Raw genomic sequence first — 117,226 nt, 5'->3', positions numbered from 1 at the left:
ATTGTCTGATTTCCTTATATGAACTGTAACTCAGTAAAATCTTTGAAATTGTTTCATGTTGCGTTTATATTTTTGTTCAGTGTATATATAGCTGAGCATCTCTCAATCATCTTCTTGAAATCCACACCACATATACAGTACCATTTAGAGCAAACATGTCTGAGATTTTTTTTTTTTTTACACATAAATGGTCTTGCCACGTTCCCATGAAACGTGTGTAGAACATTAATATCTTATGTTCTGAGAACATGGCAACCATGTTCTGTGTATGTTTGGTGGGAAGTTGATAGAATATTCTCCTAACCCACAGAAAACTGGACACATGGATGTTCTTGCAACGTTCTCATGAAACATGTCTAGAACAACATCTTAAGTTCTGAGAACATGGTAACCACTTTCTGGGTATGTTCTATTTGACATTAAGGGAATGGTCTCTTGGAAACATTACTTGCACATCACAGGAACATTCCTATGAAAACATTAGTTAATGACCTAATGAGACTCTTAAGGGAATATTCTCTAAAATTGTGGGAACATTTGATGTTAGCTTGGTTGGTCCAGATGTAAATGAATCAGTTGACATGTGAATACAGTATTCATCAGCATCAGTTATTTATTATTATTATTATTTATTTCACCTTTATTTAACCAGGTAAGCCAGTTGAGAACAAGTTCTCATTTACAACTGCGACCTGGCTAAGATAAAGCAAAGCAGTGCGATAAAAACAACAACACAGAGTTACATATGGGGTAAAACAAAACAAAGTCAAAAATACCACAGAAAATATATATACAGTGTGTGCAAATGTAGCAAGTTATGGAGGTAAGGCAATAAATAGGCCATAGTGCAAAATAATTACAATTAGTATTAACACTGGAATGATAGATGTGCAAGAGATTATGTGCAAATAGAGATACTGGGGTGCAAATTAGCAAAATAAATAACAATATGGGGATGGGGTAGTTGAGTGGGCTAATTTCAGTTATTGCATGGAAACAATCCATGTAAGCTCTGGAAGTCTCTGAAGCAGCTAGGGATATAGTAACAAGACTTTAGACCAAGACTAGTAGTCTCAGCCTGGATATTAAATGTCAAGTCACTTCTGACAAGACTGAAGTGGCAGACACAGTCTTAATGCTTATTCACTACTGTTGTCAATGAACTAAGCAGACAAGACCCAGCTGCTAATGCATTGGTGCCTATGGGAGAGCCACCCCCTTAAGCAGATGGGAACTTACCATTTTTTCCAATGGTAAATGGCCTGAGTGGGACATCTTCATTTATCCAACATCTTTGGTATTATACATTTACATTTACATTTACATTTACGTCATTTAGCAGACGCTCTTATCCAGAGCGACTTACAGATAGGACCATGTGTAACACATAGTTAATCTGTCAATAGAACAGGAGATGTTCCCTAGTGGCATGAAACATGCAAGAGTAATTCCTCTCTTCAAAAAAGGGAGTAAGTTGGACCAGGGAAACTACAGGCCTGTGTGTACTATCTAAGGTCATGGAAAATATTTTGTATGAACAGATTGATAAATACATCTCAGTCATGGTCGGTTATATGATCTTCAGTCCCATTCCACAGACACTTGCTTACTGTACCTTACTGAACACCTAAGGAAAATTCAAAATTCCTCAAGGGAGTATTCTTGTGCCTCTTCTCTTCCTGCTGTACATCAATGACATGAAAGCAGCCTGTTCATGTGACCTCTTTCTTTACGCAGATAATTCTGCGCTTCTTGTGTCCCAAGAGAAACACAAGATTCACTTTATTTGGTTGAAAAATCCCTAAGTGCAGAACTTCTAAATGTTAGTAAATTGTTATCTGACAATAAACCGTGTAAAACAGAATCAATCCTGTTTGGATTCAAGATCAAATTGGGGAGATCCCCTGGTGTTGGGATAATGGGCATAATGCCAACCCAGAGATGGCGCTAGTGGGTCACCTATCTAGGATAGATAAACAGGGCATTATGAGTGTCTAATAGGGATGTCGTGACCTGTAACATGGTATACATGAGTAAAGGATTATGCTTGCATTTTATCTAACTCTCCGACGTGGGTTAGTCACATACACATATTAACATGGTGTCAGAGAAATGAATCCAAAGTCAAGCGCTATTGAAAAGATGATAAAGTATGTGGACAATGTATTCGCTGTCGGATTAACGCAAACAAGTGGAACAAATGAGCGAGGACGAAGAGCCAGCAATGTCTTTCAGTCAAATTCCCGTGCCTAGCGCCATGGAAATGAAAGGCGATTTGTATCAAAACTAGTTGTTTTTCCGTGATCAGTGGGAGAATTATGAAATCGCTATGGGCTTCGATAAAGAAAGACCCGCATGTGCAAGTAGCAACTTTGCTCAGTATTATTGGAAGAGAGTGCCATATGGTTCAGCGTCACCTAGATCTGGGGGAAGAGGATAGAAAAAATTCAAAGAAAATCCTTGATAATTTACAAGTACATTTTGAACCCACCCGTAATGTGATTTATGAAAGATTCATTTTTAACATGTGAACCAACTCAAGCAGAGACATCTGGTCAATGCATTTGGAAAGTATTCAGACCCCATTACTTTTTCCACATTGTTACATTACAGAATTATTCTAAAATTGATTAAATACATTTTTCCCCTTATCAATCTACATACAATACTCCATAATGACAAAGTGAAAACAGATTTTTAGACATTTTTGCAAATGTATTAACTATAAAAACAGAAAACCCTTTTTTACAAAACTAGAAATTGAGCTCAGGTGCATCATGTTTCCATTGATCATCCTTGAGATGTTTCTACAACTTGATTGGAGTCCACCTGTGGTAAATGCAACTGATTGGACATTATTTGGAAAGGCACACACCTGTCTATATAAGGTCCCACAGTTGACAGTGCATGTCAGAGCAAAAACCAAGCCATGATGTCGAAGGAATTGTCCATAGAGCTCCGAGAAAGGATTCTGTCGAGGCACAGATCTGGGGAAGGGTACAAAAACATTTCTGCAGCATTGAAGGTCCCCAAGAACACAGTGGCCTCCATCATTCTTAAATGGAAGACATTTGGAACCACCAAGACTCTTCCTAGAGCTGGCCGCCTGGCCAAACTGAGCAATCGGGGGAGAAGGGCCTTGGTCAGGGTGGTGACCAAGAACCCGATGGTCACTCTGACAGAGCTCCAGAGTTCCTCTGTGGAGATGGGAGAACCTTCCAGAATGACAACCATCTCTGCAGCACTCCACCAGTCAGGCCTTAATTGTAGATTGGCCAGACGAAAGCCACTCCTCAGTAAAAGGCACATGACAGACCGCTTGAAGTTTCCCAAAAAGCACCTAAAGGACTCTCAGACCATGAGAAACAAGATTCTCTGGTCTGATGAAACCAAGATTGAATTCTTTAGCCTGAATGCCAAGCATCACGTCTGGAGGAAACCTGGCAACATCCCTATGGTGAGGCATGGTGGTGGCAGCATCATGCTGTGGGGAAGTTTTTCAGCGGCAGGGACTGGGAGACTAGTCAGGATCGAGGGAAATATGAACGGAGCAAAGCACAGAGAGTTTCTTGATGAACACCTGCTCTAGAGTGCTCAGGACCTCAGACTGGGGCGAAGGTTAATCTTCCAACAGGACAATGACCCTAAGCACACAGCCAAGACAACGCAGGAGTGGCTTCGGGACAAGTCTCTGAATGTCCTTGAGTGGCCCAGCCGAACATCTCTGGAGAGACCTGAAAATAGCTGTCCAATCAATTGAATGTATCACAGGTGGACTCCAATCAAGTTGTAGAAACATCTCAAGGATGATCAATGGAAACAGGATGCACCTGAGCTCAATTTCTAGTCTCATAGCAAAGGGTCTGAATACTTATGTAAATAACACTGGCAGGGCCCCTTGTGCAGTGTCATTTTGATTATACTTGTGCCCCCAGGGTGTCAATAATAAACTTCAGACCTCTCAGAATAAGATAGTTAGGATTATTCTGAAGCTTCCACCTTATACTCATCTTGAACCCTCTCACTTAGATGAATTGAAATGGCTCAAGGTGGGAACAAGAGTCACCTAGATTCAGTTGGGGCTTACCCACAAAATTGTCCATAGCTCTGTCCCCAAATATCTGTGTAATTACTACAGCCATATACATTTTAGTCATTTAGCAGACGCTCTTATCCAGAGCGACTTACAGTTAGTGAGTGCATACATTTTCATACTGGCCCCCCTTGGGAAACGAACCCACAACCCTGGCGTTGCAAGCGCCATGCTCTACCAACTGAGCTACACGGGGCCCTGTGTATAAATGACACCCATCAGTACTCCACCAGAGAGTGCTCTACTAACAAGTAGAAATGGCAGGTTCGTCACTACCTGGTCAGCACGCAGCAGGTACCGGTTTGTGTTACAGTCCCCTGTAGCTCAGTTGGTAGAGCATGGGTTGTGGGTTCGTTTCCCACGGGGGGCCAGTATGAAACATGTATGCACTCACTAACTGTAAGTCGCTCTGGATAAGAGTGTCTGCTAAATGACTAAAATGTAAATGTTCTAACAAGAGAAGGAACAGCCTCCCACTGTGAAAAGTACCAATAGGCATTCTATCAGCACTGATATTCTTGGTGTTTCAACTTAAAAAAGTGGAAAACCTTCTAGATCCCTTTGAATGTCTCCAAATCCCTCCAAGGTGGCAAGAACGGTGCTTTGGACTGGACCCACTTCAATATTTTGTACCAACACAAGAGTAGCACTATCATCTGGTGGCGAAATGCTATTGTTTTGAGTATGTTCTTGTTGTCTTTCATCTCCCGAAGGAGACGCAGCAGAGTAGGAGGGATGGAGGGGATCAGGGTCAATTTCGGAATTTAATTTAAATTCAACCCATAAATTCTAGATTGAATTGGCCACACCCCACAGTAAGCAGAATTTCAATTGAATTTAAACTAGAGGAAATATAATTGATTTAACTATTTTGCCAAAAGCATCTGCTACCTCTTACTAAAGAATACAGATACCATTTAAAATATTAGTTTGATTATAACTCAAAGATGTCAAACAGTATTTTGTCTCTATTTTTGCCATGAGATGTTGGATGGCTCCCTTCCTTTTCTGAGTGTTTGATCTAATGGGAAATGTATTTGTTCTTAATAATTAATAACATGTACAGTGGGGAAAAAAAGTATTTAGTCAGCCACCAATTGTGCAAGTTCTCCCACTTAAAAAGATGAGAGAGGCCTGTAATTTTCATCATAGGTACACGTCAACTATGACAGACAAATTGAGGAAAAAAAATCCAGAAAGTCACATTGTAGGATTTTTTATGATTTTATTAGCAAATTATGGTGGAAAATAAGTATTTGGTCACCTACAAACAAGCAATATTTCTGGCTCTCACAGACCTGTAACTTCTTCTTTCTCCACTCGTTACCTGTATTAATGGCACCTGTTTGAACTTGTTATCAGTATAAAAGACACCTGTCCACAACCTCAAACAGTCACACTCCAAACTCCACTATGGCCAAGACCAAAGAGCTGTCAAAGGACACCAGAAACAAAATTGTAGACCTGCACCAGGCTGGGAAGACTGAATCTGCAATAGGTAAGCAGCTTGGTTTGAAGAAATCAACTGTGGGAGCAATTATTAGGAAATGGAAGACATACAAGACCACTGATAATCTCCCTCGATCTGGGGCTCCACGCAAGATCTCACCCCGTGGGGTCAAAATGATCACAAGAACGGTGAGCAAAAATCCCAGAACCACACGGGGGGACCTAGTGAATGACCTGCAGAGAGCTGGGACCAAAGTAACAAAGCCTACCATCAGTAACACACTACGCCGCCAAGGACTCAAATCCTGCAGTGCGAGATGTGTCCCCTGCTTAAGCCAGTACATGTCCAGGCCAGTCTGAAGTTTGCTAGAGTGCATTTGGATGATCCAGAAGAGGATTGGGAGAATGTCATATGGTCAGATGAAACCAAAATATAACTTTTTGGTAAAAACTCAACTCGTCGTGTTTGGAGGACAAAGAATGCTGAGTTGCATCCAAAGAACACCATACCTACTGTGAAGCATGGGGGTGGAAACCTCATGCTTTGGGGCTGTTTTTCTGCAAAGGGACCAGGACGACTGATCCGTGTAAAGGAAAGAATGAATGGGGCCATGTATCGTGAGATTTTGAGTGAAAACCTCCTTACATCAGCAAGGGCATTGAAGATGAAACGTGGCTGGGTATTTCAGCATGACAATGATCCCAAACACACCGCCCGGGCAACGAAGGAGTGGCTTCGTAAGAAGCATTTCAAGGTCCTGGAGTGGCCTAGCCAGTCTCCAGATCTCAACCCCATAGAAAATCTTTGGAGGGAGTTGAAAGTCCGTGTTGCCCAGCGACAGCCCCAAAACATCACTGCTCTAGAGGAGATCTGCATGGAGGAATGGGCCAAAATACCAGCAACAGTGTGTGACAGACAACCTACGAAATTATCTTAGAATATTACCTGACCATTGTAATTATTTAAAACTTGCTTTTAGAGAACACGTTTTAAAGGTGCAATATGCAGAAGTCGCTCCATCATTTCCTGGTTCTAAAATTCATTTAAATTATAGTTTATGTGACAAAACAAGTATAGACAATCATTGTACCATCTACATCATAGTGAAATATCTTTTCAATAACCAAAAATATTGGATTTCAGCTGTTTGAAGCTGGTGTACAAAACCAAAAGAAAAAGAAGCAAAAACAAAACTTGGGAACGTAAGCATAGAAATAGCACACATAGAACAGATCTACCACTTCTTAGACTTGCTTTCAATGAGAATGACAGATCTATAACCCACATTTCTATGTGAATTTGGTCAGTTCGCCCAAGAAGTTACATATTGCAGCTTTAAAAATAAATGTTTCAAGAACATGTTAAACATAGTATTGGTAACTATACATGATGTCTGATGGTGATGTGGATATACTCGGAATACATATCACAAATGAAATAAATGATCTCACTCCAATACATTTTAATAGAAAGTTAGCAAAAATAGATAAGAGCTTGCTACCATGGAAAGGTAAATACCTGTCAATTTGTGGGAAAATCACCCTGATTAACTCTTTAGTATTATCCCAGTTTACCTATTAGCTTATGGTCTTGCCTACGCCTAGCGAACAGTTTTTTTAATTATATGAGAAAAAAATATTCCATTTTATTTGGAACGGCAAGCCAGACAAAATTAAAACGGGCCTATTTATATAATGAATATGAATTCGGAGGACAGAAATTATTAAATATTAAAGCATTAGACCTATCACTAAAAGCTTCAGTCATACAAAAGTTATACTTAAATCCGAACTGGTTCTGTAGCAAATTAGTAAGATTGTCTCACCCAATGATCAAGAATGGCCTTTTCCCCTTTATTCAGATTACAACCTCTCACTTTCAGTTATTTGAAAAGGAAATAATCTCCCAAATATCACAATTTCTAAAACAAGCCATATTAAGTTGGTTGCAATTTCAATTTAATCCTCCAGAAACGACAGAACAAATAATGCAACAAATATTGTGGTTAAACTCAAATATACTAATTGATAAAAAACCTTTTTTTGTTGACAAAATGTTTAAAAAAGGTATAATTTCGTAAATGATATTATCGGTAGGACTGGTGGAGTTATGTCGCACATGCAGCTAACAAAAACATATGGAAATGTCTGCTCTACCCAATATTACAACCAAATAATTGCAGCATTACCGCAAAAATGGAAAAGGAAAGTGAAAGGGGAAAAAAGTAAGGAACTTGTCTGTCGTCCTTGCATTAAATAATATAATTGGTTAAAGAAAGTTGTGGTAAATAAAAAAGTATACTAGTTTCATTTAAGGGCCAAAGGATTGACAGCCGTCCCATATAGATTGCAAAATAGTTGGGAAGAGATTTTTGACATACCGATTCCATGGCATAGTGTTAATGAATTGATAAGCAAAACAACACCGGATTCAAAACTTAGAATTTTTCAATTTAAATTATTATATAAAATTCTTGCTTCCAATACAATGTTATTTAAATGGGGGATACAATCTTCCCAGCTCTGCAGATTTTGCTGCGAAGAGACAGAATCATTAGATATTTTTTTTTGGTACTGTCCATTTGTAGCTTGTTTTTGGACACAGTTCCAGGAATGGCTAAAGGATTGCAATATTTACCTGGAGCTAACCCTGCAGATAGCACGACTGGGTGATCTGAAAAGTCATAGTCAATTGATCAATAATATAATAATACTTTTAGCAAAAATGTTTATATTCAATTTACAATCTGTAGAAACAATGAGAATAGAAAGGTTCAGAACTTTTGTAAAACATCACAGTACAGTTGAAAAATATATGGCAAATAGAAATCCAATATGGATGGTGTTAAGAGATAGATGGGAGGTGTTGAATGAAGCTGAAGGATGGGACTAATAAAAACAACTAATAACAACAAGATAACTAATGTAAAGCATACTGTGTCCATAATAAGTATATAGGTTATAGGTTGAGAGCTTTTGTGAAAGAGCACAGTTAGAAAATATGGCATATAGAAGCAAACCAGATGTAAAAACAAACAAAATATAATTATTGTAGAATTTGACTGTGTCCATAAAATGTATATAGTATGTATGGGCTGGAAGTAGAGGCCTAAGCGTTGTTGTTCACTAGTTCACTCCAATTGGGGAAGGGGTGGTGGGGTTGGAAAGTAATGAAGGGAAATATAATTTAAAAAAGGATATGTGTGTGTGTGTGTGTGTGTGTGTGTGTGTGTGTGTGTGTGTGTGTGTGTGTGTAAGTAAGTATGTATATGTGTGTATATGTATGTATGTATGTATGTATGTATGTATGTATGTATGTATGTATATGTATGCATGTACAGTGGGGAAAAAAAGTAATTAGTCAGCCACCAATTGTGCAAGTTCTCCCACTTAAAAAGATGAGAGGCCTGTAATTTTCATCATAGGTACACGTCAACTATGAAAGACAAATTGAGGAAAAAAAATCCAGAAAATCACATTGTAGGATTTTTAATGAATTTGCAAATTATGGTGGAAAATAAGTATTTGGTCAATAACAAAAGTTTCTCAATACTTTCTTATATACCCTTTGTTGGCAATGACACAGGTCAAACGTTTTCTGTAAGTCTTCACAAGGTTTTCACACACTGTTGCTGGTATTTTGGCCCATTCCTCCATGCAGATCTCCTCTAGAGCAGTGACGTTTTGGGGCTGTCGCTGGGCAACACGGACTTTCAACTCCCTCCAAAGATGTTCTATGGGGTTGAGATCTGGAGACTAGCTAGGCCACTCCAGGACCTTGAAATGCTTCTTACGAAGCCACTCCTTTGTTGCCCGGGCAGTGTGTTTGGGATCATTGTCATGCTGAAAGACCCAGCCACATTGTATTGGAAGCAAGCATTTTATATAATAATTTAAATTGAAAAATTCAAAGTTTTGAATCCGGTGTTGTTTTGCTTATCAATTCATTAACACTATGCCATGGAATCGGTATGTCAAAAATCTCTTCCCAACTATTTTGCAATCTATATGGGACGGCTGTCAATCCTTTGGCCCTTAAATGAAACTGGTATACTTTTTTATTTACCACAACTTTCTTTAACCAATTATATTATTTAATGCAAGGACGACAGACAAGTTCCTTACTTTTTTCCCCTTTCACTTTCCTTTTCCATTTTTGCGGTAATGCTGCAATTATTTAGTTGTAATATTGGGTAGAGCAGACATTTCCATATGTTTTTGTTAGCTGCATGTGCGACATAACTCCACCAGTCCTACCGATAATATCATTTACGAAATTATACCTTTTTTAAACATTTTGTCAACAAAAAAAGGTTTTTTATCAATTAGTATATTTGAGTTTAACCACAATATTTGTTGCATTATTTGTTCTGTCGTTTCTGGAGGATTAAATTGAAATTGCAACCAACTTTCTATGGCTTGTTTTAGAAATTGTGATATTTGGGAGATTATTTCCTTTTCAAATAACTGAAAGTGAGAGGTTGTAATCTGAATAAAGGGGAAAAGGCCATTATTGAACATTGGGTGAGACAACCTTACTAATTTGCTACAGAACCAGTTCGGATTTAAGTATAACTTTTGTATGACTGAAGCTTTTAGTGATAGGTCTAATGCTTTAATATTTAATAATTTCTGTCCTCCGAATTCATATTCATTATATAAATAGGCCCGTTTAATTTTGTCTGGCTTGCCGTTCCAAATAAAATGGAATATTTTTTTCTCATATAATTAAAAAAACTGTTCGCTAGGCGTAGGCAAGACCATAAGCTAATAGGTAAACTGGGATAATACTAAAGAGTTAATCAGGGTGATTTTCCCACAAATTGACAGGTATTTACCTTTCCATGGTAGCAAGCTCTTATCTATTTTTGCTAACTTTCTATTAAAATGTATTGGAGTGAGATCATTTATTTCATTTGTGATATGTATTCCGAGTATATCCACATCACCATCAGACATCATGTATAGTTACCAATACTATGTTTAACATGTTCTTGAAACATTTATTTTTAAAGCTGCAATATGTAACTTCTTGGGCGAACTGACCAAATTCACATAGAAATGTGGGTTATAGATCTGTCATTCTCATTGAAAGCAAGTCTAAGAAGTGGTAGATCTGTTCTATGTGCGCTATTTCTATGCTTACGTTTCCAAGTTTTGTTTTTGCTTCTTTTTCTTTTGGTTTTGTACACCAGCTTCAAACAGCTGTAATCCAATATTTTTGGTTATTGAAAAGATATTTCACTATGATGTAGATGGTACAATAATTGTCTATACTTGTTTTGTCACATAAACTATAATTTAAATGAATTTTAGAACCAGGAAATGATGGAGCGACTTCTGCATATTGCACCTTTAAAACGTGTTCTCTAAAAGCAAGTTTTAAATAATTACAATGGTCAGGTAATATTCTAAGATAATTTCGTAGGTTGTCTGTCACACACTGTTGCTGGTATTTTGGCCCATTCCTCCATGCAGATCTCCTCTAGAGCAGTGATGTTTTGGGGCTGTCGCTGGGCAACACGGACTTTCAACTCCCTCCAAAGATTTTCTATGGGGTTGAGATCTGGAGACTGGCTAGGCCACTCCAGGACCTTGAAATGCTTCTTACGAAGCCACTCCTTCGTTGCCCGGGCGGTGTGTTTGGGATCATTGTCATGCTGAAATACCCAGCCACGTTTCATCTTCAATGCCCTTGCTGATGTAAGGAGGTTTTCACTCAAAATCTCACGATACATGGCCCCATTCATTCTTTCCTTTACACGGATCAGTCGTCCTGGTCCCTTTGCAGAAAAACAGCCCCAAAGCATGAGGTTTCCACCCCCATGCTTCACAGTAGGTATGGTGTTCTTTGGATGCAACTCAGCATTCTTTGTCCTCCAAACACGACGAGTTGAGTTTTTACCAAAAAGTTATATTTTGGTTTCATCTGACCATATGACATTCTCCCAATCCTCTTCTGGATCATCCAAATGCACTCTAGCAAACTTCAGACTGGCCTGGACATGTACTGGCTTAAGCAGGGGGACACATCTCGCACTGCAGGATTTGAGTCCTTGGCGGCGTAGTGTGTTACTGATGGTAGGCTTTGTTACTTTGGTCCCAGCTCTCTGCAGGTCATTCACTAGGTCCCCCCGTGTGGTTCTGGGATTTTTGCTCACCGTTCTTGTGATCATTTTGACCCCACGGGGTGAGATCTTGCGTGGAGCCCCAGATCGAGGGAGATTATCAGTGGTCTTGTATGTCTTCCATTTCCTAATAATTGCTCCCACAGTTGATTTCTTCAAACCAAGCTGCTTACCTATTGCAGATTCAGTCTTCCCAGCCTGGTGCAGGTCTACAATTTTGTTTCTGGTGTCCTTTGACAGCTCTTTGGTCTTGGCCATAGTGGAGTTTGGAGTGTGACTGTTTGAGGTTGTGGACAGGTGTCTTTAATACTGATAACAAGTTCAAACAGGTGCCATTAATACAGGTAACGAGTGGAGGACAGAGGAGCCTCTTAAAGAAGAAGTTACAGGTCTGTGAGAGCCAGAAATCTTGCTTGTTTGTAGGTGACCAAATACTTATTTTCCACCATAATTTGCAAATAAATTCATTAAAAATCCTACAATGTGACATGATCAGTCTATAATTTTAATGGTAGGTTTATTTGAACAGTGAGAGACAGAATAACAACAACAAAATCCTGAAAAACGCATGTGAACAATTTTATGAATTGATTTGCATTTTAATGACGGAAATAAGTATTTGACCCCTCTGCAAAACATGACTTAGTACTTGGTGGCAAAACCCTTGTTGGCAATCACAGAGGTCAGACGTTTCTTGTAGTTGGCCACCAGGTTTGCACACATCTCAGGAGGGATTTTGTCCCACTCCTTTTTGCAGATCTTCTCCAAGTCTTTAAGGTTTCGAGGCTAACGTTTGGCAACTCGAACATTCAGCTCCCTCCACAGATGTTCTATGTTATTAAGGTCTAGAGACTGGCTAGGCCACTCCAGGACCTTAATGTGCCTCTTCTTGAGCCACTCCTTTGTTGCCTTGGCCGTGTGTTTTGGGTCATTGTCATGCTGGAATATCCATCCACGACCCATTTTCAATGCCCTGGCTGAGGGAAGGAGGTTCTCACCCAAGATTTGACGGTACATGGCCCCGACCATCGTCCCTTTAATGCGGTGAAGTTGTCCTGTCCCCTTAGTGAAAAACACCCCCAAAGCATCATGTTTCCACCTCCATGTTTGATGGTGGGGATGGTGTTCTTGGGGTCATAGGCAGCATTCCTCCTCCTCCAAATACGGCGAGTTGAGTTGATGCCAAAGAGCTCGATTTTAGTCTCATCTGACCACAACACTTTCACCCATTTCTCCTCTGAATCATTCATATGTTCATTGGCAAACTTCAGACGGCCCTGTATATGTGCTTTCTTGAGCAGGGGGACCTTGCGGGCGCTGCAAGATTTCAGTCCTTCACGGCATAGTGTGTTACCAATTGTTTTCTTGGTGACTATGGTCCCAGCTGCCTTGAGATCATTGACAAGATCCTCCCGTGTAGTTCTGGGCTGATTCCTCACCGTTCTCATGATCATTGCAACTCCACGAGGTGAGATCTTGCATGAGACCCAGGCCGAGGGAGATTGACAGTTATTTTGTGTTTCTTCCATTTGCAAATAATCACACCAACTGTTGTCACCTTCTCACCAAGCTGCTTGGCGATGGTCTTGTAGCCCATTCCAGCCTTGTGCATGTCTACAATCTTGTCCCTGACATCCTTGGAGAGCTCTTTGGTCTTGGTCATGGTGGAGAGTTTGGAATCTGATTGATTGATTGCTTTATACAGGTAACAAACTGAGATTAGGAGCACTCCCTTTAAGAGTGTGCTCCTAATCTCAGCTCGTTACCTGTATAAAAGACACCTGGGACCCAGAAATCTTTCTGATTGAGAGGGGGTCAAATACTTATTTCCCTCATTAAAATGCAAATCAATTTATAACATTTTTGACATGCGTTTTTCAGGATTTTGTTGTTATTTTGTCTCTCGCTGTTCAAATAAACCTACCATTAAAATTATAGACTGATCATTTCTTTGTCAGTGGGCAAACGTACAAAATCAGCAGGGGATCAAATACTTTTTTCCCTCACTGTATATTTGCGAGAAAAAAAACATGGGGGTTGGAAGTGATGCAGACAATTACATTGATGGAAGTTACAATCTATCTGAAATATTAAATCTGATCTACCCCCTAAAAAAAGAAGTATTTTTTTTATACATGATGTCAAAATATACGTGTATAATGATGTATTTAATTTAATTTAGTTAAATTCTACTTCCTTTAATTCAAATTCTGCTTCCTGTCAGGTGTGGCCAATTCAAATTCAGGAATTTAATTGGAATTAAATACCAATTTCCAACTCAATTCTGGAGGGGGTGTACCCAACAGTCCAGAGCCAACAGTCCTCCATCTCCAAACAAGCACAAAATTGACAATTTCATGCAGTGCTAATAGAAAGTTTTAAACGGGAACTGCCTCCTAGAACCAACTTCTACGATTATAAACGGCCTATGTGGCATCGATATGATTCAGAAACATTCATTCTAGTGTTAAAATTGACTACAAAGTGTAAATAGGTTAATTTTGGTCATAAAGTCAGTCTTGTCCAAAACGAGATTTGGAAGTGAGTGCATCACAACGGATATGGATTGGTTGGGTATGGATTACTTACATGCCCACTTTTTCCAATGATGTCCAAATGCCCAGAGACAACAAGGTGTGGTCCACCCCCAGCTGCCATGTGTTGTGGACATGTTGTCAGATCTACAACACACGCACAATTGCTCGGCCTCTGAGTTAAAATGGGCTTCCAAACTTTTAATGCATTCAACAATATTGTGCAAGATGGCAAGGAATGGATAACGTACAACAAACATACTACATGATGGCTGTGACTGGTGTGTGGTGAGTAACTAGCTAAATACATATACTTTCCCTAATGTGTAATGAGATGAAGCTAATGTCATAGAGAGGAAGATTTGCATAGCTAACGTTGACGATAAGGTTTGATAGGATGTAACATTAGCCAGCCTTCTATCGATAATGTTTCAACTCTACTGGCTAGCTAAGAAGATCCCTGCTAGCTAACGCTAGAGGTTGTTATCCTGACACCACACGGGCAGGTCTCTGACCTCCTCCCTATAGGCTGTCTCATCATTGTTGGTGATCAGGCCTACCACTGTTGTGTCGTCGGCAAACTTAATGATGGTGTTGGAGTCGTGCCTGGCCATGCAGTCATGGGTGAACAGGGAGTACAGGAGGGGACTGAGCACGCACCCCTGAGGGGCCACCGTGTTGAGGATCATTGTGGCAGATGTGTTGTTACCTACCCTTATCACCTGGGGGCGGCCCATCTGGAAGTCCAGGATCCAGTTGCAGAGGGAGGTGTTTAGTCCCATGGTCCTTAGCTTAGTGATGAGCTTTGAGGGCACTATGGTTTTGAACGCTGAGCTGTAGTCAATGAATAGCATTCTCACGTAGGTGTTCCTCTTGTCCAGGTGGGAAAGGGCAGTGTGGAGTGCAATAGAGATTGCATCATCTGTGGATCTGTTGGGGTGGTATGCACATTGGAGTGGGTGTAGGGTTTCTGAGATAATGGTGTTGATGTGAGCCATGGCCAGCCTTTCAAAGCACTTCATGGCTACAGACGTGAGTGCTACTGGTCAGTAGTCATTTAGGCAGTTTACCTTAGTGTTCTTGGGCATAGGGACTATGGTGGTCTGCTTGAAACATGTTGGTGTTACAGACTTCGTCAGGGACATGTTGAAAATGTCAGTGAAGACACTTGCCAGTTGGTCAGCGCATGCTCGGAGTACACGTCCTGGTAATCCGCCTGGCCCTGCGGCCTTGTGAATGTTGACCTGCTTAAAAGTCTTACTCACATCGGCTACAGAGAGCGTGATCACATAGTCATCCGGAACAGCTGATGCTCTCATGCATGCTTCAGTGTTGCTTGCCTCGAAGCGAGCACAGAAGTGATTTAGTTCGTCTGGTAGGCTTGTGTCACTGGGCAGCTCGCGGCTGTGCTTCCCTTTGTAGTCTGTAATAGTTTTCAAGCCCTGCCACACCCGACAAGCGTCAGAGCCGGTGTAGTACGATTCAATCTTAGTCCTGTATTGACTCTTTGCCTGTTTGATGGTTTGTCGGAGGGCATAGCGGGATTTCTTATAAGCGTCCGGGTTAGAGTCCCGCTCCTTGAAAGCGGCAGCCCTACCCTTTAGCTCAGTGCGGATGTTGCCTGTAATCCATGGCTTCTGGTTGGGGTATGTACGTACGGTCACTGTGGGGACAACGTCGTCGATGCACTTATTGATGAAGCCAGTGACTGATGTGGTGTACTTCTCAATGCTATCGGAATAATCCCGGAACATATTCCAGTCTGTGCTAGCAAAACAGTCCTGTAGCTTAGCATCTGCGTCATCTGACCACTTCCTTATTAACCGAGTCACTGGTGCTTCCTGCTTTAGTTTTTGCTTATAAGCAGGAATCAGGACGATAGAGTTATAATAATAATAATAATAATAATATCAATAATAATAATAATAATAAGCCATTTAGCAGACGCTTTTATCCAAAGCGACTTACAGTCATGCGTTCATACATTTTTGTGTATGGGTGGTCCCGGGGATCGAACCCACTACCTTGGCGTTACAAGCGCCGAGCTCTACCAGCTGAGCTACAGAGGACCACGGTCCGATTTGCCAAATGGAGGGCGAGGGAGAGCTTTGTACGCGTCTCTGTGTGTGGCGTAAAGGTGGTCTAGAGTTTTTTTCCCCTCTGGTTGCACATTTAACATGCTGGTAGAAATTAGGTGGAATGGATTTAAGTTTCCCTGCATTAAAGTCCACGGCCACTAGGAGCGCTGCGTCTGGATGAGCGTTTTCCTGTTTACTTATGGCCTTATGCAGCTCGTTGAGTGCAATCTTAGTGCCTGCATCGGTTTGTGGTGGTAAATAGACAGCTACGAAAAATATAAATGAAAACTCTTGGTAAATAGTGTGGTCTACAGCTTATCATAAGATACTCTACCTCAGGCGAGCAAAACCTCAAGACTTCCTTAGTATTAGATTTTATGCACCAGCTGTTGTTTACAAATATACACAGACCGCCACCCCTTGTTTTACCGGAGTCAGCCGTTCTATCCTGACGATGTAGCGTATATCCCGCCAGCTGTATGTTATCCATGTCGTTGTTCAGCCACGACTTGGTGAAACATAAGATATTACAGTTTTTAATGTCCCATTGGTAGGATAACCGTAATCTAAGGTCATCTAATTTATTTTTCAAATGATTGAACATTGGCTGATAGGAATGATGGAAGAGGCAGTTTGCTCGCTCGCCGTCGGATCCTTACAAGGCACCCCGACCTACGTCCACGATATCTCAGTCTCTTTCTCATGTGAATGACTGGGATTTGGGCCTTGTCGGGTGTCTGTAGGATATCCTTCGCGTCCGACTCGTTGAAGAAAAATTCTTCGTCCAATACGAGGTGGGTAATCGCTGTCCTGATATCCAGAAGCTATTTTTGGTCATAAGAGACCGTGGCAGAAACATTATGTACAGAATAAATTACAAATAATGTGAAAAAACACACATAATAGTACAATTGGTTAGAGGGCCATCTTCTTCGGCGCCATCTCTCATGTATTAGAAGCTGGACAGATTTAGCTATGTACAACCATTTTCCAATAAGCTATTTGGTCATCTACATGTTGCTAGCTATCCATATAGTTCAGTGGAGGCTGCTGAGGGGAGGATGGCTCATAATGTCTGGAATGGAGTAAATGAGAGAGAGAGCGAGAGAGAGCGAGAGAGAGCGAGAGAGAGCGAGAGAGAGCGAGAGAGAGCGAGAGAGAGCGAGAGAGAGCGAGATTGTGAAAAAAAGTGAATGATTTCAACAACTCTTGTTTACCAACAGGTAATTTTTACTAAGAAGAAGGCCGTGCTGACCAACATGCATTCTGCCCATTTCGGAGTGAAGCGCATGATTGCCAAAATCAACCTACGCTTCTTCTGATGGGGAATTGACAAGGTGGACAGCTGGGAAAGTTAAATAACCTTTTGTTTATCAATCACATTCTATTATATCTGAAATTATTATGATTTCAATTAATGTCATATCAGAGAGCACACAATGTGCATTTTTCCTTAAAGGTCAGTACCCTGTCTAGCCTGTCAGAGGTTTGAGAGGGCGAAGACTGGCGCCTGAGTTGAAGCCCATCAAAGTTGTTTCACCATGGCACATGATTGGTAAGTGTCCAATTCAAATTTTGCCCTGATAAGTTGTTTTGTAATGGTTGCTTTATTTGAACACAGCAGAGTTCAATATTATAGAATGTGTGTGTGTGTCAGTATCCTTACAAATATGAAAATCTGCATGCTGTATGACACAGATACGGGTAAGAATAAAGTAATCTTCTCTCTAACACTTTAAATGTTAGGGGTGGACCTCATCGGACCTTTCACAAAATCCAGGAATAGCAACAGCTGGTGTCTGACAGTGACCGATCACTTTATCAAGTGGGTGGAGGCAATACCCATTAAGGTCAGTAAATGAAGAGTACGTGCTGAACTCTAAATTCCCTTCTGTAACCCATTTAAAAAGGGTGCTTGGAACCAAAAATAGATTTTCGTTTTGTATGATACCCATCAAGGATGAGACTGGCGAGGCCACCTCCAAGGCCGGTGATGGACATCTTCAATCCACGGTTCACCCATGATTGACTTAGTGTTTGTCTATTGCTATTTTTGTAGTTTCAGATCACTGAAACCCCACCTGATGTGGTGGAAGTTGTCGAACCAGATCAGAAGGCCTTCAAGTACCACCTTCAGGCACGGACTGAGAAGGATGTGGAGGTTTTTGACCAGGTAAAAATGATTGTCCGCTGTTAATTTATTTTCTGGCCCTCCAAGAGATATGTAAGAAATGTATTTGTAATATGAAATCTAATTGCATTTATTCCTGTTAGCATTATTTGGCATGACAGGCCCATTGGTTGAGGAAAACTCTGTCATATCCAGGATGGATTGTCATGCACTCCACCCCTCACCAGTGGCGGCTGGCCGATAGAGGGCGCTAGGGCGCCGCCCCCTTAAATAAAATTATTTAAAAAAATAAAATAAAAAATAAAAAAAATAATAATAATAATAAAAACATCAGTATGTCAATATTTGTGTGTTTGAAATATGGAATGCACACAGTAATATGTGTAAGATATGATAGAAAATCATATTCGCAACCTTTCCTCTGCCTGTCAAACGCCTCGTCAGCTCTGGGCGATACAGAAAGTGCCCCGAGGAGGCGGGTCTACGTAGCAGTTAAGCCAATTGCTAATTTAAGATATGAATGTATGACATAAAATGTAGCTAATCAGCGATTTTAATTCGAATCCAAGGAGGGCGATTATTTTATCGCCCCAAGCTCGCCCCTGATAAAATAAGGACCGGGCTCCAGTGGCGCCATTTTTACTAGACGACAATGGCGAGCGCAAACGTTACTCCTCCAAGACCCAACCCTAACTCGGTGAAATCTCTCCTCCAAGATCCGTTTGAGAGGAGAACTTTGTCAGAGAAAGTTCGGGTGAAAGAGCTGGGCCCAGATCAACCTGACCTCTCAATCAGACAGCAGGCTAGCGAGAAAGGGAAGCAGTATATGCGCGGCTTCTCCCGTAGCTGGTACACCAGGAAGGCTTGGCTAGCTGGGTGCACTGATGCTAATGCTTTATTTTGCTTTCCGTGCTTGCTTTTTTAAAACGACGGGGTCAGATTCAGCATGGACAGGTACCGGAGTGAGGGATATGAAGCACCTGTCAGAGAAGGTAAAGAAACATGAGAACACCAGGGCACACATGGACAACTCTGTAAAGCTAGCTGTATTAGGAAGGGTGAACATTGCTACGCAGCTGGATGACGGCCACAGGATTGCGGTGAGGAAACACAATGAGGAGGTGGATAAAAACAGGCACATTCTATCCAAAATTATCGATTGTGTGAAGTTCTGTGGGGCTTTTGAGTTGGCCTTGCGTGGGCACGAGGAGACTGACTCCTCGGACAACCCCGGCATTTTCCGGGGCTTAGTGGATTTTGTTGCCTCCCTCGACAGTGTGCTGGAGGAGCACCTGAAGACAGCTACCGTTTTTAAGGGCACGTCAAAGACGATACAGAACGAGCTGTTGGACTGTATGCTGTCAGTGCTTAAGGATTGACATCCTGGAGGAAGTAAAGAGTGCTGATTTTATCGCCATTCAAGCTGACGAGACGACTGACGTTTCCACCCACTGCCAGTTGGTGCTTGTGATACGCTACATCGATGCTAAAAGTAACGTCCAAGAGCGTTTTTCGAGTTCATTTTGATCGAGAACGCAACCGCCGACACCATTGCTACAGCGCTGCTGGAGAGGCTCAGCACCATACTCTCACATGGACAAAAGGCCAAACTTATTGCCCAGGCTTACGACGGAGCAAGTGTGATGAGGGAGCCACCGGCGGAGTGCAGCGTAAAATAGTGGATGTGTACGAAAATGCGCACTACGTCCACTGCTATGCACATCAGCTGAACCTCATCATGCAGCAGGCTACTTCACGCATCCCCAGGATCGGCACTTTCTTTTCCGACCTTGCAGGATTTTCTGCTTTCTTCTCCAGGTCTCCCAAGCGAACCACCGTGCTTGACGAAGTGGTTGCGCATAGACTCCCCAGAGCCTCTACAACACGGTGGAACTTCCACAGTCGCGCTGTAAACACTGTGTACGAGTACAGGGATGACCTCCTAACGTGTTTCCAGACCATCAGAGACTCTGGGAACTTTGATGCCCCGACTGTCAGAGAGGCGGGGGCTTTGTGAGGATGCTCGAAGACGAGGCTTTCTGTTTTTTCCTGGCACTGTTCCACAAGATCATGCCAAATGTGGACATGCTTTTCAGCCAGCTGCAGAAGAGGAACATCGACCCTGTCTTCATTAAAGCACTTGTCCAGAGGTTCACAGACAGCATGCTAACAATCAGGTAAATAACTATATTTACTATTGGCTGATAAAGATGTTGTTAGAAAGATGAATAGTTCACTTACAACAGTTTAAAAGCCTAAATGTGTCTGGTCATCAAAGTGAGTGATTATCATAGAGCCGTCACAATTATATTTGTTTTAGTATTTTAAAAGGAAAGAGAAGACACAATCAGACGTTGATAATAATGCAGGAAAGTACTACACAGTTTGTAATAATTATTCAGGTGTCCACCAGGTCAATTTCTAGAAGAGGCCTAGTTGTTATTGAAGATTAACTTTATTGCTAAGTGCACAGCAGAACAAAATGATGTTGCATCCCTCTCACAAATGTAATAGAAAAAGGCTTTAAAACGTAATAACATCAGTTAATTATGTACATCACAGGTTAAAAGCAGTTACTAGACATAGTTTGTGTGTATATACACACTATCTGTCTGTCTGTCTATATATATATATATATAAGTCACTGGTTGTGTGTTGAGGGGGAATTACAGTGAGTTAAGAAGTCTGATTGCAAGTTATCAAATTAAACTTTATTTTTTGGACCCAGGGCCTCAATTCCCTCTTTGTGTGGGGACAGCGCATCTGACGAGCAGCAACAGCCCATCAAGCGACGGAGGATGCTGGGACCAGGAGAACAACAGAGGTTGGCTATAGAGGTAAGTTGTGATGTAATTGTCAGTGTTTCCCCCTAGAACTTTTTTCAGGCCTGGTAGTATGTAGCCAAAACCCTGAACAATCAGCACCTTGGTAATCATATACTTGAGTTGGACATAGGCATGTGTCAGTCAGGATCACTTGCATCAAAAATAGCTTAATTGCAAATTAAAGCTGATGATGTATCTTTTACAGGTATGTGATACCATCCTGAGTCATGCCAAAGAGAGGTTCTCCTTCACCCAGCACCTCATCAGCGCAACACTATTGCACGGAGAGTTGTTCCCACAACACAGTGTGAAGTTCCCGATACAGCGCTTGGAAACAACCGTGGAGGCGTACCCCATGTTGAACAAGGCCAAGCTCAAAACCGAACTGTCCCTCATCTATGAGAACAGTGAGTTCAAGGCTTGTAGTGGTGCAGTGCCCCTGTACCAGTTCTTCATGGAGAACAACCTTCAGAGCACTTTCACAGAGACTGCCAGCCTCCTCAAGATCCTCATCACCACACCCATGACAACTGCTGAGTCAGAAAGGTGCTTCTCTACACTGAAAAGGATCAAGACCTTCCTGAGAAACAGCATGACACAGGATCGCCTGAACGCTCTGGCCATGCTCTCCATGGAGAAGAAACTTGTCAGGGACATTCCTGACTTTAATCAAAGGGTCATTGAGAGGTTTGCCACTCAGAAGGACAGACGGGCAAAATTCCTGTACAAATAAGATGACAGACACACACACACAGAGCAGCTCTGGCCGCATGTTTCTTTGTATATAGTTGACCTTAGCATAAAAAATCCAGTTATATATGGTACTCTAGAAAGTCTTAATAGTGTCTTTGCTAATATTACTGTATATATATATATGTTGTTTTGTATCAATTAATTGTTGCAGTTCTGGAGCACATTAACAATTAGTCACATTTAGTATGATCATAAAATACTGTATGCTATTCTTCCAGTCAAAGGTTTGAGTTCATCCACTTGATATCCATTTCTATATTATACATCCTTTTATACAGTGTAAGATTTCCTATAAACTTTATAATAATTTCATGTTATTGTCCACTTTCCACTCTGTTCTGACAGCATGCCTGTTGCGTTGCCTGTTTACTACCAATGGTGAAAAGTTCACTTTAAATGCAAATGAAAGGCTTGGGTTTGTGTAATATGTTTTTGTGTAAGAATGCCTCAACTTTTTAATATTGGCATTAAATAATTACTGAATGTTTCACTGAGCACTGCTGTCCTGCAGTTTGTGTTAAAATATATCGCGATGGTTACAGGAAAAAAAAAGTATGGCACAGCCCCACCGAGAATATTTTTCACCAGCCGCCACTGCCCCTCACGCAACCTGACTGCACCTGTCCATAACCTGTAATGCATTACATAGACGGAAGGGACTTCATCACCCACTGGAGACTTGAAGACAGAACCGTACCCAGAGAGCTGTGCATGTCAGTGTGTGGTTAGACAGCCAAATCCTTAGAATAGACCATAGAAATAGAATGCCATGCTAATTCTGAGACAGCTGAAGTTCTACCAAAGATTTGTATGCGCCTTATCTGTGGTTGTACTCAACTCATAACTTATTTTAATTTGCTAGGTAAAGTGTAGGCATACTCTCTTTATAAGCTATGATAGCCTATTTACAGCAGTCTTTGTAACACAAACACCCATCGATTGTTTTTTGATAAATGTATCTGATCTCAAGCCGGCCATGTTTGTGCAATGTCCACATGTAGCCTACACCTGTAGGGATATTAGTTCTGAGATTTGTCCCACGGGAAAGATCTAACAGCGGACATAAAAAGAGACAACTAGCCAGTTACATAACATTGTGTTGACAGCTGAGCTGACTGAAGACCGGGATTCAACTCGCAGTTGTTGATTGTTGTTTCCATGGTAACATGTCTTTACATGATGTGATAAAACTTGCAAGCTACTTTTGTAGCAAGAGGTTGTAGAACAAGTGTCTCATGAAACACATTCCAGACACTGGTACTTGTTGCTATCTTGGCATAACTGATTTAACAGAGAAATATCAGCTAGCTAGATAGGCTAGCCAGCTGTAGCTATGCCCAAGCTATGCTAGCTAGCTGCTGTCAGGTTGGCTAAACACAAGGTCAGCACAGGCTTTAGCCTACACATAGAAAAGCTAGCTTAGCTTACTTCGCTGTCACTAAGTTACTCACTACTGCCCTTGTTTGTTTGTTGCGATTGAATTGTAAAGACACACCCAAGAAACACCCACATTAAACCACACCCCAAAGACAACTCTCGTTTGGCCTTCAATAATGATTGCTGCATTTCTTAATTAGCACCGGAAGAAACACATGCGAAATAGGTGTGTGCAGTTCACCTTTAAGACCAACAAAAAGCATGCCTTAATGGTAACGCAGTTGATAATGGCATGGATTTTGTGAGGGGAAGCGCAACCTATCCATCCATAATGCACAGTGCCCTTTGAAAGAGAGATGTGCCTTTTGTGCCAGTGAATCTCATATTTATAAACAGCGCCCCTCATCCGATTACCAAAAACAACCTCAAGCCGGCCATGTTTGTGTAATGTCCACATGTAGCCAACACCTGTAGGGATATTAGTTCTGGGATTTGTCCCATGGAAAAGATTAGCCGGTGACACTGTCTGTGATTTATTTAGAATTCAAGGCACACTTAACTAGCATGGTTACCACAGAATTCTGCAGCGATACGCCATCCCATCTGGTTTGGGCTTAGTGGGACTATCATTTGTTTTTCAACAGGACAATGACCCAACACACCTCCAGGCTGTGTAAGGGCTATTTTACCAAGAAGGAGAGTGATCGAGCACTGCATCAGATGACCTAGCCTCCACAATCCCCTGACCTCAACCCAATTGAGATGGTTTGGAATGAGTCGGACGGCAGAGTGAAGGAAAAGCATATGTGGGAACTCCTTCAAGACTGTTGGAAAAGCATTCCAGGTGAAGCTGGTTGAGAGAATGCCTAGAGTGTGCAAAGCTGTCATGAAGGCAAAGGGTGGCTATTTGAAGAATTTGTTTAACACTTTTTTGGTTACTACATGATTCCAGATGTGTTATTTCATTGTTTTGATGTCTTCACTATTATTCTAGAATATAGAAAATAGGAAAAATAAAGAAAAACCCTGGAATGTGTAGGTGTGTCCAAACTTTTGACTGATACTATACATCATAGAAGACTGAAATATAACACAACGCCTAGTTTGTTTATTGAGCTGTACACTGAGGTGACTATTCAAAGATGCTCAGCTGGTCAAAATTCCCCTCCAGTGATTCCCCAATATCTTGTCAATATGTGCCCTGAAATTGAGCAGATTTCTTAGACTAATCTGTCTGTAAGTGCTTTTTATCCATTAAAAGTATTTTATTTGTCAAAAACCTCTCCAAAATGTCAAATTGTATAAAATCTTTCTATTCATTCCTATAACTTATATGACAGCATTTCTATGGGAAAAATTACATTATTTGATGAAGACGATCATTTTTCCAAAACCTCTCCAAATACATTTATGGTTTTAGACTATTCACAAAATATCTTACAGGCCCTCTCTCATTCTCTCTCATCCTGTTACAAGCTGACTGGCAGTCTGACAGACATACACCATAAAAGGATTACTCAACCTCCCCATCTTCACCATGGAGCAGATAAGATCTGGCTCCACTGAACTGACCAATTAGCAGTGAGGAGACTTGACAGGCAGTGCACCGTGACCCCTTCAAAACCAACTTTTTATATCCCCAACAACAAGTACATCACTCCATCTAGTGGAGAGGTCTCAATTGCACAGAGGTCTCATGACAGTTTAGCTTTACCAAACGTAGCTGTACTGAACACAGGCCCACAGCCCATTTGAACTGTTCCAGCTTTACTCAATGTGGATGTTAGACAGACACTCTACAAATACAGAGCAAAAGACAGGCAAGGGAAATACAGGTATCCTGGGTTCATGTCACAGTAAAGGGGATGTACAGATACCTCTAGATGTTTTAAATGGCAAACAAACGGGAGCTCTGGTCAGGGACACAGCTGCGGTGAGTAGAATAACTTATCTTCTTTGTCATCCAGGGGAGAAGTTGCATCGCAGAGGTCATCATTCCTGATGGGTGAAATAAATACAATTGTGTAAATGTCTAGTAGTTTTGTCTAGGATTTTTTTAAAGCTCTGGATAGCCTAAAGACACAATAAACAGGGCCCTTGTGGGACCACAATTGCTTGGCACCATATTCAGGATTTCTTTCAAATGCGAGTCAGTGGGCTATAACGTTTGAATAAACTAGAACCAGACAATTTTCCATTGACTTCTGCCTGAATCTAACTTGCGCATGTGCGAATTACAGGAAGTAATGGAATCACTAGTTGAATCTCTTGATAGACTAGCATCTCTGAGTTTTTCTGGCGATGGAGCTATCAATTTTCCGTGACAGAAATAAATGTCATAAACAGAGCTGACACGATTCCATATTCTACATGTCAGACGCATGTGTTCTATAAAATATTTCAATCTGACGGTTTTGTTTGCATTATAATGTGTTTGATGTAGCTACCGCTCGATATTCCCTTTGTTTAGGCTACTAGCTACACATAGGCTACAATGCCGATCTATGAAACCTGAATGCACTAGCTATGTAACTAACTTCATTAGCAATAACTACACATTATAGCTATAACAATAACACCAATAATCAATACAAATATCCAATGTTACTACTTACAACTCATGTCCAGCAGCAATAAGTTATGAAGTTAAAATAGTGCCTTAAGTATACAAGCATGTAAAGAATGATTTGGACATGTAAAATATGAGTTGCACCTAGGGCTGTTACGGTGACCGAATTACCGCCACACACGGTCGCGAGTCATGACGGCAGTCAAATTCCACGTGACCAAGCTCTGATGGTCATTACTAGCCTACCAAACTTGCTAACTGCCTGGTACTCACCACTCTATTGTCCCTCTAATCACTTTGACATCAATGCAACTGTAATCGAAAATCTAATCAAACACTTATTGAGTGCCCAAGAGCTGAGTTGAACAACATTTCTATAGGCTATGCAATTTCACGAGAAAACAGAGTGATGGCCTCTATTAAAAAGAGGATCCTTCAGCTTTCTATAGGCTAGACCTACTATATTTATTTATCAACTTTCCTAATATTAAGCACATTGCTTAGCTTTACAACAGGAGTATAGCCTACTTGGCTGGCGTGAAAATGATCCATGGGAAAAGCGTCCTCCATTCGCTATTTAAGTGCATAGATGACATGTCTTTTTTTTCCCATGCCCCTTTTCCAAGACAGGTGCATGATAATAGTCCATTTTAAATCAAAACTAATATCACACATATATTATTTAGTTTATGTAAAGACAACATTAAATTAAGAATAGTCTGATGGGTGACAATATTAGCCTTTCACTTGTGAATGATGTATTATCAATTATGAATGATGCCCAGCTTGTGCATTAAGGCAAGAAACAGTGCATACCTTTTTTTTGCGACTTTTTCCAAATCACAGTCGCACACCTCATGTAGCCTAGCCCATAGGCCTATATGTTTTGATAAGGTTTGTATCACAACTAAAGTGGCCCAATAACTATCACGTTTCAGGAGAAGATGCAGAAAGTGTCAAAGTAACAAAAGTTTATGACAAAAACAGGGGGCAGGCAAACGACAGGTCAAGGGCAGGCAGAGGTCAGTAATCCAGATCAGAGTCCAAAAGGTACAGAACGGCAGGCAGGCAGGCAGGCAGGCAGAATGGTCAAAACCGGGAAACCAGGAACTTGCGAAAGACAGGCGCAAGGGGAAACCCGCTGGTCGGCTTGACAAAACAAAACGAACTGGCAACAGACAAACAAAGAACACAGGTATAAATACACTGGGGATAATGGGGAAGATGGGCGACACCTGGAGGGGGGTGGAGACAATCACAAAGACAGGTGAAACAGATCAGGGTGTGACACATGTATGCTGCTGTTACTCTTTATTATATATCCTGATTGCCTAGTCACTTTTACCCCTACCCACCTGCACATACTGTATTACCTCAATTACCTCAACTACCTCGTACCCCTGCACATTGACTATATATACAGTACCAGTCAAAAGTTTGGACACACCTACTCATTCAAGGGTTTTTCTTAATGTTTTACAATTTTCTACATTGTAGAATAATGGTGAAGACATCAAAACCATGAAATAACACATATGGAATCATGTAGTAACCAAAAAAGTGTTAAACAAATCAAAATATATTTTATATTTGAGATTCTTCAAATAGCCACCCTTTGCCTTGATGACAGCTTTGCACACTCTTGGCATTCTCTCAACCAGCTTCATGGGGTAGTCACCTGGAATGCATTTCAATTAACAGGTGTGCCTTCTTAAAAGTTAATTTGTGGAATTTCTTTCCTTCTTAATGCGTTTGAGCCAATCAGTTGTGTTGTGACAAGGTAGGGGGGTGGGGGGGTGTATACAGAAGATAGCCCTATTTGGTAAAAGACCAAGTCCATATTATGGCAAGAACAGCTCAAATAAGCAAAGAGAAACGACAGTCCATCATTACTCTAAGACATGAAGGTCAGTCAATACGGACATTTCAAGATCTTTGAAAGTTTATTCAAGTGCAGTCGCAAAAAACATCAAGCGCTATGATAAAACTGGCTCTCATGAGAATCGCCACAAGAATGGAAGACCCAGAGTTACCTCTGCTGCAGAGGATAAGTTCATTAGAGTTACCAGCCTCAGAAATTGCAGTCCAAATAAATGCTTCACAGAGTTCAAGTAACAGACACATCTCAACATCAACTGTTCAGAGGGGACTGTGTGAATCAGGCCTTCATGGTCAAATTGCTGCAAAGAAACCACTACTAAAGGACACCAATAATAAGAAGAGACCTGCTTGGGCCAAGAAACACCAGCAATGGACATTAGACCGGTGGAAATTTGGAGATTTTTGGTTCCAACCGCCGTGGCTTTGTGAGATGCAGTGTGGGTGAACGGATGATCTCTGCATGTGTATTTCCCACCATTTATTTAGAATTCAAGGCACACTTAACTAGCATGGCTGCCACAGCATTCTACAGTGATATGCCATCCCATCTGGTTTGGGCTTAATGGGACTATCATTTGTTTTTCAACAGGACAATGACCCAACACACCTCCAGGCTGTGTAAGGGCTATTTTACCAAGAATGAGACTGATGGAGTGCTGCATCAGATGACTTGGCCTCCACTATCTCCCGACCTCAACCCAATTGAGATGGTTTGGGATGAGTGGGACCGCAGAGTGGAGGAAAAGCAGCCAACAAGTGCTCAGCGTATGTGGAACTCCTTCAAGACTGTTGGAAAAGCATTCCAGGTGAAGCTGGTTGAGAGAATGCCAAGAGTGTGCAAAGCTGTCATCAAGGCAAAGGGTGGCTATTTGAAGAATCTGAAATATACAATTACATTTACATTTTAGTCATTTAGCAGACGCTCTTATCCAGAACGACTTACAGTTAGTGAGTGCATACATTTTTACACCTTTTGTGTTATTTCATAGTTTTCATAGTTTTGATGTCTTCACTATTATTCTACAATGTAAAAAATAGTAAAAATAAAGGAAACCCTTGAATGAGTAGGTGTGTCCAAACTTTTGACTGGTAGTGTATATACAGTGCATTCGGAAAGTATACAGACCCCTTGACTTTTTCCACATTTTGTTACGTTACACCCTTATTCTAAAAATGATTATATAAAATAAAAAAAGATCACATCTACACAGTCCTCCATAATGACAAAGTGAAAACAGGTTTTTAGAATTTCTTGTAAATGTATTAAAAATAGAAAAAACAGAAATACCTTATTTAAAGAAGTATTCAGACCCTTTGCTATGAGTCTTGAAATTGAACTTAGGTGCATCCTGTTTCCATTGATCAGCCTTGAAATGTTTCTACAACTTGATTGGAGTCCACCTGTGGTAAATTCAATTAATTGGACATGATTTGGAAAGGCACACACCTGTCTATATAAGGTCCCACAGTTGACAGGTGCATGTCAGAGCAAAAACCAAGCCATGATGTCGAAGGAATTGTCTGTATAGCTCCGAGACAGGATTGTATCGAGGCACAGATCTGGGGAAGGGTACTAAAACATTTCTGAATCATTGAAGGTCCCCAACAACACAGTGGCCATCATCATTCTTAAACGGAAGACGTTTGGAACCACCAAGACTTTTCCTAGAGCTGGCGGCCCGGCCAAACTGAGCAATTGAGGGAGTAGGGCCTTGGTCAGGGAGGCGACCAAGAACCCGATGGTCACTCTGACAGAGCTCCAGAGCTCCTCTGTGGAGATGGGAGAACCTTCCAAAAGGACAACCATCTCTGCAGCACTCCATCAATCAGGCCTTTATGGTAGAGTCGCCAGATGGAAGCCACTCCTCAGTAAAAGGCACATGACAGCCTGCTTGGAGTTTGCCTAAAGGCACCTAAAGGACTCTCAGACCATGAGAAACAAGTTTCTCTGTTCTGATGAAACCAAGATTGAACTCTTTAGCCTGAATGCCAAGCGTCACATCTGGAGGAAACCTGGCAACATCCCTATGGTGAAGCATGGTGGTGGCAGCATCATGCTGTGGGGATGTTTTTCAGCGGCAGGGACTCAGAGACTAGTCAGGATTAAGGGACAGATGAACGGAGCAAAGTACAGAGAGATTTTTTATAAAAACCTGCTCCAGAGTGCTCAGGACCTCAGACTGGGGTGAAGGTTCATCTTCCAACAGGACAACGACCCTAAGCACACAGCCAAGACAACACAGGAGTGGCTTTGGTACAAGTCTCTGAATGTCCTTGAGTGGCCGAGCCAGAGCCCGGACTTGAACACGATCGAACATCTCTGGAAAGACCTGAAAATAGCTGTGCAGCGACGCTCCCCATCCAACCTGACAGAGCTTGAGAGGATCTGCAGAGAAACTCCCCAAATACAGGTGTCCCAAGCTTGTAGCGTCGTACCCAAGAAGACTCGAGGCTGTAATCGCTGCCAAAGGTGCTTCGAACAAGGTACTGAGTAAAGGGTCTGAATACTTATGTAAATGTGATATTTCCGGTTTTTGTGTTGAATACATTTGCTGAAGATTCTAAAAACCTGTTTTTGCTTTGGTATTGTGTGTAGATCGATGAGAAAAAATCAATTTAATCAATTTTAGAATAAGGCTGTAACGTAACAAAGTGGAAAAAGTCAAAGGGTCTGAATACTTTCCGAATTCACTGTGTGTGTATATATACAGCTGTGGAAAAAATGTAAGAGACCACTGCAAATGTTTCTTAAATCAGCATCTCTACATGTATGACAGCCATTCCATTCCAGTGTCTGTTGAATTCCAACACAGGCACACCTCATTCTACTGAATTAGGTACTGATTAGGTGATCACCTGAACCAAATCTTATTTAATGAGTTAAAGTATAAAAACCACTGCTGTGGTCATCACTATCCTCTTGCAATATGACCAGCTGGCTTGCAAAAACAGTGCTAATAGTACCTTAAAAGTAATTTTAATTTAAAAAATAACTATTGACCATGCCAAAAGAGTTGAAAAGGAAAGTTTTGAGTGAGGAAAAGAAGGGTTCAATTCTGGCTTTACTGGCAGAGGGATACAGTGAGCATCAGGTTGCTTCCATCCTTAACATTTCAAAGACGGCAGTTCATAAGAACAAGGTCAAGCAGCAGACATTGGGGACAACAAAGCTACAGACCGGCAGAGGGCGGAAACGACTCTCTACAGACCGGGATGACCGCCAGCTCATTCGAATGTCACTCAACAACCGTAGGATGACATCAAGTGACCTACAAAAAGAATGGCAAACGGCGAGCTGGGGTGAAGTGCACGGCGAGGACGGTTTGAAACAGGCTCCTAGGGGCAGGGCTGAAGTCATGCAAAGATAGAAAAAAGCCCTTCATCAATGAGAAGCAAAAAAGAGCCAGGGTGAGGTTTGCAAAAGACCATAAGGATTGGACTGTAGAGGACTGGTGTAAGGTCATCTTCTCTGATGAGTCAAATTTTCAGTTTTGCCCAACACCTGGTCATCAAATGGTTAGACCAGGGGTATCAAACTCATTTTAGCTCAGGGGCCACATGGAGGAAAATCTATTCCCAAGTGGGCCGGACCGGAAAAATCATGGTATATATAACTTAAAAACAACAACTTCAGATTGTTTTCTTTGTTTTAATACTATCAACATAAAACATAAAGCTGGAGCCTGAGGACAGTGTGTCCAAAATAGTACAAGCACAACATCACTATTAATCATAAAACACCTCAAGTTTATTAGAAAATTCTAAAGAAAAAGAACACACAAACACACAATGCCTCAGTGATTCACAGAACTGTTTCACAGATCACAGAACTATATCAGGGTGTCATTTCTCAGGCAGAAATGTAGATACAAATAATGAAATCCTGCTCCCCAAACAAGTGCAAGAACCACAGAGTCAAGAATAGGTTAAATATACAAATAAAATAAAATCAATTAAAAACAATAGCACATCAACATAAAAACTTATAAACATAAAGCTGGAGCCTGAGGACAGTGTCCAAAAGCACAACATCACTATTAATCATAAAACACCTCAAGTTATTTGAAAGTTCTGAGGACAAAGAACACACAAACACACAATGCCTCAGTGATTCACAGAAGTATATCACAGATCACAGAACTATATCAGGGTGTCATTTCTCAGGCAGAAATGTAGATAAAAATAATGAAATCCTGTTCCCCAAACAAGTGCAAGAACCACAGAGTCAAGAATAGGTTAAATATACAAATAAAATAAAATCAATTAAAAACAATAGCACATCAACATAAAAACATATAAACATAAATCTGAAAGCGTTGCTCAAACTCCCGTAACAGTCCCGTTATTTTATCTTTGAACCGCTTCATGTCTGCCACATGTTGGGTCGCTCACACATTTTTCAGACAGGGGAAGTGAGCTGCATCACCACCGGCAAGTTCGTCTCCCACAATGACAGCTTCAACTTGAAAGAACGTATGCTGTCATAATACTGCGTGACAACTTTGTTGCGCCCTTGCAGCTGTTTGTTCAAGTTATTCAGGTGCTCTGTAACATCCACCATAAATGCAAGGTCCGGCATCCATTCTGCGGAATGAAATTCTAACACTGGTTTGCCCTTTTCTTCCATGAACTGTTCAATTTCTTCTCGTAAATCAAAGAAACGCCTCAGCACAGCACCTCGGCTTAACCATCTTACCTCAGTGTGATATGGCAGGCCATAGATGTGGTCTTTCTCTCTGAGAAGGCTGTCAAACTGACGGTGATTCAGGCTTCTGGATCGGATGAAATTAACAGTTTGGATGACCACCTTCATGACGTTATCCATCTTTAATGACTTGCAACACAAAGCCTCCTGGTGCAAAATACAGTGAAAAGTCAAAAAATCACGTCCTCCATTTGCAGATTGCACTTTGTCACAACGCCTGCTTTTTCCCGATCATTGAGGGCGCACCATCTGTAGCCAGGCTGACAGCGCGGGACCAGTCCACTCCGACCCTGTCCAGCGCGCCGACGAGTGCGGTAAAAATACAAGCTGCTGTCGTTGTATCTGTCATCGGCACCAACTCCACGAACTCCTCGGTGACGGTCAATGTGTCATCAACTCCGCGGATGAAAAAATGGCCAGTTGTGCAACATCTGTAATGTCCGTGCTTTCATCAATTGCAACCGAAAACGCAATAAATGACTTTACTTTTTGCTTCAACTGGCTGTCCAAATCCACTGAAAGATCGGAAATCCTGTCTGCAACTGTGTTTCTTGTCAGGCTGATATTTGCAAAAAGCCTGCCGCTTTTCAGGGCACACAATCTCCGCTGCCTTCATCATGCATGTTTTTACAAATTCACCCTCACTAAATGGTTTTGAAGCCACTGCGATTTCATTAGCAATGAGGTAGCTAGCTTTCACTGCAGCGTCACTGATGTCTCGGCTGTGAGTAAACACAGACTGCTGTTTCTTCAGACCCGCCAACAGTTCATTCACCTTCTCTCATCTCCGCTGTCCTTGAAAGTTGTCATATTTGTCGGCATGAAGACTCACATAGTGGCGGCGAAGGTTATATTCTTTCAGCACTGCAACATGCTCTGAACACACCAAACATACAGCTTTCCCATTCAATTCCGTGATTAAATAGGATGACCATTTATCTTGGAACACTCTGCACTCTGCGTCCACTTTTCTCTTTTTTGACAGAGACATATTGGGGCAATGAGGGTGCCAAAGCACATAATGTTAAAAGTAGAAGCCGTAATAAATATCGCGGGCAAAACAAAGTAGCTCATTGGCTGCACATGCTTGACCTACTTGCTCTGCCCCGGTATAAACAGTTTGCTTGCTTAACACAATTGCTATTGCACCATCCAGTGGACGCAATTGGAACAGCAGTTTATATTATAGAAAAATTGCAGCGCATATTTATACTTTACAAATTATTATTATTATTATTTTTTTTTTTATCATCTCGCGGGCCGGATTAAACCTGTTTGCGGGCCTGATCCGGCCCGCGGGCCGTACGTTTGACACCCCTGGGTTAGACAGAGACCTGGCGAGGCCTACAAGCCACAATGTCTCGCACCCACTGTGAAATTTGGTGGAGGATCAGTGATGATCTGCGGGTGCTTCAGCAAGGCTGGAATCAGGCTGATTTGTCTTTGTGAAGGACGCATGAATCAAGCCATGTACAAGGTTGTCCTGGAAGAAAACTTGCTTCCTTTTGCTCTGACATTGTTCCCCAACTCTGAGGATTGGTTTTTCAGGCAGGACAATGCCCCATGCCACACAGCCAGGTAAATCAAGGTGTGGATGGAGGACCACCAGATCAAGACCCTGTCATGGCCAGCCCAATCTCCAGACCTGAACCTCATTGAAAACTTCTAGAATGTGGTCAAGAGGAAGATGGATGGTCACAAGCCATCAAACAAAGCCTAGCTGTTTGATATTTTGCGCCAGGAGTGGCATAAAGTCACCCAACATCAATGTGAAAGACAGGTGGAGAGCATGCCAAGACGCATGAAAGCTGTGATTGAAAATCAGAGTTATTCCACCAAATATTGATTTCTGAACTCTTCCTAAGTTAAAACATTAGTATTGTGTTGTTTAAAAATGAACATGAACTTACAAATATTGATTTCTGAACTCCAGTAGCGCTCACTTCACGAGCTCAGGGCATTCCCAGCATGCATTTGTAGGCATCTTGTGTGCTGCTATAGCCTGTTGCTTTAGCTACTGTCACGGAGTTCGCTAAATATTTTCATAATGATAAAACACACAGGTGCAAAATCAAGGTTACTTACAAAGATGAGGAGGATCAAGAGCAAGAGAGGGAGTGAGGTGATGTAGTGTCCACAACTAAAGATTCATTATGGAATCTGAAAAGACACATATGCCGAAAGCAAAACTAGCAGAGCATTTGGAAAGGATGTGGAGCACCGGAGCGGTGTGGAAGTGTTGGAGCTGAGCGCAAACGCTGCTCTGTGAGCAATGAGCGGGATTTCCGACCACTCAATTCCAATTCTCCGCTCAATTCCGCTCACATACTCTGCCTTGTTGGTTGTACCTCATAATGGTTTAGGCTACCAGAAGGAGCTGTTCAAAGGGTCTGAACCTCTCACTGCCTGTCTGATAGAAAGAGATACATCTTATCTTCTCTTTTCTATCTCTCCCGCTCTTATCCTCCTTCTCTCGCTCACTCTCTCTCTCTCGCTCTCCCTCTCACACACACAAAGTGGTGAGACAAACCCCCCCCCTTTCCCTGCTGTACAATAGGGCTTTTACGCTGGTCTGTCATTCACTATTATAATAATAATAATAATAATAATAATAATAATAATAATAATAATAATAATAATAATATAATATATGCCATTTAGCAGACGCTTTTATCCAAGTCGACTTAGTCATGCGTGCATACATTTGTTCCTGTCTTCCTCTCATCCCTTCCTTCTCCTCACTCCCAAATTCCCATCAGGGTAACCCCAACTCTCTCTCTCTCTTACGCCACATCAACACAAACTTGGCATGAGAGCAAGAGCATGAAAGGATTTCATGGTTCACTGATGCTCCTGTAGATTATGATTGTAAATGGTCATACCAGGATTATTCTAATGTAATTATTTTTGGGGGAGTATTATATCAAAATGCCGACCCACACCGCTCAAACTCAGTCCATGCAGCCTAATAGGATAAAACTGTTGTATATGTTTACTCCATATTCATTCTAGACATTTACTTTTCTGAAAGTCAACATTTGTAAACAATAAGCAGCTGGACTGGGGTCAATCACGCACGCTCATGTCAGGGTTTTTCCGTTAGGAAAATGTGGCGCCAGACATTTGACCCGCAGCATTTTAATTTACCTTAACATTTAAGAAACTTACCGGACAGATATGCATTGGTTGTGTAACCTGACTAGGGAGTCCACCTACGGTTCTCAGAATGACAGAAATCATATTAGGTTTATGGTAATTAATCTTAACAGAACATACAACTCTGATGCAACGGTGTGTGCAATTCTTACATAATTCCGATGAGCAATTTGAATACATAGGCAGCGCATCCATAAGGCTAGGGGAAGCTTTCCCTAAAGTAAATTGAATTAAATTGCCAAAATTATATAGCCTAATTAACAGTTTTGAAAACAAATGGCTATTGCTGTTAAGAGAAGACAATGAAAAGACTCCAATCTGTCTTTTAGTTATCAAAATGCTCAACTTAATTTATTGGCACCAGTGGAGAACATCAGCTATATCAAGGTGAGTGCGCATATTCACTGTCTTTACCATTGGGTCATTTTGTTTGTTTGTTTTCGGACAATAATTACCTCCTCCAGGTTAGATGGAAGTCATATTGTATTTGTGTCTCCCATTTTAGTAAGCCTAATGATCCGTTTACTGTTCATTCAATCAATATCTCAACTTAAACAACGAAGACGGATAATCATTTCGACTGAGTTAATTTTTCTAATGTCGTCCACGAGATTTAATTAATGAACACAGTCGTTGTGGGCGTGGAGAGGAAGGGCTGTAACAGGATATGTGTGCTAGAGGTTTTCAAAGTAATAGCTGTGTGACTCTATTTAACATATCTGACCATCGCTCCAGCTAGGCGTCCGCATGCTTCCCAGCCGAAACAGTTCGGAAGAGTTTGTGCAGATCTTATGACCACGTTTTTGTGACGTTTATGTTCATTGTGGACTTCAGTAAGGTTTTTTTTGGTTGTTCGGGCACATTACATTTTTTCTTGAGGCAAGCCGAATTCGGTAGCCAAAGTCTACGCCCCTTTGTCGGTGATTGGTCAACCAGTAGCGATTCTTCAGTAGTCTTTGTTTTCATTCAACGAGAGACGACTCGTTTTCATGCCAGATTTTTCATTTAGAAATACTGCACCAAACATCTTAGTTAGATGTAAAATTGTGCGACTAAGATCTCGGCAAAAATGTCAAAATTAATGACAGAATTCTTGAGTTGTCTTAGATTAATTCCACAATGAAGGCAATGCGAGCGCCAGCCAGAAATGTGCCACAGGGAAAAGGTTTGTGCAAGACTGTGCAAATGTCTGCATACTTGATCTGCGGAAACACTGGGGAAGTGCTTGGGCTCTCCTCGAAGAGAGAAGTTTGTCCGGCTCAGTAAAGCCTCAAACATAAATTGTCCACAACAGTGAAATCGGCTACTTCTATGTGAATTAATGAGGATAAAATAATTTGAAATTGACAAGTTGAAACATAACCTATAGATAATTAGCAGGCAACGCGGGTTAACTGTTCTGTTGCGTAACAATCGTATTTTGGAACAGTGAGTGCATTCTGACATCACGTGCATAAAACAACTGACGCTGGGGCGACCTTTAGAGATATTTGGAACTCACATGTGAAAAGGTTAAGGGAGTATGCGAGCACACTCGCCTAGCTGACTTCAGCTAGCTGCCAGCCGAACCTCCTTAACCCTCCCCCATATGCTAGCACACCACAAGCACAGAGGCACGCCTCGCAGCCATGTGATTTGCTAAAATTAAATGATGACAAATACTTTACTCAGTAGATCCCATAGAATGAAATGGTCACTCCCAGTAAGGCCAACTTTGAGTGGTTGATATCCCAGGCATATGCTCTGTGAGCAATAGACTAGGGACGAGGTTATGTTTGATTTGATCGTGCAGTGACCATGTTGTGTGGTTAATGTGTGGTCAATCTGTGGACTGCTACTTCCTACCTGATGGGTAAGTGGACATCACTTCTACTTATACAATCAATCAATCAATGAAGCAAAATTATATGTGGCCTTTTTTTTCATCAGCAGTTGTCACAAAGTGCTTTTACAGTAACCCGGCCTACACCAGAGAAGCCTGAGACATACAGGGCCCCACTGCTCCTGCCATCTCTTTCTCCATGTGCAATGTTATATCCTGTTCCTGTTTAGGCACCTGGCCAGCCGAATGCAGGTGGGTTCTCCCATCAACATGGAACTCCTGCTGCTCCCCCCACAAATACACACAGGTACAGCAGGTACACACACACAGACACACACTATTAGGAATGTTCCCCTATTTACATGTTTGTGTGTATGTGTGTTGTGTGACAGAGTTGTGGGATGATAAGCCAGTGTTAGAGAAGAGGCGTCTGGTGTGGGAGGAGGACATGCGGATGCACTCCAAGTTCCTGGACAGAATGGTGACATATTAGTCTTTCCCTACACCCTACCATTACCCCCTACTCTCACCTATCCCATTACTCTTAAACCACTAACCCCTAAATTTACAACATGAATTACTTATGTGTGTTACAGGAGGAGTTGAAGGCAGAGCTCCACGACTGCGGCAGCTCCATGCCATGATGGTCGACTTCCTTTTACCACAAAACCGAGCGAGGACATCTCCCCCTTCGTCTCCCGCCGACCGCCAGGGGGCACCTTCAACACCTCACCTTGACGACACACACTGTGGCTGCGTCTCAATAGTCTAGTAGCTTCCTCTCACAGGGACTTTAGTAAGGACAATACTCTTCTGGTTAGCACTTCTGACTAGTATGTACAGAGGCCCTCAAGATCATCAAATATGAATGCTTTTATGGATGTTTTGTATTTTATTATGTGATACAGTTTTTACTGTTCTACTGTTTTTGTTTGTATGAGCTGCACTGAAACAAATTCCAATCAACTCTGTTGATATGGCAATTGCAAGATTTACAGTTTTGTCAGTTGGTGTGAATTAAATAATTTAATGTCTTGTATATTTTCCATGCTTCATTTCTGTTAAGAACTTTATTCTTGAGTGTGATAATTTCAGTAACTGCTACTTTGCTTTGGCTCTGGTGTGATCACCCAATACATTTGTAAGACTAAAGTTATAATTGAAAGTAATGCTATTGTTTGGATAACTTTGCTGCCCTGATTTCCTAGGGATATTGTCATGTATACTCCCAACACATATCAATTAATTAAATTGGACAGCTGTCAAAGATGTTCAATGATTCATCAATTTACAGAGCGCAATGCATTTACTAACAATTAAACGTTTTTATTGTAACATATAAACAACATATAACAACAACATATAAACAAATGTATCATATAAACAAACATTTAACATATTAACAAAAAACGTAGTTCAAGTCAAACAACTTCATGTCAACAAAGAATACAGTCAGATCTAACATTTTTGACACCCTTGCTAAAGATGACCAAAAAAGACTGTATAAAATAAATAACACAAATACAGAGCTATTTTGTATTCTCCGCAAAAATATTTTATACTAATGCAATTGCTCAGATAAAGTAATAATTTCAAAAATGCTCGACCCCCCCCACCCAGGGCGCAGTGCAGCCAACCAAACAACACTTCCACTTCCTGTGTCATTGTAGAGTAACAGCAAATTATTTGACAACTATTCTTTCAAAAGAATATTTATTTATTTATTTAAAGTTACATACTGATGCCATAAGTCAATGATTCCACCTGTTAAGGATTTTAGGGATAAAGATGATTTAAATGGTTTCACTGTCCAGCTCCGTCTACACGTGTAAGATATCCAGACACAATGCGTGCCTGACGACCTCCGAAGGTGGTCAGAAAAATCTGATTACAATCAGACCACAATGCGTCTTTTACACCTGTCCAAAATGTGGGCACAATCAGAATGTGGACAAGATCAGGATAAAGGATTAATGTTAGAACCAGGTATAAATGGGGCTTTTGTCTCCTTCGCAACCTTGTCCTTCTACCCCACCACAACAAAAGTGTCTGGATTTATTTTGCTCTGGGAAAGAAATGCATTAAAGCTGGAAAAACTCAAATAACAACTCCATACAGCATTAGCACCAATGGATTGTTAACTATGTAGCTTACACATGGAACAAATCACAATGTCAACCCATCAAACAGCTGCATTCATTAAGGTCTGGAATATATTACTAGACTATCTGAATGTCATCTCCAACTGATCAATTCAACGCCTTCATGTACTCTCTCTCACTCTCTTTTCTCTGTCTCAAAAGTTGACCTATTTACTTGTCTGTCCTAGGTAACTTGTTTTGATGCCCCCTCTAACTTTCCCCACTGTTGATTGTTGTTCATTGTTGTTCATTGTTCATGTCTTATGTGAAATATACACTGGGTAAACCAAACATTAGGAACACCTTCCTAATACTGAGTTGCACTCCCCCCATCCCCCCTTTTTGCCCTCAGAACAGCCTCAATTTGCCGGGGCATGGACCCTACAAGGTGTCGAAAGCGTTTCACAGGGATGCTGGCCCATGTTGACTCCAATGCTTCCCATAGTTGTGTCAAGTTGGCTGGATGTCCTTTGGGTGGAGGACCATTCTTGATACACACGGGAAACTGTTGAGCGTGAAAAATCCAGCAGCGTTGCAGTTCTTGACAAAAAACGGTGCGCCTGGCTACCATACCCCGTTCAAAGGCATTTTCATATTTTGTCTTGCCCATTTACCCTCTGAATGGCACACATACAAAATCCATGTCTCAATTGTCTCAAGGCTTAAAAGTCCTTCTTTAACCTGTCTCCTCCCCTTCATCTACACTGATTGAAGTGGATTTAACAAGTGACAGCAATAAGGGATCATAGCTTTCGCCTGGATTCACCTGGTCAGTCTATGTCATGGAAAGAGCAGGTGTCCTTAATGTTTTGTACACTCACTGTAGGTCTTGGTTCTGTAAACTGTCTAAAATGTTATGTTTTCAATGTTGTATGTTTTTCACTTTGGTGTTAGTGTATGGAGGTGTATTACTTGTATATCACAAAAATTCATGTAAAAAATAAAAAATAAATAAAACACTGTTCCCGCTAAAACGCACAGCAGCACTTACTAGCTGTAAATCTCTCTGTGTTTACAAGGTATCCCAGGGGCTTTTGAAAAGGACCATAGTTGTAGTTTACTACATTATCAAATAGTACTGACATGTCAGGATACTGCTGATCAAAGTGCTGCTCTGCACTTGCTCTGTCCTGTTCAGATGAGAAGGGATCAGTCCCAAAGATTGATACCCTGGTCAATGTGGATCCCATACATGTCTGCCACTACTGTGGTGCAAGGCACGAACTCATCCCCAATCTTTTTGGGCATCTATCCTCAAGTGTTTGGGTATTCCTTTGCCTGCAAAACAATAAGAGTGTGCACCAAAACATTTGAAGTTAGTTTAAGAGATACAGTTTATGTAGGACATGCTCAGCACTCCTACATCCAACTTCATACTACCACTTATCCTTCTCCAAAAACGTCCTAAATAAATGTCACTCCACTGTACAAAAGTTTTGTATCCCTACTTTGTGAGTTGTGTGTTGGTGGTTCTACCACAGGTTAAGTGGTGTGTCAGGTGTAGTAGCCAACGGCCACAGCTTGAAACTAGATGTAGTAAGCCTCCCCCTGCCAGTAGCCTCTCCACTACCAAGACCCTTGCAGTGCCTCCTCATGGCAACACATATGGTAACTAGCTAACTTACAACTCAGGATAAACAGCTTGCAATCTTGCAACAGCAGTGGGCCACAGAAGTTGAATGTGCAGACCCACTGGAATGTGGACACGCCCAACCACTGCCCCAGACACAGGTTAATAGCCAGTTAAAGAGCTAAAGAGCTCCAAGCATCAAAAGGTGGAGTAGGACCCTGAGCTAAAATGGCCAACTGCAAATGTCAGGAGGATTTTTGCCCCCTGATCTACTCTGATGCTCCAGGACCTGAGGAGATTGAGGCAAAATAAAATGGTAACTGTTGCCCACTAGTTTTCTGAATGTAGAAAATATCAATTTTATTCTTTATTCCTATCCTTACTTTATATCTATTGATATGCCTGGTTTCTATCAGTTATTATTCATAAAAATGCACCTGCGTCATGAGCTACAGCTTTCAATACCAGTGTTATCCTGAATATATGTAGCTGCTGGTATCGACACAGCTCTGTCTACTGTGGCTAAAGCAGTCTGGACTGATTGAAGCTGAGTGGTAAGGGTTGTTTTGAAAGTGTTTCAGTCTATCGTGAATCATCATAATCCATACACAGGTAAGAGTCTACAGTTAAAATGCCAAGATAGCTACAGTGCGTGAAAAAGTGTTTGTACCCATTCAAATATTCTCTACTTTTGTATGTTTTTGATACTGAATGTGATCAGATCTTCAACCAAAACCTAGTATTAGATAAAGGGAACCCGAGTGAACAAATAACACAACAATTACATACTTTTTTCATTTATTTAATAAACAAAGTTATGCAACACCCAATGCCCCCGTGTGAAAAAGTAATTGCCCCCTTACACTCAATAACTGGTTGTGCCACCTTTAGCTGCAATCACTCCAACCAAACACTTCCTGTAGTTGTTGATCACTGTGGAGGAATTTTGGCCCACTCTTCCATGCAGAACTGCTGTAACTCAGTGACATTTGTGGGTGCGTACTTCAAGCATTTCTATGTGAAAATGATGACCATGTGTCTGTCTGTGTGTGCTCATCCATTCCTGTGTGTGTGCGTTACCTGTATGAAGTGGTCTGGCTGCTGCAGCAGTTCCATGTCTATGGATGTTCTTCTCTACTGAACATGTGTTTATTTTTATTATTATTTCACCTTTATTTAACCAGGTAAGCCAGTTGAGAACAAGTTCTCATTTACAACTGCGACCTGGCCAAGATAAAGCAAAGCAGTGCGATAAAAACAACAACACAGAGTTACATATGGGGTAAACAAAACATAAAGTCAAAAATACAACAGAATATATATATATATACAGTGTGTGCAAATGTAGCAAGTTATGGAGGTAAGGCAATAAATAGGCCATAGTGCAAAATAATTACAATTTAGTATTAACACTGGAATGATAGATGTGCAAGAGATGATGTGCAAATAGAGATACTGGGGTGCAAATGAGCAAAATAAATAACAATATGGGGATGAGGTAGTTGGGTGGGCTAATTTCAGATGGGCTGTGTACAGGTGCAGTGATCGGTAAGGTGCTCTGACAACTGATGCTTAAAGTTAGTGAGGGAGATACGAGTCTCCAGCTTCAGAGATTTTAGCAGTTCGTTCCAGTCATTGGCAGCAGAGAACTGGAAGGAATGGCGGCCAAAGGAGGTGTTGGCTTTGGGGATGACCAGTGAGATATACCTGCTGGACCGCATACTACGGGTGGGTGTTGCTATGGTGACCAATGAGCTAAGATAAGGTGGGGATTTGTGTGGGATGTATGGGATTCTAAGGGAATGTAACTCTGCATCCAGCGTCTCTATGGAGAATGAAGATTCTACACACAGAGTCAAATACAAAGTCAATTTAGTGAATCACACATTACACACTGTCCCTCTCTAGAAAGACAGAGGGATATACATTTTACATTTTAGTCATTTAGCAGACACTCTTATCCAGAGCGATTTACAGTTAGTGAGTGCATAAATTTTTTCATACTGGCCCCCCGTGGGAAACAAACCCACAACCCTGGCGTTGCAAGCGCCATGCTCTACCAACTGAGCTACACGGGGCTACATATACAGTTGAAGTCGGAAGTTTACATACACCTTAGCCAACATTTAAACTCAGTTTTTCACAATTCCTGACATTTAATCGTAGTAAAACTTCCCTGTCTTAGGTCAGTTAGGATCAGCACTTTATTTTAAGAATGTGAAATGTCCGAATAATAGTAGAGAGAATTATTTCTTTCAGCTTTTATTTCTTTCATCACATTCCCAGTGGGTCAGAAGTTTACATACACTCAATTAGTGTTTGGTAGCATTGCCTTTAAATTGTTTAACTTGGGTCAAACATTTCAGGTAGCCTTCCACAAGCTTCCCACAATAAGTTGGGTGAATTTTGGCCCATTCCTCCTGACAGAGCTGGTGTAACTGAGTCAGGTTTGTAGGCATCCATGCTCACACACGCTTTTTCAGTTCTGCCCACACATTTTCTATAGGATTGAGGTCAGGGCTTTGTGATGGCCACTCCAATACCTTGACTTTGTTGTCCTTAAGCCATTTTGCCACAACTTTGGAAGTATGCTTGGGGTCATTGTCCATTTGGAAGACCCATTTGTGACCAAGCTTTAACTTCCCGGCTGATGTCTTGAGATGTTGCTTCAATATATCCACATTATTTTCCTTCCTCGTGATGCCATCTATTTTGTGAAGTGCACCAGTCCCTCCTGCAGCAAAGCACCCCCACAGCATGATGCTGCCACCCCCGTGCTTCACGGTTGGGATGGTGTTCTTCGGCTTGCAAGCACCCCCTTTTTCCTCCAAACATAACGATGGTCATTATGGCCAAACAGTTCTATTTTTGTTTCATCAGACCAGAGGACATTTCTCCAAAAAGTACGATCTTTGTCCCCATGTGCAGTTGCAAACCGTAGTCTGGCTTTTTCATGGCGGTTTTGGAGCAGTGGCTTCTTCCTTGGCTGAGCGGCCTTTCAGGTTATGTCGATATAGGACTTGTTTTACTGTGGATATAGATACTTTTGTACCGGTTTCTTCCAGCATCTTCACAAGGTCCTTTGCTGTTGTTCTGGGAATGATTTGCACTTTTCACACCAAAGTACATTCATCTCTAGGAGACAGAATGCGTCTCCTTCCTGAGTGGTATGACGGCTGCGTGGTCCCATGGTGTTTATACTTACGTACTATTGTTTGTACAAATGAACGTGGTACCTTCAGACGTTTGGAAATTGCTCCCAAGCATCAACCAGACTTGTGGAGGTCTATAATTTTTTTCTGAGGTCTTGGCTAATTTCTTTTGATTTTCCCATGATGTCAAGCAAAGAGGCACTCAGTTTGAAGGTAGGCCTTGAAATACATCCACAGGTACACCTCTAATTGACTCAAATTATGTCAATTAGCCTATCAGAAGCTTCTAAAGCCATGACATAATTTTCTGGAATTTTCCAAGCTGTTTAAAGGCACAGACAACTTAGTGTATATAAACTTCTGACCCACTGGAATTGTGATACAGTGAATTATTAGTGAAATAATCTGTCTGTAAACAATTGTTGGAAAAATTACTTGTGTCATGCACAAAGTAGATGTCCTAACCGACTTGCCAAAATGATAGTTTGTTAACAAGAAATTTGTGGAGTAGTTTTTTCACTCCAACCTAAGTGTATGTAGACTTCCGACTTCAACTGTATGTCTTTATACTCTAGTACAGGGGTATTCAACTCTTACCCTATGAGGTCGGGAGCCTGCTGGTTCTGTTCTACCTAAAAATGAATTGTACCCACCTGGTGTCCTGGGTCTAAATCAGTTCTTGATTAGAGGGGAACAATAAAAAAAATGCAGTGGAACTGGCTTTGTGTGTAGTTTGAGGCCTCTAGTATATACAAAGGCAGGGAAGGGCAGAAGTCTTGTGCTGGCCTATATGTGTAGTGTCACTGTCAACACTGGAGGCTTCAATCTCACACAGTGGTGCAGGTGAAGTGGTGGCCATATACAAGCATACACAGTATGCCCACCTAGAGTGCATTCGGAAAGTATTTAGACCCCTTGACTTTTTCCACATTTTGTTACGTTACAGCCTTATTAAAACATGTATTACATTGTCTTTTCCCCTCATCAATCTACACACAATACCACATAATGACAAAGCAAAAACAGGTATTTAGACAGGAAATATCCCATTTACATAAGTATTCAGACCTTTTACTCAGTACGTTGTTGAAGCACCTTTGGCAGCAATTACAGCCTTAAGTCTTCTTGGGTATGACGCTACAAGCTTGGCACACCTGTATTTGGGGAGTTTCTCCCATTCTTCTCTGTAGATCCTATCAAGCTCTGTCAGGTTGGAGGGGAGCGTTGCTGCACAGCTATTTTTAGGTGTGTCCAGAGATGTTCGATCGGGTTCAAGTCCGGGCTCTGGCTTAATCCATTTTAGAAAAAGGCTGTAACGTAACAAAATGTGGAAAAAGTCAACTGGTCAACTGTATTTCTTTACAGATATACTCACCTACACTCACTAATTACCACTGAGAATAATTGAATGATTAAACAATTGAAGGATCCATCTCAATCCTTTCATCTGTGCCATTATTAGGTAGAGGGAATGACCACCTAGCTACCTACACCATATAGACCAGGGCTCTCCAACCCTGTTCCTGGAGAGCTACCCTCTTGTAGGTTTTCATTCCAACCCCAGTTGTAACTAACCTGATTTAACTTATCAACCAGCTAATTATTAGAATCAGGTGTGCTAGAATAGGGTTGGTGCGAAAACATACAGTACAAGATGGTAGCTCTCCAGGAACAGGTTTGGAGAGCCGTGATATAGACAATTGTTGATAATTATACAATGGGTGGGTCTAATCCTGAATGCTGATTGGTTAAAACCGCATCAAGCTGGTGTCTATTCCACAAATTGCCACCGGCTAAATCTATGACGTTAACATTTACATTTAAGTCATTTAGCAGACGCTCTTATCCAGAGCGACTTACAAATTGGTGCATTCAACTTAGGATAGCCAGTGGGACAACCACCACCGGGGGAGGGGGGGTGTAGAATGATTACTGTTAGACTATTCCAGGTATTCATAAAGAGGTAAGGTTTCAAGTGTCTCCGGAAGGTGGTCAGTGACTCCGCTGTCCTGGCGTCGTGGGGGAGCTTGTTCCACCATTGGGGTGCCAGAGCAGCGAATAGCTTTGACTGGGCTGAGCGGGAACTGTGCTTCCGTAGAGGTAGGGGGGCTAGCAAGCCAGAGGTGGATGAACGTAGTGCCCTCGTTTGGGTGTAGGGTTGATCAGAGCCTGAAGGTAAGGAGGTGCCGTTCCCCTCACAGCTCCGTAGGCAAGCACCATGGTTTTGTAGTAGATGCAAGCTTCAACTGGAAGCCAGTGGAGTGTGCGGAGGAGTGGGGTGACATGAGAGAACTTGGGAAGGTTGAACACCAGACGGGCTGCAGCGTTCTGGATAAGTTGTAGGGGTTTAATGGCACAGGCAGGGAGCCCAGCCAACAGCGAGTTGCAGTAATCCAGACAGGAGATGACAAGTGCCTGGATTAGGACCTGTGCCGCTTTCTGTGTAAGGTAGGGTCATACTCTGCAAATGTTGTAGAGCATGAACTTGCAGGATCGGGTCACCGCTTTGATGTTAGCGAACGACAGGGTGTTGTCCGGGTCACGCAAATGTTCTTTGCACTCTGGGAGGAGGACACAATGGAGTTGTCAACCGTGATGGTGAGATCATGGAGCGGGCAGTCCTTCCCCGGGAAGAAGAGCAGCTCTGTCTTGCCGAGGTTCAGCTTGAGGTGGTGATCCGACATCCACACTGATATGTCTGCCAGACATGCAGAGATGCGATTCGCCACCTGGTTATCAGAAGGGGGAAAGGAGAAAATTAATTGTGTGTCGTCTGCGTAGCAATGATAGGAGAGACCATGTGAGGATATGACAGAGCCAAGTGACTTGGCGTATAGAGAGAATAGGAGAGGGCCTAGAACAGAGCCCTGGGGGACACCAGTGGTGAGAACACGTGGTGCAGAGACAGATTCTCGCAACGCCACCTGGTAGGAGCGACCTGTCAGGTAGGACGCAATCCAAGAGTGAGCATCGCCGGAGATGCCCATCTCGGAGAGGGTGGAGAGGAGGATCTGATGTTAAAATGCCTATTTACTCTGTTCCATCTGACTGCGCAATCCACTGTCTCATCAGCCCAGCCAGGCAATTTATAAACTTGATCTCCACTATAAAAAACATTTTCTCACATTTATTTTAGACTAACATTTCGTTTTCAATAGCGGATATTTGTATAAACCTTGCTTTCTGTCTCTCCGACATTTGCAACATTGTTTCAATATTCAAATTCGATCTCCTGCTGTCCCATAGTAATGAACGTGTTTCAGCCAGTCAAAATCATAAATCAGCTGGCATAATTTTTATGGATATATACAAAAAAAGGTCAATTGAAAAAAGGTCAAACGAAACGCAGCTTATTTGCAGTCTTTCCAGCTTCAGTTTGAAGTGATTGTGTTACTGTAGCTGTGTTGTTGGCTAGATCCTCTGAACATGTCACGGTATATTTGTGGATGTGGTGGTGAAGTCAGGCACAGGACACAGCGGATAAGTCAAAACGACTTTACTGAGACTCAAAGACTATCCAAAATAAATGGCCTCGAACACACAGGAGGCAAAGAATACGCGCAACGCGTAAACTACACTAAGCACAACATATACCGAAAAAAGACAAACGACAATGCGGACAATAACATAATCAGGACAGAGTACGAAACAGGTGCACTAAACTAGACATGACCAAACAAACATCGAAACATCAAACGGTGGCAGCTAGTACTCCGGGGACGACGAACGCCGAAGCCTGCCCCAACAAGGAGGAGGAGCAGCCTCGGCAGTATTCATGACAGTACCCCCCCCTTGATGCGCGGACCCAGCCGTGCGCCGACCCCGGCCTCGGGGACGGCCAGGAGGACGCGGAGCAGGGCGCGTGGGATGGTTACGATGGAACTCCGTCAGGAGGGAGGGATCTAAGATATCCCTCCTAGGCACCCAGCACCGTTCCTCCGGACCGTACCCCTCCCACTCCACGAGATATTGTAGACCCCCCATCCGACGTCTCGAGTCCACGATGGACCGGACTGAGTACGCCGGAGCCCCCTCGATGTCCAGTGGGGGCGGAGGAGTCTCTCTTATCTCACTGTCCTGGAGTGGACCAGCTACCACCGGCCTGAGGAGAGACACATGGAACGAGGGGTTAATGTGATAATCATTAGGCAGTTGTAACTTGTAGCATACCTCATTCAATCTCCTCAGGACTTTAAATGGCCCCACAAACCGCCGACCCAGCTTCCGGCAGGGCAGGCGAAGGGGCAGGTTTCGAGTCAAGAGCCAGACTCGATCTCCAGGGGCGTATACTGGACCCTCACTGCGGTGGAGATCGGCGCTCGCCTTCTGTCTACGGATAGCCCGCTGCAGATGGACGTGTGCAGCGTTCCACGTCTCCTCCGAGCGCCGAAACCACTCATCCACCGCAGGAGCCTCGATCTGGCTCTGATGCCAAGGTGCCAGAACCAGCTGATACCCTAACACACACTGGAAAGGGGTCAGGTTAGTAGAGGAGTGGCAAAGAGAGTTCTGGGCAATCTCTGCCCAAGGGATATAACCCGACCACTCCTCCTGCCGGTCCTGGCAATACGATCTCAGAAACCTGCCCACATCCTGGTTCACTCTCTCCACCTGCCCATTACTCTCAGAGTGAAAACCTGAGGTAAGGCTAACCGAGACCCCCAAACGTTCCATGAACGCCCTCCAGACTCTAGAGGTGAATTGGGGACCTTGATCGGACACTATATCCTCGGGAACCCCGTAGTGCCGGAAGACGTGGGTAAACAAAGCCTCTGCGGTCTGTAGGGCAGTAGGGAGACCCGGCATTGGGATGAGACGACAGGCCTTAGAGAACCGATCCACAACGACTAGAATGGTGGTATTCCCCTGGGAGGGAGGTAGGTCAGTGACAAAGTCTACCGAGAGGTGAGACCACGGCCGTTGTGGAACGGGCAGGGGCTGTAACTTCCCCCTGGGCAGGTGTCTAGGCGCCTTACACTGGGCGCACACTGAGCAGGAGGAGACATAAACCCTCACGTCCCTAGCCAATGTTGGCCACCAGTACTTAACACTAAGGCAGTGCACTGTCCGGCCAATACTTGGATGTCCAGAGGAGGGTGACGTGTGAGCCCAATATATGAGACGATCACGGATCTCGAGCGGCACGTACGTCCGCCCCACTGGACACTCCGGAGGAGTAGGGTCGGTGCGTAACGCCCGCTCGATTTCCGCATCGATCTCCCACACCACCGGTGCCACCAGACAAGACTCCGGCAGTATGGGAGTGGGTTCAATGGACCTCTCCTCTGTGTCATACCGCCGGGACAGGGCGTCTGCCTTACCGTTCTGGGACCCTGGGATGTACGTAAGCTTAAAGACAAACCGGGTCAGAAACATGATCCACCTAGCCTGACGAGGGTTCAGTCTCCTAGCTGCCCGGATGTACTCCAGGTTATGATGGTCAGTCAGAATGAGAAAAGGGTGTTGAGCCCCCTCAAGCCAATGCCTCCACACCTTTAGGGCCTGATCTACGGCTAGCAGCTCCCTGTCCCCTACGTCATAATTTCGTTCCGCCGGGCTGAGCTTTTTAGAATAAAAAGTGCAGGGCCGTAGTTTAGGTGGCGTGCCTGAGCGTTGAGACAATACTGCCCCAATACCGGCCTCTGACGCGTCCACCTCCACTTGGAACGCTAAAGCGGGGTCCGGATGCGCCAGCACCGGAGCCGAGGTGCCGACCACTGCAAAAGCACCGGGCCCCCCTTCAGCAGGGAAGTGATGGGAGCTGCCACCTGTCCAAAACCCCGGATAAACCTCCGGTAGTAATTGGCAAAACCCCAAAACCGTTGCACCTCTTTAACAGTGGTTGGAGTCCGCCAATTACGCACGGCTGACACACGGTCAATCTCCATCTCCACCCCTGACGCGGACAACCGATGACCCAACCGGCGACCCGATCCAACTCGGTTCCCGCCGCTGCTCCTGCTGACTCCATTGTAAAGGTGTATTATTCTGTCACGGTATATTTGTGGATGTGGTGGTGAAGTCAGGCGCAGGACACAGCGGATAAGTCAAAACGACTTTACTGAGACTCAAAGACTATCCAAAATAAATGGCCTCGAACACACAGGAGGCAAAGAATACGCGCAACGTGTAAACTACACTAAGCACAACATATACCGAAAAAAGACAAACGACAATGCGGACAATAATACACAACTCCAAAACATAACACAGGGAAACTTATAGGTGACATAATCAGGACAGAATACGAAACAGGTGCACTAAACTAGACATGACCAAACAAACATCGAAACATCAAACAGTGGCAGCTAGTACTCCGGGGACGACGAACGCCGAAGCCTGCCCGAACAAGGAGGAGGAGCAGCCTCGGGAGTATTCGTGACAGAACAACAGTGTCCTGACGAGTGAGCACATTATCTATGCCAGGCGAAATCGCGCCTCATTAGCTCATTGTTATGGATGGCTCCAAATAAATGTCACTACAAAACAGCTTAAACAAATGCAAATAAAGCTACTTTGCTGTTACTATGGCTGCACTTTTTTACATACAGTTGGCTAGCTAGCAAGCAAGGGATAAGAACGTTGCCAGCCAGTATGGCAATGAAACATTTAGAACAAACGACTGGTTCGCGTCCATAGACACAGAACAAAAACCCTAGATTTGTGTCGGGACTATATCTTGTGGAAGGATGAAATAGTATGAATTAATTAATCAAAGTAGCGTTTTTAATGAATATTTAAATTATTTGAATATGTTGGTAACCTGTTGTATAAAAATGATTATGCCCTCGAAGCCGGTGTTTGGAGGTTATATTGGCACGGTTCGACTTTGTCTCGGGCCTAACACCCGTGCCAATATATCCTCCAAACACCGGCTTCTCTGGCATTATCACTTAATTAATTCATACTCAATTTAGGGTGATGGTCAAAACTTTGTATGTCAAGCCGTGTTAGTTAGGGCTGGATAGTCGTGAACGATTCTTGTACAGTGTACAGACAGACACACACACACACACACCTGTTTGATATGATAGCTAGTAATAATAATAATAATAATAATACGGGGTTCCACGCTGGCAAGCTAGCCAACATTAGCCAACATGTTCCTGTGCAAAGAAAGGAGGAGAAATGTAGGCTGATATAGCCTATAGCCTAGGGCCTACTCTAAGATACTATGCACTGCATTGAACAATCTTTTTTTTTTGCAAACAGTGATTTTTATCCTAAATGATGACTATCCAATCTAATCACCACATTAGGAATAGTAGGCAATCTTACATGAGTCTGCAAATGCGAGGCTTTCCATGCTTTATTATAAAGGTGTATTTTTATGGTGAAAGTTAGCTTCCTCAAACATGAAACCCACGCGCCACCTATGTTAGAATAACTGCCCAAATGTACTTTTCCTCAGCCAACAAGACGAGTAACGAACAGCAAAATCACCACCCTATGTCAATCTACTATACCCCATAGTAGAAAAGTTTACCTATTCTATTGGTCAGCCTGTTGTTCTGTGCGAGAAAGAAAGCCTATTCCAAACTGACTCTGGGACAGTTGTGGGACGATAGATTCCAAATTCATACAACCAGTAGGCCAAGGCTACATGCCCCAAAATCAATGAGGCTCATGCAACAGATCAGAACGTTTAACATAAAATGTTGATATATTATTAATTCTTCACATCAAAGCGCACAAGGCAGTAGACTACACCCGAATGTTCGTTCCATAATGCAATTAGCAGGAAAATCACAATTGGGAGTGGTTTCATGTGACAGAGAAGAAAGAGGGGAGATCTAAATATGCAACAACTACCATGGGTTGCTAAAATGACTAGGATTGCCTTTAGAACTGTTGCGCAATTAAGCACATTTCACTCCAGCAGCAACAAACAGCTGTTTGAGCTATATCAGCAGCTCTCACCATACATCGACTGGTATTTAAATCAATCAATAGGCTAAAATGCATTATTTTGCAATGGGATTTGTTTAGTTTTTTTGGACAATTGGTCCATACCAATTAGATTTTTTGTCTTTTCATTATTTTATAGGCCAAAAGCCGGCTATTACCAGCTAAAGGAAACCCTGGTGCACACACACAATAAGCTCCACCACCGAAAACTGATGGTGTTTTTGGGGAACACTAGTTTGAAGTGCTATCCTCACCTATAATATCCAGTCTTATAATTTAATAGGCCTATTCAAAAGAGTTTTGGGGGAAATTGAATGCAGAAAAAGTGTTCCCTAATGTTCTTATTTATAGGGGGGAAATATAACTGTATTGAAATAGTCTAACTAGGCTACTAAACCATTAGGCTATGCATACTGACATCATTATCATGATCAGTGAAATTATTGGAAATTATTTGTCTACTGCTTTGTCTGCAGTGGACTAAATCTATCAGAGTTTGCCTAGCTCTTAAATACTCATGACAGGGCAAAGACAACAGATGGCTTGTTTTCTAATGACACCCCAACATGCACATGGACTCAAAGGGGCGGTGTCTGTTGCTGCAATGGCCAGCGAGAGGGAGTGTGTGTGAACACCAAGACAAAAACTGCACTTTTAATGCTATTGTCAGTTAATTAGTTTGCTTTTGGGGACTGGAATGGTCATCAGGGAGAAGTTCGTGCTTGTTATTTGCATCCATTTGGACAGCCTAATAGTGAGGATTTGGTCCAGGAATGTGACAATGCACATGCGTTTGGATCTAATGATTTAAAAGAACTGTCTTTTTTATTTGTGAAAGTAGGCTACAATTTGGAGAGGGATAGGGCTGCGAGCGTTTGTGCGCTTCAGCGGCAGAATTCACGCACTAGTGGCCAGTGAAGTTTCCATCATGGGAGCGCATGGTTGGTTTCCAGCATTCTATGGGGTTATAGTCTGTGGATATCTGGCGTTTTTCTCGGGGGTCATTTTTCCACAAGCAGAAGCGGGGTGCGGGGAGAGAGAAAGCCCAAACTGTTGTACCGGGAGAAAAAATGAATGCTTTGAGTACACGAAGCGTAAAACAGTGTGCTACTGTGATACCTACTGTCAGAAAACAGGAGACTGCTGCGAGGACTACAAGCCTGTGTGTCAAATATCTGGTGAGTGGTTGCTCTTTTACTTTCTCCCATTTAATCTCAAATGTTCATCTCAATATTGTTAATGCAGCTCCTAGATATGCAACCCATATCCTGCCACCAATTAAAATAAGGTAATACTTCATTTTAAGGGTTCCTTATTACAGTGTAATTACATATGTAATACAAGTATTTAATTAATTGTGATAATTCATAGTTACACTGTAATAACAACATGTAACTGGTGGTAATTGCAGTCTGTAATTACAGGGGTTTAACAATGAATGCTTGTTACCATGCTTGTTACACATGTTAACGTTTCCTATAGCATCTTATATATGCACTTAAAATGGTCATAAGACTCTTATTCAATCATTCAACTTTGCAAGGGTTTCACTGTTGAGGAACATTCTCAATTTTGGATGGGATGCATTGTTGGAATTATTTATTCCAGGAATTAAGGCATCATGTCAAGATCTGCCCATCTGCACAACACACTCGAAATAACAACAACCTCGAACGTGCCCATGTGTTGACACTGATGTCATGTAACAGTGAGCAAAGCACAGGGTCGAGAAGAAGGTCAGTGTGCAAAATCCAGACATGAAAGATTGTTGCGAAATAAACAATGTGTTGTAGATCAAAAATGTCAACACAGGAGAGAGAAAGCAAGTTTTCCATGCAATTTGTTTAGCTTTTTTAGATACATGAATTCCAGCCTGGTCTCATAGACTAGACATAGCATAGTAAATGTAAATCCGGGACACTCAAATTAGAATGATATGTTACGTTTGGTATGGTTACATATAACAGATGGTTACTTAATGAAAAAACGAAAGTAGGGTGCTTGGTCAGGGTGGATGGGTGAACATATAACGTGAATGTCTAGCAACCCAAAGGTTGCGAGTTCAAATTTCATCATGGACAACTTAAGCATTTTAGCTCATTAGCAACTTTTCAACTACTTACGACTTTTCAGTTACTTTGCAATTACAATGCCCCATAATGACTAAGCGAAAACATGTTTTTAGAAATGTTTGCAAATGTATTAAAAATAAAAACAGAAATACCAGAAATAAGTCTTCAGACCCTTTGCTATGAGACTCGAAATTGAGCCCAGGTGCATCCTGTTTCCATTGATCATCCTTGAGATGTTTCTACAACTTGATTGAAGTCCACCTGTGGTACATTCACTTGATTGGACATGATTTGGAAAGGCACACACCTGTCTATATAAGGTCCCACAGTTGACAGTGCATGTCAGCGCAAAAACAAAGCCATGAGGTCGAAGGAATTGTCCGTAGAGCGCCGAGACAGGATTGTGTCGAGGCACAGATCTGGGAAAGGGTACCAAAACATTTCTGCAGCATTGAATGTCCCCAAGAACACAGTGGCCTCCATCAATCTTATTTAACCAGGCAAGTCAGTTAAGAACAAATTCTTATTTACAATGACAGCCTACACTGGCCAAACCCGGACGACGCTGGGCCAATTGTGCGCCGCCCTATGGGACTCCCAATCACGGCCAGTTGTGATACAGCCTGGAATCAAACCAGGGGGTCTGTAGTGACACCTCAAGCACTGAGATGCAGTGCCTTAGACCACTGTGCCACTCGGGATTTCTTAAGATCGGTGTCCTGAAATCGGGACAGTTCTTGCTCAATACGGACAATGTGACTAGAATGACGTATACAAAAGCAAACTTTCCTGAGCATAGACATATCTTATATGGGCAGAAAGCTTAAATTATTGTTAATCTAACTGAAGTGTCCAATTTACAGTAGGTATTACAGCGAAAAAAGACCATGCTATTGTTTGATGATAGTGCACAACAACAAAAACACTTTACCACGGCAACTGGTTTGATACATTCAGCTCTGAAGGTAAATAATGTACTTACATTCAGTAATCTTGCTCTGATTTGTAATCCTGAGGGTCCCAGAGATGAAATACAGCGTAGCTTTGTTTGATAAAATCCATTTTTATATCTTAACACGATCCATGTTGTATGCACGATCGATGTTGTATTCCCACTCGTTCAATTTGCAAAGAAGTAAATCTGTGAAAGTCGAAACGCTAAACCTTGTTTCACCAGTCAAGTTAGGTTCCTATTTATTCCTCAGACACTCTAGAAGGTAATCAGCCTTTCCTTCATTATTCTGCATTAGGTATATCTGATACAAAAAATGTTTTGCCACGAAGACACGACATCATTACGCGCTGATGAGACGGCCGGTGTTCACTTGATTCACTGTATCTTGGTCCAATGACCACCTATCGTTTTGAAACATCACTAACTAGATAGCCAATGAGCTGGGCTTTACAGGAGTATGTGATTGTCCTTTGTGTGAGTAAAAGCCATTGTGCTGAGCTCGTACGCAACAACAAACATTCGGCAGAGAAAATCGAGAGGACGAAAAGGAAATCGTATTACGCACACATGCTCAATTAGTTCTACCAAGTTTATTGCTAATTTAGAAAGTAGGACATGGCTAATAAAACAGGAAAAGCTCAATCGAAGACCAAGTATACAGATTTGGAAGAGGTTATTGCAGAAATCGATCATGAAAGTGACATAGAAGAAGTTGAGGACTCAGTTAGTGATTACAGTGTAGACTCAAACGCTGAAGACATGTTTTTGGAAGGCAAAGATGCAATTTTGGACTGGTAAGTAAAATACTTTCTTTCTTCTCATGCTAATGCAGTTGTTTAAATGGTTGCATATTATTCATTTGAGATATTCTTTTAGATATTGTTCTTTGATTGCTATATATATATATATAATCTCTGTGGTGAAATATGTTTACCAATAGTGAATGGGACTCTCGAGGACCACAGCCACAGCATGTGATGGTCGACATAAAATACACATTGGATATGCTAATACATTGTAGGTCTGTATATATATATAAAAAAGCGAATGTAGGGGAGGTAAAGCCGGTGGAGGCTGGTGAGGGGATGATGGCTCATGATGATGGCTGGAATGGCTGGAGTGGAGTGAATGGAATGGTATCAAACAGATGAAATCCATGGCATGCTGTGGCTGTGGTTTTCGAGTGTCTTACATTTTTTACATTTTAGTCATTTAGCAGAAGCTCTTATCCAGAGCGACTTACAGTTAGTGAGTGCATACATTTTCATACTGGCCCCCCGTGGGAAACGAACCCACAACACTGGCGCCATGCTCTACCAACTGAGCTACAGTTACTATTCGTACACATATTTCATATTAATGATTGTGTTCCCCAAACTCTATATAATTTAAATGTTTATAGATATTTGTTGTTTATTTGATGTATTGATGCAGAGCTCATCCGTAAAAGTATTGATGCACGGCTCACCCCCTGCTAAAATAAAGTTTCAATAAAATAAGTAAAATGAGTTCTTACTGATTAAAAAAAAAATCTTCAATAGTGCCAATGACTCAGATGACTTTTGGAAACCAACACAGTCAAGTCGTCCATCCCCCACTCATTGAAATGTAGAAACGGATTCATTCAGTCTGACCCCAGCTGCTGTCTCTGGCTCCACACCAACCCCGCCCGGCCATCTAGATTTGTGAATGTTAGTGTATTTTCTGTGGGGAAGCTAATGTCCATCATGTATGACATTCCTGAGAGTGTGTAAGCTTTTATTTTTCATTACCATAGCATTTTTGTATGTTCTCTATAGTTATGTACTTGAAAGTGTATCAATTGACCAATTTGGCCACTTGGAGGCCACTTGGGTACATTTGGGCAAACTTGTGAGGGACACCTGGGAGTCCTCATACTAAATATTATGTAGCTCTCTCATTCTTGAAGGTATCAGTCTGAATTTCTGCACATACACTGGTACCCTATTGTGGACAACATCTAAATTATCTGCAGCTTCCTATCTGAATGGATGGCTTTTCTTATTAATTTCAAAGCAAAAAAATAAAAAATTAGAAAACATACAGTGAGGGAAAAAGTATTTGATCCCCTGCTGATTTTGTACGTTTGCCCACTGACAAAGAAATGATCAGTCTATAATTTTTATGGTAGGTTTATTTGAACAGTGAGAGACAGAATAACAACAAAAATATTCTGAAAAACGGATGTCAAAAATGTTATAAATTGATTTGCATTTTAATGAGGGAAATAGTATTTGACCCCTCTGCAAAACATGACTTAGTACTTGGTGGCAAAACCCTTGTTGGCAATCACAGAGGTCAGACGTTTCTTGTAGTTGGCCACCAGGTTTGCACACATCTCAGGAGGGATTTTGTCCCACTCCTCTTTGCAGATCTTCTCCAAGTCATTAAGGTTTCGAGGCTGACGTTTGGCAACTCAAACCTTCAGTTCCCTCCACAGATTTTCTATATGATTAAGGTCTGGAGACTGGCTAGGCCACTCCAGGATCTTAATGTGCTTCTTCTTGAGCCACTCCTTTGTTGCCTTGGCTGTGTATTTTGGGTAATTGTCATGCTGGAATACCCATCCACGACCCATTTTCAATGCCCTGGCTGAGGGAAGGAGGTTCTCACCCAAGATTTGACGATACATGGCCCGTCCATCTTCCCTTTGATGCGGTGAAGTTGTCCTGTCCCCTTAGCAGAAAAACACCCCCAAAGCATCATGTTTCCACCTCCATGTTTGACGGTGGGGATGGTGTTCTTGGGGTCATAGGCAGCATTCCTCCTCCTCCAAACACGGCGAGTTGAGTTGATGCCAAAGAGCTCCATTTTGGTCTCATCTGACCACAACACTTTCACCTAGTTCTCCTCTGAATCATTCAGATGTTCATTGGCAAACTTCAGACGGGCATGTATATGTGCTTTCTTGAGCAGGGGGACCTTGCAGCACTGCAGGATTTCAGTCCTTCACGGCGTAGTGTGTTACCAATTGTTTTCTTGGTGACTATGGTCCCAGCTGCCTTGAGATCATTGACAATATCCTACCATGTAGTTCTGGGCTGATTCCTCACCATTCTCATGATCGTTGCAAGTCCACAAGGTGATATCTTGCATGGAGCCCCAGGCAGAGGGAGATTGACAGGTCATTTGTGTTTCTTCCATTTGCGAATAATCACACCAACTGTTGTCACCTTCTCACCAAGCTGCTTGGCGATGATCTTGTAGCCCATTCAAGTCTTGTGTAGGTCTACAATCTTGTCCCTGACATCCTTGGAGAGCTCTTTGGCCTTGGCCATAGTGGAGAGTTTGGAATCTGATTGATTGATTGCTTCTGTGGACAGGTGTCTTTTATACAGGTAACAAACTGAGATTAGGAGCACTCCCTTTAATACAGGTGTGCCAAGCTTGTAACATCATACCCAAGAAGACTCGAGGCTGTAATCGCTGCCAAAGGTGCTTCAACAAAGTACTGAGTAAAGTGTCTGAATACTTATGTAAATGTGATATTTACGTTTTTTTATAAGTTTATAAGCTAAATAAAAATAAATGGGGGGTCTGAGCTGGCAACACTGAGGTACCATAAGTACAATCTGATGCCACGTTCAAAACAACTGGAAACTGGGAACATGGAAACCTCCGACTTCAGACTTCAGTGTGTTCAAGACAAATGGGAACTCTGAAAAAATGAGCTCCGACTGGGAAAAATCATTTTGAACAGTCATCAAACTCGGAATTCCAACTTGGGAACTCGGGCCTCTTTCTAGAGCTCCGACTTTCCGACCTGAAGATCACTGACATCATGATTTGACCTCGTATTTTTCAGAGTTCCCAGTTGTCTTGAAAGCACCATAAGTCAGTCGAGTGAACTATCCCTTCACCTTGTTTTTTTATAACATCTTTGGTCTGACAGATGCTTACGTGACAACCAATATGCATTGTATGATGTCAACAAACATGTCACCACACCAGTGGAGGCTGCTGAGGGGAGGACGGCTCATAATAATGGCTGGTATGGAGTAAATGGAATGGCATCAAACACATGGAAACCATGTGTTTGATGTATTTGATACCATTCCACCAATTCCACTCCAGCCATTACCACGAGCCGTTCTCCCCAATTAAGGTGCCGTCAAACTCCTGTGCGCCACACATAGCTGGTAAATAGCTTAGCATTAGCTAATCATAATCAGTACAACCTTCAAAATAGTATTTTACACACATCATATGTGTCCATTACAATCTAATCAAGAATCGGAACGCATGATTTGCCACCAGTACTTGAAAACGTAAATAAAACAGTAAATACATTATGCTACAGTAGAAACGTCAACACGATATACAGATAATAAGGCACTTACTTTGATAGGAACGCACACATGTCCAAAGTTATTATTTGTAAGAAAAACAACAATGAAGGCAATGCGAGCGCCAGCCAGAAAATGTGACAGGTGGAGAAAGTTTGTGCAAAGCCTGTTCTGACTAGAGATGCACAACGTCTTCATACTTGATCTGGAGAAACACTAGGGAAGTGCTTGGGCTCTCATCAAAAATAAATTGTCCACAACAGCGAAATGGGCTACTTCTTATGTGGATTTTTGAGGAGGCGGAACACACCTCAATTCAAACTGTTTTCAGAAAATCTAACTTGTTCGAAAATAATTTGAAATCGACAAGTTGAAACATAGCCTATAGATAGTTAGCGAGCAGCGTGTCTTGGTTTGAGGGCAGCATTGGTTAACTGTCCTGTTGCGTAACAATCACATTTTGGAACATTGAGTGCATTCTGACATCACGTGTGTAGTTCGTGATGCACACTGAAGGTAATTATCCTCGTCGCCATTGTAGTGTCTTAGCTCTTATTACTAATGAATATAATAAGAAAGACTCAGAATACAAGGAAGTGAACTGGAGCTTCACATTTACTAAAGCTAGTTAGTACAAGAATAACAGAGTTACACTGCATCAGTAATTAACAGAACATAACATTCCTTCTCTTATACAATCAGAGTTACTTTTACCAAACCACAACCGAAACATTTCCCAGAACTTGTAGTTATTTTCTATCTTTGATTTTAACTTGAAAAGTCTTAGTTTTTGGTTGTGTTTGTTTGTTTGTTTGTGTATAAGTCCAGTCTGTCTGGTGGACGGTGTCTTCGTTCCGGGTAGCGCCTTGGGTTGTCTGGAGGCTCCTGCACATCCTCAGTGTGTGCTTGCTCCATTATAGCTTCTGCTATAGCAGAACCTTCATCCATACGTTCCCTTCTTTCAGCCTGAGGTCTCTGTACTGCCCCACCATCCTCTACAGTTCCCTGTGTGTCACTCCCAGGAGCTCTCTGTGCCTGTTCTCTCTCGATTGTTGTGCTGTTTTCTGTGGAATGCATTTGGTTAATGTGACGCCGCCACATTATGTCTGGGCTCACTTGAACCTGGTAAGTTCTGGGTCCCGTTTGTGCATGTAAGGTCCCTCTTGTCCATTTCCCTTCTGTAGTCTCGCACCATCACTTCCTGTCCTGTTTGGCGCTCCTGGCTGCCGGAGAGCATCTTGGCTTGTTTGTTTAGCACTTCATTTCGCCTGTTTGTCTTCATGATGTCCAGCTGTGTGCAGAGAGGCCGCCCGAACATCAGTGCTGCTGGGCTTTCATTTGTCGTGGCATGTGGGGTGTTTCGGAAGGAGGCCAGGAACTTGCCCAGTTTTGTTTGCAAAGTCCCTTCATCTCGTTTTGCTGCACAGAGTCCTTACTTAAGGGTTTGCACAAAGCGTTCTGCCAGTCCATTGGTGGCAGGCTAGTACAGAGCTGCGGTTGAGTCTTTGATTCCATTTACTGACATGAATCTTGTAAACTTGTCACTTACGAAAGCTTGTGTGTTGTCGCTTACCAGCTGCAGAGGCAATCCAAAGTGTGCAAGCGTTGTTCTGAGACACTCTATAGTCTGAACTGAGGAGGAGGAGTCAGTGCAAAACACCTCTGGCCATTTGGAATGGGCATCAACTATGACCAGAAACATGTGCTTTTCAAAGGGGCCTGCGTAGTCCACATGAATTCTCTGCCATGGCTCTGTGGGCCATTCCCATGGTTGGACTGGGGCAGGAGCAGGCATGTGAAGGGTTTTCAAACATCCGCTACAGTTCTTCGCCATGTTTTCTATTTGTTGATCCAGACCGGGCCACCAGAAGTGGCCAATCGCAAGCAGCTTCATTTTGACTATTCCAACATGCCCTTCATGTAGTTGCTGCAAAACTTGATGTTGGCATTTCTGGGGTATCATGACTCTCATTCCCCACATCAAACATCCTTGGTACGATGTAATTTCATTTTTTCCCGCTGGAAATATGGTGTCAGCTCCTTTCTGCCTGTAGCTGGCCATCCTGACATGGTGTAGGTGTATACTTTTGACAATGTCACATCTTTCCTTGTCTCCCGTTTGATAACTGTGCTTGTGACAGGTAGTACCTCGAGCTGAGAGGTGTGGAAAATGTCCACTGCATCCACACTCCTTTGTCTTTCTCTTGTACAGGGCAGTCTGGATAATCCATCTGCATTTGTGTGGAGGGACGACGGCTTAAACTCAATGTCATACATATGGCCGGCAAGGAAAAAGGCGTATCGCTGTAACCTGGCCGCTGTCATTGCCGGAATGCCTTTCTTTGGACTGAAAATGGAAAGCAATGGCTGGTGATCCGTAACCAGTGTGAAACGATTGCCATATAGGGTACCAGTCAAAAGTTTGGACACACCTACTCATTTAAGGGGTTTTCTTTATTTTTACTATTTTTTACATTGTAGAATAATAATGAAGACTTAAAACTATGAAATAACACATGGAATCATGTAGTAACCAAAAAAGTGTTAAGCAAATCAAAATATATTTTATATTTTTCAAATAGCCACCCTTTGCCTTGATGACAGCTTTGCACACTCTTGGCATTCCCTCAACCAGCTTCACCTCAAATGCTTTTCCAACAGTGTTGAAGGAGTTCCCACAAATGCTTTTCCTTCACTTTGCCGTCCGACTCATCCCAAACCATCTCAATTGGGTTGAGGTCGGGGGATTGTGGAGGCCAGGTAATCTGATGCAGCACTCCATCACTCTCCTTCTTGGTCAAATAGCCCTTACACAGCCTGGAGGTGTATTGGGTCATTGTCCTGTTGAAAAACAAATGATAGTCCCACTAAGCCCAAACCAGATGGGATGGCGTATCGCTGTGGTAGCTATGCTGGTTAAGTGTGTCTTGAATTCTAAATACATCACAGACAGTGTCAACAGCAAAGCACCCCCACACCATAACACCTTCTCCTCCATGCTTTACGGTGGGAACTACACATGCAGAGATAATCCGTTCACCCACACCGCGTCTCACAAAGACACAGCGGTTTGAACCAAAAATCCAGACCAAAGGACAAATTTCCACCGGTCTAATGTCCATTGCTCGTGTTTCTTGGCCCAAGCAAGTCTCTTCTTATTATTGAGGATTCTGAGGATGGTAACTCTAGTGAACTTATCTTCTGTAGCAGAGGTAACTCTGGGTCTTCCATTCCTGTGGCGGTCCTCACAAGAGCCAGTTTCATCATAGCGTTTAATGGTTTTTGCGACTGCACTTGAAAAAACTTTCAAAGTTCTTGAAATTGTCCGTATTGACTGAACTTCATGTCTTAAAGTAATGATGGACTGTCGTTTCTCTTTGGTTATTTGAGCTGTTCTTGCCATAATATGGACTTGGTCTTTTACCAAATAGGGCTATATTCTGTATACCCCCCCCCTACCTTGTCACAACACAACTGATTGGCTCAAACGCATTAAGAAGGAAAGAAATTCCACAAATTAACTTTGAAGAAGGCACACCTGTTAATTGAAATGCATTCCAGGTGACTACCTAATGTAGCTGGTTTAGAGAATGCCAAGAGTTTGCAAAGCTGTCATCAAGGCAAAGGGTGGCTATTTGTAGAATCTCAAATATAAAATATATTTTGATTTGTTGAACAATTTTTTGGTTACTACATGATTCCATATGTGTTATTTTATAGTTTTGATGTCTTCACTATTATTCTACAAAGAAAAACCCTTGAATGAGTAGGTGTCCAAACTTTTGACTGGTAGTGTAGGTATGTGTGGAATTTCTTAATTTCCTTGTCGATTTGTGAGTAGTTCTTCTCTGCATCATTCAAAGTTCATGGCGCATACGCCACTGGCCTCTCTGACCCATCTTTCAGTGTGTGAAAGTACGGCCCCTAAGCCATAAGGGGACACATCACAAGCCAACTTCACTGGCAGTTCGGCGTCGTAATGCGTCACGACCTGTTCAGATGTGTTGATCCGTTTTGCCTCAAGAAACGCATTTTCACACTGTGCTGTCCACTACCATGTCCTATTATTTTCCAGGAGCTGATTTAGAGGCTGGAGTACTGCTAAATGTTTGGGAGGAATGTTCTGGAGTAATTGATCAGTAAGATCTCACTTCTGTCACATTTTGTTTGGAGCTCTCTTCAACCGGTAGCTGCAGGTAAGCCTGTTTCAGGTCGATTTTACCGAAGTGTTTCCCACCAGCTAGTGCAGCAAAGATTTTATCCAGACGTGGCAGAGGGTATTGGTCCACATGCAACATTGAATTCAGTTACCTTGAAGTCCCCACACATTCTAACAGACCCGTCTTTCTTTACAATGGGAACAATTGGTGTGGCCCATTCGCTTCTGTCCACTTTCGTCAGGATCCCTGTGTCCTGCAAGTGATCGATTTCCGCTTCCACCTTTGGTTTCAGGGAGTATGGAACAGATCTGGCTTTGCAGAATTTTGGGGTTGCATCATCTCTCAGTACGAGTTTGGCTGTGATGTCTTTCACTGTTCCCATCTGATCACTGAAAATGGTGTCGTATTTCTTCATCAAGTGTTCCAGTGTTTGGTCTGTGCCTTTCTCTTTTGGCTGGGACGTGTGGAGCATTTAAGTCACACCAGTTCAGCTTTATTTTGCACAGCCATTCCCTGCCAAATAATGGGGGGCCAGTTCCATGCACCACATACAGCTGTGTTTGCTCCCAATGGGCTCAATCTCTCTCCTGAGTATGTCTTCAGCAACACATTTGTTTACTTCAGCTTGATAGCCTTAACGTGCTCATTGTAGACAGTCGTGGAAATTATAGACACTGCAGATCCTGTGTCCAGCTCCATTTTGAGGGGTTTGCCTTTGATTTCTGGTGTCACCCATATTATGCTACTGCTGGGAGAAGTCACTGTGTTTAACTCCATTGTACCAATTAACTGTTCATCTGAATCACTGCCACTGTTCTCTGATAGTGCATTCACAGACCCTTTCATTTTCTCAGTTTTCCTGTTGTGACTGTATTTTGCTCTGCATGCTCTTTGAATGTCCCGCCTGCTATTGCAGTTGTGACTAATTTCATCTTTGAAATGGCAGTCCTCTGCTCTGTGACCATCTCTGTCACGCCTGTTGCATTTGTCAGCCACCCAGGGGCGCTGTCGGCTGCGTGAAAAAATGTGCAGGGAAGTTTGTGATAGGAGGTCAGTATTTCTTTTACATTGCAATTCAATTGCATGTTTGGTCGCGATGTCCATAGCTACAGCAATTTCAACAGCCTTTGCAAAAGTGAGATCTGATTCTGTGAGCAAACGTTTCTGAATGTGTTCATGTTTCAGTCCACAAACAAATCTATTCCTTAATGTGTCATTTAGGTTCTCTCCAAATGGGCAATACTCAGACAGTTTCTTCAACTCTGCTACATATGTACTAACATCCTCACCCTCATTCTGGTCTCTCTTGTGGAAACGAAAACGTTCCGCGATGAAGAGTGGTTTAGGTGATTTTGAAATATCTCCACAATCTCCCTGATTTATTTATTGGAGGGCTTCAGAGGGGCAGTCAGATCTCTTAGCAAACGGTACGTTTTTGGGCCAATCAAACTCAACAACGCTGGTACTCTCTTGTTATCAGCAATGTCATTTGCAATGAAGTACTGTTCCAGTTGTTCAATGTAAGTTGCCCAGTTTTCTTGCGTGTCATCAAACACATCTATTTTCCTGATGCTAGCCATTCTCTTTACCGCCGGCTCTGCGGGTCTTTGATCTTCCGCCTCGTTCTTGTCAGCACTCCCCTCGTCGTCACTGCTTGCTAGCTGCTGTGCTACAAGGTCAAAATCTTCCTCTCTTTCAACGAGCTCCATCTGCATTCATGATGCACACTGTAGGTAATCATCCTCGTCACCATTGTAGTGTCTTAGCTCTTATTACTAATGGATATAATAAGAAAGACTCAGAATACAAGGAAGTGAGCTGGAGCTTCACATTTACTAAAGCTAGTTAGTACAAGAATAACATAGAGCAACACTGCGCATGACCAAGGGCGCTCTGTTCTTAAAGGGAGCATCAGTAATTAACAGAACATAACTGCGCATAAAAAAACTCATGCTGGGGCAACCGTTAGAGATATTTGGAACTCACACCTGAAAAGGTTAAGGGTCAATTACCTTGAGACTGGCAGTTACTTGCATAACAATAACCGGCTGACAAAATGTCATGACCTCCACAGCCCTAGCCAAGACCTGAACAGAAAGCCTCATGAAGACAAAATTATTTTTGAAAAAGAATGGCATCTTTTTTGGCTGCTTCACCAAGGGCCATCTAAGCAGAGACTGTCAGAATTGTATGACTTGTAAGGTGTGCTCACAAAGGCATCCAACTATTCTCCACATACAGATAAACAAGGAAGGGCTACAGGAAAGGTGATGGAGGAAAGAAACAGAGAATGTCCTTGAGCAGGCTACACTCGGGACGGCGACTACACTACTCTTTCCATCAAATCAAATCACATTTTATTTGTCACATGCGCCGAATAAAACAGGTGTAGACCTTACCATGAAATGCTTACTTACAAGCCCTTAACCAACAACACAGTTTTAAGAAAATAGAGTTAAGAAAATAATTACTAAATCAACTGAAGTAAAAAATAAAATAAAAAAGTAACACAATAAAACAACAATAATGAGGCTATATACAGGGGTACCAGTAGTGTGTCAATGTGCAGGGGTACAGGTTAGTCAAGGTAATTTGTACATGTAGGTAGGGGTAAAGTGACTATGCATAGATAATAAACAGCGAGTAGCAGCAGTGTAAAAACTCAATGCAAATAGTCCGGGTGGCCATTTGATTAATTGTTCAGCAGTATCTTATATTTATTTTTTATTAACCCATCCACCAACTGTGATAGGACCAAAGAGTTAATCAATGTGATTATTGATGTGATAAAATGCAAATTCATTACTTAAAAATCATACAATGTGATTTTCTGGATTTTTGTTTTAGATTCCGTCTCTCACAGTTGAAGTGTACCTATGATAAAAATGACAGACCTCTATATGCTTTGTAAGTAGGAAAACCTGCAAAATCGGCAGTGTATCAAATACTTGTTCTCCCCACTGTATATGTGCTTTCTTGAGCAGGGGGACCTTGCGGGCGCTGCAGGATTTCAGTCCTTCACGGCGTAGTGTGTTACCAATTGTTTTCTTGGTGACTATGGTCCCAGCTGCCTTGAGATCATTGACAAGATCCTCCCGTGTGGTTCTGGGCTGTTTCCTCACCGTTCTCATGATCATTGCAACTCCACGAGGTGAGATCTTGCATGGAGCCCCAGGCCGAGGGAGATTGACAGTTATTTTGTGTTTCTTCTATTTGAGAATAATCGCACCAACTGTTGTCACCTTCTCACCAAGCTGCTTGGCGATGGTCTTGTAGCCCATTCCAGCCTTGTGTAGGTCTACAATCTTGTCCCTGACATCCTTGGAGGGCTCTTTGGTCTTGGCCATGGTGGAGAGTTTGGAATCTGATTGATTGATTGCTTTGTTCCCTTTAAGTGTGCTCCTAATCTCAGCTCGTTACCTGTATAAAAGACACCTGGGAGCCAGAAATCTTTCTGATTGAGAGGGGGTCAAATACTTATTTCCCTCATTAAAATGCAAATCAATTTCTAAAATTTTTGACATGCGTTTTTCTGGATTTTTTTTATGTTATTCTGTCTCTCACTGTTCAAATAAACCTACCGTTAAAATTATAGACTGATCATTTCTTTGTCAGTGGGCAAACATACAAAATCAGCAGGGGATCAAATACTTTTTTCCCTCAATGTTTATTGACATAACCTGAAAGGCCACTCAGCAAGGAAGAAGCCACTGCTCCAAAACCGCCATAAAATAGCCAGACTATGGTTTGCAACTGCACATGGGGACAAAGATCGTATTTTTTTTTTTTTTAAATGTCCTCTGTTCTGATGAAACAAAAATAGAACTGTTTGGCCATAATGACCATCGAAAATGGGATGGCTTGCAAGCTGAAGAACACCATCTCAACCGTGAAGCACGGGGGTGGCAGCATCATGCTGTGGGGGTACTTTGCTGCAGGAGGGACTGGTGCACTTCACAAGATAGAAGGCATCATGAAAAAGGAAAATGATGTGGATATATTTAATCAACATCTCAAGACATCAGTCAGGAAGATAAAGCTTGGTCGCAAATGGGTCTTCCAAATGGACAATGACCCCAAGCATACTTCCAAAGTTGTGGCAAAATGGCTTAAGAACAACAAAGTCAAGGTATTGGAGTGGCCATCACAAAGCCCTGACCTCAATCCTATAGAAAATGTGTGGGCAGAACTGAAAAAGCGTGTGCGAGCAAGGAGGCCTACAAACCTGACTCAGTTACACCAGCTCTGTCAGGAGGAATGGGCCAAAATTCACCCAACTTATTGTGGGAAGCTTGTGGAAGGCTACCCGAAACGTTTGACCAAAGTTAAACAATTTAAAGGCAATGCTACCAAATACTAATTCAGTGTATGTAAACTTCTGACCCACTGGGAATGTGATGAAAGAAATAAAAGCTGAAATAAATAATTCTCTCTACTATTATTCTGACATTTCACATTCTTAAAATAAAGTGGTGATCCTAATTGACCTAAAACAGGGAATTTCTACTAGGATTAAATGTCAGGAATTGTGAAAAACTGAGTTTAAATGTATTTGGCTAAGGTGTATGTAAACTTCCAACTTCAACTGTATATATATATATCGCAAGACCAGTTCTTCATGTCCATTACATGCAAGACATATTTAATGTAGTCCTCATTATATCCTGTTTTATTCTGACAAAAAAGGAAGAAGGAAAAATGAACCTAGATTCTAACAGCCAGTAAAAATGTGTTAGGCATCACACTACCCATAAAGCAATACCTAAGTTTAACTAACAATCGACTGACACAGCCATGGCACGATAGCCAAGTATACATGCTGTACTGACAATCCAGAGCAATTAAATCTGTAAAACCAACCCTCTCTCCACCCACACACATTTTGTTTTTATTCCAAGGTCATTGCTCTATCACCTCAGCTGTTTTACAACTATATCTATATCATTAGGATCAAGAATATAAAAGGTATCGTAAATAGCTTATATAGAAATATATAATATACCTCTCGCTTAGAGAAGTGCTTCCATAAGCCAGTTATTCTGTTGGTTCAGCTGTTAACTTTAATCAGTTTATTTTAGTGTTAACCAGCCCGCCACACACACTAATAGAGACAACAACCCTATTGACAATGATGTGTATCGGAACAATACATTTTTAATATTTAGATTTATTTTTTTAATGTAAAAGGATAATGTCCCCAATTATTTTAGGATCGTAATGGCCTACACCAATAGAGAACCTAGGTAGGTTTTTAATTATATAATCCTTTATCCTAGCCTTACATTAGATCTATTCGTATGTATTAAGTTTAATCTTAAAAGCTAATCGTTCCGATTCACATCAGCGAACAAGGGCCGCACTATATAACAGCTTTTAAGTCATATTATACCTGACCTCTACAATTAGGCCATATCATATAAGAAAATACATTTAAAAACTTGGTATTTCTAATGTACAATCTTCAAATTAAAGAAATAAACAATCAAAAAGAAAAGGTCAGCCTTATCCATTTTCGCCTTCCCCTAAATCAAAACCTGATTTTAAGTCCATATAGTCCAAAGATCCATATTGCCTAAATAAAAAAAATGATAATTTCATCATACCCATTTTGCATTACCATAAGTCCAACCTTATTTTTAGTCCACATAGTCCACGGTTCCATACTGCATGAATAAAAAAAGTCCATCATGCAAAAATTGTTTGGTTAAAAACAAATGAATCCATAATTGTACTATGTAATGCGGTGCAGATGGGGGACTACTTCAGCAGGAGGTAGCTATCACTCACAGCCACATTCTAATCTTCGAGTCCTTGAACATTTGGTTGTTTACATACAATTTATCGACAACTAGACAAACATTCTGCTTCTCTGCTCGGAGCCTTTTGAAAGTGGGGTACAGGGAACGTCGTCTCTTCACTATTTCATGGGGAAATTGTTCATTAAGAGAGAACGGGGTGTTCTTCAGTTCCCTACTCTGTTGTAACAATGCAATCTTCATTTTGTAGTGAGTTAGCATAGCTAATATCGGACGGGCCTTCCCTCCCCTCTGCCACCGAAACGGTGAGCCCTTTGAAAATCAATTGTATCCACCTGTTCCTCCGTCATCTTGAGATTACGTTTCATGAACAACTTGACTTTTTCCTCCGTTGACTGATAGTTTTCATTTTCATCCTCCTTTATTCCCATTATAACAATATTATTCTTCATACTTCTGCACTTTAGATCAAGTAATTCGGCTTTCATTGTTTTATTATTATACCGTAGCCTCTCTGTAGTGTCTTTTAGGGAGTCCACGGTAGTTTTCAATATCTTATTTTCCGCTCGTATTTCTTCCATCATTTTATTACTGTAATCCATTCCTGTTTTTAAGGCCAGTAGCCCAGGCAATAGATCCAGCTTTTTTAACTGCTTGCTCATGCTTGTAAGCAATGCTCTATCTTCTGGAGACATGGTTATAAAAACGTCCCACTCCAGTGTTAAATTAGGAATTTTAGACGTCGGCTTCCCTTCAGTTTTGCTCGCAGAGCTCGAGGAAAGGTCTTCTCCTGTTCGCTTCAATGTATCTGATTATTTTTCGAGCATATCAAAATGCTGACCAATAAATAGTTCAAGGTTCTCTATATTATCCAGAACGTTTGTTTTGCAGTTGTCAGTTAATCCTCAATTCTTATGATTAATTCATGGGACAAGCTGTACCTACCACACTGCAACCTGCCACGTCATCAACCAAAGGACACAGACGTCTTGCTTGCAGTGTAAAAACAAAGTGGTGGGGGGTCAAAGCAAATAGTCTGGGTGGCCATTTTATGAACTGTTCAGCAGTCTTATGGCTTGGGGGTAGAAGCTGTTAAGGAGCCTTTTGGGACCTAGACTTGGCGCTCCGGTAACGCTTGCCGTGCGGTAGCAGAGAGAACAGTCTATGACTTGGCTGACTGGCGTCTTTGACAATTTTTTGGGCCTTCCTCTGACACCACCTAGTATATACAGTACCAGTCAAAAGTTTGGACACACCTACTCATTCAAAGGTTTTTCTTTATTTGTACTATTTTCTACATTGTAGAATAATAGGGAAGACATCAAAACTATGAAATAACACATAAGGAATCATGTACTGTATCTCACATCGATGCCGACATTGGACTGCTAATTGGGATAAATGCACCAAAATTGATGGAACCTGTCACAAGCTGGGCTAGAACTCCGGTCTCAGATGTGGAGAGCTGGGGGGTTCTACCCCTTAGCCACAGAGGAGGTATAGTTGGACCCAAATGAAACACCCAAGGCAATACTCCAGGCAAGTAGATTTAATGTAAAAACAAAGGTTCTTCGCACTTAAAAAATAGTCCAACAAAAGTTCTTCTCCGAAGGAGGTATATTAACAGAGGTAGAGTAACAAAACAGGAGGCAAAACAAAATAACTCCACGAGGGGAGAAAAACAAACTAAAGATAACTTAGAAAAGCTTACTTGGAAAGACACGGTGGGACAAAGCAGGAGACACATAGCCAGGACTCAAAAACCAAGTGAGATACAAGGGGAAAACACACAGCTAAAATACTCTAGGGGAAACAAGGCACAGGTGACCTGGATCAAGCTAATAAGGACACACGAGGAAGAACTAAGGCAGAGGGGAACACAGATGACCTCTAGAGGCCCGGAGACAAACAGGAGGCAGGAAGCTGACAGTACCCCCTCCTCTAGGAACGACTCCTGACGTTCCTTCCAGAACACCCTGGCCTCAGGGTGCGAAGATCTCGGATCAAACCTGGGTCCAGGATGTCCCTGGCTGGAACCCAGGAGCGCTCCTCTGGCCCGTAGCCCTCCCAGTCCACCAGATACTGCAGAGAGTTCTGGACCCTCCGGGAGTCCAGTATCCGGCGGACTGTGTAGGCTGGCTGGCCGTCAATGATCCTGGGAGGTGGCGGGGGTCTGCGTGGGGGGGCAAAGGGAGAAGACAAGACAGGTTTAAGTAGTGAAACATGGAAAGTGGGGTTAATTCTAAGGGAGCGAGGGAGAACCAAACGATAAGAAACAGGGTTAACTTTTCTAGCTATGCGGAAAGGGCCGATGTATCTCTGGGAAAGCTTCTTGGATTCGACCCGGAGGGGCAGGTTCTTAGTGGCCAACCAAACTCTCTGACCAGCTCGGAAACTAGGGGCCGTCCGGGGCGGTGGCGATTAGCCTGACTTTGGTATCTCTGGGAGGTCCGAAGGAGGGTACGCCTGGCCTTCTTCCAGGTCCGCCTACAGCGTTGGACAAAGCGCTGGGCCGAGGGAACACCAACTTGCGCCTCTTCCTCTGGAAATAATGGAGGGTTGTAACCGAACTGGCATTCGAAGGGGGACAATCCGGTGGCTGAGGACTGGAGGGTGTTGTGGGCATATTCAGCCCAAATGATATAGGTGGCCCAAGACGTGGGATTACTGGCCGCCATACACCGCAGGGTGGTCTCCAGATCCTGATTAATCCGTTCCGTTTGGCCATTAGACTCTGGATGGAACCCCGACGAAAGGCTGGCTGTGGCCCCAATAAGCCTGCAGAAGGCCCCCCAAAACCGGGACGAGAATTGGGGACCTCGGTCGGAGACCACGTCCAGGGGAATACCAAATATCCGGAAGACATGGTTCATGAGGAGCTCAGCAGTCTCCTTAGCCGAGGGCAGCTTGGGCAGGGGAATAAACCGAGCAGCCTTAGAGAACCGGTCTACCACCACTAGGATGACGGTGTTGCCCTGGGATGGAGGAAGTCCCGTAACAAAGTCCAGAGAAAGGTGTGACCATGGCCTTCGAGGAATAGGTAAGGGATGGAGCAGTCCCTGGGGTCGCTGGCGTGTCGACTTTCCCTGGTTGCACACAGGGCAGGCCTCAACATAGACCTGCACGTCCTTCTTGATGGACGGCCACCAAAACCGCCGTTGGAGGAATTCCAGTGTGCGAGCACTGCCTGGATGGCATGTCAAGGGCGACTCATGACCCCACTGCAAGACGCGGGCCCGAACAGAGAGAGGAACGTACAGGCGACCGGCAGGACCACCGCCTGGATCGGGCTCATGGACTAGGGCTTCTCGTACCCCTCTTTCTAGTTCCCACTGAAGAGGTGGGACGATCCTAGACCTCGGAATAATCGATGCCAAGGGCTTCTCGTGTACCTCGGGAGAATAGGCTCGAGACAGGGCATCCGGCTTGACGTTCTTGGTGCCAGGTCGGTAAGACAGGAGGAACTGGAAACGATTAAAGAAAAGGGACCATCGTGCTTGCCGAGGGTTCATCCGCTTAGCCTGTTGGAGATATTCCAGGTTCTTGTGGTCTGTGAGAACCTGGAAAGGGTGCTGAGCCCCCTCAAGCCAATGGCGCCACTCTTCCAAGGCCAGTTTTACCGCAAGCAACTCTCGATCCCCCCACGTGGTAGTTGCGCTCGGCCTCAGACAGGCGGCGAGACATGAAGGCACACGGGTGTAATCTCCCATCCTCACCCCTCTGTGACAGGACGGCTCCCACCCCCACCTCTGAGGCGTCCACCTCCACCACGAAAGGTCTTTCTGGGTCAGGGATCACCAGAATCGGAGCAGAAGTGAAGCGGCGCTTGAGATCCTCGAAGGCCCCTGCTGCTTCCGGACCCCAGTGAATCTTGGTCCCTCCTCCCTTGGTAAGCGTCGTCAAGGGGGCTACCACTGAGCTGAAATTCTTGATGAACTTCCGATAGAAGTTAGAAAAGCCAATGAACCGTTGAACCTCCTTGACCGTGGCAGGTGTGGGCCAGCAGTGGACCGCTTTGACCTTCTTGGGATCCATCTCTAGGTGCCCGGGAGTGACAATAAACCCGAGAAACTGAGTCTGAGAAACATGAAATTCACACTTCTCAGGTTTAACGTAGAGGTGATTGTCAAGGAGCCTCTGGAGAACCCTGCTAACATGCCCCTCATGCTCCTTCAGTGACCTCGAGAAGATGAGGATATCGTCCAGGTACACGAAGACGAACAGATTAAGCATATCCCAGAGAACATCATTAATCAGGGCTTGGAATAATGCGGGAGCATTGGTGAGCCCGAACGGCATCACCCGATATTCATAGTGCCCCGTGGGCGTGTTGAACGCCGTCTTCCATTCGTCTCCTTGCCGGATCCGCACGAGATGGTAAGCATTGCGGAGATCCAGTTTAGTAAAAATGGAAGCCCCTTGAAGCAGCTCAAAAGCAGTGGCCATGAGAGGAAGGGGGTATCGATTCGAACCGTGATCTTGTTGAGTCCCCGGTAATCAATACAAGGCCTAAGACCCCCGTCTTTCTTTTCAACAAAAAAAAAACCCGCCCCAGCCGGGGAAGTAGAGGCATAGATGAGGCCGGCTGCCAAGGACTCCTTAATGTAGGTGTCCATAGCTGCGTGCTCGGGGGAGGACAAGGAAAAGATCCGACCTCTAGGAGGGCAGCACCCAGGGAGTAGCTCAATGGCACAGTCATACGTGCGATGAGGCGGTAAGGAAGTAGCCCGGGCCTTGCTGAACACTGCCTTGAACCGATGGTAAACACTGGGGACTCGGGAGACGTCAACAGACTCTTGAAACTGGGTACTAGGGGCTGAGGGACTCTGAAGCATGCAGGTGAGTTGGCAAGTGGGACCCCAGCTTAGAATGGTGCCAGTAGGCCAGTCGATCTGGGGATTATGTCTGCATAGCCAAGGGTGACCCAGGATAATAGGATACTCGGGAGAGTCAATGAGATAGAAGGTCTCCTCCTGCTGGTGTTGAGAGATGGTAAGTCGCAGGGACTGAGTCGCCTCTGTAACCTTTCCTGGTTCCAGAGGTCTGCCATCTAAGGCTGTAACTGCCTGGGGTTGAGGAAGTAGTTGGGTAGGGATCTTAAGTTCCTTAGCCAAGGTAACATCCAGGAAATCACCTGCGGCACCGGAATCGATCATAGCCTGGACCCGATGCTGGTGGCCCTCCCAGGACAGAATGGCTGGAATAGCCAGGACAGCGTTAGTAGGAGGAGCTCTAATTCTCCCCATCACAGCCCTCCTGTAGCTGGGCGGGGACAGGCGTTTCCCGAAAGCTCGGGGCAAGTGGAGCGGAAGTGGCCGGCAACCCCGCAGTAGAGGCACCGACGCTCCCTCATGCGACGTTCCCTTTCGTTGGGAGAAAGCCTGGAACGGCCTAACTGCATGCTCTCCGGGGAATCCTGGAGCAGTTCAGGAGCCGGGGAAGCTCTGAATGACGGAGTCCAAACAGGAGAAACAGAGCTGCTCAGAGGAACTTGGGACTGAGACATCTGGCGGCGAGCCGTTCTCCGCTCTCTTAGACGATTGTCCAGGCGGATGGCCAAGGCTATGAGGGACTCGAGATCTCCAGCTGGTTCTCGGGTGGCTAACTCATCTTGAAGGGGCTCAGATAACCCTCCCTGAAAACAGACCCTCAGCGCTTCATCATTCCATCCGCTCCTTGCTGCTATGGTCCGGAAATCAATGGCAAAATCTGCCGTGCTTCGGGAGCCCTGACGGAGAGACAGTAGGCGCTTGGAAGCCTCCCGCCCACTGACAGGATGATCGAACACCCGCTTGAACTCTTCTACAAATGCAGCGTGGGAGTCACAACAGGCCTCCTGGGACTGCCACACCGCAGAGGCCCAGGCGAGCGCCTTGTCTGAAAGAAGGGTAATGATGTAGGCAATCTTGGAACGGTCTGTGGGAAAACTTGAGGGTTGGAGCTCGAAGGTGAGGGAGCATTGGGTGAGGAAACCCTGGCAAGAGCTGGGATCCCCAGCAAAGGGCTTGGGAGGTGGTAGTCGGGGCTCCGCCACTAGAGAAGGCCTGTCGTCACTGGGGAGTGACCTGGGGGAAGGGAGAGGACCAGGGAGGCGTTCAAAGAGCTGGCGGAGGGAACTCATCATTTCGGCCAGGAGTTGAGAATGACTAGCCATCAGCTCTTCTTGTCGGCTGAGAACGGCTTCATGGCGCTGGAAAGAAGCCTCATGTCGAGTGATCACCGCCAACAGGTCCTGGGAACTGAGTGTTTCTGGGTCCATGATTGACTTGGTTTTTCTGTCACAAGCTGGGCTAGAACTCCGGTCTCAGATGTGGAGAGCTGGGGGTTCTACCCCTTAGCCACAGAGGAGGTATAGTTGGACCCAAATGAAACACCCAAGGCAATACTCCAGGCAAGTAGATTTAATGTAAAAACAAAGGTTCTTCGCACTTAAAAAATAGTCCAACAAAAGTTCTTCTCCGAAGGAGGTATATTAACAGAGGTAGAGTAACAAAACAGGAGGCAAAACAAAATAACTCCACGAGGGGAGAAAAACAAACTAAAGATAACTTAGAAAAGCTTACTTGGAAAGACACGGTGGGACAAAGCAGGAGACACATAGCCAGGACTCAAAAACCAAGTGAGAAACAAGGGGAAAACACACAGCTAAAATACTCTAGGGGAAACAAGGCACAGGTGACCTGGATCAAGCTAATAAGGACACACGAGGAAGAACTAAGGCAGAGGGGAACACAGATGACCTCTAGAGGCCCGGAGACAAACAGGAGGCAGGAAGCTGACAGAACCATGGAAGGTGATTAACAGCCAATTTGACAATACTGTTTTTAAGCTTTCAAATTATATCAAACTCAACTGTTTATCTTTTCCAGTAATGGTATGGTGGGGTATGCAAAATGGGTCAACTTTGAGCACCTTTATCTCCTGAATGTTTTGGTATTCAGGTCCAAAAAGTCACTTTCGGACAACTTCTTCAATGGGTAAAAATGCATGCAAAGTTTAGTTTAAATCAAAAGGGATGCTGTCAAAAAGTTATTGAATTAAAATGGATTTACCCGGCTACATCCTCTTCCAGTTGTGCTAGTTATGCCCTGAAGAAGACTGCAGAGGACAACAAGAGCAGCTTCTCAGCTTAGGCAATTGACACCATCAATGTCAATTTCTATGTAGATGACTGCTTGAAGTCTGTACCAACTGAAAGGCAAATTATAGCGCTGTGCGAAGAACTCAAAGGGTGTTTTTTGCTTGACAAAATGGATGAGCAACTGCCGAGCTGTGTTGGCCTCAATTCCAGAGGCAGAAAGAGCCAAGGAGGAGAAGGACCTTGACTTGGACAAAGAGAACCCCCCTTTAGAACGAGCCCTGGGGGTTCAGTAGTGTATAGAAGATGACACCAAGTTTCAAGTGTCCATGAATAATCAATTATTTACCAGGAGAGGTATTCTGCAAGCTCAACTATGGATGGGATGACGAAATTCCAAAGGCCTACATCCAACCATGTTAAAGATGGCTGGTAGGACTACAGCAGATTGCGGGCTTCAGCATTGACAGGTGCATCAAGCCAAAGAACTTTGGAAAGTTCAAATCAGCCCAACTGAGTGAATCCAGGAACGGCACCCTAAGCTACCTGAGACTGACAAATTCTGAAGATCATTTGCACTTAGCTTTCATAATGGGAAAGGCAAGAGTAGCATCGTTGAAACGGATGACAATCCCTTTAATGGAACTTGCTGCAGCAGTGCGTGTTGAAAGGATGCTGGTTACAGAGCTATAGCTTCCACTGGAGGAATCTACATTTTGGACAGACAGTGAATTTGTCTTGAAGTACATCAAGAACGAGATCAACGTTTTCAGACGTTTGTGGCAAACCAGGTAATCACTATCAGAGAAGTGTCAGATGTCACGCAGTGGAGACATGTTAACACCAAGGTCAACGCTGCAGACCATGCCTCAAGGGGTCTGACAGCTGATGCCTTCCTGAAGTGTGAGAGTTAGAGCAGTGGCCAAGTCTTTCTTCAAACAGAAGAACAGGAATGGCTAAATCCTCTCGTTGAACTCTCCCCCATCTGCCCAGATTATCCTTAGGTCAAGAAGAGCAAAGTGACCATGAACACAATCGACAAGAAAGAAAAAGATGCTACCAGCACCTTTATAAACCATTTCTCAACTTGGAGCAGCCTGAAAAGAGCAGTGGCATGGTTTCTCCAACTAAAGAACTTGCTCTTACAGCTGAGCAGAAAATAAAGGATGTACAGATCAGTCAAAGCTCAAGAACCAGATTAAGACAAACAGAGCAGTTTGATTGAAGCTGATATCAAGAAGGTAAAAGAAGCCATGAGTGCTTACAAACTCTGAGTACAGGCCATGACAAATGCAGAGGTTGCAGTTGTGCGCTTCTGTCAGGAGCAAGGACTTTCAGAGGAAATTGTAACTCTGCAGAAAGGGATCATGGGAAGAGTCCTAGAAGCAAGAACTGTCTCGAGGGCTAGTCCGAAGTGTCCGTCACCAGACAAAAACCAACATCCTAGAACGACCAATCAGCAAAGGATGCTTATTGGTGGAAGCTTCAGACTGAAAGATTGACTTTAAGACTAGACTGACCAAAACATCTACAGACTTGACAAACCTGTTCCAGTCTTCTCTTTCAGATCAAGCTCAAATTATATACATATTTGCATTTGTTTTACATGAAGAGCGTCACATGCATGTACACCAGTGTTTCCCAACTCCAGTCCTCGAGTATCCCCAACAGTACACATTTGTGTTGTGACCCACACAAGCACACCTGATTCTACTTGTCAATTAATCGTCAAGCCCTTGACAAGTTGAATCAGGTGTTTTTGTCCGGGGCTACAACAAAAATGTGTGCTGTTGTGGGTATTCGAGGACCGGAGTTGGGAAACACTGATGTACACGAAGAACATGCATTTGTTCATGAAGATACACAATACACATACACGAAGAACACATGGACCCTGAAGAATGATGTATTGTCATTTTCTTTTGGCTCTTTTTTTATTTAAATTGTTATTGTTATGCATCACGCCAGTAACTAACGGGGCAGGTGTGTAAGAGCCATTTTTATATAAAATACATTGTATTAGAATTATGTAAGAATTATAAATGTATCGAATATTATTTGCAAAATAAAATGTTTGTTTATAGAAACCCCATTTTATTTTGGTTATTGTGCCACCTGCTGGCCATTTAAGTTACCACAATTTAGAACCGGATTTAAGGGGGTTAACTGGGGAGATGGCAGAAGTCAGATAATTGCAACAGGTGGAACTGACTGTGATAGACAGTTTTATAATGTGTCCTATTACGCATATTCATATATCTTTGATTTACTATTTTGTTGGATATTCTTTGTACCTTTTTTAGTTTGCTTTTTGCCACCATTATCATCCTGAAATCTGTTCAATAATCTGGAAACAATCAATGCCTTCATTACCCAAACCTTGGAACTGTGTGACAAACCAGCCTATGAGTAGTACATGTGTGATAATTGCGATGAAGAAATCTCAAGTTGTTTTATTGGAAGATATGCATTGGATTGGATATGAGTTGGAACCTACTAGTATTTTGGCATTTGAATAGAATTGCCAAATTAGAATCTTTGGAACTGAAGCCATAATGCTTTTAATGTATTACAGTACCTACATGCTTGTCTGCAGTACGCTTTGTAAGACTTCACTTCTGTGTCAGCTTTATGCGTCATTACATCGCAACTTGGTATACGTTCACCCCACTGAGTAAGGTGATACAGTGGAAGGCAGAGGGAGATGTGTTCGTCCAGACTGTGTTCACTAACCCACCCAGTTCCTGTAGCTGGAGCTGGAGCTGAGTAGGCTATGTGTCAGATTGTCGCTCTACCTTTTTTTACATCCTGTGGCATCTGGTCTTTCTCACTCTCTCACTCCTCTCCTCCCTTGGCCTCATCTGTTCTTTTTTTAAATAACTTATATTTTATATTTTTTTCAAGCATAGATTTACAGCACAACAATTCATTATAGAGGTAGTGGAAACATCATTATTAGCATTATCATTATTATTGTCCACATCCCTTACCCATTTCCTAAACTACCTTGAGTCAGTATGTGTGATCTCTGACAGCAGTGGGGTCTGGGTTCGCTGCGTGTCCAGCCCCCATACCCTTTCCCAACCACTGTGTAGTGCGTGTCAGTACTATGCGTCTGTGCGGCCTCATCTGTTCATCCTCCTCTCCCTAAGAGCACTGCCAGCTGCCTGTTGTTTTCTCTCTTCCTCTCTACCACTCTCTCTCCCTCTCTTTCTGTTGGACCTGTGTGAGTTATAAAGTCTGATAGGCAGGACTGAGCTTTCCAAGATGTTGCAGTGCCTTTTGCATCTGTTGAGCTACAAACACACACACACACACACACACACACACACACACACACACACACACACACACAGACACAGACACAGACACAGACAGTGATACAAGCTCAGCTCGTCTGGTCAGGCTGCCCTCTTTAAACCAGACCTCATAATGCTGAGAATTTTCTCAGAATTTTGCCACTTTAGAAGTAATTCTCATCATTTCCTCATCATGTCCTACCTTAGTTCTTATCAGTTCTCATCCAAAGCTACAGTCAGTATATTAAAATATGAATAGAAACTTTCGATGTTGAAATAACCACATACAAACAAGAGCGAAAGAGGAGGAAAGAAAGAGGTGAAGTCAGAGATGGAGGAAGCTCGGGACAGATTTCTCTAGAGCCAATTAAGCGTTGGGAGGAGTCCATTGGCCCTGGTTATCACAATGCTCTTAGTAGTATGATGTTGCACCTAGATGCTGATCTAATTCCAGTTTTGCCCTTCCTCCTCCTAATGGTTAGGATTTGGGCAGGGGTAAACTGATCCTAGATCTGTGTTTAAGGTAATCTTCTATACCCAGAGCTTATTAGGGTTTAACTCTGATCTGGAAGACACTGGACCCTCTGTGGAAAAGAGTGATTGGGAAATTCACCTTTTCTCGCCAAAATCAACTCCAATCAAAGAAACCCAGTAAGAACACCCCCCGGCAGGGTCCGAGAATGTGCAGTTTTATAGCTAATCTCATGCTATTTTACACATTTTGCCATGAGGCTGAGAGAAAATTTTGCTGTTTTAGAGCTCAGGGATTCTTGAAAGTCAGGACAATCTCAACTTTTTTCCCATAAATATTTGTCTTAATATTAACCAAATGATAAATATACTGTACATTTTGATAGACCAAAGTATCAGCTATCACACCATGTAAAGAAACAACGAATGATTATTTTCAGAAAATGCAACTAACTGGGTTCATGTCAAATCCTTCAGACACCATAAAAGGCATTTAATTTGTAAAATGATTGTCCAATAAGTGTTTAAATGCCTTGATTGTTTAATTCTAACATTATTTTTGTTTTGTTTTATAGCACTATTAAGTGCTTTACGGCTAAATTAGCATTTTGGCATGCTTTCCAAGATTTAGAACATAAAACAACATTTATGAAGCAAATATTATCCCTTAGGTCTAGCACAGCAAATACTTCAATTGTTTAAGCATACAGTGCATTCGGAAAGTATTCAGGCCCCTTGACTCAGACCCACATGTTGTTACGTTACAGCCTTATTCTAAAATGGATTCAATTATTTTGTTTTTCTCACAATCTCCACACAATACCCCATAATGACAAAGCAAAAACAGGTTTTCAGACATTTTAGCAAATTCATAAAATAAAAAAAAACTGAAATATCACATTACTCAGTACTTTGTTGAAGCACCTTTGGCAGCGATTACAACCTCGAGTCTTCTTGGGTATGACGCTACAAGCTTGGCACACCTGTATTTGGGGAGTTTCTCCATTCTTCTCTGCAGATCCTCTCAAGCTCTGTCAGGTTGGATGGGGAGCGTTGCTGCACAGCTATTGTCAGGTCTCTCCAGAGATGTTAGATAGGGTTCAAGTCCGGTCTCTGGCTGGGCCACTCAAGGACATTCAGAGACTTGTCCCGAAGCCACTCCTGCATTGTTTTGGCTGTCTGCTTAGGGTTGTTGTCCTGTTGGAAGGTGAACCTTCGCCCCAGTCTGAAGTCCTGAGCGCTCTGGAGCAGGTTTTCATCAAGGAACTCTCTGTACTTTGCTCCATTCAGCTTTCCCTCGATCCTGACTAGTCTCCCAGTCCCTGCCACTGAAAAATATCCCCACAGCATGATGCTGCCACCACCAAGTTTTAGAAACATCTCAAGGATGATCAATGGAAACAGGATGCACCTGAGCTCAATTTCTAATCTCATAGCAGTAGTCCCCTGTAGCTCAGCTGGTAGAGCATGGCGCTTGCAACGCCAGGGTTGTGGGTTCATTTCCCACGGGGGGACAGTATGAAAATGTATGCACTCACTAAGTCGCTCTGGATAAAAATGTCTGCTAAATGACTAAAATGTTTTAAAAAATAGCAAAGGGTCTGGATGCTTATGTAAATAAGGTATTTCTGTTTATTAATTTTAATACATTTGCAAAAATTTATAAAAACCAGTTTTCTCTTTGTTATCATGGGGTATTGTGTGTAGATTGATGAATAAAAAATAAATATTTAATCAATTTTAGAATAAGGCTGTAACATAACAAAATGTGGTAAAAGGGAAGGGGTCTGAATATTTTCCGAATGTATGTTGCAGAACAGTGATTACAATATTTTTTCTGAATATTGAAAACAATTGATCTAAGGGGGTAAGCCATCAGTGACGGAGTGGTCTTGTTGCACTACATGAGGACCTGAATAATGGGGCCCTTATGGTATAGCTGATCCTGCTCATTCCTTATTAATTTAGGATTTTATACAAATCTGACGGTGTTGGCCAAATCTCCGGACACATCTTTTAGTTTTGAGATAAATATTATTTAAAGTCACAGAGGGCTATTGCTAGAAACAACATACTGTATGCACATTTTTCAGTTAATATCCATGATCCAATATCCAGAATTTTAAACACTTCTTTTGGTGAGTTTGAAATTGGGATCCTTTGGTCCGGACAAGGGCATTACCATGCATAGAGCCGACATGGAAATTAATAAATATTTTCCCTTATAAAATTCCTCTAAATGTAAATGTTAAGCTCAAATAATGCAACAATATCAATTTGTTCAACTATCAAAATAAAGTTTCCCTGCCAGATAAGGATTGTTCCGACATTCAAGAATCCCTGAGCAAATTTCCTGCTATTCTACACATTTTGCCATGAGGCTCAGATCATTTCCTGTAGTAATAATAATAAAATAAATTCATGGCTTATGACGTGTTCATATGCTATTTGGGGGGCCCAACCCCCTGTGGGGGTGGGTTCCACGCCAGTGAAACAACCGCCACTAGCTATATTCTCAAGACACAAAACTGATGAGCAGTAAGTGTGATTTGTTTGCTGGGGTCAGAGTTGTTGGAATGTGTTCCGAGTCGTGACTTTCCCTGGCAAGAGGGCAAAGGACAAAGGTGGCTTTAGGTCAGTAATTAAGTGCATTTGGTTATCGTGTGGGTGGTGGAATTGCTATGGTGGTGACGGCACAAGCAGCATAGCAGAGACTGTGTGTTATGGTGGTGTGTAGAATGACTGTGTTGGTGGTACAAGCAGTAGAGCAGAGACCACCAGCTAGCTAATTGCCTTGTGAGCCTAGAGAGGTGAAGGGTTGACAGACTTTTGCTGCCCCAGTCTAAGCTCTGTCGTGTGTGTGTGTGTCTGTGAGAGAAGGGGGGCTAACATCCCCTGTTATCTCCCCCTCGGTGCGGGAACCAGTCGACCCAGTCAGCTCCACACTGTCCGTCAGTCTGTCTGTCTGCTTGCCCTTACCCCTTCCAGTGGCTATTTCGGTGGGGTTTTCCCAAAACTGGGAGAGAATTAAAAAAGGTATGATTCGGTTCAAAAGTGGAGTAGAGTGAAGTTGCCCCTAGTAGAGTGAAGTTGCCTCTAGATGCTGACCTTCCCCCCAATAATGGTTAAGGTTAGGATTTGGTGACGGGGAGCTGATCCTAGATCTGTACTTAGGGGAAACTTCATAATGGAGCTTTCATAAGTATATTATTGGTTATCAGTTAGCCTATACACCTCAGTAGTAAACCATTAGAACTCGTTGGGTGAAATTGTGCGATCATAATTTTGTTGCTTGACAGACGATCAGACCATTTCAATCAATAAGCTGGTTATTTCAGATTCATAAACTACCTATAAACGAATAAGTCTATTTATCTAACGAAACTAATGTGAAGCACTTCGACTGACATGATGTCCCACAAACCAGGCTGCCTGGGTGGACTTTTAGGAGCACTGCGGCAGAGAGGGTGGGGTTCATGAGTATTTTGGGGTGGTGGTTGGGAGGGAGGAAGGGGGGCAGTGTTTCTGGGAAAGGGGAGCATCAGGTGGGCAGCACTAATGCGGTGGAATGCAGAGATTCCACAGTGGCTTTGTGGAGGGCCCGTGTCACTGAGACAACCCCATAGGACCCTGGGAATCAACGGGACAGGCGGCACTTTGAAAGCCCAGGCATGGTTCTCTTTCTCTCACTCGCTTGCACTGAGGCCTCTTCAAACACACTCTCCTCTCTCTCTCTCTCTCTCTCTCTCTCTCTCTCTCTCTCTCTCTCTCTCTCTCTCTCTCTCTCTCTCTCTCTCTCTCTCTCTCTCTCTCTCTCGCTCTCTCTCGCTCTCTCTCTCTCTCTCTCTCTCTGCGGTGTACCATCAGGAGTGTGGGGTTGAGCATGAGAGAGAAGTGAGAGAGCGAGAGATTGGATCCAGTTATGGTATATTTCGTCTCGTTCTTCACAATTGGCCAGGCTGTATAGATTCCAGGCTTGTGTTTGCAGCTGTGTGTGTAACAGATGTATATCGTACTCTCCTTGCGTTGTGTTTTCTCCTAATAAATCACATCAACCAGTGGTCCCAGTTGAGCATCATTTATTTATGTTGTTAAATACCTGTAGCTCAGCTGGTAGAGCACGGCGCTTGTAACGCCAAGGTAGTGGGTTCGATCCCCGGGACCACCCATACACAAAAAATTTATGCACGCATGACTGTAAGTCGCTTTGGATAAAAGCGTCTGCTAAATGGCATATTATTATTATTATTAAATGGGAAACAGCATGTTAGTTGTGCAGAGCTTAACGATATTGATGGCTGTCGATGGCAAAATCCCTTGCATCACATTTTCATACTGGGCGAACAAAATACAAAAATACAATACAAAATATAACGTGTAAATACCTGTTGTTAAATGGGAAACAGCACGTTAGTTGTGCAGAGCTTAACGATATTGATGGCTGTCGATGGCAAAATCTGTAGCATGAAGGCAACTGTGTTAGCAGTGGGCTCATGTGACCATTATGTCGGTGTATGCTAGCTAACACACTTATCTACAGCAATCATATGCCAAAGCACATCCCAGAAAGCCCCTCAATCCCTAACAGGTACCATATACCCACACATGTATAAATCAGTAACGTACAGCAACCTTGTACACATTGTAAAATATAAAACAGTATTCAGAACATGACCTACCCCTTGCATCATATTTTCATACTGGGAAGAACTGACGTTCGCGATCTCCCCCTAGATGCAAGCGGGGCCAATCACAACACGCCTTATTGTCATCAGAGTTGAACCAACCAATAAGAATGCTTGAACATTAAATACACATTTCTTTAGAGGCAAGTGGAAACATAACCAACCCTGTTACATGTGCACCTGCCTCTGTTATACTGGAAACCTATCCATCTCTAATCATATTAGCCTTCTTGAGTGCTTTCAAGTTCAATTCCATTTTGCTGTGACATTTTACTGTGTGTGAGTGGTGTCTGTTTGCGCTTGCTCACGTGTCTGTGCCTCTGTCTGTCTGTTTGTCTGCCTGTCTGTCTGTGTGTTTTATTTATGAGGCTTGTTTGACCTATTTTACTTCAGTCATCTGTGTGTCTAGCTCTGTCCCTGATTGCACATGGAGACTGGGGAGCTTTGATCAGATCAGCCATCTCCCTAATAGAGCTCCACCCTCACTCTAAAGGTGTAAATCGCCACTTTAACGTGGAGCTGTCACGGTTTACTAAGCCAGAACCCAGAAGCAGACCAGGACAAGGTAAGTGGTGTCAAAGGTGAGTGTTTATTTAACTGATCCACGGGTGATGTTGAATAATCCAGGGAACAGAGCGGGCGGCGTGGATGAGTTGTAGAGGGTGCAGTGGTTGGTCCAATGATGGCTCGGCAGCCGCCGACCATCAGGCAGAGGTTGGGTGAAGGTTCCGGACGAGTGACTGTAGGGAGAACAAAACGGAGGTAAGCATACAACCAGCAAACAAGGTGCAAAACAACAAAACTAATGCTCTAAGCTCTAGGACTGATCCGCTGATAAACATACTGTTCATGGCTAACGATCCGGCAGGGAATGGATGTCAGGTCAGAGCTTATGAAGGTGATGATCAGGGCCAGGTGTGCAGATTGCTGATGGAATGCAGGTGTGGAAATCAGGAGAGCTCCCGCCTAGCAACGTAGCCCGGCAACCAGGCAGGGAGCGTTCCAGAACCCTCGGGAAACTGGAGATCCCGGATAGAAAAACTAATACACATACAGGAACCGACTCAGACTGCCGGAATCGTTACAGTACCCCCCCTCCGACGAACGCCACCGGGCGGACTCCCCGGAGCGCCAGGATGGAGGCGGTAGAAGTCACGAATGAGGTCAGCATCTAGGATCTGTCGCCGCGGAATCCAACTCCTCTCTTCAGGACCATACCCCTCCCAGTCCACGAGATACTGGAAACCCCGGCCCCGCCGTCTGGAATCCATGATGCGTCGCACCGTGTAGGCAGGACCACCTCCGATCATCCGAGGAGGAGGAGGAGGAGGCGGAGGAGGCAACAGAGGACTGAGGAAAACAGGCTTGAGGCAGGAGACATGAAAGGTGGGATGGACTCTGAGCGTCCTCGGTAGTTTGAGTCGAACTGCCACCGGATTGATCACCTTCTCCACCACAAACGGACCAATGAACTTCGGTAACAACTTCCTAGACTCAGTCCGTAAAGGAAGATCCCGTGTGGCCAACCAGACCCTATCTCCGATGGTATAGGTGGGAGCGGGGATCCGGCGACGATTCGCCTGGAGCTGATACCGGTCCGAAACTCTAAGGAGTGCCTTTCTGGCCCGATGCCAGGTCCGGTGGCAACGACGAATATGGGCCTGAACAGAGGGCACTGAGAGCTCCTTCTCCTGAGAAGGGAACAAGGGAGGTTGGTAGCCATACAGGCACTGGAAGGGAGACATCCCAGTGGCAGATGTAGGGGAGAGTATTGTGGGCATACTCAACCCAAGGCAACTGAGAGACCCAGGAGGTGGGGTTGGAAGAGACAAGGCAGCGTAGCGTGGATTCCATCTTCTGGTTGGCTCTCTCCGCCTGACCATTAGATTGGGGGTGAAAACCAGATGTGAGACTGACTGTAGCTCCAATGGCCAAACAGAAGGACTTCCAGACAGCAGAGGTAAACTGAGGGCCACGGTCGGAAACGATATCACTGGGCAAACCGTGGACCCTGAAAACCTCCCTAACCAGGATCTCGGACGTCTCCGAGGCAGAGGGAAGCTTGGCAATTGGCACAAAGTGGGCGAACTTGCTGAATCTGTCCACGATAGTCAGAACGACCGTGTTCCCCTCAGAAGAGGGCAACCCAGTGACAAAGTCCAGGGCCAGATGCGACCATGGTCGCGGGGAATAGGAAGGGGGTGAAGTAGTCCAGAGCTGGGCCGATTGGTACTCTTATTCTGCGCACACACTGGACAGGCAGCAACAAAACCCCGAGTATCCTCGGCCATGGCAGGCCACCAAAAACGTCTGCGAAGAAACGCCATCGTCCGAGCCACGCCAGGGTGACAAGCCATCTTGCTGGCGTGGGACCATTTGAGGACAGCAGGACGAACCGACTCAGGCACAAACAACCGACTGGGTGGACCGTTACCGGGACCGGGCTGCGTCCGAAGGGCCGCCATCACCTCCTCCTCAATCTTCCACATAACTGCTCCCACGACGCAGTTCCGGGGGAGAATTGTCTCGGTCTTGGACCCACTCTCTTCCGTCTTGGAGAACATCCGGGACAAGGCGTCCGCCTTGCCGTTCTTAGATCCAGGTCGGAACGTCAGGGAAAAATTGAATCGTCCGAAAAACAACGCCCACCTGGCCTGACGGGAGTTGAGACGTCTAGCCGATTGCACGTAAGCAAGATTCTTGTGGTCAGTCCAGACAATAAACGGTTGCTCCGCCCCCTCCAACCAGTGGCGCCACTCCTCCAAGGCAAGTTTCACCGCGAGAAGCTCCCGGTTGCCCACATCGTAGTTCCTCTCCGCAGGCGAAAGGCGACGAGAGTAGTAGGCGCAGGGATGGAGTTTACTGTCCGTGGAGCATCGCTGCGACAGGATGGCGCCAACTCCCACATCAGACGCGTCCACTTCAACGACGAACTGACGGGCCGTGTCCGGTTGAGAGAGAATCGGTGCGTTGGTGAATCGTCTCTTCAAATCCAGAAACGCTCGATCCGCCTCCGGATTCCACTTGAAGGTCCTGATACTGGAAGTCAAGGCAGTTAACGGAGCGGCCACACGGCTGTAATCCCGGATGAATCTGCGGTAGAAATTCGCAAACCCCAAAAATCTCTGGAGCTGCAATCTCGTACCGGGCTGGGCCCATTCCAGAACCGCTCTAACCTTCTCCTGGTCCATCCTAATCTCTCCCCTGGAGATGATGTACCCGAGAAAGGATGTCGTGTGGGCGTGAAACTCGCACTTCTCGGCCTTCACGAACAGGCGATTCTCCAACAATCGCTGCAGAACCTGCCGGACATGCTGGACGTGGTCGGAAGGTTCCTTCGAGAAGATCAGAATGTCATCCAGGTAAACAAACACAAAGAGACCGATCATATCTCTCAGGACGTCGTTCACCATACTCTGGAATACCGCTGGAGCATTGGTCAGTCCAAACGGCATCACCTGATACTCGAAGTGACCCATCGGTGTATTGAAACCCGTCAACCACTCGTCCCCCTCTCTGATCCGGACCATGTGATACGCATTGCGTAGGTCTAGTTTGGTGAACACCGTAGCACCCTGTAAGGAGTCGAAGGCAGAGCTCATCAAGGGCAGGGGATACTTGTTCTTGACCGTGATGTCATTCAACCCCCGATAATCAATACACGGTCGAAGAGAGCCATCCTTCTTACCCACAAAGAAGAATCCTGCCCCCAGGGGTGATGACGAGGGACGAACGAGACCAGCAGCTAGGGACTCCTTGATGTAGGTCTCCAAAGCCTCACGTTCAGGTCGGGAGATACTGTATAACCTTCCCTTGGGGTAGACAGCTCCAGGGAACAGGTTGATGGCACAATCATATGGTCGGTGGGGAGGGAGTGACAGAGCCTTCTGCTTACTGAACACTTTCCCCAAATCGTGATATGTCTCGGGGAACCAGGGACAAATCTGGGGGTTTAGCCTCAATCACCTGACTGGGAACCGAATGGGGACAGGCAGTCTTGAGACAGTTAGCATGACAATCAAGGCTGCAACTCGTTACCTTGCCCGTCACCCAATCGAACGTGGGATTGTGTTCCTTCAGCCAGGGGTATCCAAGGACCAGAGGAACATGGGAAGACGGCAGAATGAAGAATGAAATCATCTCAGAATGATTCCCCGACAACAGCATCTTAACCGGTTCAGTCCTCATCGTGATACGTGCCAGACTACTGCCGTTCAGAGTGGTCGCTTCAATGGCTTCCGGCAATTGCTCCTTGGAAAGCCCCAGCTGTTCCACCAACTCGGCATCAAGAAAGCTTCCATCGGCACCTGAATCGATAAAAGCGTTAATCGCTAAGCTCTGATTCCTGTTCATAAGGGTAGCCGGGAAACGGGGTCTGACAGAGGTATTGAGAGGTCGAAACTGGCTCGCTAAAAGTCCTCCCAACTTTAGCGAGCCGCGCAGTTTGACGACCGCCGGGAACAGGTGGCGAGGTAATGTCCCAAACCACCACAGTAGAGGCAACAGTTAGTCCTACGTCTGAGTTGGCGTTCCTCCTTGGTTAACCCGTGCCGCCCTACTTGCATTGGTTCAGAATCGGGAGACAGGACCTCTCCACTAATCCTGTGTGGTGGACGATGATCGACGTATTCTGGTCCAATCACCGACCCGACTGGAACCTGAGAAGCTGATCGATTGGACGGAACCCATTGCTTCTCCCTCCTTCGCTCTCGGACTCGATTATCCACCCGAATAGACAAGGCTACCAAGCTGTCCAGGTCACTAGGCTCGGATAGGAGATCAACTCATCCTTGAGCTGCTCCGACAGACCCTGGTAAAAGGCCGCTTGCAGAGACTCCTCATTCCACCCACTCTCCACAGCCAACGTCTTGAACTCGATCACGAAGTCGGCCACGCTGCGAGTTCCTTGGCGAAGCGAAAACAGGCGCCTAGCTGCGTCCCTCCCTCGGACGGAATGGTCGAAGAGCTTCCTCATCTCGGCCGTGAACCCCTGGTATGAAGCCATGCAGGGGTCCTGTCGTTCCCAAACGGCTGAAGCCCACTCCAGCGCTCGACCACGCAGCAACTCAATCACAAAGGCTATCCTAGCCTTGTCTGTGGCATAAGAGTAGGGCTGTAGATCGAACACTAACCCACACTGCATAAGGAAAGAACGGCATCTTCCCAGCTCCCCCTCATATTTATCCGGCGTCGGAACCTTGGGCTCACGGAAGGACACAGCTCCAGAAGCGGCAGGCGAGATGGGTGAAACCGGTAGTGGATCCTCCACCGGAAACTTGCGCTGGTTCTGGACCTCCGTCAGACCGGTAGAAAGGTTCCGAACTGCCAACGCGATCTCCTGTAGCTCCGTGCTATGATGGCCCAACATCTTCTCCTGATGGGAAATGGCATGGCGAACAGAGTCCAGGTCCGCTGGGTTCATACTGGCCGGATCGTTCTGTCACGGTTTACTAAGCCAGAACCCAGAAGCAGACCAGGACAAGGTAAGTGGTGTCAAAGGTGAGTGTTTATTTAACTGATCCACGGGTGATGTTGAATAATCCAGGGAACAGAGCGGGCGGCGTGGATGAGTTGTAGAGGGTGCAGTGGTTGGTCCAATGATGGCTCGGCAGCCGCCGACCATCAGGCAGAGGTTGGGTGAAGGTTCCGGACGAGTGACTGTAGGGAGAACAAAACGGAGGTAAGCATACAACCAGCAAACAAGGTGCAAAACAACAAAACTAATGCTCTAAGCTCTAGGACTGATCCGCTGATAAACATACTGTTCATGGCTAACGATCCGGCAGGGAATGGATGTCAGGTCAGAGCTTATGAAGGTGATGATCAGGGCCAGGTGTGCAGATTGCTGATGGAATGCAGGTGTGGAAATCAGGAGAGCTCCCGCCTAGCAACGTAGCCCGGCAACCAGGCAGGGAGCGTTCCAGAACCCTCGGGAAACTGGAGATCCCGAGCAGAAAAACTAATACACATACAGGAACCGACTCAGACTGCCGGAATCGTTACAGGAGCCTTGATTGCTGCCAGGTCTAGGGCACTGGGAGGGATGTGTCGGGCTCTTTCTCAGTTCACCTTTCCTCGATTCCTTGGGTACTCTATCCTTGCCTCCTTCTCAAAATGTATTAGAGGGAAAAGACATTGAGACATTGGATTGAGACATTGGATCTTTTCATTCAATATGCTTTGAAAAGGAGGCAAGGAGAGAGGACACACATTGAGAAAGAGTCTGTAATTACTTCTGGTGATCTGGGGAGCGGCTTGATTAAGTGCAGTTGATTGATGTGCGTGTGTGCGCTGTTTGTGTGCGCATCATGTCTGCGTGATCATTCATTAACGCATCTATAGCCCTGTGTGTCTGCCCTGAGTGTGGGTTCATATAATGTGTGTGACCCAATATACAGATAGCCATGCGGTTATAGCCTCTTGACATTGCCAAAGCCCTGCATGTCAACCCCTCCAGATGAATAGGTCATAGATTAGGAGTGGTTTAGAAGTGCTCTCTGTGTACCGCTGGGATTCAGATCCATCCGTAATGTGGGATCAGCCTGTATGTCACGCTAGTAAAGTAATGAAGCGCTCTTTTCATGCCCATGAAGTCGTTTTTATTTTCCAGACTGTCATCATACACCATGCCACTATTTCTCTTTTCTCTCTCTCTCAAGTCTATGGACTGTATCTGAATGTGTGATCATACAGAGAATGAGAGCATGAATGTCAGTTTTACACTTTGTGATCTCCAAACGCAAGCAAACCATTTTTTCAACAGTACACATTGCAGACCTTTTTTTAGATATACATTTTTTATTTTGTTCTGTAACATTTGGCATTAGTGAACAAACCCCAGTTCAAAGGAGGTTAATGTAACCCACAGCAGCTGATGCCGATGCCGATGCCAGCTGACTTAAACTGATTTGTTCACACCATACGCCACACTTCCTCTCCCCATACCTGTGTGTGTGTGTGTGTGTTTGTGTGTGTGTCTCTCTCTCTCTCTCTCTCTCTCTATCCCTCTCTCTCTCTCTCCCCAGCAGGTATTGACAGTGTGGTTGGTCTATTGGCTTACTGTAACCTCTCTCCTCCACTGATCAATCACCCCCTCTCTCTCTCTCCCCAGTAGCCATTGACTGTGTGGTGGGGCCGTGGGGTCCGTGGTCCCCCTGTACCTCACCGTGTGGGGTGGGGAGCACTGAGAGGAGTCGCCTAGTAACCATACCTCCTAGAAATGGAGGCACACCCTGCCCAGACCTCAAACAACGCCGGGGATGCTTCGGACACAATGCCATATGCATCTCCGCTAAAGGTGTGTGTGTGTGAAGTCCTCACAAGGATAGTAAAACAAGTGGGGACATTTCACCGGTCCCACAAGGAAAAAGGCTATGTTAGGGTTAGGGATAGGGGTTTGGGTTTGGGGTTGAGGTTGAGGTTGAGGTTAGGGTTAAGGTTAGGTTTAGGTTACGGTTTAGGGCTAGGTTTAGTTTTAGGGGTTAAGGAAAATAAGATTTTGAATGGGAATCAATTGTTTGGTCCCCACAAGGATAGTAAAACAAATGAGTGTGTCCAAGTCTGCACAGTTTCTATGTGTTATGTAAAACACTGTCCACTCTTAAACTTACTCAATTTGATATTAAAATCTTAATATTCACAGAGGAATATTCTGATGGCAGTTTGTCCATCAGCACAATGGTAACAAACATTAGAATACAGCTGCTCCTATTCAAACCTTATCTTCAACAGCTGTGGTTTGTCTGACCTACAGTATGTGGCACATCCCAGAGCAGAATCTCTTTCCCCATAGTATAACTTCAAACTCCAGATAAAGAGTACTCCGAACTTCATTATTAAAGCAGCTTGTCTCGGTGTAAAAGCATGGACATTTCTCCAAGGTTTTTGGAATTGATGTCTTAAGGTGTGTATGTGTGTCTGCGCGCGTGTGAGTGTGTGCGTATGCGTGTGTGTGTGTTACATTGTTGTCACTCCTTCCTTTCAGAGGTGGCCAAAATCCTGCCTGACTCGTTCAAGAGGAACTTTAAGGACCCCTGGAGACGACCACACATGCTGATGAAGGAAGAGAAGCCCAGGTAGGATGCCTAATGGCAAAAACACAATAACAACAAATTACTACTGAACTCCAATTTCTCTGTAGCATGGTCAGTGATAGACATGGGACCACCAATCTCATGTCCTCAAATTTGCCCTACCATGGGTCTAACTCAGGAGTATTCAAATCTGAGCCTCTAAGAAAACCAGCCTCTACTGCTGGTTTTCTGTTCTACCTGTCCTAGGTCTAAAGCATTCCTTGATTAGAGGGGAAGAATGAAAATCAGCAGTGGAACTAGGTCCAGATTAGAATTTGCCTGTCAGTCAGTCAGTCAGTTACCTGTTCTCCTGGCAGGACACCTAGAGTAAATATAAGGTTTATTTGAAGCTTTGTTGGCAAAACTTTTGATGCCAGTGGAACACTTCACAAAATTCTCTTCTGGTATCAATTTGTCTCCTTTTCTGTTTTGACTATCTTTCAAAAGTCCTCTTTAAGAACAACCCTGGACTCCAAAAGATTATGGAGAGACTCAGCCAAGGTCTCCTTGACACGCAAAACCAACCAATGCTTGAAATTGCTTTGACTGCAGAAGAGACCTTGTCATTTAATATTTGCTTGATGAGCTGACCTCAACTGTTACAGTACTATGCGTCATCTCGGATCTAAGCTGATTGTTCCAGTGTTCCAGTGTTGAGCCTATCGTCAATCACACACCAGGGAATACAAATCAAGGGCCGTTTCCTGAGACTGCTGCCTTTTACTCAGATGAAAGTGAAACAATGGGTGTGACCAGAGTTGGACTGCATTCACATCTGGGCCTGTATGCATAAAAATATTGCTAAAATGACTTACTAAGGAGTTTCACTTAAGAATAGTTTCATAAAGGTGCTCAGACCAAATTTGATCAAATAAATTCTCAGCTTAGAGAATGGGTTGACCCCGTTGCCCTTAGTAGTCCTCTCCACCACTCTTAAACCCCTTTCAAACAAGGACAAAAAGCCGCCAACTTTACCATGCCGACAACTTTTTTCCACCTTTTCTTTATATCTGAAAGGTATTGCCAGTAACAAAGTCTGTACTTTTATTTCCACCAACTGAGGTAGTCATGAATGCGGTAATATGTTTAAAAGTCCTGCCAATGCCTCAGTATAACCTGAGACCTAGCAATTCATTTTTGTCCCCTCTAGTGAACATCAGTTCTTGGTCCGTATCTCTGCGGTCATGCAAGCCACTTTATTAAGTCCTGTTGTCCCTTTGAGAGGACATTCTGGGCTTTCCAATGATATCACATGTGGGGGTGTGACCTTGTCAACTTTATCTTCCTGGTTCTTAAAAAATGGCTGCCGTTAAAAATGTGCACATTTTATGGACATTTGAAAAGAAGTGTGTGTAATTATTCATTATAATTTTTGTGAGTTTGATATTAAAATTGTTTCTAGTAAGTGAATGTCTCAGGAATAATAAGTGAGTTGTCAGGACTGTGTAATAATGTATTTTTTGAAACGAGCACCTTATAAACTGCACACGCACCAAAAGTCCTGTTGTTTTGACAAGAGGCAATAAATCACTGATATTGATTAGGGAGGAAATCCGGTTGTACGCACTGTTGAAACTAACACAAATATATAAAAAAATTGTATTTGGCCTTTGTGCTATTCGCCCATACAAACGCATTGAATAACAGATTCACTACATGGAACAACAGATAGTCAACTGGTACCAGGGGACCTTCAGACGAGTCTTGTTAGGCTTTTGGGCGTCCTAGACCAAAACAACCGACATGTGTGTGAGAGTGAGAGTCTCACCTTTCCACATAGGGGTTAGTGAGTATCCCAAACTGTTCGGACGCTACAGACAGAAGTTGGCAGATCGGCTGTACCGATCGTAGAGCAAAACGGAGAACACGATAGGGGTCGGACGCTACAGATGATTTTGTTGGAAGACCGATTTTCAGGATGTCTCATGGTCTGACAAACTCTGTCACATTTCACTGCAAATGTGGAAGTGCGACATAGGCGGATGCGGTGGATTAAGACGCAACCAATACAAAAAAACAGATATCTCTAGCTTAAACTGACAGATATTTATGGGGATTTTTTTAATATACTAGATAAATGTAATGTAATTTCACCCTTTCAATCTGGCTTTAGACCCAACCATTCTAATGAAACTTACTAATGATAGAAATGTTTCATCTGACCAAGGCAAACTAACTGGTGCCATCTTTATGGATTTATCAAAACCATTTGATTTAGTTGATATTTCTATCTTACCAGGAAAACTTAAAAACATTGGTTTCACTAACAGATCAATAAACTCTATATTAATAAATTAATGAACTCCTTCAAGACTGTTGGAAAAGCATTCCAGGTGAAGCTGGTTGAGAGAATGCCAAGAGTGTGCAAAGCTGTCATCAAGGCAAGGGTGGCTACTTTGAAGAATCTCAATTATAAAATATATTTGGACTTGTTTAACATTTTTTGGGTTACTACATTATTCCACGTGTGTTATTTCACAGTTTTGATGTCTTCACTATTATTCTACAATGTAGAAAATAGTAAAAATAAAGAAAAACCCTGGAATGAGTAGGTGTGTCCAAACTTTTGACTGGTACTGTATGTATATATATATATGTTTTATTAGTTGTATTAGAAGTTGTAGCAGTAGTTTTTATTAATTGTAGGCCTATTAGTAGTTGTACAACAACTTTTTTATGCTGTTAATGTAAGTTTTGTAATTATTTCATTGTTATTATTATTATTAGACAGAAGTTGCCATATTATTCTTGTTACTAAGTATTGTTTGTTAGTTTTTAATATTTTAATTTGGACACTCATCTCAAGAGATTTCATCCTGCAAAGTGTCAAATAAAATAAAATAAACATTGTAAAGTGGTTATCCCACTGGCTATAAGGTGAATGCACCTATTTGTAAGTCGCTCTGGATAAGAGCGTCTGCTAAATGACGTAAATGTAAATGTAAATGTGGATATCTGAAGGAAAGATAACTGTGCTGACCTGGGCTCAACCCAGAGGTGATGAACCGTAGTGGTGAAGTTTGCCCTAGGTACAGATCTATGATCAGCCTCCCCTCCCCCAATCATAACCTCAGCCAATAGTAGGAAAAATGCAAGATCAGCGTCTAGGGGCAACTTCACCCTACACCTATTGTGGGCCTGGTTCTGAGAGCAGCGGATAGAGACTGGTTCTCTGTGTAATCTCTAGGTCCAGCTGTGTGATTTGACATGGAGAATGAGCCTGTGGGTGACCCTCTCTCGAATTAATTCAATGAACTATGTTGGCATGATAAGACCTTATTTTAACAGAATAACCTATTAAATGGATCTCTCTCTCTCTCTCTCTCTCTCTCTCTCTCTCTCTCTCTCTCTCTCTCTCTCTCTCTCTCTCTCTCTCTCTCTCTCTCTCTCTCTCTCTCTCTCTCTCACCCCCCCATGTGTAGTTACTGTGTGTACCTGCGTGTGAAGCAGGCCAGTGCAGCGTGCAGACTCAACCTCTGGAGTGCCCAGCTGGTCAGAGAGAGACTGGTCTGCTCTGAGTGCCAGAGTGAAGCCATGGCAACAACAGACCACTGCGGTGGAGATGGACTACAGAGCACTAGGTGAGTCTCACACACGCACACACGCACACACACACACACACATACACACACACACACACACACACACACACACACACACACACACACACACACACACACACACACACACACACACACACACACACACACACAGTCTTGTATAACAAACTTTGTGGGGACACACAATTCAGTCCCATTCAAAATCCTATTTTCCCTAACTTCTAACCCTAACCCATACCCTTACCCTAACCCTAGACCTAACCCAAACCTTATCCCGAAAACCTAACCTTAACCCTAAACCTAAACCTAATCCTAGCTCCTAACCCTAAAACGAACCCTAGCTCCTAACCCTAACCCTAAACCTAATTATAACCCTAACACTAATTCTAACCCTAAAACCCATAGAAATAGCATTTGACCTTGTGGGGACTAAATAAATATCCCCAGTTGAGCAAGTTTTTGTTTGTTTACTATTCTTGTGGGGACTTATGGTCACACAAGAACACATCCACACACAAACACACACACACACACACACACACACACACACACACACACACAAACAGACACAAAAGGGGTTAAATGTGTGATCCAAATGAGAGCCAAGCGGAGCTGAGACCCGATAACTTTAGCCTATTTGAATTATCTAATAATTGTTAATTTTCCACAGCCAATAGTTGACCTATTCAGTTGTTCAGCCTTTTGCAAGTGCCGCACAGGGAGAGAAATATGCATCTCCAGTCATTGTAGCCTACAACATTCTTAATGCAGTCACGGGAAAACACACCTTTGAAAGCAGTTTTAAAGCCACTGTTAAAAAGAGGATCACTGAGCGTTTCTATTGTTACTAGCCTAAAATTCAAGAAATTAGTCAAATGCATCATTTTTTAACCTGAGTTTTTAGCAGCATGGTCAGCGGGTGCCAATGGTGTTCAATGTAAAGGGAAGACTGGTGCTAAATGTAACACAGGTCAGGTGTAACAGGTAGGCCTACATTATATTCACAGTACATGATCCTTGGTTGGCTTAGTCAGCAATATGTTGCTATAACTAGCAACAAGATAACCTAATGTTTAGACTTTAGAGTTTGTGTTTTAGCTAATTGTTAGCCCAATGGGGTAAATGGGCCCTAATGGCCATTCTGGCTCTGCCTTACTGGTCATGTTTTTGCAATGTTATTCATTTATATCTAGTGAATCTCACTCTGAAGAAACTGATCAGAGATCTGTTTGTTTCCAGAACATTCTGGACGGCAGCGTCGGTTCCAGGTTGTCACGGCTCCTGGGTGAGGGAGTCTTCTTCTGAAGATTGCCGGTGTCCCCCCTACTCAGTCCTGTTTGTGTGACCTGCCACCGCCACTCACAGGGACATGGGCAAGATTTAAATTCTCCTCATATCCTTCTAAAAACCAATTGGATGAGAAGGTCCCTCCCCTCTGACCTTCTCCTTTAAAAGGTTTTGAGAAGGAGGAGAGAAGAGAGGACGCGAGGTGTATGCAATTGAGATCTTCCCATGGTAGCTCCCAACAGCTCCAGCTCAGCCAACCCGGACCCCTTCACTTCAGGCTATGGGAGGGGGTCTCTAGGAGATCAGCAGTGTCCTGCCACTTTTCACTCTCACCTCATTTACTGCATACACTCTTTCAAATAAGCACTCAGAAACACACACACATATACCTATGTGCTACTACTACAGCCACAATAATTGTTACTTTTTTTCTCCTCCAAAGCACAACAATGTCTATATGCCTTTTTACCTCTGAAACTTTGCTATCTACCTCCATAAATGCAACTGCATTTGATTATGCATAATGTATAAATATATGATTTTCTTTTATACATTTTCTACCTTTTTATGTTTGTGTGTGTACTTTATGTGTGTCTACATGCTTTTTTGTGGCCCCACCAGACAACACACATTTCTTGGGGGCCACAACCCAGTCTTAAGCTATTCTCAAATGAATAATCACTTCAGCTCCCCAGTGAGTTCAGGGTCCCTTCTAGCTCTGGTCCAGGTCTTTAGTGCGCCTTCCTCTACTAACAGAGGCAAATTGTTGTTGTCTTCAAGCAATGGGACCAGAGCTAGGTCCCTTACAACCCACCGTTTGGTGTAGCCCAACTGTTTCTGCCATTCAACAATAATGCACTGTCGCCTTCCCTTTACAGGCAATACAATGACCAGTTTGCTAAAGCTGAAACAGAATGGCGGCAAGGTTAGAAACACAGCTCTACCCAAAGTGTAACCCTGACTGGGACATAATCATTTTATCCTTCAACATTAGTCCCTCATAGTCATGTCCCCACGGTCACTCTTTTTTTTATTGTTTTCTATACACAACTAAAAATCAAGCGTTTAACAATGATTATCATAGTATCATATCATTTAATTTTCCTCCACTCCATGGTCAGTGCAGTTGGTCCCAGCAGACCTCTTTTGTATGTTGCAATTCTCTAATTTGCTCCTTTCCCTATGCCCTCTTTGACCTGCTCTCATGATAAACACACTGGTAAAATGAGGTGTAAGGCTATGCTGATAACTCCACCTAGCCTTCTAAAGGACTATAAAGACTTTCCTATGTTGATTATTTAATCCTCCTCGATCTGAGGGTGAGTCAGCAAGTGAAGAAAAAGGGGAATACATCAGGCTAGAGTGAACATATTTGGTTACATCATCATAACTGGTGAGCAAGTACAGTACATGAGCTATTTGAACTTACTTTAGGGTTAGGGCTTTAAAGATTAATATCACATTTGTGATGAGAACATCACACTGCCATCATTTCTCTTATTGCTCATCAATCGGACTCAGGCCATGGGTTTTTCCCACCTCCGATGCTCTCAGATAGACAGATGTGTCCTTTTGAACTCCTCATCTTCTCCTCCGTTCCTCGCTCCACTCCTCTCCTCAAGCTGCGACCGTCTTTAACAGGTATCACAGATGAATCATGTTAGTCCACATTCCAGACCAGAGAGCTACGGTCAGTCAGTCCACCCACTCCCCCACCTTTGGCTCTGTTTGGAAAACGAATCCTCTCTTCCTCTCTTCCTCCCTTCCTCCCCTTCCTTGAAGTAAGCACATAGATCTGGGTCTATGTTCATAAAGCGCCTCAGTAAGAGTGCTGATCTAGGATCAGGTCCCCCCTGTTCATGTAATATTATTCATTATAATCTAAAACGCAAAACCGATCCTAGAGCAGCATTCCTACTTTGAGACGTTTTATGAAAACGAATGACAAAGTTTGACTGGTGAATAACCTTGCTTTCACCCACTCAATTACATCGCAGATCAATGATTACAAGGAAGCGAGAAGACGGATATGGTTTCATAATATTTTAACAGAATCTTTCGCTGTGGACCTAACCCCTTCTGTATGTCCTCTGTATCTGTAAATGTTTATTTATTTTTAAAGAACTGATCATAGTAGTGCAGCGCTGCATACTCTTGTACACTGTCCATCGGAAAATAAACAAATATCCTGACTTAATGCTCTCTCCTGCATCATCTCTTTTTGATTTTAGCTTCCATGGATTCAAACTGGACTCACATTTCTTACTTGTCACTAATCTTGCTATGAAATCTGTTTCACATGTCCACATCATGGTTGTGGAAGCAAGGGTTACATTGGGAATTTTTACAATAGGCATGGAAACTGTCCCCTAAATTGAATGCATTTTCATGATCTTGTCAAATTCCTACTGTATCTGGTCCTCAATGTCCCATCCTAATGTGGTGGTCCGTTGGAGCCTATTCTCCTGAAGCACTGATTTATAACCTATTTTATTCCCTCCATATTGTTTTCTTCGGGCCAAAGCCATTTCAGCAGGTCACTGCCTCCCTGTGTCTCGTGTCCCATTTGGCGCCCTATTCCCTACATAGTGCACTACTTTTGACCAGGGCCAATAGGGAACGGGGTGCCATTTGGGACGCAGCCACATATCTCTGTTCCCTTACCATCCCGTGACTGCTTCACTCCCTAACAAAAAAATAGATATCATCAAAGCAGCACCATTAACATTGTTTGCCTGCTCCCTCCTAGCAATTACTTCTGGGAACACAGCATGGCTGGATTCTATCCCACATAAGTATATCCCTAACCTTCCACCAGACCAGGTACTTAGCCCTTTTCATGCATCAATTACAGCTAAAAGGAGGGTTCAAGTCACATATGACTTGGACCCTTTTCTAGCGTTCTTGAAATTCTCTGTAGAGCAAAATGGACAATTGCGGGATGACTACGGTGTGTCAGGGGACAACTGCATGATAATGGTGTTGCTGGTATGTTGTTGGTATGTTGTTTTGGAGCTTGCTGATGTAACTTTGGGAGCAGAGTTAAGAGGTGCAGATTAATTCCCCCCGTCTATGTCCCAAATGGCACCCTATTCTGTAAAGTGCACTACTTTTGACAGGACCAAAAGTAGCCCCATAGGACTCTGGTCAAAAGTAGTGCATTATGTAGGGGATAGTGTGCCATTTGGGATGCACACCCTGATTTACCCATCATGTAAACAATGGCAATGTTTCAGGCCACCACCCATACTGCAGAGTTGTTGAGGTAAAGGGGTGAGGAGGAGATATTTTGGACTATTGATATGCACCCATTTGAGAAGGCATAGTGTTGCCTTTCTAGAGGAGATGTGTGGCCCAGTTTGTTGAGCGCAGACTCTGTGGGGGCAAAAAAAGACCTAGACATTTACCACAGGAGCCTGACCCTGAGACAGACCCTGACCTCAACAGGTTATAACTCTCCTATGTCATGTCCTAAGGTCACTTACTGAGCAATGTCAACATCTGGGCAACACATGTTCAGACTGCCACCACCTAAATCAATCAATCACATTGTATTTACTAACAGCTTTTAACTAAATTAAAGTTGTCTCAAAGTGCATTCAAACCCTTAAAAGGTGAGCAATGGTGACCGTGACAAGAGGAAACTCCTTGAAATGGATGAAACCTTAAGAGGAACCAGACTCTCTGTTACAGGACAATCAATAGTCATAGTTTAGTGTTAATGTTGTGTGACATGGTGATCCCTCTCAAAGAAGACACAGTGACTCCAGAAGAATGTCAACGCCAAATGAGGACGCACAGCTCAGTCCACATGGGGTGTGCCCGAACAAGTTGCTTTTTCAAATGGGTACATGTGAATAGTTCAAAATGTCTCCTCACTACTTTACCTCAACTGCACAGATTTGGATAAAAATGGTTTAAGTCGATTCAATGTATTTTGCAAATCTGCATTTTTCTTTATAGTTCTTTCACTTCATGTGCAGAGAAGATGAAGAGAGGAAAATGCTTTGGATTATTCTACACTCTGGGTGGTGACCTGAATCATTGATTGCATCACAAATGGAACCCTATTCCCTATAGTGCACTACTTTTGACCAGAGCCCTATGGGTCCGGGTCAAAAGTAATGCACTGCATTGGGAATAGGGTACCATTTGGGATTCAGCCATGTTCTGGTTTGGGATTGTGTGTGGTCTCCTGTTTATACAGGAGATCGACCTTACCCAAAAATGTGAACGTTCTTTACAACGTTCTTTTATCCCATCTGATCACATAATTGATAAGAGATATTTTTTATTATCTTTCATGTGATAACACTTAACACACAAACACACACACACATGGGATTTGTAGTCATACTTAGTGCCTTCAGAAGCTATTCACACCTCTTGACTTTTTCCACATTTTGTTGTGTTACAGCCTGAATTTAAAATGGATTAAAATCAATGGCCCCATAATGTCAAAGTGGAATTAGTTTTTTCATTTCTTTTTCGAAATGAATACAAAATGAAAAGCTGAAATGTCTTGAGTATATAAGTATTCAACCCCTTTGTTATGGCAAGCCTAAATAAGTTCAGGAGTAAAAAATTGCTTAACAAGTCACATAATATATTGCATGGACTCACTCTGAGTGCAATAATAGTGTTTAACACGATTTTTGAATGACTACCTCATCTCTGTACCCCACACATAAAATTATCTGTAAGGTCCCTCAGTCGAACAGTGAATTTCAAACACAGATTCAACCACAAAGACCAGGGAGGTTTTCCAATGCCTCGCAAAGAAGGGCACCTATTGGTAAAAAAAGAAAGCAGACATTGAATATCCCTTTGAGCATGGTGAAGTTATTACACTTTGGATGGTGTATCAATACACCCAGTCACTACAAAGATACAGGCGTCCTTCCTAACTCAGTTGTCGGAGAGGAAGGAAACCACTCAGGGATTTCACAATGATGCCAATGGTGACTTTAAAACAGTTACAGAATTTAATGGCTATGATAGGAGAAAACTGAGGATGGATCAACAACATTGTAGTTACTCCACAATACTAACCAAATTGACAGAGTGAAAATTATTCCAAAACATGCATCCTGTTTGCAAGGCACTAAAGTAATATTGCAAAGAAATGTGGCAAAGCAATTCACTTTTTGTCCTGAATACAAAGACTTATGCTTGGGGCAAATCCAAAACAACACATTACCTAGTACCACTCTCCATATTTTCAATTTCAAGCATAGTGGTGGCTTCATCATGTTATGGGTATGCCTGTAATCGTAAAGGACTGGGGAGATTTTCATGATAAAAAAGAAACAGAATGGAGCTAAGCACAGGCAAAATACTAGAGAAAAACCTGATTCAGTCTGCTTTCCACCAGACACTGGGAGATTAATTCACCTTTCAGCAGGACAACAACCTAAAACACAAGGCCAAATCTACACTGGAGTTGCTTACATTACATTACATTACATGTATAAGAGAGTGAATGTTCCTGAGTGGCCGACATAAATCTGCTTGAAAATCTATGGCAAGACTTTAAAATGGTTGTCTAGCAATGATCAACAACCAATTTGACAGAGCTTGAATAATTTAGAAAATAGTAATGGGCAACCAGGTGTGCAAAGCTCTTAGATACTTACCCAGAAAGACGCAGAGCTGTAATCACTGCCAATGGTGATTCTAACATGTATTGACTCAGGGGTGTGAATACTTATGTAAATGAGATATTTCTGTATTTCATTTTCAATAACTTTGTAAACATTTAAAAAAAAACATGTTTTCACTTTGTCATTATGGGGTATTGTGTGTAGATGGGTGAGAGAAATATATTGTTGTAACAACAAAATGTGGAATAGGTCAAGGGGTATGAATACTTTCTGAAGGCACTGTATGTAGCAGGTTTCTCATAGTCCTATGTCGTTTTCAGTTCACAGACACTTGAATGTCAGCTCCTCACTCCCCATTTCCATCATCCCACTCCCCCTCTCACCATGTCACTCTCCTCCCATCCCCGCCCTCCCTGGCTCTCCCCCACTACCTGCCACGCCCCCTCCCCCTCAGTAACTACTACTCCCCTCTCCAAACTCTCTACTGTCAGCACAACTCTTTATTTTCTCTAGCTAACTACAACAGTGGCAATAGAGTGCTACCTGTCAGCCTGTCAGTCCGTTCCCTCTGAAGCAAGCCTTACCCCCCCTGGCAGCCCGGGAGCCCACCAACATATAATACACATTTTGTAGAATGGATCTTCCCATTCAAATCCACATTCCCCCTGGTGGGTGTACCCAGCCGGCGGCCATATGTGGTGTACCAATCATTAGGAATGTTAGTTACTTGATGGTACTGGGCATTTTTTTGTGTGTGTATGTAGAACAAAAGTAACGTTCTACACATGCAACAACGGAAAGTACCATTGCAATTATGCTTCCCAACCAATGAGATCACTGCAGTGTTCCATTTCCATCTAAATATACCACCCCAGAAGATCAAGGACTGGGGGTCGTTGTCCATTCTATCGGTTGTAATTCTATGGGCAGGAAGGCCCGTCTCTGGCCCGCTGCCTGATGGGGTCCGACAGCAGTGTGTTCTGGGATTACGCACGCTGAAAAGAGGGGCATTCCAGCGCTAGCGGCCTTTGTCGCAGCACGGCCACTGTTTGCTTTCGACAAGACAGCTGTTCAAAGCACTCACGGCCCCATGGGATTGCGTGGAGAGAAAAAACATGGGGGTGACTTCCGTTGATCTTTTGTCGAATACAGTACCATTACCACTACCCCAATCCCAACCCCCCAGAATCAATGTGTTCTTCAGACTGAAAAGGAGATGGGATGATGGTGAGGGGCTTTCGATGGGTTCTAGTGTAACCATCTCTGTCACAATTTAGGCACAATTTAGTACTCTGAGGTCACCATTACTGCCCATAAAAGCATGTTGGTTGCATGTATGTTCCAGGGCGACTGTAATTCAAGGCAATGTTACTGTGTGGTGTTAGACACGTGTTGACAGCACCCTTATAGAGCTTAAAGGGGCAATCCGCAGTTGAAATAATGACAAAGCATTTCCGTGCCACTGTTTCAGTAAAAAGCAGAGGGATGGGGCAATCCGCAATGTCACCACTCTCAAATGTATAGACAGAGCTATGGATGCAAGGACTGACCATCCATGATCTAAAAATGACCATGTTTTGAGGCTATGCAGTGTTTATTTACATGTACTTTGTTTACAAACATTGGAGTAAAATAAGCGTATATTTTGATGCGGTACGACAGTTGAACTAAGCTCATCAGACATTTCTAAGTTATATTCTCAAGAATCAATGGGTACATTTCAATCATTTATAGGTTCAAAAACAGATGTAGGAACTGCAGATTGCTCCTTTTAAGGATCAGATATAGTGAGGGTAGCCTATGTGTGTGGTGTCACACCCTCCTCACACTTGCTGTTGTTGTGGGTACTACTGTACTTAGCTGGTTGGTGTATGTTGTGTACTGTTTGTGTGGCGCCCTCCTCGTGCCTGTTGTGAATTGTGTAAGCTACTGTGTGGTGTGTTGCAGCGCCCTCCTGGCTGCTGCTGTTGTTGTGTATACTGTACTTAGCTCTCTGATCTAATAAGAGCTTGTTGCATCTGCAGGAGCAGCTGGCCTCACATAGAGGAATGATAATGAATAGACTGCTAAGCACTGGGACCTATGTTCCACTGGGAGGGACAGAGAGACACAGCTGGTACACTACATTACCAGCAGAGTAAACAGCACTAACCCTGGCCACTCCATCTTACAGTACATGTATGTTTGACAAAATTTTAACAATTGTCCCCAAATCATGCATACAGCAGTGTTTATCTCGCTCAATGGAAGTTACATCAGCTAATTTCAGAATGAGTCTGGCTGAGCCCCGAAGTGCACTCCTGCAAAAGGAGTGCACTATATATACTAGGTGTACAAAACATTAAGAACACCTTCCTAATATTCAGTTGCAGCCCCCCTTTTTGGCCACAGAACAGCCTCAATTCGTCGGTTCGTGGACTCTACAAGGTGTCGAAAGCGTTCCACAGGGATGCTGGCCCATAATGACTCCAATGCTTCCCACAGTTGTCAAGTTGGCTGGATGTCCTTTGGATGATGGACCATTCTTGATACACACGGGAAACTGTTGAGCGTGAGAAACCCTGCAGCGTTGCAGTTCTTGACACAAATCAATGTGCCTGGCACCTACTACCATACCCCATTCAAAGACACTTCAATCTTTTGTCTTGCCCATTCACCCTCTGAATAGCACACATACACAATCCATGTCTCAAGGCTTCAAAATCCTTCTTTAACCTGTCTCCTCAACTTCATCGACACTGATTGAAGTGGATTTAACAAGTTACATCAATAAGGGATCATAGCGTTCACCTGGATTCACCTGGTCAGTCTGTCATGGAAAGAGCAGGTGTCCTTAATGTTTTGTACACTCAGTGTATGTAAAAAATAAAATAAATAAATAATAGCATTTTGTGAACTAACACTCGTACTTGACTCTTTTCCCTCTCACTAGCTCTGATTTTGCTGATAACTAATTTATTGAGGAAACATTTACTTACTAAGACTATGATATGTGGTTGACTTAAGATGAATGCACTAACTGAAAGTCACTCTGGATAAGAGTGTCTGCTTAATGACTCAAATGTAAATCGTGCCATTTGATACACAGCCTCTGTCTGTCTGACATTTATCATGTTACCACACTGACCTTTGCTTATACTTCCCCATAGTCTTTTAGTATGTCTTTTTAATTTCTTTATGTCACTGATAGTTTAGCAAAGTCTGTTTGAGATGTTAAGATTTTAACATGCCCCATTGTGGCACCAAAGGCTCCAAAATATGAATGACTCTGGGTTTAGGGTTCTTTATACAGTCATTGTTTAACATGACAGTGGCGCCACCTAGATATAGCTTTTCCTTCCTACCTGTTACAGTGACAAAGAACAGGACCACAAGCCTCACCAAGTAACGTGTTTTTAGGGACGGTTTCCCAGACACAGATTAAACCTAGTCCTGGACTGAAAAGCATGATCAATTGAAATTCACTATTCAAATAGTTTTTTAGTCCAGGACTAGGCTTAATCTGTGTCTGGGAAATCGGCCCATAGAGCACAGATGGTGAGTGAACCTAAGCAGACCCACATATGTACACTGAGTGTATAAAACATTAGGAACACCTTCCTAATATTGAGTTGCACCCGCTTTTGCCTTCAGAACAGCCTCAATTTGTCGGGTCATGGACTCTACAAGATGTCGAAAGAGTTCCACAGGGATGCTGGCCCATGTTGACTCAAATGCTTCCCACAGTTGTGTCACGTTGGCTGGATGTCCTTTGGGTGGTGGACCCAAAAACCAGCAGCATTGCAGTTCTTGACACACTCAAATCGGTGCACCTGGCACCTACTACCATACCCCTTTTAAATGCACTTAAATATTTTGTCTTGCCCATTCACCCTCTGAATGACACATGTACACAATCCAAGTTTCAATTGTCTCGAAGCTTAAAAATCCTTCTTTAACCTGTCTCCTCCCCTTCATCTACACTGATTGAAGTGGATTTAACAGGTGACATCAATAAGGGATCATAGCGTTAACCTGGATTCACCTGGTCAGTCTGTCATGGAAAGATCAGATGTTCCTAATGTTTTGTACACTCAGTTATGAACTGTTATGACCCCCTCAGATATTTTCCCTTTGTGACAAAAAATTACTATAAATAGGTGATGTTTCTGTGCTAAATAGAGTGATGGGTCACTACTGCATTTGGCTAGATAATGGGCACTGTAAAACCATAAGCAACACAAATCTGTCACATTGAATATGAACATATAGGAACTTAAAACAAGATAACAGAATACATGTCTCTTGATTTAAAGTCTGTATTTAATCCATATTCTCAGCATGTAGTACGTTGATGTTCGTAAAAAGGTAATACAGATGTGTTTCATATACTTGTGTCACACACACCAACAAAAAGAAAAGCATCAATGTTCCTTCAGTGTGCATATCTCATTATTTATCTGACAAATATATATATATATATATATATATATATATATATATATATATACTGTATTCTCTTCAATCACATCACAAAGAAATTGGACACAAGGCGATTATCACAATGTCATAAAAGCAAAATAGAATGAAAAAGCAAGTAAGAAAGTGCAAATAAATGCAATTCCCATTCTGCACATTTCCACACATTGACATCCGTTCAAAAATGTAGCAAGGTTTGGAGCGGTAGCTTCAAAAAACAATATGAGAAACAGAAAAGTTGATACAGTACAAGAAGCCACTTGTGGTGTTGAAGACACTGGGGGTGCATCTCAATAGTAAAGAGTGGCTTCCTTTCCTCATCTACTCCTTCATTTACCGTCATTTAAAGTCACAGGTTAGGTAAAAGTAATATGAAGGTTGCCAATCGGGGGTTTCCTTTCAACTGTTAATTTCTTTCAGATCCACACAGATGAAAGAAAGGAGATGAAGAGAGGAAGCCACCGTAGGATAAAGATTAAGGCAGAGTTTCAATCTGAGGCGAATTGGAGCATGCCTGACATTTTTAAAGGCCCAGTGCAGTCATAAACATGAATTTCATGTTTTATATATATATCCAGGGCCTCAACTTTCACTGCAGACATATCTCCCTCACATTCTGAAATTGCAATTTTGTCACCCCCAGTTCTATCATTGGAATGTGATACAAAACAATGCTTAGGTGTGCTTTAGGACCATGCGGATGCCTTCGAGCGGTTCGGGTAGGCTGTTTGGAGTGTTTATCGGACTGAAAAAACAAAAAATGATGTCCCCCCCCACTTCTAAAACCAAAGTTGCAATAATGTATTTTTCCACACTGTGAGGTTGGAATAATACTGTGAAATTGTGTAAATTACAATAATGCCCTTTTAGTTTAAGGGCTGTTTGAAAAGATCGCCTGACATTTCAGGCTATTTTGGTGGGATGGAGTTTTGGCCTGCCTGGCATCACCAGGCGGTAAATTAGTTAATAGATCAATAAGAAAGAGAGTTCCAAACCTCTCGGCCGATAACAGCTATTTTTCAGTTTTCCCCTCCCCACTCAGACCACTCCCAGACAGTCCTAGCAAAATTCTTGCTTGAGAAATTGTGCTTTACTAAGAAGCTATTTTTGTTTCTTTCTGACCATTTTAATTGAAAACAAATCACAATAAGGTACTTAATTGCTACCCAGAAATGTTATTTTGATATAAAAACGGCTGAATTGGACCTTTAAGCATTTACCATGAATGCAATCTCCGCGAATGTGGGAACATTGCCTTTAAAAAGGTGCATTGTCGACAGCGCTCTATACTGTGCTCTGGATTGAATCCGAGCCTAAAACCGGGTGTAAATCAAGAGTGGCTGGAGCTTGTTTCTTCCAGTGCAAGTCAGGTTCTTAGTCTATTTCTAAATTAACTGGAGTCGGCTAGGGGACTGGGGAGTGTGTGTTTATGTACATGAGCATGGGAGGGTAGCATTGAAAGTCCCCAAGAACACAGTGGTGTCCATCATTCTTAAATGGAAGAAGTTTGGAACCACCAAGACTCTTCCTAGAGCTGGCCACCTGGCCAATCTGAGCAATCGGGGGAGAAGGGCTTTGGTCAGGGAGGTGACCAAGAACCCGATGGTCACTTTGACGGAGCTCTAGAGTTCCTCTATGGAGATGGGAGAACTTTCCAGAAGGACAACCATCTCTGCAGCACTCCACCATTCAGGCCTTTATTGTAGAGTGGCCAGATGGAAGCCACTCCTCAGTAAAAGGCACATGACAGCCCGCTTGGAGTTTGCCAAAAGGCACCTAAAGACTCTTAGACCATGAGAAACAAGATTCTCTGGTCTGATGAAACCAAGATTGAACTCTTTGGCCTGAATGCCAAGGGTCACGTCTGGAGGAAACCTGGCACCATCCCTACGGTGAAGCATGGTGGTGGCAGCATCATGCTGTGGGGATGTTTTTCAGCAGCAGGGACTGGGAGACTAGTCAGGATCGAGTCAATGATGAACGGAGCAAAGTACAGAAAGATCGTTGATGAAAACCTGCTCCAGAGCGCTCAGGATCTCAGACTTGGGCGAAGGTTCACCATCCAACAGGAGAACGACCCTAAGCACACAGTGAAGACAACGCAGGAGTGGCTTTGGGACAAGTCTGTGAATGTCCTTCAGTGGCCCAGCCAGTGGCTGGACTTGAACCCAATCGAACATCTCTGGACCTGAAAATAGCTGTGCAGCAACGCGTCCCATCCAACCTGACAGAGCTTGAGAGGATCTGCAGAGAAGAATGGGAGAAACTCCCCAAATATAGGTGTGCCAAGCAAGTAGAAAGTAAATAGCTTAATCAATTTAGTGACAGAATTATACTGAACAAAAATATAAATGCAACAGGTAAAGTGTTGGTCCCATGTTTCATGAGCTGAAATAAAAGATCCCAGAAATGTTCCATACGCACAAAGACCTTATTTGTTTCAGCATCCCAATAACTTTACAGTTGAGTGGTGATCAACACAGAGACCATCTGATCAACAGAAGCATAGAAATGAAATGGTAGAAATACGTTGTTAATTTTAACAATGATGAGTTTCTGGAGTCGTAATTCAATTTGATAAAAAGGAGAGTTGATGAAGTTTGTCATCTGCTATTTTGCAAAAGCTATCTATCTATCTATCTATCTATCTATCTATCTATCTATCTATCTATCTATCTATCTATCTATCTATCTATCTATCTATCTATCTATCTATCTATCTATCTATCTATCTATCTATCTATCTATCTATCTGTACACAGTAAGTACCAACGTAGTACTACGTTAAAAAAAAAATGCAGAACTCTGATACTATGATAGGAGACAGGGTGATTGGTTGGAGTGGGTGAGGAGACAATACAATCTTCTTATACAATGTAACCTGTAATATGGTGTGGCCAAAGTCTCTTTGAGACCAATGACATCTATTTTTTCAACTGAGCCCTGCTTCACAATAGTGCTGCAGCTGTAGATAAGGAGAAGTGGTTCTAGCTACAACAAACAAAGGCAGGAGCATGAGAAATACAACAACACAAAAATATAAAGGACAGTCTATGTAATAACAGTAACAATGCATTTGTAATTTATTCTGTACATAATGTTTCTGCCATCGTCTCTTATAACCAAAAAGAGCTTCTGGATATCAGGACAGCGATTACTCACCTCCTATCGGACAAAGATTTTTTCTTCAACGAGTCGGACGCGAAGGATATGCTACAGACACCCGACAAGGCCCAAATCCCTGTCATTCGCAGGAGAAAGAAACTGAGATATCGTGGACGTAGGTCGGGGTGCCTTGTAAGGATCCGACGGCGAGCAAGTAAACTGCCTCTTCCATCAATCCTATTAGCCAATGTTCAATTATTTGAAAATAAATTAGATTACCTAAGATTACGGTTATCCTACCAACGGGACATTAAAAACTGTAATATCTTATGTTTCACCGAGTCGTGGCTGAACGACGACATGGACAACATACAGCTGACGGGATAAACGCTACATCGGCAGGATAGAACGGCTGACTCTGGTAAGACAAGGGGTGGCGGTCTGTGTATATTTGTAAACAACAGCTGGCGCACAAAATCAAATACTAAGGAAGTCTCTAGGTTTTGCTCGCCTGAGGTAGAGTATCTTATGATAAGCTGTAGACTACACTATTTACCAAGAGAGTTTTCATCTATATTTTTCATATCTGTCTATTTACCACCACAAACCAATACTGGCATTACAGTTTTTCTCAGTCGCTTTGGTGCATTTTTCACATCATCCCTAACATGTGCAAAATAATAAGTGCATTTCTCAGAACAATTTGTACAAACTGCAATATACAATAGATATGTTTCTAAAGCTAGTCAGTCACTAAAAATCCTTAGTACATCTCTCAAAAGTAAATATTCATGCCAATGATCATGTCAGTGTCATCAGAATGATAAGTCATTGAGTCATTGTTCACGAACAAGGTTGTCAAAATGTTTAGGCATGTTGTCAATGGAACTGTGTACTTTGACAGTATTACCTGATGTAAACTTAGGCTACAGTTTGGATGACAGTTACTGTATTGAAAATGCACAAGGCTGCACTTCTATGGCATATATCAATTTCAACAGTACTATTTACATATTACTGTATGTGGGTTATTGATTGAAAGAGACTGGACAACCCAAGGGGCACAAAGGAAAAAAAAACTAAATTAGAAAGAAACACAGGAAACCACCCCTAAGGCACAACTTTGCCCACAGCACTGTTCTAGTGCTGTCTCTACACATCCAGACGTTCCTGTCTGTCAGCCCACATATTCTCATCCACATCACACCGGATATTTTTCCCTTCCAATGCAACGTGGAAAGAATCTTTTGGAATGCCTTATCCATCCTCTGCAGGCGTCTACTGTGGTGTCCTCACATGCTGCATCCATTGCAGCCAGCAGGGTCATCTGTGTGTGTGGCTGACGATCGTACACCTTCCACCTCCATGCTGAAAAGAACTCCTCAATTGGGTTAAGGAATGGTGAATAAGGTGGGAGGAATTCTATGAGCATCCTCGGGTGGGTCACAAACCATTGCCTTATGATGTTTGATCGATGGAAACTCACATTATCACAAATGACCACATACTTTGGCAAATCCTCTCTAAACAGACCCCTCTCATCATCAGGGATGAGAGCCCTGTAGAGAGTCTCTAAAAAAGTTGAGTAGATGCTGGGTGTTGTATGGCCCTAAAAAGGGGGATATGGGTTAGGACACCATGCTCCGAAATAGCAGCACACATGGTGATATTTCCTCCCCGTTGGCCTGGCAAATCCACAGTAGCTCTGTGACCGATGATATTCCGACCCCGCCTTCTGCATTTGGTCAGGTTGAAGCCAGCCTCATCCACGTATACAAAGTTGTGAGAGGGTTCACTTGATTCCAACTCCATTATACGCTATATCCCAGAACACACAGTTGAATTTGTTTTGGTAAGGAAGAGTGACATAAAATGTACATATATTGCATGTTCCTTCCACAGCAATGGAAATGTGTGCAGTTTATGCTTACTGTACTATGTAACACTATAAAATGTTGCTGTAAAGTAGTTACATAGATATATGTTTTACCTGTACATACTGGTACCGTAGCTCCTTAACTCTGTCCTCATTCCTTTGGAATGGTACACGCGTACAGCTGTTTCATACTCATCTGGTTTCTATGCAGCACCCTGTCGATGGTTGAGATGCTAACCGTATGGATGTTTTCAAAGACATCGTTGTCTTCTATAATGGTCCTTTGTATTTCCCTGAGTCTCATGGCATTGTTTGCTCGGACCATGGTGCAAATAGCCTCCTCCTGTTGAGGTGTGAAAAGGCGTCCTCTGCCACCGGTTTGAGGTAATCTTGCAGTCCTATGTGTGGAAAAATGCAGTGATGCATCGCACACTTTCACATAGACAAAAACTATGCGAACACACATTTTACTGTAAAACATACAGGTGGGTGCATGTAAGGTGCAGTATGTATCTGTATAGAGTATATTTCTGTATGCTGTGAAATACAAGTGGACTACTGTAATATGAAGCATTGTAGGAAGTATACAGTATACTGCTTATATACAGTAACAGTGCACTGTACATTGGTGGACATACCTGTTCTCTCTTCGAAACGTTTGTACTATTGAGGACACGGTTGATCTCCCAATATTCGGCTGCACCCTTCGACCCGCCTCAGCCATTGTAAGGCCATGATTGACAACATGGTCTACAATAGTGGCCCTTATGTCATCAGATATGCGCCTATGTCCTCTTCTGCCTCTTCCTCTGTTTTGCCTTCCACCACGCATCCTTGCTCCTCTTCTTCCTCCTCTTGGCTGTTGACCCTGTTCGTTTCCTGGTCCATCCATTATTGGAAAATTGCAACTCTGTGTTGTGGTCTGTCTATATATGCTTGCCAATTGATTCTTCATGAGATGCACCTTTGAGCAATTTAGACAACTGGTTGATTGTTGGTTGAACTAACACTTTACATTCCTTCATGAGTGAGGGTTAATTTCACCTGCACGATTCAGCAATTTACGTTTTTGTACAAAAGGTCTAATAGAAATGTGTAAAACTATGCTTGACAGTTTATGACAAATAGTTCAAAATTTTTGCATGTAATGGCTTATGCAAGGAACTAATGCCTAGATGTTTTGAGGGGTAAGACTATTCAACAGAGAACCATCTACTATATTTTGATCAACATGACATGAGCAATTGAAAATGTGGAAAAAAGCTGACACTTGTACATTATCAATTGCAATATGTACAAAAGCAATTGCAATTTGTTCAAAGGAATAAGAAATTGCTTTAATGATGTGCACAAGTGACTAGATGATTTGGAATTTGTACAAGTAGTATCAAGAATTGCACTTTTGATCTAAGAAATGCACCAAAGCGACTGAGAAAAACTGTAAGATTGCACTCAATGAGCTGTACAAGGCCATAAGTAAACAGGAAAACGCTCATCCAGAGGCAGCGCTACTAGTGGCCGGGGACTTTAATGCAGGGAAACTTAAATTCGTTCTACCTAATTTCTACCAGCATGTTAAATGTGCAACCAGAGGAAAAAAACCTCTTTGTTACTCCAGAGGAAAAAAAACTCATTGTTACTCCACACACAGAGACGCATACAAAGCTCTCCCTCGCCCTCCATTTGGCAAATCTGAGCATAACTCTATCCTCCTGACTACTGCTTATAAGCAAAAACTAAAGCAGGAAGCACCAGTGACTCGGTTAATAAGGAAGTGGTCAGATGATGCAGTTGCTAAGCTACAGGACTGTTTTGCTAGCACAGACTGGAACAAGTTCCGGGATTCTTCAGATAGTAATGAGGAGTACACCACATCAGTCACTGGCTTCATCAATAAGTGCATCGATGACGTCGTACCCACAGTGACAGTACGTACATACCCCAACCAGAAGCCATGGATTACAGGCAACATCCACACTGAGCTAAAGGGTAGAGCTGCCGCTTTCAAGGAGCGGGACTCTAACCCGGACGCTTATAAGAAATCCCACTATGCCCTCCGACGAACCATCAAACAGGCAAAGAGTCAATACAGGACTAAGATTGAATCGTACTACACCGGCTCTGACGCTCGTCGGATGTGGCAGGGCTTGAAAACTATTACAGACTACAAAGGGAAGCACAGCCACGAGCTGCCCAGTGACACAAGCCTACCAGACGAGCTAAACCACTTCTATGCTCGCTTTGAGGCAAGCAACACTGAAGCATGCGTGAGAGCACCAGCTGTTCCTGATGACTATGTGATCACGCTCTCCATAGCCGATGTGAGTAAGATTTTTAAGCAGGTCAACATTCACAAGGCCGCAGGGCCAGACGGATTACCAGGACGTGTACTCAGAGCATGTGCTGACCAACTGGCAAGTGTCTTCACTGACATTTTCAACATGTCCCTGACTGAGTCTGTAGCCATGAAGTGCTTCGAAAGGCTGGTCATGGCTCACATCAACACCATTATCCCAGAAACCCTAGACCCACTCCAATTTGCATACCACCCCAACAGATCCACAGATGATGCAATCTCTATTGCACTCCACACTGCCCTTTCCCACCTGGACAAGAGGAACACCTACGTGAGAATGCTATTCATTGACTACAGCTCAGCATTCAACACCATAGTGCCCTCAAAGCTCATCACTAAGCTAAGGATCCTGGGACTAAACACCCCCCTCTGCAACTGGATCCTGGACTTTCTGACGGGCCACCCCCAGGTGGTAAGGATAGGTAACAACACATCTGCCACGCTGATCCTCAGTACGGGGGCCCCTCAGGGGTGCGTGCTCAGTCCCGTCCTATACTCCCTGTTCACCCATGACTGCATGGCCAGGCACGACTCCAACACCATCAATAAGTTTGTAGATGACACAACAGTGGTAGGCCTGATCACCGACAGTGATGAGACAGCCTATAGGGAGGAGGTCAGAGACCTGGCCGTGTGGTGCCAGGCTAACAACCTCTCCCTCAACGTGACCAAGACAAAGGAGATTATTGTGGACTACAGGAAAAAAGAGAGGACTGAGCAAGCCCCCATTCTCATCGACGGGGCTGTAGTGGAACAGGTTGAGAGCTTCAAGTTCCTTGGTGTCCACATCACCCAACAAACTATCATGGTCCAAACACACCAAGACAGTCGTGAAGAGGGCACGACAAAGCCTATTCCCCCTCAGGAGACTGAAAAGATTTGTCATGGGTCCTCAGATCCTCAAAAAGTTCTACAGCCGCACCATCGAGAGCATCCTGACTGGTTGCATCACCGCCTGGTATGGCAACTGCTCGGCTTCCGACCACAATGCACTACAGATGGTAGTGTGTACGGCCCAGTACATCACTGGGGCCAAGCTTCCTTCCATCCAGGACCTCTATACCAGGCGGTGTCAGAGGAAGGCCCTCAAAATTCTCCAAGCGGTACCGGAGCGCCAAGTCTAGGTCCAAAAGGCTTCTCAACATTTTCTACCCCCAAGCCATAAGACTCCTGAACAGCTAATCATGGCTACTCGGACTATTTGCACTGCCCCCCCCCCCCACCCCCACCCCATCTTTTTACGCTGCTGCTACTCTGTTAATTATTTATGCATAGTCACTTTAACTCTACCCACATGTACATATTACCTCAACTACCTCAACTAGCCGGTGCCCCCGCACATTGACTCTGCACCGGTACCCCCCCTGTATATAGCCTCCCTACTGTTATTTTATTTTACTTATTTTCTTTTTTTTCGCAACACTTTTTGTTGTTGTTGTTTTATTTTACTTTTTTTTATTAAAAAAATTATGAATTGTTGGTTAAGGGCTGTAATTAAGCATTTCACAGTAATGTCTACACCTGTTGTATTCGGTGCATTTGGCAAATAACTTTTGATTTGATTTCATTTGACTAGTCTCCCAGTCCTTGCAGCTGAAAAAAAGCATGATGCTGCCACCACAATGCTCCACAGTAGGGATGGTGCCAGGTGTCCTCCAGATGTGACCCTTGGCATTCAGGCCAAAGAGTTCAATCTTGGTTTCATCAGACCAGAGAATCTTGTTTCTCAAGGTCTGAGAGTCTTTAGGTGCCTTTTGGCAAACTCCAAGCAGGCTGTCATGTGCCTTTTACTGAGGAGTGGCTTCCGTCTGGCCACGCTACAAAAAAGGCCTGATTGGTGGAGTGCTGCAGAGA

At 43.2% G+C, this 117,226-nt stretch overlaps 2 protein-coding genes across 6 annotated transcripts; both read left to right on the top strand.

Moving 5' to 3' along the window:
* Positions 1 to 37,250: 37,250 nt before the first annotated feature.
* Positions 37,251 to 38,715, top strand: LOC121584078 (ciliogenesis-associated TTC17-interacting protein-like). Of its 3 annotated transcripts, none has more exons than XR_006003652.1 (4): positions 37,251 to 37,531; positions 37,612 to 37,808; positions 37,894 to 37,982; positions 38,098 to 38,715. XR_006003652.1 is itself a non-coding variant. In XM_041899910.1 (4 exons), exons 1-4 carry the CDS (start codon positions 37,491 to 37,493, stop codon positions 38,143 to 38,145), a joined length of 255 nt encoding a protein of 84 aa, XP_041755844.1. In that variant the 5' UTR covers positions 37,254 to 37,490; the 3' UTR covers positions 38,146 to 38,715. The 3 variants fall into 3 exon arrangements, 1 of the variants encoding a protein (XP_041755844.1); XR_006003651.1 differs by having other exon boundaries at positions 37,609 to 37,808; XM_041899910.1 differs by having other exon boundaries at positions 37,254 to 37,531; positions 37,732 to 37,808.
* A 14,203-nt stretch (positions 38,716 to 52,918) lies between these two features.
* Positions 52,919 to 100,159, top strand: si:dkey-178e17.3 (somatomedin-B and thrombospondin type-1 domain-containing protein). 3 transcript variants are annotated; one of them, XM_041900525.1, is made up of 5 exons: positions 52,919 to 53,450; positions 92,170 to 92,352; positions 93,040 to 93,130; positions 96,550 to 96,708; positions 97,927 to 100,159. In XM_041900525.1, the coding sequence occupies exons 1-5, from the start codon at positions 53,201 to 53,203 to the stop codon at positions 98,030 to 98,032; spliced, it is 789 nt and encodes a 262-aa protein (XP_041756459.1). In that variant the 5' UTR covers positions 52,919 to 53,200; the 3' UTR covers positions 98,033 to 100,159. The 3 variants fall into 3 exon arrangements, 2 of the variants coding, with proteins under 2 accessions (XP_041756459.1, XP_041756458.1); XM_041900524.1 differs by having other exon boundaries at positions 92,167 to 92,352; XR_006003735.1 differs by lacking the exon at positions 52,919 to 53,450 and adding an exon at positions 82,932 to 83,004.
* Positions 100,160 to 117,226: the final 17,067 nt, after the last annotated feature.

This window comes from Coregonus clupeaformis, chromosome 16 (assembly GCF_020615455.1).
Source record: "Coregonus clupeaformis isolate EN_2021a chromosome 16, ASM2061545v1, whole genome shotgun sequence".
Taxonomy (NCBI): Eukaryota; Metazoa; Chordata; class Actinopteri; order Salmoniformes; family Salmonidae; genus Coregonus; species Coregonus clupeaformis.
Note: the sequence above shows the minus strand (reverse complement) of the source record. Positions and strands in the feature narration are given on the sequence as shown.

Coding starts and splice junctions, on each gene's coding strand:
- LOC121584078 (XM_041899910.1), top strand. CDS start 37,491: ATGTGTGGTCAATCTGTGGACTGCTACTTCCTACCTGATGG. Junction 37,532..37,731: donor TGCTACTTCCTACCTGATGG/GTAAGTGGACAT, acceptor GTTCCTGTTTAG/GCACCTGGCCAGCCGAATGC. Junction 37,983..38,097: donor CCAAGTTCCTGGACAGAATG/GTGACATATTAG, acceptor TGTGTGTTACAG/GAGGAGTTGAAGGCAGAGCT.
- si:dkey-178e17.3 (XM_041900524.1), top strand. CDS start 53,201: ATGGGAGCGCATGGTTGGTTTCCAGCATTCTATGGGGTTATAGTCTGT. Junction 53,451..92,166: donor GCCTGTGTGTCAAATATCTG/GTGAGTGGTTGC, acceptor CTCTCTCCCCAG/TAGCCATTGACTGTGTGGTG. Junction 92,353..93,039: donor CATATGCATCTCCGCTAAAG/GTGTGTGTGTGT, acceptor CCTTCCTTTCAG/AGGTGGCCAAAATCCTGCCT.